Consider the following 144,179-nt stretch of genomic DNA (forward strand, 5'->3'; position numbering starts at 1 on the left):
TCATTCTCACCTTCTTTTGGCTGCAGGCTATATCGTTGACAATCAGGGGAGTTTGCTCCCGAACTCCTAGGGCTCGCTGTGTAGACATAGTTTTCCATAGCAAACAGAGCCTCTTTGCCATCAAGGTCCTTGCCAACGGTGATCTCCTGGTTAATCGGATAATTGAGTCCGAGAAACAGAGAGTGTGAACCAAGGCTGTTTACCCGCCTCCAACTAAAAAATCCTAAAGGCCCCAACAAGATGGTATCCTGCTCATAGACGTAACAGCCACTGTCCGGATACTCACGTATTACACGGTGCTTGTATACAGTGGGGTTTTTGCAATATAACTTTTCCGGCTCATGTGTCCGAATGATCATCAGTCTTTTGTCGTCGTCTGATCAAGCGAGGAACCAGTTGTGCTTCCCTGTTTTTGGCAAAGGTGGTGTGATTACAAAGGGCAGTAACTGTAGGGACACTGCATCATATCAAAAAGGATAGGCATTGTTAATGTAAGATCAGCATTGTTCAGAGTATGAGTAGGATAATGCAAGAAACAGCATTGATATGTCCCTGTTGGAACTGGGAGGAAAATAGAGGGAAATGTATACTGGGTTCGAAAATATAGAAGTGCCATGCATGGTTATACTCATGTTATCTCGCAATCGATTCTTCACAGGAAACTACCATGTCATGCATGTTATGTAATCATGTTCTGTCCTCACAAACAAATTCTTGAAGGTAACTAACAGACCATGCATTGTTATATACTCGTGTTCTGTGGGCAAAATTTTTGGGAGGATATTATTCTAGCTATTGATTGCTGAAGGGCGAATATAGGTATGTACACATGGTAAGCATTGCAGGATTTCACTACTTCCAAAAATAGAGTTCTCACATTTACTTCCCTAATGTATGGTTAGATGAAACCAACAGTGTGGTGCATGTTTCTACATCATGAAAATGAGGAAACTAACATGGCCATTGATACGCACTCATATTTAGTAGTAGTATATAGATTACTGTAAAATAAGGATAATATCCATATATTCCTAACCGTTTGATTATTCAGGGTACAAATTGGCTGTAATGACATGGTCACAATCGCATGAATTAACTCATTCCAAATATAGCTGATTTACGGCGTCTCTAATACATTGCCATAGTTCTACTCAAATTCTGCTCAAACAGAGATATGCCAATCATCACAAAAAGTTCAAACAGTGTCACGGCGTCATCATTAACATGAGAGGAAACAACTTACACACGCCGTCCCAGCAATACGTGGTGCCATCTGCTTCGTCGATCGCGTAGATGATGCCATTGTGTTCAATAGCAACACAGAAGTGTGTATCAGCTTTGACGATGATCCGCTGCGAGCCGAGTTGTCTCCAGCTAAAGAAGGCACCAGCGTAAAGATAGGCGAGTCTACGGTCGAACAAGACAATTAGCTTGAAGTCTGCGTAATTCGCATGTCGTGTGGGCACTTGGAAGATTAAAATCTTCTGCAAAACAAGGTCCGTCCAACTGACGTAGTAGTCTTGATGACTTGGACCGCGATGGTAATACTCTATATAATCCAACGGAGGAAGGATAATCTCATGGGAGGTCTGGAAGTTCACGAGCACCAACTTTTTACCGTCTTCTCTGAAGGCAGCCATCTAGTGGGAGTTCATGCCGACCCAGTACATACCTGCCAAGAAGTTTCGGGCGATGGTGATCGGATCGATGTCGAGGGAAATGATGTACGGCGACCCACTACATACCTGCAAAGAAGTTTCGGCTAATGGAGATCGGATTGAAGTCGAGGGGCATCATGCACGCCTCCGTATCATGGTGAGCCAATCTCGCAAGACCGGATAGCAGAAAGCAGGGTGTCTTGAAAAGCTTAGGCCTCGCTTCGACGATGGTCGTGTGCATGTCCCTCGAGCATGCAGCTAGCCGCAGGGCGCGCAACATATCCATACACGAACAACACAGGTCGAGGATGTCACTGGGGAGATTGCTCCAATCGCGGGTCATATGGATGCTGCGCAGTTCGCGTTCGGCCATGGTGGAGTTTGGAAGGGGGCTTGATTTACGGGGGAGAAGGATGTCGGTGCTAGAGCGGCTAGCGAGGGAATAGTGGTACTGGGGGAGGCGAGTGAGGCGACGGTACACGGGGGCACAGTGAGATGGAGACGGAGAAGGAGATGGAGATGGAGTGGTGCTATGGGAGCGGAGAGGGAGACGAGGCGAGGCGCCAATGTGCCGTACAGCGGCGGTGACAGACGCACTATGCACAGGGTGAGGCTGACTTTGGTAACCCGAACACGCGCCTGGACTAGTGTCAGGCGCAGGGTGTTGTCACTTCACTGTGAGGACCGGATGAATAGTATTTTGACCATCAAGTGTACCACAGTTGTACTACTACTACTAGTAGTAGTAGGTACATGAGTACTCCAGTATTGTATAGCGTAAATAGGTCTCCCGTGCTAGCATGCATGTTCACTTCATCGTTCAGGTATCATCCATATTGTGAGCATAACCAAATTCTCGTGCATGCCCAATCAACGCTCTGCCGCGATGCATGCAGTGGTCGTTCTGGTGCATCAAGGACGGCATGCAGATCGTTCCACACTTGAGAAGAGGAAAAATGGAAAGGTAGAACACGGTAGCAGAGGAAGAGAATGCTGGCTAACAAGGCTGGGAGGGGATCGAGCAGGAAGTTAATGCTCCACGCCTAAAGGTTTTGGGAAAACCTGATTTTCATAAGGTGACTTATACTCACCTAAACGGAGGGAGTATTCCTTAACCAGAGAATGTTGTGTCTCCCACTCACACGCTCAAAAAAAAGTATGACACATTTTTTTATCTGTTTGCATAGGTCCCACCTATCAGGAAGGATGGGCACGTACACGAACAGGTACGACTCATCAGTCTACCCGCATAGCCTTTTCGTTTAGTCTACCTAGCCGTCTAATCAACTGCCTGCACGCCACTTCTCCCATTTACTTCTCCATCGGGAACCCATTCTCCTCGGCTTCTTCACCTCCCCTTCGTCTTCATTTGCATCCAAACCCCACTGCGTTCACATTGTTTTAACCTCTTTAAATAATCATCTACTACTTCAGTTAGACTAGCCATCTAATCCTAATTCTCCAAACCATAGCCCTCCGTTCCAGCGGTTCCAAATGGCGATGGAGATCGAGATGCAGGTTTTTAGCGTCCAACATGTCCTCGTCGAAGGCTCGATGTGCATAGTTGCCACCGTCACCGTCCACCCAAGGGTTGTTTGGCAGTGGATCAACAATGTATCCAACTCCCTCAAAAAGGTAGAGACAAGGGTCATCGGTCTCGACACAGAGTACACGGAGCGTGCCCCTGGGAAGATCCAGCGCACCGCCGTCCTTCAGCTGTGCCTCGAAGATGATGTTTTGGTGTACCACATCATACACTCGCCCTCCATACCAGGTGAGCCTCACGATTTCTTATCTCGGGAGGACATATACTTCTGTGGGGCAGCCATCGAAGGGGACAAACAAAAGCTGGAGCCGTACAACCTTGATTTGAATAGCATCGCTGACCTACAAACCAGAATCAAAATTCCTGTAGAAGTTTGTGATAAACAGACACCATCCCTATTCGACGTAGCAAATTTTGTGCTCGGTACAAATCTTCAGAAGGGTGACGAGACGGTGGCATTAAGGTCGTCTGGATGGGAGAATTATCCCTTGACGTATGAGCGGATAAAATATGCTGCCCTCGATGCCCGTGTGAGTTAGGAGATAGCTGCAAGGTCCAAAGAGCTTGTTGCGAAGCCATCTCCCACAGAGAATGAGAACAAGAAGAAGAAGAAGAAGAAGAAGAAAAGGCTGCACCAGCAGGAGGGCATTATGGATGGATGAACTATTTCCTCTCTTGTAAAAAAAATTATTCCCTCTCGGTGTATATTGATATAGATGGACTATTTCGATGGTGTGCATGTCTTTGGAACAGAGTAGTAGCGTGGGTCCGCTTGATTATAAGGAACTATTTATCCGCATATATAGCTTTCTCTGCTACTCCTTCCAGTGATTGGTATATAGTGCATGTGTCCGTAGACATGACAGCTTGTCGATGGAAGTTCAACTACGGCGACCATCACGTTTCATCTCGCGATTCCCACGACGCCTCTCCAACCCATGGCACCATGCCCCCCGACGTGCGCCTCACCCCTCTCGGCCGCACCGCCCCTCTGCCTTTGTGTGCATACATGTGGGCCACCTAAAATGCGGCGAGCATCAAGTTTCTACCACAGCCACCCGCGATTCCCACGATGTCGCTCGAACCCATGAAACCACATGTCCCCCGACCTACGGCTCACCCCTCTTGGCCCCACTGCCCCTCTGCCTACGGGGGCATTACATGTGGACCAGTCACCTATCGGGTACACATGTTATTGACTCAAAGGTAGGTGTAGTAAGGCGCTAAAGCTCAGTCCCGACGGCCCTGAGAGGGAAATGTAACTCCTGCACCAGGGCTTGTGGTGCTCCCGCAGCACGAACTCGTGCCAAACTCGAGATTTGTTTCTTTACTATACATGCACGCAACGATTTAATGGACATTGTAATCTCAACATGTGATGGGGAGCTCTAAATTTGAATTTGAAACTTATAAAACGAACAGATTCAAAACAAATAAACTGGGAGAGAGGGAGTATATCGTAGGATGTGTCCCATACAAAATAAGTCCCCTGGTTTGTCACCGCGAAGATGCGGTTAGAAAGGAGCACAGCGTCTTCCTACTCATACGGCAACAAATCGGCCGCAGACAGCATGGTCCACCTTTGACCACCATGTGCAAGGTTCGTGCTATCTTATTCAATCTCACCGTGGTTCCATCGTACCAATTCATGTGGTGGCCCGTTGCATGGCTGATCCCAATGTTGGACAAAGGTTCTACGGGAACGGTTTCACTGTTGTAAATGTTGTGCAAATTGATGTTGGTACCCTCCCGTAGATATGCAAGCCAATCTCCACTCGCACCGAGCCTAACCTGTGAAACAGTGGGCAGGGGAGAATTAGGAAATGAACACGGAAGTAGTCTTTAGAATGCATTTACTACGTGATAAAACTCATCTTACTTACTCACCAGAGGAAATCCGAGTGCCCCTCAACGTCGGCATCTCAAGGGGCGTCAACTTGCAACTACAGCCACGCCGCGCTGGAGAGACCCCCAAGGAAACATCCTCGTGCGTTCTACGGAACATCAAGATGCATTTGTATGAGTAGTTTATCTTGTGAGAGAAAAGGATGAACGAGGGAAGGCATCTAGAGATAGAGATGGGCACTACTACTACCAATGTGCTGGCCCGTGCGTTGCAATGGATCCAAACTAGTAGAATAATACTTGTTCACGTGCTTGAAATATAAACACTCTAGTTTTGATATACATGTGTCAGCAGACATGACAGCTTGTCCATGGAAGTTGAACCACGGCGACCATCACGTTTCTTGTTTCTACCACTAAGCCACTGAAGTTCGGTCCCGTGGGCCCCGAGAGGGAAATGTAACTCCTGTGGCAGGCCTTGTGGTGCTCCCGCAGTACGAGCTCGTGCCAAAACTGGAATTTGTTTCTTACTACTACCAACTAGTACTAGTAAGGTACACGTGCATTGCACGCATGAAATTCTGGTGGTTTGTGCATTATGCTTCTACATGTGGAGCTTTCTGGATTCTAACATGTGGCAAAATCTGGTGGAATGTAAGGTTAGGAAAGTTTGATTAACTTAGGTGAGTGTTTGATTCAAGCCACACCTTAGGCAAGCCACACTATGGCCCCACATGACATACACACAAAAAATGTGGCAAGATTCCCTTAGGCTTGCCAACTTGTTTCTCTCGTTTTGATGAACTAATAACTTTGCCTAAGCTTAGTTGTGGCAAAGTTAGGGTCTATTTGATTCAAAGGATTTTCATAGGATCTTTGAAGGATTAGAATCCTTAGAAATTTTTCCTATGTTGGTCATTTGATTCGTAGGATTGAATCATGTAGAATATTTTCCTAAGGATTCATTTGTACTACGTTTCACAGGAATTCCAACATGCACTCCAACCTCTTGAAAGAAATCCTTTGTTTTTCATGTGACACAATCAAACAAACTCAAATCGTATAGGGATCCAATGAAAATGCCATTCCAATCCTACTTTTTTCCTATTCCTATGTTTCTGCAATCCTGTGAATCAAAGAGGCCCTTAGTCATGAATTAAGTTCAACCATGGAGTCTTCTAGATTATACATGTGGCAGAATCTGGTGGATGATATCCAATGGCCAGTAGTGCTCGGATTTGCCATCTTTGTACCGTCGGATTGGCTTCATCCAACGACCAACTTTCAAAGTTTTTCACACACTATATAGGGGGTATAAATATAGATGTGCCGGTCCGTTGCAATGGATCCAAAGTATATATATCTATTTAGTGGAGTGCGCTCTAAACACATTATCTATTTATTTTTCTCTAACCTTCCGTAGCCATGCAACCAAGCCACATAAGCTTCATGGGTGCCCCCCACATCATATTATTCATACTACATTGATTGAAAAAAAGATAAATCACCCAAAACAAGATCTTCCCGTTTTTTGTTCCTACGATGTTGTGCCGTGCACGTACCTACTAGTTGTATAGTGGTAGTACTAGTAATATAGTATTAGGAGTAAAAACTTGGTACTAGTAGGAGTAGTACTAGTACGGAATGCTCCTACTCTATCAACGAGCCCCGTTTGACACCAAATTTCTTGGCTTCCGTGCTACAGCTAGATCTTCCCCTCATTTCTGTTTTCCAACCCGCCGGCGGGCGGGTGTCGGTTTGCTCAACGGCGGTCCCACATGAAAGTGAAAATGCTAGGCAACACGCCTTCCCTAAGCTATGTGTCGTACCGGACGGGCCGTGTTGTACTCCCGATTCCCGGGCATGTGGGGGTGCGACGCGAACGCGGCAGGCCTTTTCCTTTTACCAGCAATGTGCCCGTGCGTTGCAATGGATCCAAAGTAGTAGAATTGTAGTATTTGTTCACAAACTTGAAAGAAATCACTATTGTTTTGACTGGGGTGGACTTCACACCAGTTATTAACTGCTGACGCGTGCCCTGTGTACACAGTCTAGTATGACCTTCCCGCTAGCACGGGCCAAAATTAGTTGAAACTGGATACGAACGATCCCGCGGGCGGCAAAATCTCCCGCCTCCTTCTAAAATTTCCGCCACCTTAGTCTTTAGCATGCGAAATCCCCCTTTTGTACTTGGTGCATGGAGACCAACAGTTACAATACCGCCCTCATCTACATGATAGGTCGGGGCTGCTTTGGTAACTTTCGGTTCCCCCACTACACGGCACCCCCATTTCCTCTCCCCCCTCCCGCAAAAATGACTAACTGCACAGCACCAGAGCATCTTACATCACGCCGTCCGTACTTCATCGCCCTTTCTCCCCTCCCCTCTCGAAACCCTAGACTGCTCATCCACCGGCGTACCATAGCCCATTCATTGCCAGCAGCGTCCACCTCGCCGGATTTGCTTCTGCGGCCGCATCTACCCCTCCCACCTCCCCTAGAAACAAGTAGACTGCTCATCCACCAATTTACCACAGCCCATTCAGTGACGGCCTTGTCCACGGCGCCGGATCTGCTTCGCCTGTACTCTCGTCAACCGCCGCGCATCTGCAGCGGCTCATTCGTACTCCCCACCGGAGACGCTTCGTCCACACCCCCCGGAGACGCCCCACCGATGCCCCCGTCGACGGCCTCTGATCCTCTTCGCCGACACCTTCCTCAACCCTACCGGAGCCACTTCGCCAACACCTTCCTCAACCCTACCGGAGTAGCTTCGCCTATACCATTCTCAACCCTACTGGGGCCGCTTTGCCAACTCACAAGTCCATGGACTCAGATCCGCTTCCTCGCACCCTCATCCAACCTACCGGAGCAGCTTCTGATGCCCATCCACGACCGCAGATCCGCATCGTCGACACCACCCTTAACCCAACCACCGGAGCAGCTTCTGACGCCCCGTCCACGGCCGCAGATCCGCATCGTCGACACCATCCTTAACCCAACCACCGGAGCAGCTTCACCTACGCCCTCGTCCACGGCCATAGATCCACTTCGCCCACACCGTAGTCCACCCTACCGGAGCCGCTCCACAAACACCCTACTCGACGGTTCTAGATCTCCTTACTGGACCCCAACAGCCAGCGCAGCGTCATCACCCTCGACGTTTCTAACCTGATTCCCATAGTCTGGAGAGATGCCAAGCACCCGCCACGGCCTAGGTACTTGTCACCTTTAAACCCGTCCAGCATCACCTGCCCGATGTACTTCAAATATACTAACCGGTCGTTGTTACCTATTATGCAGCTGGGAAAAACTACAAGGAGGATGTTTCTTCTGGATCTAATATCTTGGCCAACCAAGATCCTGGACTGGGGCATTGCTATGATCTTGTAAGCGTGTCTCTCTCTTGTATTGTTCTGTGCCTGCCAGCGTGCTTTGCTAGGATTTTCGACCAGTAATCCCTTTGTGCAGACAATGATTTCTACTACTGGCTGCTAAATTAGATATGTAGATGTCATACATGATACTACCTCGTACCTCTGTTCCTAAATATAAGTCTTTCTAGAGATTCCACTATAGGCTACATACGGAGCAAAATGAGTGAATCTACACTCGAAAATGCATCTATATACATCTGTATGTGGTCCATACTGGAATCTCTACAAAGACATATATTTAGGAATAGGGGCAGTACATTACACAAAATCGTAGGTGGCATGTAGGAATTCCAGTGCACTACATTAGGCTCCCTTAGAGTGCCTGCTAGTCCAGCATACAGAGTCATGGCTAGTTTATGGTACACACACAATCGTTAATTGGTGGTTTAAATATGCGCAAGGGATATGCAATGTAGTATCATGTAGAGATGTCTGAAATTAGCCATGTCAACTTGCAGATAGGGTTACACAATGAAAAAGTACAAGATGTAGTGCACCAGTGGCGACGGCTCGCTGGAGGAACCCTAGTGCTGCAGGCAGGGGATCGAGGTAGAGGGAACGGGGAGAGGAGATGCAAGCGGGCAGGGCAATGAATGCTTGCGTGTTTGTTTTTACTTGAGGGTCAGGTGTGACATGGGCGTCAGCAGTTGCATTTTGAGTGTAATATAGGTAGACAACAGAGTCATTTCACTATTCCCCTTCCCTTCAATTTTTAGTGAGGTTCTACCCGAAACACCCCCCTCCAAAGTGAAATTAGTTAAGCCCAAGCCCATAACTCAAAAATGACTTCTTTACATCTTTTATGGCTTATTTTGACAATATGCCCTAAAAAGGCGGAATCGAACTGGCCCTTAACCTGCAATTCAATTGTGCGTGCAATGATGAATCACTCCTGCCTGCTATTTGTACATTTAGGCATCATCATACATGGCATAACCTAATACATGTGCATTCCATTGTAGAATCTGGAATATGCAATGTTTATGTTAGTTCATATGTTGCACATGATGTTTAAATGCCCCTTAAATCTGGTCGGTCAAGTGATGGTCTTTAAGCCTCCTTTTTTGCTTCTTTTCTTGATATGTAAGATTTGCTCACACATCTGTTCAATTGCTTGTTTGCATCAGCCAGCCATACTAGGACTGTTTGCTTTGATTACTTGCTGTTCTTGACCTAACACTCTAACATAGCTTGTCAATGATTTAAACACTAAGGGCTGCTGTAGTGGGGCCTTGTCTAACTCATAGGTGACATAAAGGTTTGGCTGTACACTACAGTAGGCAAGTATGTTAGGAAAGTATGCATATTTATCTTCCAAGGAGACGAGTAACTAGTTGACATAATTATGTGGTGTTGTTTTGTTATAATATCATCCTTTTGTGTTCACAGACTGGAAAGTATGCATATTTATCTTCCAAGGAGACGAGTAACTAGTTTGTGTCACCTTGCAGAGGGGGTGCAATGAAGATAAGATTGAGGATTTCCAAGTACAAGATGTTAGGAAGGAGCCTTGCAAGAGAAGTAGGAGCTGCGCCGAGCCTCTTCAACCTGCTAAGGTAAGTCACTGTATGCAACTCAACAGTTCAATTCCTTGTTTGTTTCAGGCATAGTTAATTTTCTCTTTTCAATTGCTTTATTTGTCCTCAGTTAATGAGATGCCCAAATAATCATGCCTGATGTTCGGTACTTGTATCACTATTAGTTCACTACAAGAAATATGTCAACTAGTGACCTTCTCTTAGTGACCCTAGCTGAATTGGTCGTAAATCCACGGCCATTTCGCTTGGAAGGGCTCAAACCCTGAATTTCCTTACACCAAATGGTCACAAAGCAGACAAGAGTGGTCCATGACCTTATTTCTACCTGATTACGACCAATATAAATGGTCATGAGGTTGTGAACGTGGATGCATTAGTACTTATTGCTATGACTAGGCGCCACCTCATCAGTTTTGCCTATGTATCATGTCCATGTGTCAATTTTTGCCCTAGGTTGTGAAGCAACCTATATTTCTGTCATTCCCAAAAATCTCCAAAAAATCTCATAAATTCTTTGGGTCGTATCTTCATCAAATATGCAAAAATCCTTCCTTGCCTAGTTCAAAAATAATTCAACAATATTTATTTTCCTATTCAGTTCACAACATCTCTTTGTGAAGGAAGTGCTATTTATATATCCTTGATTGCCCTCGAAATTGTTGGGCACCCTTTCCTATCCAAATCATTGCCTCATGACAAAATTCAGTTCCATTTGCCTAGCAAATCTTCCTCGGCAAATTTCCAAAGTTTTTGTCCACCTAGAAGCATTGTGAAGGAAGTACCTTTTTTATATATCCAAATGACATGAAATTTATACAGTTCCTTCATATGCCCAAATTATGACCGTCATCCAAATTGCAGCTCAGTTAAATCATCTATGTGAGCCCAGGTTCACTTTATATTTTATGGCCAGATTGGCACGTTGCAAAGCAAGTGTTGTCTAGACCCCTCCTATTACCCTCAAACTCTTTGGGCACTCTTCCATACCCAAATCATTGCCACGTGATAATATTCAGCTCCATTTTCCTAGTAAATCTTTCTCAGGAAATTTCCAGAGTTTCTACCTCGAGAGAAGCTTTGTGAAGTAAATACTAGCTAGGCTTACCGAAATGATCTGAAAATCTACCAAGGCATGACCATACCTATATAACTTACCTTCACCAAATTTGAGCTCATTTCATTCATCCAATTTCTCTCACTAGTTTTCCCAAGTTTCTGTCCATAGAAGAGAGTTGTGAAGGAAGTACCACTTTGGCATGTCCAAATGGTATCAATTTTCTACGGTGCTTTCCAATGCCCAAATAACCATCCTCCACCAAATTTCAGCTCAATCCATTCATTATTTTGAGCCCAGCTTCAACATTCATATTTTTGTCTAGTGTGGTACTTTGCAAAGCAAGTACCACCTAGGATCCTCCTTTTGATCTAAAAATTTGCGAAGACATTCTTATTAGTAGATGATCATCCTCAGCCAAAACTCACGCCCATTGGCCATGTGAATTTCCCGTACTGCCAATCAAACACTTGGCTGCTAATTCATCTTTGAGCATAGGTCGGTCTCCTCGTGAGATTCTTCTGCTGTAATTTTCTTCCTAGCACCTACCTGGGTAGTGCCCAACCCACTAGACATGCCTAGGCCTCCCATAACGCATGTCAACGCCAAGGTCACGCGGTGACCACGCACCACGCATGCGAGTTCACGCGCTTTGGAGTTCAGGCCCTGGGCCACCATTGAAACCTCGACGTATCGCCACCAAACCATGTATTTATGCTTAAATATATACTTATGTAACTAGAAATGATTTTTGGAAAAAATAAAGAGCAAACAATAAGGCAGCTGCAGTTCAAATTTGACCCGCTTCCTACTGAGTGGCGGGAATTTGTCTTTTTCACCAGAGGTGGATCAAAACTTTTGACACCCAACCATTTTGTCAATTGTGCATTAAATATAGCCTAGTATTTTAGAAAAATGATTTGGTCCAATTTTGCAACAAATATATGGTAGGTCCTTCACAAAAAAAACTCATTTCGGGCACTCAGAAAATGGAAAATGAATTTTCCGTGCAAAGAAAATGAAAACTCCCTTAGGCAACATTGTTTGTAATTCCAAGATGCACCCTTGTGCACAATATGAGATCATTTGAACAAACTATGCCATGAATGTGGCCATAAGATTGATCATTTGGCTTGAAAACCCTAAATCTTCACGCGTGATAGCTCATTTCTGAGAACACTTTTTTAAAATAATTGTCGTATTACAAGTTTATTATTTTTCCTGGAAACTTGGTCACATATAATGACACAATGCGAAGGTTTCCCATTTTTGATTTTTTTTGAATTTTTTATGCCCGTTTCAAAATGCGGTCAAAACGGCGGGCATGACCTTCCTAGCTAGTGGTTGAATCTTGGATTTTTTTTGGTGTTTCTATGATTAAATATATACTTATGTACCTATAAATGATTTTTGGAAAAAATAAAGAGCAAACTATGAGGCAGCTACAGTTCAAATTTGACCCACTTCCTGCTGAATCGGCGAGAATTTGTCTTTTTCACCAGAGGTGGATCAAAACTTTTGACACCCAACCATTTGGTTAATTGTGAATCAAATATGTCCTAGTATTTTAGAAAAATGATTTGGTCCAATTTTGCAACAAATATATGGTAGGTCCTTCACAAAAAGAACTCAATTCAGGCACTCGGGAAATGGAAAATGAATTTTCCGTGCAAAGAAAATGAAAACTCCCTTAGGCAACATTGTTTGGAATTCCAAGATGCACCCTTGTGCACAATATGAGATCATTTGAACAAACTATGCCATGAATGTGGCCATAAGATTGATCATTTGGTTTGAAAGCCATGAATCTTCACGCATGATAGCTCATTTCTGTGAACACCTTTTTAAAATAATTTCCGCATTACAAGTTTATTATTTTTTGGAAACTAGGTTACATATAATGACACAATGCGAAGGTTTTCCAATTTTTTGATTTTTTTTGATTTTTTTATGCCTGTTTCAAAATGCGGTCAAAACAGCGGGCTTGACCGTTCCTAGCTAGTGGTTGAACCTTGAAAAACTTTTGATGTTTCTCTGATTAAATTGATACTTATGTACCTAGAAATGATTTTTGGAAAAAATAAAGAGCAAACCATAAGGTAGCTGCAGTTCAAATTTGACCCGCTTCGAGCTGAATCGGTGGAAATTTGTCTTTTTCATGAGAGGTGTATAGAACCTTTTAACAACCAACAATTTTGTCAATTGTACATTAAATATGCATTAGTATTTTCTAAAAATTATGCGGTACAATTTTGCAACAAATACATGTTAGGTTATTCACAAAAAACCCATTTTGGGCACTCGAAAAATAGAAAATGGCTCTTTGTGCAATGAAAATGAAACCCCCCAAATCAACATTATTTGTCATCCTAAGATACATACATGTGCACAATATTGATTGATTTTAACAAACTATAAGTGGTTGATATGTTGAATGTTTGCCCTGAATAACAGGATAAAAACTATAAGAAAAACAAAAGATTTTTTTTACACAACCTTAATTCTGATTGGTTGAATTCTGATTGGCTTTGAATATTGTGTTTTGCATGCTTTAGTCACTGTTCCCTTAGTTCTTTTTTGTAGGGAGCTATGCTTATCATCAGAAACTCTTGGTGATGATGTTATTCCTCATTTGGTTCATGTGTTGCAATTATATACCACATAATTCTACACCATGTGGTGGACTTAAGTATCTTAGTGACTTCATTTGATGTGTGTATTTGTGTTAATTTTAAGCTTATGTTGCTGTGAAAATGTACCTCACTGACCGTCTATCTATTTATTGTGTACTTCTTGCATGAGGAGGTGACTAGTGATGCGGCGCGCCAAGCAGCAATAGAGGGGAAGGGGGTCTCCTGATCAAGGAGGCGGAGGAGTAGGGGCGTGCCCAGCCGGCAGCCCTGTCCTGCTCGTGGGGGAGGGGCAGGAGGGGTCTGCTCCTCTGCTTCCATTGCGACCGCGGCAGGTAGCTCCTCCATCTCCCTCCCCCTCTTCCCATGCTCACTACTTCTGCTGCTAAGTTGACGAATATGTGATGCACTTGTCCCAAGGAATTTTAGAGGGATCTGTATGAACAAGTCATGTTTTTATTTTATTTTATTTAGGTTGTTATTTACCAAATAGAGAGGGAAGATGAGCTCCTGCTTGGATTTTTTTCTGCCAGCACATGATTTGTATGTATGCAATCATCATCTGATTTGATGCTACCTTGTCGTTCATGCTGTGTGCATTGATTCCCACAAACTATAACCTGATTTGATGATACCTTGTCGTCCATGTTGTGTGCATTGATTCCCACAAACTATAACCTGATTTGATGATACCTTGTCTTTTTTTCAATTTATATTTGTCTCATCCAACACTCTGACTATAAATGTGTTGTTTTAATCCTGATGATGATGTAGTAGTATAAGGTGGACATCATATTCCTCTTTTAACCCAAAATGAATAATTTTGTTTCATCATGTCCTGGTTTACCCAAGTCAGATTGTTTTTGGTTTGTACTTTGGACCCTGTGTGTTTCTCACATGAACTAGTGTTGTTGTAACATGAACTGTAGTAGGTCGCTGCTATCTAAATGTGATCATTGCAAGGAGGAACCATTGTTTGGCTTCATCCCTTCCTCATTTGATCATTTTATGGCCCATATGCATTCTACGTGTTGCCTAACTTGGCATGACATGCACGAAAACTGTTTGGGCATTCATACTCTAGCTCTTCTTAATTTTCATGCATGTTTCTTTCCAGACTTGATCTTACTACTAAATAGCTCACCTGTTGTTTTCTATCTTCTTGTTGGCAGATATTTTGAGTAAATTCAAGACGAAAGATGTTCAAAGAAGCTCCAAGACATTCTTATATAGCAAGTTCTGTAATAATAGCTAGGTTATCTGGGAATTTAATGTATCTTCTCTCTGTTTGTGAATGAAATAGTAATTATGTATGTGATTAATGTATCTTCTCTCTGTTTGTGAATTTCATGTATGTTTCAGAATTACAATTTCTGTTTCATATGAAATAGTAATTATGTATGTGATTTGAAAATGTGTGCAATGGAAACATGACTCATGCGACCCACTTATCAAAATAATTTGAGCACATTTGAAATTTCTGACGTGTGGGACCAGAGTATGATATTATGATATTTGGGACAAATGTAAACAATGGAAAATAAAATTGCAAAAAAGGAAAATCATATGCTATAAAAGGCCGCATCTTGAAATAAAAAGGCCGAATTGTTGGGCCAGGCCCATGTAGCTAGCAAAAATTAATAGGAAAAATAAATATTAAAAAGGCTGAATTGTTGGGCTCGGCCCATGTAAAATGCTGAATCGGACCGGGCTGATTCTTGTGCAACATCATCTTGCCACGATGGATGCCTACGTGGCCTGAGGAGGTTGCTAGTGACCAAAAATTTGGTCGTGGAACCAACGAACTTTTACAGAAGGTCAATAATTATAGTTTACGACCGCCAGCTTTTGACCTTCTTGTTTTGGTCACAAAAAGGTCGTAAATGAAAAATTATGACCTTTCAGAGACCAATAGTGAGGGTCACAAGTTGACATATTTCTTGTAGTGGTTGAATAATTAAAGGCCTTACCATTTAATTACTCTGCCGAAGTGTGCCTGAAGCTTTGAAGTCTATTAACCAACTATTATTGCATGAGGCTCACAATCTAGTTTATACTACGCTAATGATTGCATAGTTTTGCCTACTGTAGTACGTTTGTATGAAACCCTCTGCTGTTCATTATGCTCCCTAAGACTTTAATTGAGGCACAGAATGGCCAACTGCTTGCTTACTTATACGCAATGTGCTGTCTAAATTTGTAACTTGTCTGTGTTTTTTATTGGGCCCCAGCATCATGCTCCTCTGGTGAGCTAAGAGGGATTTCTGTATGCAGGCTGCATAGACTATCTTTTTATAATTTTAAAATATCACCTTCTTATGCTTCATGACGTGTAACATTTTTTTTGAAAGTGACGTGTAACATTATTGTTAGTCCTGTTTTGCCATGTAGTACAAAATAGTGTCTTGTTCGCTTCATTGTTGTAACTATATTTTTGCCCTAGTCATGTGTACTTACAGAAACATTTCAGGATGAAGTGACATCAACACAAAGATTTGCGAGCAGTGCGGCATGGCCGTTACCGAATGATTATGGATTGGAATTGGAATGTGCTGATGTTCTCGAGCATCAACTAGAGGTGGCAAGACAACATGTACATGATTGTCAACGTATAATCAGCAAGTTGAGACTGGACATGCAGGTATTAGATGCAGGAGTCAAAAAAATGAAACAAGACACTGAGGTAACCATGAAGAAATTGGAGATTTTGCAGACTGAAATTTGTGCTATCTGAATCCGGCCAATCCTATTTTCTGAAGAGATTATAGTTCAAATGGAGTTAAGTTGATGCGCGTCCATGATGTATGAGCTGTATTTGCCCAGTGTATGTAATTTGCTGTTTGTGTATGCTTTATTATCACTTGTGCTGAACCATAATGCCCAGTGGGTATAATCGGCTGTAATTTCTTTATTGTATAGCGTAGGATTATTCTACCTTTCTATGCCTTGATCTCTTTGTTGTAATAGTGTAGGCTTTTTAGAGGTGATAGTATTGAGTAGGATAATTCTTTGAATATGCTATATCGTTCAAACGGGGGCCAATTCGCCCGACCATGGCCCTTCACGGGCCGTCGGATCCATGGGCCTTCTACATCTCGTAGGATCCATGGGCCTTCTACGTCTCGTAGGATCCATGGGCCATCTACGTCTCGTAGGATCCATGGGCCGCCGGCTCATTTATGGGTCTTGTACGGGCCTTTAATGGGCTGTAGATGGGCCTTTAATGGAAATCATACGTTTTATGGGCTGACCATGATGGGCCGTTAATAGGCCGTATTTTGTGATGTTATGAAAATGGCCTAACAGACTAACGGTCCACAAACGGGCCGACTGTAACGACGGGCTGAATTTGGCCCACAAACAGAAAATGACAGTAATGGCCGTAAGTAACTGAATGCTGCAAATGAGCCCAAGAATAAATGGGCCCTTAGAAGGCCGAAAGTTAACTTGGTCTGGAAACAGCCCAATGGAATAACGGGCCGTTAATGGATATAAAGTGATACACTGTTCATTACGGGCCAGTTTCACCATGGGCCGTTAATGGGTGTAAAGTAATACACTGTTCGTTACGGGCCAGTTTCAGCACGGGCCGCTAATGGGCCAAGAGTTACAAAGGGCCTCATATGGGCCAAAAGACGTCATGGGCTATACATGGGCCAGAAGTGAAAACGGGCTGGAATCATATTGGACGGCCCAGATGACGCTACTGGGCCTTGGGTTAGCAGGTTGTAAATGGGCTATATGCGAACAGGCCGTTAACACGCTTTCCATGGGCCAGCCCGCTAGCTGTTGACCAAGTCAAATGGGCCGGCCTTTTCACAGGAATGGGCCACTGTTGGGCCGTGCCACGTGTCGACGTATCATAGGCGCCTTCTGGCGAGTGAGTGGATGGCATCTGTCCCAATGATGAGCCGACACGTGTTTCCTCTAGCCAATGATGATTTTACACATGGAAAATCCCCATTGGTCGGGGCTGTTAACAGGTTATCGGATCCAAAACCCGACCCGATAGCTTAACGGTGTTCCGTTATGGTGGATGCCACGTGTCGGTCACCCTTGACGAAAGCACTTCTGTGACGCGCGATTTATTGTCATGGAAGTGGACACCGTGATGATAATTTTGGTAATGTCATGGAACACTTCTATGACAGCACATGTATGACTATCTTGATTCTGTCATAAATTTGTCATGGATGTACATGCGTGACAAAAAAAGCGACCTACTGTGACAAACACGTATCATCATGGAAGTGTATTTTTGTATAGTGATATGTGCCAAGATCTTTCATCACCACATGATGCTTGCCAAAAGAGAAAAATAAAAAGGAATAGAGAGAGAAACTTTGACTCTGGCATGAAAGTAAATACATAAAAGTAAAAGATAGGCCCTTCGCAGAGGGAAGCAGAGGTTGTCATGCGCTTATTTGTTTGTATGCTCAACCCCTTAGTGCAAAAGAACATCGTGTTATATTGCCCCTTATGATAGCGACCTTTATTATGCAGTTGGTCGCTTTTATTCTTTGCCATCACAAGTTCGTACAACGCTCAATTTTCTCTTACACTAAATGATATAACACTTTTAGAAGAAATTTTTATTGCCTTATTGCATCGATGACAACTTACTTGAAGGATCTTGCTCAATACTTAGGTGGGTATGATGGACTCTTGAAGATAAGATTTGGGTTTAAGGGTTTTTGGATGCACAAGTAGTATCTCTACTTGATGCGGAATTTTTGGCTAGCAAAGATGGGGGCAAGCACTACATGTTGAAGGATCTATGACAATATAACCTCTATGTGAATATGAACAAACATAAACCATTACGTTGTCTTCCTTGTCCAACGTCAACAATTTTGGCATATAATATTTTGATGGGGGCTCACAATCACAAAAGATTTCCATGATAGTGTATTTGCATGTGAAAGTTCTCTTCCTTATACTAATTATTTGTGAATTGCTTGTATAACCAATATTGTGATTGTCAAGCCTCAAAAGATTAACTTTCTAAACCCAATGTGAACCTACCATTAGGCATGATATAAATTCAACTTCATCATATTCAATTCATTCAACAATTTACTCATAGGTTATAAGTGAAGCACAAGAGTAATAAATGACAAGCTACTCCAAAAAGATATAAGTGAAGATCATGCGAGTAGTGAAGTAAATGGGTAGCTAATTGAGGACTCTCTCTTATTTAAAACTTTAAAATCTAAGTATTTTACTAAAACAGCAAGCAAAACAAAACAAAATGGCATTCCAAGAATAGCACAACTCATGTGAAGAAGCAAAAATTTAGGCTCAACCGGTACTAACCGATAATTGTTGATGAAGAAAGGTGGGATGCCTACCGGGGCATCCCCAAGCTTAGATGCTTTAGACTTCTTGAAATATTATCTTGGGATGCCTTGGGTATCCCCAAGCTTGAGCTTTTGTGTCTCCTTAATTCCTTTTATATCACGGTTTCCCTAAATCTTAAAAACTTCATCCACACAAAACTCAACAAGAACTCGTGAGATAAGTTAGTATAAACATATGCAAAAACCTTATCATTCTCTACTGTAGCAAATCACTAAGATTATTACTCAACATTGCATACTAAATTCCTCTGCATATTTAATACTCCTATCCTCAAATAGAATCATTAAACAAGCAAACATATGCAAACAATGCAAACATAACAACAATCTGCCAAAACAGTACAGTCTGTAAAGAATGCAAGAGTATCAATACTTCTTAAAATCCAAAGATTATGAAAATTTACCACACTGTAGAAAATTTATAATATATTATTTTTCAAAAAAATTCAACATCTTATCACATTCTGACTTTTCTAGGGAATTTTTGCAAGATCGATAAACTTTATGTTTTGAAATAGCAACATGTAGACTTGCAAAATAAACATGGCAAAGGCTAAACTTGGTATTTTTATTGAAAATAAAGAAGCAAAATATTATTCTAAATAACAGCAAGCAAATCCTAACAAAAGAAAATGATGCTCCAAGCAAAACACATATCATGTGATGAATGAAAACATAGCTCCAAGTGAGGTTACCGATAATGTTGGATTCAAAAGAGGGGATGCCTTCCGGGGCATCCCCAAGCTTAGTTGCTTGGATCTTCCTTGAACATTACCTTGGGTTGCCTTGGGAATCCCCAAGATTAGGGTCTTGTCACTCTTCATTCTCCTCATATAGACATCTCACCCAAAACTTGCAAACTTCAATCACACAAAACTTAACGGAACTTTGTGAGATAGGTTAGTATGATAAAGAGAAAACCATTTCACTTTTGGTACTGTCAAAGAGAAGATTCAGAATTTTCTCACACAATGCCTACTGTAAGATATCATTTCCACATTTTATATTGAGAAATATAAGCCATAGAAACTAGGAAACAAGCAAACTATGCATTGAAAACAGAATCTGTCAAAAACAGAACAGTTTGTAGTAATCTGTACTCCAACCATACTTCTGCTACTCAAAAAAAATCTGAACAATTAGGAAAACCTGGGAAATTTGCCTATTAATCTTCTTCAAGAAGAATCAGCATTTTATCACACTTCTGTTAAAAATGAGAATTCTTTTCCTGAGCGCAAAAGTTTCTGTTTTTCAGCAAGATCAAATCAACTATCACCGTAAGCCATCCCAAAGGTCTTACTTGGCACTTCATTGAAACGAAAGCTATAAAAAATGATTACTGAAGTAGTTTAATTATGTGAACACACAAAAACAGTAGGGATAAATGTTGGGTTGTCTCCCAACAAGCGCTTTTCTTTAATGCCTTTTAAGCTAGGCATGATGATTTCAACGATGCTCGCATAAAAGATAAGAATTGAAACATAAAGAGAGCGTCATGAAGCATATGACTTGCACATTTAAGTCTAACTCACTTTCTATTCATAGGGATTTTGTGATAAAACAACTTATGGGAACAAGAATCAACTAGCATGGGAAGGCAAAACAAGCATAACTTCAAGATTTTCAACACATAGAGAGGAAACTTGATATTATTGTGATGCGTAAAAACATATGTTCCTCTCTCACAATAATTTTCAGTATCATCATGAATGAATTCAACAATATAGCTATCATATAAAGCATTCTTTTCATGATCCACAAACATAGAAATTTTATTACTCTCCACATAAGCAAATTTGTTTTTATGAATAGAAGTGGGAGCAAACTCAACAAAATAACTATCATGTGATTGAAAATTTAAATCATGATGACAAGTTTCATGATTATCATTATTCTTTATAGCATACATGTCATCACCATAATCATCATAAATAGCAACTTTGTTGTCATCACCATAATCATCTCTCTTGCTCTCGTGTTCTTGAGATGTCACGATGTTGATGTATTGTGGGCTTTGTTAATATAGTTGGATCATATGGTGTTTGCCCTCTTTATCTTGTTGTGATGAATTGAGTTTTCCCTTTGAGATTTTGTTTTATCGGATTTAATACTTTTATGGATTTGAGAGCACTTGATATATGTCTCGCAAATGAATACTCATGGTGACAATGGGGTATCATATTGATTCACTTGATATATGTTTTGGCACTCGGCTCATGGATTCCCGAGGTGACATTGGGGTAATCTACGCATAGGGGTTGATGCACGTTCTTGTTTTTATTTCTCCGGTAGAAATCCTTGGGCACTCTTTGAGGTTCTTTGTGTTGGATTGGGTATTATGAATCTGAAATTATTTGGTGTTATTTTGGTATGAACTCTTGGATAGATTAATCGAAAAGAATAGCTTCGAGGTGGTTTCGTACCCTACAAACGATTTCTTCTTATGTTCTCCGCTAGATAGGAACTTTGGAGTGATTCTTCATCGCATGTGGAGGGATGGTCATATGATCCAATTATATTAGCATTCTTGAGAGATTGCACTAGCGAAAGTACGGACCCTAGGCCTCATTTTCAAGCATTGCAATACCGTTTGCGCTCCGTTTTATCAATTGCTACCTTGCTGTTTTTTATTGTTCTTATTACAAAAATCAATATCTACTATCCATATTACACTTGTATCACTATCTCTTCACCGAACTAGTGCACCTATACAAATTACCATTGTATTTAGTGTGTTGGGGACACAAGAGACTTTTCATTATTTGGTTGCAGGGTTGTTTGAGAGAGACCATATTCATCCTACGCCTCCCACGGATTGATAAACCTTAGGTCATCCACTTGAGGGAAAATTACTACTGTCCTACAGAACTCCGCGCTTGGAGGCTCAACACGAGTCTACAAGAATAAAGCTGCGTAGTAGACATCAAGCTCTTTTCTGGCGCCGTTGCAGGGGAGGTGAGTGCTTGAAGGTATATCTTTAGATCTTGCAATTGAATCTTTTAGTTTCTTGTTTATCACTAGTTTGGTTTGTAAAAGAAAACTACAAAAAATGGAATTGAGGTTGCATCATATTATTCATCTTTATAATGTCTTTAGTGAAAATGATGGAAAGGAAAAATGTGCTCAATTGATAGAAGAAGAATTTTATAAAATGTTTGACAAAAGATCTTTGAATGATGAGCATGATTGCAATGTTGTTGGTATGAACTCTTTGAATATCGATGATGCTAACGATATGCAAAGCCATAAGCTTGGGGATGCTATTTGATGAAGATGATATTTTTAGTCCCCCAAGATTTGATGTGAAAATTTATTATGATGATTGCATGCCTCCTATTTATGATGATCATAATGATGAAAGTGGATTTGGAGAGGTCATGACTTCATCTAGTGATGAATCCACTATTTTGGAAGAGGTTGCAATTGACTATGACAACAAAGTTGCTATTATGATGATTATGGTGATGACATGTATGCTATAAAGAATAATTATAATCATGAAACTTTTCATCATGATTTAAATTTTCAATCACATGATAGTTATTTTGTTGAGTTTGCTCCCACTTCTGTTCATAAAAATAAATTTGCTTATGTGGAGAGTAATAAAATTTCTATGTTTGTGGATCATGAAAAGAATGCTTTACATGATAGCTATATTGTTGAATTCATTCATGATGATACTGAAAATTATTCTGAGAGAGGAACATATGTTTTTACGTATCACAATAATATCAAGTTTCATCTCTACGTGTTGAAAATCTTGAAGTTTTGCTTGTTTTGCCTTCTATGCTAGTTGATTCTTGTTCCCATAAGTTGTTTCCTCACAAAATCTCTATGCATAGGAAGTGGGTTAGACTTAAATGTTCTTGCCATGTTTTTCATGATTCTCTTGCTATGTTTCAATTCTTTACTTATATGCGAGCATCATTGAAATCATCACGCCTAGCTAAAAGGCATTAAAGAAAAGCGCTTGTTGGGAGACAACCCAATACTTTTACCTACTGTTTTTGTGTGTTCACATGATTATACTACTGTGGTAATCATGTTTTATTGCTTTTGTGTCAATAAAGTGCCAACTAAGACCTTTGGGATGGTCTATGGTGATAGTTGATTTGATCTTGCTGAAAAACAGAATCTTTTGTGCTCAGGAAAATAATTCTCATTTTTAACAGAAGCGTGATGAAATACTAATTATTTTTGCAGAAGATTAATAGATTAATTTCCCAGGTTGTCCTAATTTTTCAGAATTTTTGGAGTAGCATAAGTATGGTTGGAGTAGACATTACTACAGACTGTTCTGTTTTTGACAGATTCTGTTTTCAATGCATAGTTTACTTGTTTTCTAGTTTCTATTGCTTATATTGCTCAATATAAATTGTGGAAATGATATGCTACAGTAGAAATTGTGTGGTAACAATTATGAATATTGTTGTTGACAGTACCAAAGTGAAATGGTTTGCTCTTTATCATACTAACCTATCTCACAAAGTTCCGTTAAGTTCTTGTGATTGAAGTTTTCAAGTTTTGGGTGAGACATCGATATGAGGAGAATAAGGAGTGACAAGACCCTAAGATTGGGGATGCCCAAGGCACCCCAAGTTAATATTCAAGGAATATCCAAGCAACTAAGCTTGGGGATGCCCCGGAAGGCATCCCCTCTTTCGTCTCCAACTTTATCGGTAACCTCACTTGGAGCTATATTTTTACTCATCACATGATATGTGTTTTGCTTGGAGCATAATTTTATTTTGTTATGATTTGTTTGATGTTATTTAGAATAATGTTTTGCATGTTTCTTGTCAATAAAAATGTCAAGGATAGCCTTTACCATGCTTATCTTGCAAGTTTATGAGTTTCTGTTTCAAAACAGAAAGTATACCGTTGTTGCAAAAATTCCCTAGAAAAGTCATAATGTGATAAAATGCTGAAACTTTTTGCATATTAAGCTATGATAAATTTTCTACAGTCTGGTAAATTTTCATAATTTTTGGAATTAAATAAGTATTGATACTCTTGCATTCTTTACAGACTGTACTGTTTTGGCAGATTGTTGTTATGTTTGCATATGTTTGCTTGTTTAATGATTCTATTTGACGATAGGAGTATTAAATATGCAGAGACATTTCGTATGCAATGTTGAATAATAATTTTAGTGATTTGCTACAGTAGAGAATGATAAGGTTTTTGCATTGGTTTATACTAACTTATCTCACTAGTTCTTGTTGAGTTTTGCGTGGATGAAGTTTTTAAGATTTAGGGAAACCGTGATATAAAAGGAATTAAGGAGACACAAAAGCTCAAGCTTGGGGATACCCAAGGCAGCCCAAGATAATATTTCAAGAAGTATCAAGCATCTAAGCTTGGGGATGCCCCGGTAGGCAACCCACCTTTCTTCATCAACAATTATTGGTTAGTATCAGTTGAGCCTATGTTTTTGCTTATTCACATGAGTTGTTCTATTCTTGGAATGACATTTTACTTTGTTTTGCTTACTGTTTTCATAGACCTGAAACTCTTAAATAAGATAGAATCCTCAAATAGCTACCCATTTACATAACTACTCGCATGATCTTCACTTATATCTTTTTGGAGTAGCTTGTCATTTACTCTTGTGCTTCACTTATATCCTATGAGTAAATTGTTGAATGAATTGAATATCATGAATTTGAAATTATATCATGCCTAGTGGTAGATTCACATTGGGTTTAGAAAGTGAAATCTTTTGATGCCTGACAATCACAATATTGGTCATACAAGCAATTCATGAATAATTAGTATAAGGAAGAGAACTTTCACATGCAAATACACTATATTGGAAATCTTTGGTGATTGTGAACCCTCATCAAAATATTATATGCCAAAATTGATGATGTTGGACAAGGAATACAACATAATGGTTTATGTTTGTTCATATTCACATATAAATTATATTTTCATAGATCCTTCAACATGTGGTGCTTGCCCCCCATCCTTGCTAGCCAAAAATTCCGCACCAAGTAGAGATACTACTTATGCATCCAAAAATCCTTAAACCCAAATCTTATTTTCAGGAGTCCACCATACCTACCTAAGGATTGAGCAAGATCCTTCAAGTAAGTTGTCATCGGTGCAATAAGGCAATAAAAATTGCTTCTAAAAGGTTAGATCATTTAGTGTAGGAGAAAATTGAGCGTTGTATGAACTTGTGATGGCAAAGAATAAAAGTGATAGACTGCATAATAAAGGTTTCTATCATAAGGGGCAATATAACGTGATGTTCTTTTGCATTAAGGGGTTGAGCATACAAACAAATAAGCGCATGGCAACCTCTGCTTCCCCCTGCGAAGGGCCTACCTTTTACTTTTATGTATTTACTTTCATGCAAGAGTCAAAGTTTTTCTCTCTATTCCCTTTTATTTTTTCTCTTTTGGCAAGCATCATGTGGTGAGGAAAGATCTAGGCACATATATCCATTTGGATATGGGTAGCATGAGTTATTATCGTTGACATCACCCTTGAGGTGAATATGTTGGGAGGCGAAATTATAAGCCCCTATCTTTCTATGTGTCCGGTTGAAACATTTTGCTCATGTGTATGCGGTGAGTGTTAGCAATCATAGAAGACTATATGATGGTTGAGTATGTGGAGCTCTTACTTAGACTTTGTTGAATAAGTTGAATTGCAATTGATTGGTGACTGAGAACATAGGTTGTTGAGTTTCAAGAGAATTCATTGTTTGAACCTTAACATGTGAATTGTGCTCATTACCATTAACATGAAAAGTGACATTGCCTTTGTTGCAATCAATAACAGCCCCCGCAGTATTCAAAAAGGGTCTACCAAGGATAATCGACATACTATTGTCCTCGGGAATATCAAGAATAAAAAGTCTGTTAAGATAGTAACGTTTGCAACCACAACAGGCACATCCTCACAAATACCGATGGGTATAGCAGTTGATTTATCAGCCATTTGCAAAGAAATTTCAGTTGGTGTCAACTTATTCAATTCAAGTCTATGATATAAAGAGAAAGGCATAACACTAACATCGGCTCCAAGATCACATAATGCAGTTTTAACATAGTTTCTTTTAATAGAGCAGGGTATAGTTGGTACTCCTAGATCTCCAAGTTTCTTTGGAATTCCACCCTTAAAAGTATAACTAGCCAGCATGGTGGAAATTTCAGCTTCTGGTATCTTTCTTTTATTTGTAACAATATCTTTCATATACTTAGCATAAGGAGGCATCTTAAGCATATCAGTCAAATGCATACGCAAAAAGATAGGTCTAATCATTTCAGCAAAGCGCTCAAAATCTTCAACATCCTTTTTCTTGGATGGCTTAGGAGGAAAGGGCATGGGTTTCTGAACCCATGGTTCTCTTTCTTTACCATGTTTCCTAGCAATGAAGTCTCTCTCATCATAACGTTGATTCTTTGATTGTGGGTTATCAAGATCAACAACAGGTTCAATCTCTACATCATTATCCTTACTAGGTTGAGCATCAACATGAACATTATTATTAACATTATCACTAGGTTCATGTTCATCACCAAATTGTGTCTCAGCATCAGAAATAGAAATATCATTGGGATTCTCAGGTGTGTCTATAACAGGTTCACTAGAAGCATGCAAAGTCCTATTAGTTTTTCTTTTTAATTTTTTAGAAGAACTAGGTGCATCAGTATTAATTCTCTGAGAATCTTGCTCAACTCTCTTAGGATGGCCCTCAGGATACAAAGGTTCCTGGGTCATTTTGCCACCTCTAGTCATAACCCTAACAGCATTATCATTATTCTTACTATTCAATTCATTAAGCAAATCATCATGTGCCTTAAGTACTTGTTCTACTTGAGTTGTAACCATGGAAGCATGTTTACTAATAAGCTTAAGATCATTAACAGTTCTACTCATATAATCACCCAAGTGGTCAAGCATGTAAGCATTATGTTTCAACTGTCTACTAACATAAGCATTGAAATTTTCTTGTTTAACAATAAAATTATCAAACTCATCCAAGCATTGACTAGAAGACTTATTATGAGGAATATCACCTTCATCAAACCTATGGAGAGAGTTTACCTCTACTACATGTGTCGGGTTATCAAGACCATGTATTTCTTTAATAGGCGGTAAATTATTAACATCTTCAGCTTTATACCTTTTTCTTTCATAGATTTGTTCGCCTCTTGCATATCTTTAGGACTGAGAAATAGAATACCCCTTCTCTTTCGAGTTAGCTTAGGAGTTGGTTCAGGAAGTGTAAAATATTATCATTACTCAATATATTATTCAATAGCAATTCATCTTGATCAACAGTTCGTTCCCTGAAAACACAACCAGCACAACTATCCAGGTGGTCTCTGGAAGCATCGGTTAGCCCATTATAAAAGATATCAAGTATTTCATTTTTCTTGAGAAGATGATCAGGCAAAGCATTAAGTAATTGGAGAAGCCTCCCCTAAGCTTGTGGGAGACTCTCTTCTTCAATTTGCACAAAGTTAAAAAAATTCCCTTAAGGCAGCTTGTTTCTTATGAGCAGGGAAATATTTTGCAGAAAAGTAGTAAATCATATCATGGGGACTATGCACACAACCAGGAGCAAGAGAATTAAACCATAGCTTCGCATCACCCTTTAATGAGAAAGGAAACGATTTTAGAATATAGTAATAGCGATTTTTTTCCTCGTGAGCGAATAGGGTGGCTATATCATTCAATTTAGTAAGATGTGCCATAACAGTTTCAGATTCATAACCATAGAAAGGATCAGATTCAACTAAAGTAATTAACTCAGGATCGACAGAGAGTTCATAATCCTTATCAGTAAAAAAAGATAGGGTCATATTACATTCTAGCATTCAAAGACTTTTCTTTCAGCTTAACTAATAGTTTCTTAAGATCATCTTTATAATTACAAGCAAGAAAGTCTCTAGCAGTTTCCTCATCCATAATATAACCCTCAGGTACAACCGGAAATTCATATCTAGCGGGAGAATCATAATCTTCAGTTTCAATAATATCATCCGTTTCAGTAATTTCATTCTCTCTAACCCTAGAAAGTTGTTCATCAAGAAATTCACCTAGTGGCACAGTATTATCAAGTAGAGAAGTAGTTTCATCATAAGCATCATGCATAGTAGAAGTGGCATCATCAATAACATGCGACATATTGGAATCAATAGCAGGTATAGGTGTCGCAAGTTTACTCAGAACAGAAGGAGAATCAAGTGCAGAGCTAGATGGCAGTTCCTTACCTCCCCTCGTAGTTGAGGGATAGATCTTAGTTTTGTTATCTTTCAGATTCCTCAAAGTGATCGATAGATATAAATCCCAAGTGACTCAGAGAATAGAGCTACGCTCCCCAGCAACGGCGCCAGAAAAAGGTCTTGATAACCCACAAGTATAGGGGATCGCAACAGTTTTTGAGGGTAGAGTATTCAACCCAAATTTATTGATTCGACACAGGGGGGCCAAAGAATATTCTCAAGTATTAGCAGCTGAGTTGTCAATTCAACCACAGCTAAAAGACTTAATATGTGCAGCAAAATATTTAGTAGCAAAGTAGTATGGAAGTAACGGTGACAGTGACAAAAGTAACATTAGCAGTTTTGTAGCAATCATAACAGTGGCAACGGAAAAGTAACTTAGCAAAGATCAATATGAAACGAGCTCATGGGCAATGGACCAATAATGGATAATTATGTTGGATGGCATTCATCATGCAACAGTTATAACATAGGGTGACATGGAACTAGCTTCAATTCATCAATATAATGTAGGCATGTATTCCGAATATAGTCATACGTGCTTATGGAAAAGAACTTGCATGACATCTTTTGTCCTACCCTCCCGTGGCAGCGGGATCCTATTGGAAACTAAGGCATATTAAGGCCTCCTTTTAACAGAGTACCGGACCAAAGCATTAGCACTTAGTGAATACATGAACTCCTCAAACTACGGTCCTCATCGGGAAGTGTCCCGACTATTGTCACTCCGAGGGTTGCTGGATCATAACACGTAGTAGGTGACTGCTACCTCTTAAGCATGCGTTGGTTTTCCCTTGAAGAGGAAAGGGTGATGCAGCAAAGTAGTGTAAGTATTTCCCTCAGTTTTTGAGAACTAAGGTATCAATCCAGTAGGAGACTACACGCAAATCGCCTAGTACCTGCACAAACAAACAAGAACCTCGCAACCAGCGCGATAAAGGGGTTGTCGATCCCTTCACAGTCACTTACGAGAGTGATATCTGATAGAGATAATAAGATAAATATTTTTGGTATTTTTGTGATATAGATTGGAAAATAAAGATTGCAAAATAAATAGTAAACTAGAATTGTAGATTGGAAACTTATATGATGTAAAGTAGACCTGGGGGCCATAGGTTTCACTAGTGGCTTCTCTCAAGATAGCATGTATTATGATGGGTGAACAAATTACTGCCAAGCAATTGATAGAAAAGCGCATAGTTATGATGATACCTAAGGCAATGATCATGAATATAGGCATCACGTCCGTGACAAGTAGACCGAAACGATTCTGCATCTACTACTATTACTCCACACATCGACCGCTATCCAGCATGCATCTAGAGTATTAAGTTCATAAGAATGGAGTAACGCATTAGGCAAGATGACATGATGTAGAGGGATAATGTCAAGCAATATGATATAAACCCCATCTTTTTATACTTGATGGCAACAATACAATACGTGTCGGTTCCCTTTCTGTCACTGGGATCGAGCACCGCAAGATTGAACCCAAAGCTAAGCACTTATCCCATTGCAAGAGAGATCAATCTAGTAGGCCAAACCAAACTGATAATTCTAAGAGACTTGCAAAGATATCAAATCATGCATATAAGAATTCAGAGAAGAGTCAAATAATATTCATAGATAATCAAGTTCATAAACCCACAATTCATCGGATCTCGACAAACACACCGCAAAAAGAGTTACATCAAATAGATCTCCAAGAACATCGAGGAGAACTTTGTATTGAGATCGCCGAGCCATGGCATGATGTCATGTTGCCTAAACGTGTCAATAGATTAGATTTGTGGAAATATTATTCTCTCTACGGTGGTATGTGGAACTTGTTTTTCAGGGTCGGACACTATCCTTTTATTTGAACTCTTCTGTGGTATATCCGGAGGAGGAACCCGCCTTGCAATGCCGAAGACAACACTGCGCGCCGGACTCGTTGTCATTGAAGCCTGGTTCAGGGGCTACTGAGGGAGTCCTGGATTAGGGGGTCTCCGGACAGCCGGACTATATCCTTTGGCCGGACTGTTGGACTATGAAGATACAAGATTGAAGACTTCATCTCGTGTCCGGATGGGACTCTACTTGGCGTGGAAGGCAAGCTAGGCAGTACGGATATGGATATATCCTCCTTTGTAACCGACCTTGTGTAACCCTAGCCCCCTCTGGTGTCTATATAAACCGGAGGGTTTAGTCTGTAGAACAACATACAATCATACCATAGGCTAGCTTCTAGGGTTTAGCCTCTCCGATCTCGTGGTAGATCAACTCTTGTAATACTCATATCATCAAGAATAAATCAAGCAGGACGTAGGGTTTTACCTCCATCAAGAGGGCCCGAACCTGGGTAAAACATCGTGTCCCTGCCTCCTGTTACCATCCGCCTTAGACGCACAGTTTGGGACCCCCTACCCGAGATCCGCTGGTTTTGACACCGACAATGACCTATGATCAAATGTTCTCATTTGACTCCTAAGTCAATATACTCATATGTAGATGACCTAGTCATCGACAAATTGCTTGATAGATGCTAGAATGATTGTGCATGCTTTGTCACATATTTCATTTGTCATTTTATTGTGTGAGCATGTTGGATGCATATTTTACTCATTCGAGGACATCCATTTGTTGCTTTGATTGCTTGGGCTTTTCTCTTTTGCCAAATGGATGGACAAGAATGCCTAAGAACTCCCTCTAGCTATCTATGCTTTTCTCGTCTCAAACTCTATTCATGCTACATCACAAAGTTTGATCAAGTCAGATTCGAACCACTCTGTGTGAGGAGCACTTGGAGTCCCCGATTCGTCATAGACTTAAACTTCCAAAACCTCTTTGTGCATTTCGGTATGACCGAGTCATCCATTTCGGTCACACCGAGATCACTAGGTTGATCTAGGTTTTCAATCTCGGTGCAACTGATTAGAACTTTTCAGTCACACCGAGTTGCAGCAACCGCTTGTGATTCTGCATCTCGGTGCCACCGAGTTGTTCCACTCGGTCACACCGACAGGGTCGGGATATATAAACCCACGGGTGAGATTTTGGAAATTTCTTCGAAACCTCTCAGCCCGCGCGTATCCCGCTCTGCCGCCTCGGGTCTCTAGATCGTCCTCTCGCCGCCAGCGACCTCCCGCCGCTGGTTTCCAACATCGTCAATGGATTTCTGCCCCTCCATTGCCGCCATAGCGAACTCCGCCGAATTAGGGTACGAGTTCGATCCTCTGTGCTATTCTTTTAACTCTGTTTCGTACACATTGCTTTGCCATGATTATGACCACGTATGCAATCAATCTATCCACTGAAAACATCCTTTAGATTAGATTGGATTTGAAAATTTAGGGTTAGGTCTCCACCGAACTCATCTCGGACTGACCGAATTGTAGAAATCGGTCTCACCAATTTGGCTTAGGCCATTGCAGTTGCACTTTTGGTCTGACCGAAAACTGCAAATCGGTGTGACTGAGTTCGATTCTTTGTGAAACCCTAGCAGTCTCGGTGCCACCGAACTGTGACTCGGTCTGACCGAGTTCACTAGTTTAGGTTCCAAAAGCTGCTTCAGTATCACTGAGTTTACAAATTGGTAGCTCCGAAATGCTTTCTGTGAAGAACTAAAACTAAGTTTTTAAGTCATCTTTTTGCGAAAACTCTACACTTTGTGATGCTCATCCATTCTACCTCATCTATATCTATTCATAGGGTCTGTTGTCAGTAAGTTTGCAGAGATGTCTGACCAGAGTGACAGCCAGAACAAGTCAGAGGAACATGTGCAATTGAGTGAGGGCACTAGTCCCTCTAGCACTTCTGATGATGGCAGCAGGTGCACACCAAGCAACTTGCCCAAAGTAGCCACCAGGTCAAGGAAGAAGAAAACCTCAGATTCTGAAGATGAGGACTATGTGGCTGTTGAGGAGGAAGTCATCTCCAAGAAGAAGGTGTTGAAGAAGGAATATGGCACAGCTGCATCCACTAAGCCTGGCTTGCATAAGAAGGCCCCTGCCAGGAGGGTGCCAACCTTAAAGGTGAGAGTATCAACTGCTGAAACCTCCAAGCCAACTGAAGAGATTGTTGGAGAAGGAAAGAAGAGGAAAGAAAGGGTCAAGAAGACCACTGCCAGAGTGCTTGGTAGATCCTCCATTATGAGAGATCTAGAAGAGGAGGAGGAGGAAGAGGATGTTGCACCAGCTCCCAAGTCTCAGAAGCTTATGGGTGGATTGGGAATACATCCAGGAGAATGAAGATCACTTCCTAGGAGTATATGATAGCTTTAAGGCATGTGGAGTAGATGAGTTTGTTGGACACAAGCTCACTAAATGGAATGATGAGTTGATCATGTAGTTTTGCTCCACTGCCCACTTCTCTCTAGATGGAAGGATCGTATGGATGTCTGAGGGTACTAGGTACCAATCCATAGTTGAGGAGTGGGCCAAGCTAATCAATGCCCACGAAGAACATGAAGATGACTTGGATGTGTATGCCACCAAGAAGAAAGACCACAACTTCATGGAAAACATGTACAAAGAGATCCCTGATAAGGCTTTGGAAACACACAAGCTTGGATCTTTACACTTCTTGTTGTCTGGTCTGCCTACCATTAACTAAATCTTAAGGCACACATTGCTACCCAAGTCAGGAGATCACAAGATGATCAGAGGACACTCCATCAACATACTGCAAATCTTTGATGTCCCTCAGAAGTTCAAAGTTATGAGCTTGATTGTAGAAACGATCAAGAGGACTGCTGCTGATCAAAATAGGAGTTGTGGATATGCTCCACAAATTCAGGAGCTCATCAATTCTAAGATGCGCACATGGATTTATTTGCTGGACAAGGAACATCTACTCTTACGTCCTGAATCTGAAGACAACACTGTTGTGATGAATGAGGAGGAACCATCATCAGCTCAAGTCTAGGAGAAGAGAGCCAACGCAAAGGCTGAGAAAGCTGCAAGGATGCCAAGCACAGAAGAAGCATCTCAAGTTTTCCTCAAGACAAAAAAAGATCAATTAGGCTATCTGATTCAAGCTACACTGAGGATTGAGAAGGGCTTGGCCACCTTGACTCAGAATAATGAGAGCCTGGAGAGGATTGTGGAGACAAAATTCTATGATCTTGATCTGAAGGTGACCGAGATTCAGGCTACAGTTGAGAAACTTCAGGAGGAAGCAGAGGAGAGGAAAGGAAAGGCAACTACTGATGCTTTTCAGCATGTGCCATGAGGTCCAAGATCTGCTGCAGTGCTAGTTTCAGATGCTAGAGCTACAGTGTCAGCACCAGCAGCTACAGCTCCAGTGCCACCTCCAGCACCGACTCCACCTCCATCAGCTCCAACTACATCATCGGAAGCCTTCGTCCTTGGAGTTCTCTCTACACCACCTCCCGAAGACCAAGCCTGAGAGACGCATAACACTATGCATTTTCAAACTTTTTGGTAACTTTTTGCCAAAGGGGGATAAATATGTATGGATCATAGGCTTCGAGAGAGAGTGTCTTGCTTTTTATCTCTCTTGCTTTTGGTTGAACTTTTTATTGTGTGACATACTTTATGTCCTTGTGAGATACCTATTTGATCATGTGATTGATCATTTGCTACCTTAATGCTTGTTTGGATGATACTATCTTTTATATCTCATATATGATCATTCACTTGCTTGGTGATGAGTGCATACTTTTAATTTCTATCATTTTGAGCGCTCCACCAAGATGTATGTGACATGGAAGAGTAACCCATGATCCTTGCATTCAAAAGCAAATCTTAAATAATGCACAAATTTAAGGGGAGCTCTTGCTTATCACATACTTCTCAAAGTGACGATGTTTTTCAATCTTATGATCATTTTTCGAAGCTTTGATCTATATGTTGTCATCAATTACCAAAAAGGGGGAGATTGAAAGTGCAACTATCCCTGGGTGGTTTTGGTAATTCCTAACAACATATAGCTCATTGAGCTAATGCTATTTTAAGATGAATATTTTAGGAAAGCTCAATGACTGGCATGGCATGGATTAGAAAGTGGACCCCTCAAAATGCTAAGGACAAAAGATTGACTCAAGCTCAAAGCACAAGACTCTACATTTTAATTTTAGTGATCCAAGATCACATTGAGTCCATAGGAAAAGCCAATACTATTAAAAGGGGGTGAGGTGTTGCTTAATGAGTTACTTGCTCAAAATGCTTAGTGATATGCTCCAAAAACCCTCAACTACTTTCTCATATCCACATATGTCCCAAACCAAATTTCAAACTCGACCCCACCGAAATCATCTATCCGGCGCCACCGAGTTCACTTGACATAGCCACTGCCACAAATCCTAGTCACTTCGGTCTCACCGATAGGGATCTTGGTCTCACCAAGATGGGATTGCAACCTCTCTGTTTCCCTTCGTAACGTTTCAGTCCAACCGAGATGAGCGATCGGTCCCACCGAGATTGCAATGCAAACTCTCTGTTTCCCCTTCATAACGTTTCGGTCTAACCGAGATGAGCGATTCGGTCCCACCGAGTTTGCCTGACCAACTCTCTGTTTGTCTATTGCCAAAATCAGTCCCACCGAGTTTGTGTAATCGGTCTCACCGAGATTACGTTATGCCCTAACCCTAATGGAATCGGTCCCACCGAGTTGACATGTCGGTCCCACCGAAAATCCTAACGTTCACATTTTGAACTAAATTGGTCTGACCGAGTTTTATAATTCAGTCCCACCGAGTTTGGTGATTTTTGTGTAACGGTTAGATTTTGTGTGGAGGCTATATATACCCCTCCACCCACTCTTCATTCATGGAGGGAGCCATCGGAATATGCCTACACTTCTAACATACATTTTCTGAGAGAGAACCACCTACACTTGTGTTGAGGTCAAGATATTCCATTCCAGCCACATAAATCTTGATCTCTAGCCTTCCCCGAGTTTCTTTCCACTCAATTCATCTTTCTACCAAATCCAATCCTATGAGAGAGAGTTGAGTGTTGGGGAGACTAGCATTTGAAGCACGAGAGCAAGGAGTTCATCATCAACACACTGTCTATTACCTTTTGGATAGTGGTGTCTCCTAGATTGGTTAGGTGTCACTTGGGAGCCTCCGTCAAGATTGCGGAGTTGAACCAAGGAGTTTGTATGGGCAAGGAGATCGCCTACTTCGTGAAGATCTACCCTAGTGAGGCAAGTCCTTCGTGGGTGATGACCATGGTGCGATAGACAAGGTTGCTTCTTCGTGGACCCTTCGTGGACTCGTGCAACCGTCACCCTTCATGGGTTGAAGTCTCCATCAACGTGGATGTACGATAGCACCACCTATCGGAACCACACCAAAATCTCCGTGTCTACATTGTGTTTGCTCCCTCCAAACTCCTCCCTTTACCTTCATATGCAATTGTTTTACATTCCGCTGCTATACTATTTGAATTGCATGTGTAGGTTGTTTACTTGATTTGTGCTAAGTTGCTAAAATCTGCCAAGACTTAAAATTGGGAAAAGGCTAGATTTTTATTTGGTCAAGTAGTCTAATCACCCCCCTCTAGACATACTTTCGATCCTACATCATGCATGTGGATCATGTAGAGAAAAGTTTATGTGATAGCTATATTGTTGAATTTGAATATTATCCTACATGCAATTATTATGAGAGAGGAAAATATGGTTGTAGAAATTTTCATGTTACTAAATTACCTCTCGTCATGTTGAGATTGCTATTGTTTCTTTCTTCTTCCATGCATATGCTAGTTTTTGTTTGTCTTGATAATTTGTTTGCTTATAAAATGCCTATGCATAGGAAGTATGTTAGACTTAGATTTGTTTTTTCATATGCTTCATGATGCTCCCTTCATGTTTCAATTGCTATCTTTCATGTGAGCATCATTAAAATTATAGATGCCTAGCTAGGGGCGTTAAACGATAGCGCTTGTTGGGAGGAAACCCAATTTTACTTTTGTTCCTTGATTTTTGTTCCTGTTTAGTAATAAATCAATCATCTATCCTCTATTATGATTGCGTTTTTTATGTTTTAATTAGTGTTTGTTCCAAGTAAAGCCTTTAGGATCTTCTTGGATGATTGTTATTTGATCTTGCTGAAAAAACAGAAAGTATGCGCTCATGAGAATAATTTTCATTTTTAACCAGAGAGCGATAAAATACTAATTCCAACTGCAGTAGATCAATATACAAATTATTTAGGTCTTCCTAATTTTGTAGAATTTTTGGATTTACAGAAGTATTCGAAACCTACAAATTACTACAGACTGTTCTGTTTTTGACAGATTGTGTTTTTCGTGTGTTGTTTGCTTATTTTGATGAATCTATGGCTAGTATCGGTAGAGAAGTTGGAATACATTAGGTTTAACACCAATATAGATAAATAATGAGTTCATTACAGTACCTTAGAGTGGTGATTTGTTTTCTTATACTAACGGAGCTCATGAGATTTTCTGTTGAGTTCTGTGTTGTGAAGTTTTCAAGTTTTTGGGTAAAGATTTGATGGATTTTGGAACAAGGGGTGGAAAGAGCCTAAGCTTGGGGATGCCCAAGGCACCCCAAGGTAAAATTCAAGGACAACCAAAAGCCTAAGCTTGGGGATTCCCCGGAAGGCATCCCCTCTTTCGTTTTCGTCTATCAGTAACTTTACTTGAGGCTATATTTTTATTCACCACATGATATGTGTCGGTGTCAAAACCGGCGGATCTCAGGTAGGGGGTCCCGAACAGTGTGTCTAGGCCAGATGGTAACAGGAGACAAGGGACACAATGTTTTACCCAGGTTCGGGCCCTCTTGATGGAGGTAAAACCCTACGTCCTGCTTGATTAATATTGATGATATGGGTAGTACAAGAGTAGATCTACCACGAGATCAAGGAGGCTAAACCCTAAAAGCTAGCCTATGGTATGATTGTTGTATGATGAAGTTGTCCTACGGACTAAAACCCTTCGGTTTATATAGACATCGGAGAGGGTTAGGGTTACACAAAGTCAGTTACAATGGTAGGAGATCTTGAATATCCGCATCGCCAAGCTTGCCTTCCACACCAAGGAAAGTCCCATCCGGACACGGGACGGAGTCTTCAATCTTGTATTTTCATAGTCCTGGAGTTCGGCTGAAGGTATAGTCCGTCTACCCGAACACCCCCTAATCCAGGACTCCCTCAGTAGCCCCTGAACCAGGCTTCAATGACGACGAGTCCGGCGCGCAGATTGTCTTCGGCATTGCAAGGCGGATTCTCCTCCAAATTCTTCATAAAAGTTTGTAAACACCAAGAGTTGTGTCCGGCTCTGCAAAATAAGCTTCCACGTATTGCCATAGAGAGAATAATATTAACACAAATCTAATCTGCTGACGTATTCTGCGGCGTGACATCACACTACGGCCAAGCCTTTATTCGAATCGTTTTCACTTCTCCACCTCAGCGTGTTTTGCGAGGCGGTTTCCTTGGCATGTCTTGTCAAAGCAGAGATCGTGTCCCCTTTGTTTACGGGATTCTTGTTAATACGGACGTGGGTAACCCAACCGCGCCACTTATCACGGCGCTTGGGAGGCAAGCGAGTTTTACTAGGCTGGTGGGGACGCATAGTTGCATCCGCCCATATAAGGGGATAAGGATCCACCTTTTTACCTACGCCTTCTTCCTCCTTTGCTTATCCATCTTCTGCGCACCCGAGCTCCAGCGCCCAAGCCCGCACCTCCTACCTCAACCCTCTCCAACAATGTCCGGAGCGGGAGGCAAGTGGATGGTCTCCTCCATCACGGAGGGCCATATCAAAAGGTTAAGGAAGGCTGGATACTTGTCCAAAGACATCGCGCACCGGCTTCCTGAGGAGGGGCAGCTTCTCCCCACCCCAAGGCCCCATGAGAGGGTAGTATTTCTTCCCCACTTCCTCCACGGACTGGGTTTTCCTCTCCACCCATTTGTCCGCGGGCTCATGTTCTACTATGGCCTAGATTTCCACGATCTGGCCCCGAATTTCATCCTCAATATCTCGGCGTTTATCGTCGTGTGCGAGGCTTTCCTCTGCATTCGCCCCCATTTCGGCCTCTGGCTCAAGACCTTCAACATCAAGCCAAATGTGGTGCGCGGCAACCAGGCGGAGTGCGGAGGTGCCATGGCGGGCAAAATTGCCAACGTCCTATGGCTCGAGGGCTCCTTTGTGGAGACCTTGAAGGGGTGGCAGTCAGGGTGGTTTTACATCACCGAGCCACGCGATCCGAAGTGGATTGCAGCCCCTGAATTCCGATCCGGACCCCCTACGCGGCTCACGTCCTGGAAGGAGACGAGCTTGTCGTGGGGCGACGAAGAAGAGTTGACCGGACTGCAAAAATGCATCCAGTCCCTGGTGAACAAGCAGCTCAAGCTTGTCAACGTAATCCAGGTCATGCTCGTCCGCCGGATCCTTCCGTGTCAAGAACGGGACTTTAATTTGTGGGAGCTCAACCCGGCGCAGCACCGAACTCTGAGCAGGCTCTTCGACACGACGTACGAAGATGTCTGGAGGGGGCTAACCAAAGGCGCCGAGGCTCCCACATCCGCCTCCGAAGACCGCGGATTCAGCTCGCAGCGTCCTGCTGGCGAGGTAAGATATTTCCATCTTTTACAGGATGTTACGTTTTTTCATAGTTTGACTCTATGCGGGATCTAAACTCCCTCACCTTTGACAGGATTGGTGGGAGAAGTCCGGACAGATTAACTGTCCGGCTCCCTTGCCCGAAGACCCAGCCCCTGCTCTCCTAGAGAAGCTGCTGGTTCCGGCACCTTATGTGGTGCCGGAGAAGAAGGCCAAGAAGAAGAAGGCCACGGGGACTCGAAAGAGTTCCCGGCATATGGTGGTGTCGGACTCGTCGTCCGACGAGTCCGAGACGCACTCCTCCCATGAAGACGAGGAGGAGGAAGAGGAAACCTCTCCCCCTCCAGCGGGGGGAGGAAAGAAGAGGAAGGCTGCCCCAGTAGGGGAGGCCGAGGGGTCCAAGAAGAGGAAAACCCCTCCGCCGGACTACGCCCCCGACGCTGACGAGGATGAAGAGGAGTGGCCGGACAGGGCCAAGCGTCCGGTGAGATCGTAAGTGTTCGGATACCAGAGTAACTCGTGATATTCCTTTTGTTGCACAACTTTCCCTAATGTCGGATATAATCATGCAGTCCGCCCAAGGACAGGCTCGACGAGTCGTTGAGCGGCTCCCTGGATTCATCGGACATGAATTCAGTTCCGCCTGCTGCTTCCCCCTGTGTTGCGGATGACGCCGAAGTGGCGTCGCGACAAGCTCCGGGGCGAGAGGAGGTGCTCCAGGAGGAGCCGCAAGGCGACCTCCCGGACTCCAGGAGTGAAGGGGACGAGACCCCTAAGCCGGACACTGCACCGGAATCATCAACGGTTCCGGACCGCGGTAGGCGAACTCCTGCCAAGAGGAGCAAGCCTACTGAGCCAGTGTCCTCCGTCCAACCCGAGGCGCCGGACAATCTGCTGGAGGAGCTTAAGGGCGCCTCCATCGACGAGGAGCACCGTGCCATCATGAGTACGGTGGTCCAGAAGGTTTGGTCCGCCAAAAGCGGACTAACTGAAGCTTGTGCTAGCCTTCTAACAGGCTTCGAGGTAAGTAAAAATATGTAAAAATATTATCGTATAGACAGTAGCCCCTGATGCTCTGTTTGGCGTTCGGAAAGAAAAGCCGAATAGAGGATCTATTAAATATCGCAGGAGTCTAACTAAAAAGGAGTCAATATACGTATGCAGGCTTCGCTGCTGGCCACCGCCGCACTGACTGCGGAGGTGGGTGCCCTGAAGCAGGGCCTCGAGCGGACCAAGCAAGAGCTCGGCCTTGCCAAATGGCAGCTCGAGGAGAAAGAAGGTAAGAGATACCTTATAGAAAAAAGCCTATAGGAAGGCGCAATTGCAAAAAATGACAGGAGTATACTGCTTATTGTAGGGGCCACAACTGAGGTGGCGACCCTCAAGCAGGCGCTGTCCGAGGCCGAGAAGAAAGTGGCCACGGAGCGCGCCGAGCGGGAGAAATTTGAGGCGCAGGTCGGCGAGGTGCGGCAAGAGCTTTAGGTTCTCATGCAAAAACATGAGAGTTTGGAGCTCGACTCGAAGACGCGAGCGTCCGAGCTTGCTGCGGCCCTTAAAACTGCCAAATCTGCCAAGGCCGAAGCCCAGAAGGCCCTCCAGGAATTGGATGCGGTGAAAAAGATAGCGGCGGGTAAGGCATTCTATATGCAAAGCAGACATATAAAAGTAAACTACTTGTTACTTACACGAATCCGGAGCTCTCCAGGGGCATTCACAGATCTTCCCCGCAGCGTATCCGATGCCGCCGCATTGTACCGAGCCGAGGAAGGCAGCTCGATGGAGAAGGTGTTCTGGTCTCAGTACGCTAAGGCCGGACACCCTGTGCCCTTGAGCGACCAGCTAAAGCAGCTGGTCGAGCTCCACAAGGCGGCTGAACAGGCCCTGAAGGGCTTCATAGTTCGGCTGTGGCCTGGAGAGGCCCTGCCTGGGAGCTACTTCGGACTGGTGCGGCGGCTGGTGGAGGCTTGTCCAAGGCTCGAGGTCATCAAGCGCTCCATCTGCATCGAAGGTGCCCGCAGGGCCCTTGCCCGTGCAAAGGTGCACTGGGGTAAGCTGGACGGTGAGAAGCTTGTGAAGGACGGGCCGCCGCCGGGGAAGGAGCATCGCAAGCCCGAGAACTATTACAAGGATGTTCTTGCTGGTGCCCGCCTTGTGGCGGATGAATGTACCAAGGATGTAATTTTTGAATGAACTCGCTCGTGTTATCCTGTGCGCTGAAAACTTGTTCATATGCGCTAAGCAATGCTTGAATTTAAAATATTACTTTCTGTGCGGCCGTTTATCACAAAATTGAGAGATGGCCAGTCGTCGGCTTCTGCCCCCATGCCACTAGTGCTGGGGTGTTCGGGATAAACCTGAGCGCTCTTTTTCACATGATTGGGTCCGTCGAGGGAGGCGGTCAGCACAACGAACAAGGCAATCGGACTATAATGCTTGAACACTCTCACTTAGCCATAGAACTCTATAATTTTAAATTTCGGCGAAGCCCCTAGTATTCGGAAGGCCGAGTTCGGGGCGCTATCCACGCCTTGGCCGGACAAAGCCGGTTCCTCGCTCGAAGCGGCATAAGCCTTTAAGGACTCGAAAAACCTCACGAATCGGTCTCTCGCCTCATCATGACAGTCAGTTTTAGCTTTCTCCACTGAGGTGCTCGGCCCAGCTCAACTGGGGCACAATCGCAGTGGTTCTCCTAGTGCTACCTTAGCCGATATAGCGGAACGTAAGGCACCAAAACATTGGAGCTGGGCAAACCCAACTATTGACCCAAATCATGATTCGGAGCCGATGCATATAGTGCTATAAGTTCGGGGTGCCGCACTTGTGAAAGTGGACGGACTTCTCACGCCATATTGATGGGTACTAAAGCCCCTGGCGTATTTTTCCGTACCACAGTGTACGGGTGCAGCATGTTATTAATAAACATATATATAAAAAGAGGGTAATCAAAAAATAGACAAAAAGCTATGCATTGTTTATAGAAAGGCTGCTATGAAAGCGGAACGATACAAATAGTGCGATGAGCAAAATAAATTGGACTATTTAACATGTCCTGGCCAAGGGCAGGCCACGGAATTGTATTAAAAACAGGTATACTGCTCGCAATAGAGACCACCTGGGAGTTCCATAATGCGGCGTGGCTTGTCTGCTTCCCTGGATCTTGCATCGTTTGTGCGGCAGTTGAATTGACGAACGGGTCGTCCGAAGTATGGAGTCCTGAGAGTAAGAGAAAAAAAGAAGGAATCCGGCAGCCCCTGGTGCGGTTTAAGCCGTATTCCGGGCGTGCCGTGATAGTGCCCCTTCCCCTGTGCCCATGGTATTTCAAGAGCGTAGTTATGTACGCGAAGCGCTGGTTTCGCTATATCGCAAGGGCTAGGGTTGGGGCCGCATTGCTACGCTAGCTCGGAACGTGCCAGGCGGTCTTGTTGTAGGGTACTCTGGGCGCGCTTGACAGTGTCCGGCTTTTTGAAGGCCGAACTGGAGAACTGCCTAGAGAGGTTGCTTTGTACTTCTGCTGCGAGCGCTGTCGTGTGCTCCTCCGTTCGGAGGGAGCGTTCAGTGTTCCCATTGACCGTGATTACTCCTCTAGGGCCTAGCATTTTGAGCTTGAGGTATGCATAGTGCGGTACCGCGTTGAATTTTGCGAATGCGGTTCGCCCGAGCAGTGCGTGATAGCCACTACGGAACGGGACTATGTCGAAGATTAACTCCTCGCTTCGGAAGTTATCCGGAGATCCGAAGACCACTTCCAGTGTAACTGAGCCTGTACAGTTGGCTTCCACACCTGGTATGACGCCTTTAAAGGTCGTTTTGGTGGGCTTGATCCTCGAGGGATCTATGCCCATCCTTCGCACTGTATCCTGGTAAAGCAGGTTCAGGCTGCTGCCGCCGTCCATGAGGACTCTTGTGAGATGAAATCTGTCAATGATTGGGTCTAGAACCAATGCGGCGAAGCCGCCGTGACGGATGCTAGTGGGGTGGTCCCTTCGATCAAAGGTGATCGGGCAGGAGGACCATGGGTTGAACTTTGGGGCGACCGGCTCCATCGCATATACGTCCCGTAATGCACGCTTCCACTCCCTCTTGGGGATGTGGGTTGCGTATATCATGTTCACCATTCGCACTTGCGGGGGAAATCCCTTCTGTCCACTGTTGTTCGGCGGCCTGGGCTCCTCCTCGTCGTCGCTATGCAGCCCCTTGTCTTTGTTTTCGGCTCTTAACTTGCCTGCCTGCTTGAACACCCAACAATCCCTATTGGTGTGATTGGCTGGCTTTTCGGGGGTGCCATGTATCTGGCACAAGTGGTCGAGTATTCGGTCCAAACTGGACGGGCCCTGAGTTTTTCTTTTGAATGGCTATTTCCGTTGACCGGATTTGTAGCCTCGGAATCCGGCATTAACTGTCGTATCCTCGTTGTTGTCGCTGTTAACGCAGCGCTTTTGTTTGTTCCGACGCGACCTGTCACTTTTGTCCTTGGTATTCGAATTACCAGTGTTCTTGGTTAAGTTTTTACTGCGAGCTATCCAGCTGTCTTCTCCCGTGCAAAAGCGGGTCATGAGTGTCGTGAGGGCTGCCATAGATTTCAGCTTTTCCTATCCCAGGTGCCAGGCCAGCCACTCATCACGGATATTATGCTTGAAGGCCTCTAAGGCCTCTGCGTCCGGACAGTCGACTATTTGGTTTTTCTTTGTTAGGAACCGTGTCCAGAATTGCCTGGCCGATTCTTCTGGCTGCTGAATTATGTGGCTTAGGTCATCGGCGTCTGGTGGTCGCACATAAGTGCCCTGGAAGTTGTCAAGGAATGCGGCTTCCAGGTCCTCCCAAGAACCGATTGAGTTTGCTGGCAAGCTATTAAGCCAATGCCGGGCCAGTCCCTTAAGTTTGAGTGGGAGGTATTTGATGGCGTGTAGATTATCGCCGCGGGCCATGTGGATATGAAGGAGATAATCCTCGATCCATACCATAGGATCTGTTGTGCCATCGTACGATTCGATGTTTACGGGTTTGAAGCCCTCAGGGATTTTATGATCCATTACTTCATCTGTGAAGCATAGTGGGTGTGCGGCGCCTCTGTATTGGGCTATATCACGACGCAGCTTGAAGGAGCTTTGTTTGTTGAGTTCGGCCCGGCCGGATTCATTGCGTTCGGAGTGACAATCATCGTCACGTGTCATGGGGCGCCTGCGCAATCCATAGATCGATCTTGTTTGCCTTGCCTTGTCCTCCAGGATGTCGCGCAGGTCGGGCGCATTTTCCCGTGCCTTAGTATGCTTGACGCGGTGCCGGGGCATGGCTTGAGTGGAGGGCCAAGAGGCCTCTCTGTCGCGGCCACGAGGTGGCCGGTCGGCCATGTCATGCGCTGGTGATGTAGGTGCTTCCTCCTCTAGTCGGGGTAGCAGCCTGCGCTTTGGTAACTCTTGGAGGGGCGTTCGAGTTCATACTCTTCGACCGCAAGGACTTCAGTCCATCTGTCAGCTAGCAAATCCTGATCAGCTCTAAGCTGTTGCCGCTTTTTCTTGAGGCTGCTTGCCGTGGCCATGAGCCTGCATTTAAAACGCTCTTGTTCGGCAAGATCTTCTGGCACGACGAACTCGTCGTCATCGAGGCTTGCCTCGTCTTCGGAGGGAGGCATATAATTATCGTCCTCAACCTCTTGGTCCGCCGCCCTCTCGTGAGGGCTGGCTTCCCTGTCCTCCTGTGCCGAATTTTGCTGGAGGGGGTGTTCTTCGGCGCTATCCGGAGTAGTATTATCTCCCGTGCCGGAATCACCGTTTTTGCTTTGGCGGGATTTAGAGCGGCGCCGCTGACGCCGGCGCCTGGGCTGTTTCTTAGAGGTATCGTCCATCGCTGTTCCATCGCGATCTCCATCCTTTGGAGTGTCCACCATATATATGTCATATGACGAGGTGGCCTTCCAACGCCCTACAGGTGCTGGTTCTTGTTCGTCTCCTGCATCGTCGTCCATGCCGTTGATGTCTTCGGAGTCGAAGTCAAGCATGTCGGTTAAGTCGTCGACAGTGGCTACAAAGTGGGTGGTGGGTGGGTTTTGAATTTCTTCATCGTCCGTATCCCAACCTTGCTGACCGTAGTCCGGCCAGGGCTCTCCTGATAAAGAGAGAGACTTTAGAGAATTCAGGATGTCGCCGAAGGGCGAGTGCTGAAAGATGTCCGCGGCGGTGAACTCCATTATCGGCGCCCAATCGGATTCGATCGGCGGGGGCGCGGGGGGCTCGGAGTTCGGAGAGGAATCCGGCTCCTCGGAGTCACGGGCCATGCGGAGTGCGGGGCTGGAGTTCGGCTCGATCGCCTCTGAGATTGCAGCCCCTGAGGCAGCGTCCAACCGCTGATCCTCGATTGGCGCAGTGGGCTCCGAATCAATGGTCGGAACCGATGCGTGTGCGGCCTCCAAGGCGCTGTTCGGCGGCAGAGCTATATCGTGCCCATCGAGACAGTGCGGCACGCTTGGCTGTGGCTCGAATCCGTCGAAGATCAAGTCCCCGCGGATGTCAGCCGTGTAGTTTAGGCTTCCAAACCTGACCTGATGGCCAGGGGCGTAACTTTCGATCTACTCAAGGTAACCAAGCGAGTTGGCCCGCAGTGCGAAGCCGCCGAAGACGAAGATCTGTCCGGGAAAAGTCTCACCCTGGACTGCATCGTGGTTGATGATCGAAGAAGCCATCGGGCCTGAAAGCGATGACACAGAGGAACTCTCAATGAAATCACCAATGTCGGTGTCAAAACCGGCAGATCTCGGGTAGCGGGTCCCGAACTGTGCGTCTAGGCCGGATGGTAACAGGAGACAAGGGACACAATGTTTTACCCAGGTTCGGGCCCTCTTGATGGAGGTAAAACCCTACGTCCTGCTTGATGAATATTGATGATATGGGTAGTACAAGAGTAGATCTACCACGAGATCAAGGAGGCTAAACCCTAAAAGCTAGCCTATGTGTAACGCCCCGAGACTGATGTGCCAGGTGTCGTCCAGTTATTCGCTGTTGTTGCCTTGTCATTGCTTGCGTGTCATGTATTGCATATCATGTCATCATGTGCATTTCATTTGCATACGTGTTCGTCTCATGCATCCGAGCATTTTCCCCGTTGTCCGTTTTGCATTCCGGCGCTCCGTTCTCCTCTGGTGGTCATTTCTACCTTCTTCTCGTGTGTGGGGATTAAACATCTCCGGATTGGACCGAGACTTGCCAAGCGGCCTTGGTTTACTACCGGTAGACCGCCTGTCAAGTTTCGTACCATTTGGACTTCGTTTGATACTCCAACGGTTAACCGAGGGACCGAAAAGGCCTCGTGTGTGTTGCAGCCCAACACCCCTCCATTTTGGCCCAAAACCCACCTAAACCTCCCCCATCATCTTGGTCGTTCGATCACGATCGCGTGGCCGAAAACCGCACCTCATTTGGACTCTCCTAGCTCCCTCTACCTATATATATGTGCATCTCCCCGAAATTTCGGATGAAACCCTAGCCTTCCTCTACCTCGCGCCCGGACGAAATTCCCACCGCGCCCGGACAATGTCCAGCCGCCGCCACCTCACTCCGGCCAACCAGAGGCTGCCACGTCACCTCGCCATCGCCGCTAGCCAACCAACGCGCGCCATCTGTCTGATCCGTACCCCACTTCGCCACACCGCGCCGCCGGGCCCGCGGAGCCCACGGGAGGCCCGCCCGAGCCGCTCCGGGCCCGAACTGCCCCGCGCCCGCGCGCCACCGGAGATACTCCCTCGCCGCCGCCGCCAGATGCTCCCGCCGGCCACCCGGACTTCGCCGGAGGCCGCGAACCCTCGCCGTCCCTTCGCCGGAGCCGAGCTCCGCGCTGCCGGAGTTCGCCAAGTCCCATCCAGGCAGGAGCCCGCTACCTCCTCGCCTCCCGTCGCATGGCCCGGCGCCAAGGCGCTGCCTGCTTCGACCTTCGTGCCACCATGGCCTCCCCGCGCCTCCGTTGTGCCAGATCCGGCCACCGGAGCCCATCCCCGCGCCAGATCCGAGGAGCCACCGCCCAGTTCTACCAATTCCCGTCCTCCTCCGCCGTTTTCCCTCGCCTCCTCATCGTTCGCCGCCGGAACGCCGCTCGCCAGAGCCCTTCTTCTCCATCGGCGACCCCTTCCCTGTCCCCGTTCGAGAAAAGGACGACGAGTGTCCACTCGTGGGCCGCCTCCCCCTCGCGCTCGTGGGCCGCGTGATCCGGCCCAGCTTCGCCGCCCCTCGGTCTGCTTCGATCCGGCCCAAGGGCCCAGGGTGAGCAAGCATGCTATCCCTCACCTGTGCATCCTATAGTTATCTAGCGCTCATGTTTTTTTCCGAAAAACTGCTAAGTCCTCGAGATTTCCATGTTTCAAATGCCCATGTTCATCATGCCATAACTCATCACCCGTAGCTCCGTTTTTGCGCGTATAGCATATCAAAATGTTCGCCTCAGAGAGTACATCATTTCATCTCATTGCATCATTTTCAATCGAGTTCATCTTGATGCCCGAAATGCTATTGGAAGAGAGCTATTTGAGTTAATTGTCAGATCTACTGCACCAAATAGCTATTTGTCATTTTTGCCATGATTATTGTGTGCATGATATGCCCCTGAGCTCCACATGTATTTTGTTATATGCTTTGCCATCTATTCAGAGGTGCAATCCATGTATTTTTGTGATGTGTGTGGTGACTAGCACAAGCTTGCAAAGTGGAGCATTCGTTAATGCTAATTTCAGGGACTTAGGATTTCTCTAAGTCCTTGATCTGTTTTTATCAATATGCCATATGTTCATGTTGTTTCCTAGTGATCCGTGCCTCTTTTGAGGGTGATCAGTAAGGATGATTTGTTAATCTTGTAGTGCTCTATCCATCCATGTCTTTTTTGCAATTATGGAGCGCCCTAGCTTGAGTCAATCGAGCTCTACTTTTGCTATTTCATGAATCTGGGCAGATTGTCTACTTGTTAGCGATTTTGCCGAGGATGTTGTAGTTGATCCGTGCATGCTATGTTATTGTTCTTGCCATGTATAGCTTGTATTTTGTGTATTCTGGATGGGTGTATACTTAGATTGTCATGCCCTGCTCTGTAGTGAGTGCATCGAGCTCGTAAACATGCCTACTTGATATCTGTTTCAGCATGTTCCAGTTTTCACTAAGTCTGAGAACTGATTATGTTTTTGCCATGTTCACATGATTGCAATTGTATTTTCTGATCCCTTTTGGCTCAAGGTCACTAAGGGACTTTTGTTAAGCGCTTTGAGTAGCTCCATGCCATGCTTTACTTTGCCATGTTCAGGTCCTGTAGCATATAGTTTTCATGCTCCAAAGTGTGCTACCTGATCTGAAATTCCAGACTTGTGTTAATTTCACTAAGTCTGAAATCTGTTTACCAATTGCATTTTTGCCATGCTTGTTTGAACCTGTTAATGGATGAATTGGCCCTAGCTCAGTGTTCATCTTTTGTTAAGCATCATGAATGGATCCCTGCCATGTATTTTGTTTCCATGCTTGAGTGCTGTAGCATGTTCAACTTGTTGCATTTAGATGGCTACTTGCTGTAAATCGCAGAACGTGGCCATATTTGAATTGCTCGCCATTTCCAAACCGTGACTCCGATTCCGGTGATCTTTATATCGTTTTCAAGAGATTTCATCTCACCTTTCCAGTGGCACACTTGGATTTCCAAGTTGAGGCCAGTTTCAAGCATTCCTTTGCAAATCATGCATATGCATCGCAGACCGCATCCCGCATATCATACCATGTTCATGTGTACTATGTTGTGTGCTTCTTTCCGGTGTTTGCTTCTTCGGGTTGGTTCCGGTTACGTCGCGTTTGTGAGGACCCGTTCGTCTATGTCCGTTTGTCTTCTTCATGGACTCGTTCTTCTTCCTTGCGGGATTTCAGGCAAGATGACCATACCCTCGAAATCACTTCTATCTTTGCTTGCTAGTTGCTCGCTCTTTTGCTATGCCTATGCTGCGATACCTACCACTTGCTTATCATGCCTCCTATATTGTTGAACCAAGCCTCTAACCCACCTTGTCCTAGCAAACCGTTGATTAGCTATGTTACCGCTTTGCTCAGCCCCTCTTATAGCGTTGTTAGTTGCAGGTGAAGATTGAAGTTTGTTCCTTGTTGGAACATGCAGATGTTGTTCCTTGTTGGAACACGTTTTACTTGTTGGGATATCACAATATATCTTATTTAATTAATGCATCTATATACTTGGTAAAGGGTGGAAGGCTCGGCCTTATGCCTGGTGTTTTGTTCCACTCTTGCCGCCCTAGTTTCCGTCATTTCAGTGTTATGTTCCCGGATTTTGCGTTCCTTACGCGGTTGGGCTATTATGGGAACCCCTTGACAGTTCGCCTTGAGTAAAACTCCTCCATCAATGCCCAACATTGGTTTTACCATTTGCCACCTAGCCTTTTCCTTTCCATTGGGAGTCGCGCTCCTGAGGGTCATCATTATTTTACCCCCCCCCCCCCGGGCCAGTACTCCTCTGAGTGTTGGTCCAACTTGTCAGCCGCCGGTGGCCACCAGGGGCAACTCTGGGCTGGCCTACTGGAAGTTTAGACAATCCAGTGTGCCCTGAGAAAGAGATATGTGCAGCTCCTATCAGGATTTGTCGGCACATTCGGGCGGTGTTGCTGGTTTAGTTTTACCTTGTCGAAATGTCTTGTAATCGGGATTCCGAGTCTGATCGGGTCTTCCCGCTAGAAGGTCTATTCCTTCGTTGACCGTGAGAGCTTGTGATGGGCTAAGTTGGGACACCCCTGCAGGGATTTGAACTTTCGAAAGCCGTGCCCGCGGTTATGGGCAGATGGGATTTTGTTAATGTCCGGTTGTAGAAAACCTGAAGTTGACCTTAATTAAAATGCATCAACCACGTGTGTAACCGTGATGGTCTCTTTCCGGCGGAGTCCGAGAAGTGAACACGATGTTGGAGTTATGCTTGGCGTAGGTTGTTTTAGGATCACTTCTTGATCATAGATTCTCGACCGTGCTTTTCTCTTTTGCGTATGTTAGCCACCATATATGCTAGTCGCTTGCTGCAGCTCCACCTCATACCTTTACCTTACCCATAAGCTTAAATAGTCTTGATCGCGAGGGTGTGAGATTGTTGAGTCCCCGTGGCTCACAGATACTTCCAAAACCAGCTTGCAGGTGCCGATGAGTCCATGCAAATGACGCAACCAAGCTCAAGGAGGAGCTCGTTGAAGATCTTGTCCTTTATGTTGTTTCGTTCTAGTTGATCAGTAGTGGAGCCCAGTTGGGGTCGATCGGGGACCTTATCGCTTTTGGGGTTCTTATTTTATTTTGGTTCCGTAGTCGGACCTTGAGTGTATTTGGATGATGTAATGCTTTATTCATGTAATTGTGTGAAGTGGCGATTGTAAGCCAACTATATATCTCTTTCCCTTATGTATTACATGGGTTGTGTAAAGATTACCTCACTTGCGACATTGCTTTCAATGCGGTTATGCCTCTAAGTCGTGCTTCGACACATGGGAGATATAGCTGCATCGAGGGCGTTTCACTATGGTATGATTGTTGTATGATGAAGTTGTCCTACGGACTAAAACCCTTCGGTTTATATAGACACCGGAGAGGGTTAGGGTTACACAAAGTCGGTTACAACGGTAGGAGATCTTGAATATCCGCATCGCCAAGCTTGCCTTCCACGCCAAGGAAAGTCCCATCCGGATACGGGACGGAGTCTTCAATCGTGTATTTTCATAGTCCTGGAGTTCAGCTGAAGGTATAGTCCGGCTACCCGAACACCCCCTAATCCAGGACTCCCTCAGTATGTGTTATTTTCTATGATTTGAGTCTTTGCTTTTTAGTTTACCACAATCATCCTTGCTGTACACACCTTTTGAGAGAGACACACATTAATCTAAATTTATTAGAATACTCTATGTGCTTCACTTATATCTTTTGAGCTAGATAATTTTGCTCTAGTCTTCACTTATATTATTTTTTTAGTGCACGGTGGTGGTTTTATTTTGGAGAAATTATTGATCTCTGATGCTTCACTTATATTATTTTGAGTCTTTTAGAACATCATGGTAATTTGCTTTGGATATGAAATTAGTCCTAATATGATAGGCATTCAAGATGGGTATGATAAAAAACTTTCATATAAAGTGCAATGAATACTATGAGAAGTTTGATTCTTTATGATTGTTTTGAGATATGAAGTGTAACATCCCAAATTTTCAATTTGTAATGTTATACACTAGATCATCATTGCATATCATATTTATTGCATTTTGGTTGATCCTAGAAATTTTTCGCAACTCAAGGACCCTCGGAGAGAGTTGGGGATTTTGTTATTTTCATATTTGAGTTGTCTCAAATTTTGAAAATAGGATCATTTGATTTTATTTATTTTATCTTCGATAATTTCTATTACAAAAATATGAGAGAGGGAATAAAATGACTTTCCCAAAATAAATAAATATTGAGGATTTAATTAAAAAATCAAATAAGATTGTATTTGGTTTTATTTGCTATTTTATTCGAATTTAGGAAAAATGCGCGTTTTTCAAAATTGCATTTAGTCCCCAAATAAATGTTCATCCTGTGCGGCTTGATTTTAGAAGCTGGGGAAAATTTATTTCGGGATTTTTGGAGTCCGTTTAGTATTTCTTTTATTTGTTTTTCTGTGGGGAATATTAAAAAAACGCGAACCGACTTCGGACCGTACCCGAGCGGGACTCCGCCCAGGGGCAGCCTTTAAATAGCGCCGCCCCGAGCCGCCCCAGCCCATCAGCGCCGCCGCCAGCCCACCCGCGCTCGAAAACCCTAACCCTAGCGGCGCGCCGCCCACCGCCGCCCGCTGCCACCTCGCCGCTCGCCGAACACGCCGCCCGAGGTAGCCGCCGTCGCCGGCGGTTTTCTTTAAAAAGCCACGGTTTTTTTTAGATTCGTTTTTTTCAGAACGCTTTTTTCGGTTTAGTCTATTTAGTGAACGTTCGCTCGGTTCGTTCGTTTTAACGAACGTGTTCGTCGTTTAGATCCAGTTAACGAACGTTCGTTCGTTAAACTGTTCGTCGTTTTCTTTTTCTCGGATTAAATCCGCAATTTTTCTGATCGCGATTTCTGATCCGATTTTCGTTTTAGTATAACTTCTCGCTCGTTTATCGGAATCAGGCGATTCAAGCGCCTGGAGTTTACCTGATGGGCCGGATAAGATTGTTAGCTCATTCCGGACTTACCATGATCGGGGTCATGGCCGCATGCATCATGCGAGGGGTGCAGCCGCTTCAGTATAGAGGCCGCCCCATGTGGGACTTCAACGGGGAGGACGATGCCACCTGCCACGGCCGTAAGGGGCCGGATTCGGCTGCCGCTCTAATAAAGATCTTGTCCACTTTGTACAAGGGAGAAGAGGAGGAATTTCTCCGCGTCAACCCTCAGGGTGGATTTTCTATGTACAATCCCCCAAGTTGGGTAAGTGGACACTTTTACTTGCCCATCCGTTTTATATTCCCATTGTTAAAGAAATAAACAGCCCTCCTCCACAACCCGAGGATCCGGGACGGTTCCTCGACCCGGCCTCTCAAGAGGATCCGGACTTATCTGTGGAGCTGATTGATGGGGTGTTTCATCAATTGAGCAAGGACAACGCCTTGGTGGCCATTACGGCCGATTACCCAGGGCTACTCCCAGCCTCACAGGTAACTGAGACCGAAGTCCCAGCACATTGAAAAGAGATCTATCCTCGCGTGTTTTCGATTGTCGTATGACAACCGTGTTCTGCAGGGGAGGTCCTTGAGAGGGGAGGCCGAGCCAGCGGCGACTAGCCAACGAGGGGCGGCAAGGCCCCGCGGGATGAAAAGAAGTGCGGTCCGGACTGAGACGCCGGCACAAAGGTATAGCGCGCCATCTTATTCCCAGGTGTTATTCCTTCAAGGCATACTAACGCTCGTGCTCTCTTCAGGACGAAGAGACCTCGCCGAACTACATCCGGAGAGGTTGCCAATCACGCCTCCACCAGCCAGGCTCCAAAGCCTGGTCCAGACGCGGAGGCGAACACGAGGCGTGCACCGGATGCTCCTCCGACAGAGGATGCGGACAGGTTGTCTGCCACCAATTCCGAGGTGGAGAGTGCCATGAACCACAGGCATCACCGGACAGTTCTTCGCGACGCTTGTTTCTCCCAAGAGGCATTGGATGCCTTCAATTCGGGAGATGCGTACCTCCGTGCCGCTCAAAATGGTCTAGCCAGAGCCACGGAGCAATATGTAGAAGACATACGGGTAAGAAAATGTTGGTAATTATATATATACATTAGCCCCCGAGACTTGAAACAGTTAGAATAACTGATTTAAGGATCATTTGTTATGCAGGTTCTTACAGAAAAGAATACCCTACTGTCCCAGGAGCTGGAAGAGTGCAAAGCCCAACTTGAGGCCGCACTAGCCGCGGCAGGGGAGCTCAAGGAGACCCCCTCTGGTAATATACGCTTCGAAAGATAAGTATTTTGCGAAGTGCGGCGTGGGTGCAAATCGGACAAATGAAATTGCAGATGGCACCAGATTAAATCCGGAAGAGCAACAACTCCGACGCCAGCTAAAGGCTGGTGAGAGCGTGCTGACAAAGGTGAGGCGGGAGAAGAACGATCTCCAAGATGCCAACACCAAGCTGGGCGTTGAACTGAAGGATGTTCGTGCCCAGTTGTTGGAATCCGTGAAGGAGAATCAGCGGCTTCGATGCGGCATATATAGTAAGTTCTTAAATGAACTTTGAAAAAAGAGTTCGGCGAGGAAGTCGACTAACAGAGTAATGTCTGTAGGTATGCTAACAGGTCATCCTGCGGAGGAAATGCCCGGTTCTACGGGTGACCTTCTTCCCGAGCTCTCACAACTGCACGAGCGAGTCCGGCAGGTGATGCAAAGCGTCGCCCAGGCCTTGTGGCCATCCGTCTCCATGCCTGAAGGCCTTGGAGAGCTTGTAGAGAAGCTGAAGGGAGCGCGGCGGCGCTTCCGATTGTGGAAGATGTCTGCCTGCCGTCAAGGCACCAGGGAGGCCCGGGACATGGTGAAGACACGGTACACGAAGGCTGACCCAAACCACATGGCCGAGGTCGGACCCGTGGGGCCCGATGAGAAGGAGATCCCTGTGAGCTTAGTATACGACCAAGTACAATTGGCCGCAAAGTATTCCCAGCAGGACTGTAAACTAGACAGCCTGTTAGATGGTATTGAAGAGGAATACAATCAGTTAGATTGACTATGTAATTATAATTGACATGTGTAATGCCTTCTAGCCGGATTGTAGATCGTTTGTCATGGCCGACCTTTTCGCTCTAACCTCGGGACCTGATGGTCCGGAGTGTGTCCGATTACCCTCGCGGTTATATAAGACCCGCGGTATGCATGGAGACCAGGCGTAGGGGTCATTAGTGCTTGAACAGACAAGTGCCCAAATAGTTATGTTATATTAAATGGTTAGTAAGAAACATCTGAAGGAAATATGCCCTAGAGGCAATAATAAAGTTATTATTTATTTCCTTATATCATGATAAATGTTTATTATTCATGCTAGAATTGTATTAACCGGAAACATAATACATGTGTGAATACATAGACAAACAGAGTGTCACTAGTATGCCTCTACTTGACTAGCTCATTAATCAAAGATGGTTATGTTTCCTAACCATAGACAAAATAGTTGTTATTTGATTAATGAGATCACATCATTAGTTGAATGATCTGATTGACATGACCCATTCCATTAGCTTAGCACCCGATCGTTTAGTATGTTGCTATTGCTTTATTCATGACTTATACATGTTCCTATGACTATGAGATTATGCAACTCCCGTTTGTCGGAGGAATACTTTGGGTGCTACCAAACGTCACAACGTAACTGGGTGATTATAAAGGAGCATTATAGGTATCTCCAACGGTACATGTTGGGTTGGCGTATTTCGAGATTAGGATTTGTCACTCCGATTGTCGGAGAGGTATCTCTGGGCCCTCTCGGTAATGCACATCACATAAGCCTTGCAAGCATTACAACTAATATGTTAGTTGTGAGATGATGTATTACGGAACGAGTAAAGAGACTTGCCGGTAACGAGATTTAACTAGGTATTGGATACCGACGATCGAATCTCGGGCAAGTAACATATCGATGACAAAGGGAACAACGTATGTTGTTATGCGGTCTAACCGATAAAGATCTTCGTAGAATATGTAGGAGCCAATATGGGCATCCAGGTCCCACTATTGGTTATTGACCGGAGATTTGTCTCCGCACGCTTAACGTTATGATGACAGTTATTATGAGTTTATGCATTTTGATGTACCGAAGTTAGTTCGGAGTCCCGGATATGATCACGGACATGACGAGGAGTCTCGAAATGGTCGAGACATAAAGATTGATATATTGGATGACTATATTCGGACACCGGAAGGGTTCCGGGATAGTTTCGGATAAAACCAGAGCACCGGGGGGTTACCAGAACCCTCCGGGAGGTTAATGGGCCTCATGGGCCTAATGTGGAGAAGAGGAAGGGGCTACCAGGGCAGGCCGCGCGCCCCCTCTCCCCCTAGTCCGAATTGGACAAGGAGGGAGGGGCGGCGCCCCCCTTTCCTTCTCTCCCTCCACCTCTCCTAGTTGGACAAGGAACGGGGAGGGGAGTCCTACTCCCGGTAGGAGTAGGACTCCTCCTGCGCCCTCCTCTAGGCCGGCCGCACCCCCCCCCCTTGGATCCTTTATATACGGGGGCAGGGGGGCACCCTAGAACACACAAGTTGATCCTCGTGATCGTTCCTTAGCCGTGTGCGGTGCCCCCTGCCACCATATTCCACCTCGGTCATATCGTTGTAGTGCTTAGGCGAAGCCCTGCGTCGGTGGAACATCATCATCGTCACCACGCTGTTGTGCTGACGGAACTCATCCCCGAAGCTTTGCTGGATCGGAGCCCGGGGAGCGTCATCGAGCTGTACGTGTGCCAGGAACTCGGAGGTGCCGGAGTAACGGTGCTTGGATCGGTCGGATCGGGAAGAAGAAGTACGACTACTTCCTCTACGTTGTGTCAACGCTTCCGTTGCGATCTACAAGGGTACGTAGATCACACTCTCCCCTCTCGTTGCTATGCATCACCATGATCTTGTGTGTGCGTAGGAAAATTTTGAAATTACTACGAAACCCTACAGTGGCATCCGAGCCTAGGTTTTATGGTATGATGTTATTTGCACGAGTAGAACACAAGTGAGTTGTGGGCGATATAAGTCATACTGCCTACCAGCATGTCATACTTTGGTTCGGCGGCATTGTTGGATGAGACGACCCGGACCAACATTACGCGTACGCTTACGCGAGTCCGGTTCTCCCGACGTGCTTTGCACATAGGTGGCTTGCGGGCGACTGTCTCTCCAACTTTAGTTGAACCAAGTGTGGCTACGCCCGTTCCTTGCGAAGGTTAAAACGGAGTCAAATTGACAAACTATCGTTGTGGTTTTGATGCGTAGGTGAGATTGGTTCTTGCTTAAGCCCGTAGCAGCCACGTAAAACTTGCAACAACAAAGTAGAGGACGTCTAACTTGTTTTTGCAGGGCATGTTGTGATGTGATATGGCCAAGACATGATGCTAAATTTTATTGTATGATATGATCATGTTTTGTAACCGAGTTATCGGCAACTGGCAGGAGCCATATGGTTGTCGCTTTATTGTATGCAATGAAATCGCGATGTAATGCTTTACTTTATTACTAAACGGTAGTGATAGTCGTAGAAGCATAAGATTGGCGAGACGACAACGATGCTACGATGGAGATCAAGGTGTCGCACCGGTGACGATGGTGATCATGACAATGCTTCGGAGATGAAGATCACAGGCACAAGATGATGATGGCCATATCATATCACTTATATTGATTGCATGTGATGTTTATCCTTTATGCATCTTATCTTGCTTTGATTGAGGGTAGCATTATAAGATGATCTCTCACTAAATTATCAAGAAGTGTTCTCCCTGAGTATGCACCGTTGCCAAAGTTCGTCGTGCCCAGACACCACGTGATGATCGGGTGTGATAAGCTCTACGTCCATCTACAACGGGTGCAAGCCAGTTTTGCACACGCAGAATACTCAGGTTAAACTTGACGAGCCTAGCATATGCAGATATGGCCTCGGAACACGGAGACCGAAAGGTCGAGCATGAATCATATAGTAGATATGATCAACATAATGATGTTCACCATTGAAAACTAATCCATTTCATGTGATGATCGGTTATGGTTTAGTTAATTTGGATCACGTGATCACTTAGAAGATTAGAGGGATGTCTATCTAAGTGGGAGTTCTTAAGTAATATGATTAATTGAACTTAAATTTATCATGAACTTAGTACCTGATAGTATCTTGCTTATGTATGTTTGATTGTAGATAGATGGCCCGTGCTGTTGTTCCGTTGAATTTTAATGCGTTCCTTGAGAAAGCAAAGTTGAAAGATGATGGTAGCAATTACACGGACTGGGTCCGTAACTTGAGGATTATCCTCATTGCTGCACAGAAGAATTACGTCCTGGAAGCACCGCTGGGTGCCAGGCCTGCGGCAGGAGCAACACCAGATGTTATGAATGTCTGGCAGAGCAAAGCTGATGACTACTCGATAGTTCAGTGTGCCATGCTTTACGGCTTAGAATCGGGACTTCAACGACGTTTTGAACGTCATGGAGCATATGAGATGTTTCAGGAGTTGAAGTTAATATTTCAAGCAAATGCCCGAATTGAGAGATATGAAGTCTCCAATAAGTTCTATAGCTGCAAGATGGAGGAGAACAGTTCTGTCAGTGAGCATATACTCAAAATGTCTGGGTATAATAATCACTTGATTCAATTGGGAGTTAATCCTCCAGATGATTGCGTCATTGACAGAATTCTCCAATCACTGCCACCAAGCTACAAGAGCTTCGTGATGAACTATAATATGCAAGGGATGAATAAGACTATTCCTGAGCTCTTCGCAATGCTGAAAGCCGTGGAGGTAGAAATCAAGAAGGAGCATCAAGTGTTGATGGTCAACAAGACCACTAGTTTCAAGAAAAAGGGCAAAGGGAAGAAGAAGGGGAACTTCAAAAAGAACGGCAAGCAAGTTGCTACTCAAGAGAAGAAACCCAAGTCTGGACCTAAGCCTGAAACTGAGTGCTTCTACTGCAAGCAGACTGGTCACTGAAAGCGGAACTGCCCCAAGTATTTGGTGGATAAGAAGGATGGCAAGGTGAACAAAGGTATATGTGATATACATGTTATTGATGTGTATCTTACTAGAGCTTGCAGTAGCACCTGGGTATTTGATACTGGTTCTGTTGCTAATATTTGCAACTCGAAACAGGGACTACGGATTAAGCGAACACTAGCAAAGGACGAGGTGACGATGCGCGTGGGAAACGGTTCCAAAGTTGATGTGATCGCGGTCGGCACGCTACCTCTACATCTACCTTCGAGATTAGTATTAGACCTAAATAATTGTTATTTGGTGCCAGCGTTGAGCATGAACATTATATCTGGATCTTGTTTGATGCGAGACGGTTATTCATTTAAATGAGAGAATAATGGTTGTTCTATTTATATGAGTAATATCTTTTATGGTCATGCACCCTTGAAGAGTGGTCTATTCTTGTTGAATCTCGATAGTAGTAACACACATATTCATAATGTTGAAGCCAAAAGATGCAGAGTTGATAATGATAGTGCAACTTATTTGTGGCACTGCCGTTTAGGTCATATCGGTGTAAAGCGCATGAAGAAACTCCATAATGATGGACTTTTGGAACCACTTGATTATGAATCACTTGGTACTTGCGAACCGTGACTCTTGGGCAAGATGACAAAAACACCGTTCTCCGGTACTATGGAGAGAGCAACAGATTTGTTGGAAATCATACATACAGATGTATGTGGTCCGATGAATATTGAGGCTCGTGGCGGATATCGTTATTTTCTCACCTTCATGGATGACTTAAGCAGATATGGGTATATCTACTTAATGAAACACAAGTCTGAAACATTTGAAAAGTTCAAAGAATTTCAGAGTGAAGTTGAAAATCATCGTAACAAGAAAATAAAGTTTCCACGATCTGATCGTGGAGGAGAATATTTGAGTTACGAGTTTGGTGTACATTTGAAACAATGCGGAATAGTTTCGCAACTCACGCCACCCGGAACACCACAGCGTAATGGTGTGTCTGAATGTCGTAATCGTACTTTACTGGATATGGTGCGATCTATGATGTCTCTTACTGATTTACCGCTATCGTTTTGGGGTTATGCTTTAGAGACGGCCGCATTCACGTTAAATAGGGCACCATCAAAATCTGTTGAGACGATGCCTTATGAACTATGGTTTGGCAAGAAACCAAAGTTGTCATTTCTTAAAGTTTGGGTCTGCGATGCTTATGTGGAAAAACTTCAACCTGATAAGCTCGAACCCAAATCGGAGAAATGTGTCTTCATAGGATACCCAAAGGAGACTGTTGGGTACACCTTCTATCACAGATCCGAAGGCAAGACATTCATTGCTAAGAATGGATCCTTTCTAGAGAAGGAGTTTCTCTCGAAAGAAGTGAGTGGGAGGAAAGTAGAACTTGACGAGGTAACTGTACCTGCTCCCTTATTGGAAAGTAGTACATCACAGAAAACAGTTTCAGTGACACCTACACCAGTGAGTGAGGAAGTTAATGATGATGATCATGAAACTTTAGATCAAGATACTACTGAACCTCGTAGATCAACCAGAGTAAGATCCGCACCAGAGTGGTACGGTAATCCTGTTCTGGAAGTCATGCTACTAGATCATGATGAACCTACGAACTATGAAGAAGCGATGGTGAGCCCAGATTCCGCAAAATGGCTTGAAGCCATGAAATCTGAGATGGGATCCATGTATGAGAACAAATTATGGACTTTGGTTGACTTGCCCGCTGATCGGCAAGCAATTAAGAATAAATGGATCTTCAAGAAGAAGACTGACGCTGACGGTAATATTACTGTCTACAAAGCTTGACTTGTCGCAAAAGGTTTTCGGCAAGTTCAAGGGATTGGCTACGATGAGACCTTCTCACCCGTAGCGATGCTTAAGTCTGTCCGAATCATGTTAGCAATTGCCGCATTTTATGATTATGAAATTTGGCAGATGGATGTCAAAACTGCATTCCTGAATGGATTTCTGGAAGAAGAGTTGTATATGATACAACCAGAAGGTTTTGTCGATCCAAAGGGAGCTAACAAAGTGTGCAAGCTCCAGCGATCCATTTATGGACTGGTGCAAGCCTCTCGGAGTTGGAATAAACGTTTTGATAGTGTGATCAAAGCATTTGGTTTTATACAGACTTTTGGAGAAGCCTGTATATACAAGAAAGTGAGTGGGAGCTCTGTAGCATTTCTGATATTATATGTAGATGACATATTACTAATTGGAAATGATATAGAATTTATGGATAGCTAAAGGGATACTTGAATAAGAGTTTTTCAATGAAAGACCTCGGTGAAGCTGCTTACATATTAGGCATTAAGATCTATAGAGATAGATCAAGACGCTTAATTGGACTTTCACAAAGCACATACCTTGACAAAGTTTTGAAAAAGTTCAAAATGGATCAAGCAAAGAAAGGGTTCTTGCCTGTGTTGCAAGGTGTGAAATTGAGTAAGACTCAAAGCCCGACCACTGCAAAAGATAGAGAGAAAATGAAAGATGTTCCCTATTCTTCAGCCATAGGCTCTATCATGTATGCAATGCTGTGTACCAGACCTGATGTGTGCCTTGCTATAAGTTTAGCAGGGAGGTACCAAAGTAATCCAGGAATGGATGACTGGACAGCAGTCAAGAACATCCTGAAATACCTGAAAAGGACTAAGGATATGTTTCTCATATATGGAGGTGACAAAGAGCTCATCGTAAAAGGTTACGTTGATGCAAGCTTTGACACTGATCCGGACGATTCTAAATCGCAAACCGGATACGTGTTTACATTAAACGGTGGAGCTGTCAGTTGGTGCAGTTCTAAACAAAGCGTTGTGGCGGGATCTACATGTGAAGCGGAGTACATAGCTGCTTCGGAAGCAGCAAACGAAGGAGTCTGGATGAAGGAGTTCATATCCGATCTAGGTGTCATACCTAGTGCATCGGGTCCAATGAAATTTTTTTGTGACAATACTGGTGCAATTGCCTTGGCAAAGGAATCCAGATTTCACAAGAGAACCAAGCACATCAAGAGACGCTTCAATTCCATCCGGGATCTAGTCCAGGTGGGAGACATAGAGATTTGCAAGATACATACGGATCTGAATGTTGCAGACCCGTTGACTAAGCCTCTTCCACGAGCAAAACATGATCAGCACCAAGGCTCCATGGGTGTTAGAATCATTACTGTGTAATCTAGATTATTGACTCTAGTGCAAGTGGGAGACTGAAGGAAATATGCCCTAGAGGCAATAATAAAGTTATTATTTATTTCCTTATATCATGATAAATGTTTATTATTCATGCTAGAATTGTATTAACCAGAAACATAATACATGTGTGAATACATAGACAAACAGAGTGTCACTAGTATGCCTCTACTTGACTAGCTCATTAATCAAAGATGGTTATGTTTCCTAACCATAGACAAAATAGTTGTTATTTGATTAATGAGATCACATCATTAGTTGAATGATCTGATTGACATGACCCATTCCATTAGCTTAGCACCTGATCGTTTAGTATGTTGCTATTGCTTTCTTCATGACTTATACATGTTCCTATGACTATGAGATTATGCAACTCCTGTCTGCCGGAGGAATACTTTGGGTGCTACCAAACGTCACAACGTAACTGGGTGATTATAAAGGAGCATTACAGGTATCTCCAACGGTACATGTTGGGTTGGCGTATTTCGAGATTAGGATTTGTCACTCCGATTGTCGGAGAGGTATCTCTGGGCCCTCTCGGTAATGCACATCACATACGCCTTGCAAGCATTACAACTAATATGTTAGTTGTGAGATGATGTATTACGGAACGAGTAAAGAGACTTGCCGGTAACGAGATTGAACTAGGTATTGGATACCGACGATCGAATCTCGGGCAAGTAACATACCGATGACAAAGGGAACAACGTATGTTGTTATGCGATCTGACCGATAAAGATCTTCGTAGAATATGTAGGAGCCAATATGGGCATCCAGGTCCCGCTATTGGTTATTGACCGAAGATTTGTCTCAGTCATGTCTACATTGTTCTCGAACCGTAGGGTCCGCACGCTTAACGTTATGATGACAGTTATTATGAGTTTATGCATTTTGATGTACCGAAGTTAGTTCGGAGTCCCGGATATGATCACGGACATGACGAGGAGTCTCGAAATGGTCGAGACATAAAGATTGATATATTGGACGACTATATTCGGACACCAGAAGGGTTCCGGGATAGTTTCGGATAAAACCGGAGCACCGGGGGGTTACCAGAACCCTCCGGGAGGTTAATGGGCCTCATGGGCCTAATGTGGAGAAGAGGAAGGGGCTGCCAGGGCAGGCCGCGCGCCCCCTCTCCCCCTAGTCCGAATTGGACAAGGAGGGAGGGGCGGCGCCCCCCTTTCCTTCTCTCCCTCCACCTCTCCTAGTTGGACAAGGAACGGGGAGGGGAGTCCTACTCCCGGTAGGAGTAGGACTCCTCCTGCGCCCTCCTGTAGGCCGGCCGCACCCCCCCCTTGGATCCTTTATATACGGGGGCAGGGGGCACCCTAGAACACACAAGTTGATCCTCGTGATCGTTCCTTAGCCGTGTGCGGTGCCCCCTGCCACCATATTCCACCTCGGTCATATCGTTGTAGTGCTTAGGCGAAGCCCTGCGTCGGTGGAACATCATCATCGTCACCACGCCGTTGTGCTGACGGAATTCATCCCCGAAGCTTTGCTAGATCGGAGCCCGGGGAGCGTCATCGAGCTGTACGTGTGCCAAGAACTCGGAGGTGCCGGAGTAACGGTGCTTGGATCGGTCGGATCGGGAAGAAGACGTACGACTACTTCCTCTATGTTGTGTCAACGCTTCCGTTGCGATCTACAAGGGTACGTAGATCATACTCTCCCCTCTCGTTGCTATGCATCACCATGATCTTGTGTGTGTGTAGGAAAATTTTGAAATTACTACGAAACCCTACAACATCTTCCAGGGAGAATAGTTCCGTTAGGGGTTCCTTTCCCTGGGAGGCATGCCCTAAAGTGCATGTCCATTCTGCGGAAAGAGACGCAGGAAAAACATCTGGGGGCGTATAGATAAATAAGTGAAAAAAGGATCATCTTTAGTTCACCGACCGAATATTCCCTTAAGAACGCTAGCTTTCGGCTTCACCCAGTCTGAGGTACACATCCGGCTGACCCGGCAGTAACAATCGCAGAGGTGCTCCCTTTACCACCTAGCCGAACAATCAGGAACGTAGGGGTAAGCACAGGAGCCAGGCAACCCAGCTTGGCCAAAACTTAAGTCATATCGATGCATATAATGGTGAATAAAAGGTACATGCGGAAGTGTGACACATGTGTTGGGCATGAAGCCCGTATAAATAAGCTTCTGTTTAAGGAAGCCCCCAGGTTTAATGAGTGCGGATAGCGCATCACTGTATGATCCTTTAAAGGCTATAAGAGAGAGAGAGAGGGGGGGGGAGGAGAGAAATGTAAGACAGAAAGTATATAAAAAATGGACAGAGGAAGGAGACGAACACAAAGTCCGGCGCTAGGCGTAGAATCTTCGGAGATGGGCTGCGTTCCATGGGTTCGGCTCGAGTCGGTTATCCGATGCATCTCGCAGGCGGTACGCTCCACCAGTCAGGACTTGGTCAATTATGAAGGGACCTTCCCACTTGGGCTTGAGTTTGTCCTTTTTCTTATCCGGCAGGCATAGAACTAATTCACCAACGTTGTAATTTTTGGCCCGTACTTCTCTGCTTTGGTATCTTCGAGCCTGCTATTGATAAAATGCAGAACGGGCTTTTTCCATGTCACGCTCTTCCTCCAAGGCGTCCAAACTGTCCTGTCGATCGAGCTCGGCTTCTCTTTCTTCGTACATGCGCACTCGAGGTGAGTCATGAATTATGTCGCAGGGCAAAACTGCCTCTGCGCCGTACACCATGAAGAATGGTGTGTATCTGGTGGTGCGATTCGGCATGGTCTGCAGCCCCCAGAGTACGGAGTCGAGCTCCTCTACCCAGTGCGTATTAGATTCCTTAAGGGACCGCACTAATCTGGGTTTGATGCCGCTCATGATAAGACCATTTGCACGTTCGACCTGGCCGTTAGTTTGTGGGTGATAGACGGAAGCATAATCGAGCTTGATGCCCATGTTTTTGCACTAGAGTTTTACCTCGTCGGCCGTAAAGTTTGTGCCATTATCAGTGATGATGCTGTGGGGGACGCCGTAACGGTGTACAACCCCGGATATAAAGTCTATCATCGGTCCGGATTCGCCGTCTTAACAGGCTTGGCTTCTATCCATTTGGTGAACTTATCCACCATGACCAGTAAGTATTTTTTCTTGTGGGTTCCGCCTTTAAGGGGTCCAACCATGTCAAGCCCCCAGATCGCGAAGGGCCAAGTGATTGGGATAGTTTGGAGGGCGGTGGGTGGCATATGGCTTTGGTTTGCAAAAAGCTGGTAGCCGACGCATCGTTGGACTAAGTCCTGGGCGTCTGCCCGGGCCGTCGGCCAATAAAAGCATGTACGGAAGGCCTTGCTTACAAGGGACCGAGCTGCAGCGTGATGACCGCCGAGTCCGGCATGAATTTCAGCCAGGAGGTTCCGCCCTTCCTCTTTGGAGATGCACCTTTGAAGGACTCCGGTAGCGCTTTTCTTATAAAGCTCTCCCTCATGGACTTTATAGGCTTTAGATCGCCGCACTATGCAGCGTGCCTCATTTTGGTCCTCGGGGAGTTCCTGCCTAGTAAGGTAGGCGAGGAATGGTTCTGTCCACGGGGCGATGACGACCATTATTATGTGGGATGAAGGTGTTATTTCATTGGCAGAGCCTCCAAATATGTCAGAGTGTTCGGTGTTGGGCAGTGCGGTTGGGTCCGGGCTGTTATTGCCGGGTTCCCCTTCCCATACTACGGATGGCTTGAACAGCCTTTCCAAGAAGATGTTGGGGGGACTACATCGCGTTTTGCGCCGATGTGTGCCAGGACATCTGCCGCCTGATTATTTTCCCGGGCTGTATGGTGAAATTCGAGCCCTTCGAACCGAGCTGACATTTTTAGGACGGTGTTGCGATAAGCTGCCATTTTTGGATCCTTGGCATCAAAGTCTCCATTTATTTGGGATATTGCGAGGTTCGAGTCCCCGCGCACCTCTAGGCGTTGAATGCCCATGGATACTGCCATCCGGAGACCATGTAAAAGGGCCTCATATTCGGCTGCATTGTTGGAGTCTGTGTACATTATCTGGAGTACGTATTGAACTATGTCTCCTGTGGGGGACGTCAAAATGACACCAGCCCCTAGACCGGCCAACATTTTGGAGCCGTCGAAGTGCATGACCCAGTTTGAATATGTGTCGTACTCTTTAGGGAGTTCGGCCTCCGTCCATTCTGCGACGAAGTCGGCCAAAACTTGCGACTTGATAGCTCGTCGTGGCTTGTAAGTTATGTCGAATGGGAGGAGCTCAATGGCCCATTTTGCAATCCGGCCCATCGCATCACGGTTGTTTATAATATCGTTAAGTGGCACTTCCGAGGCTACTGTTATTGAACACTCTTGAAAGTAGTGTCGCAGCTTCCGGGATGCCATAAATACCGCGTACGCAATCTTTTGATAATGCGGGTACCGTGACTTGCACGGAGTAAGGACAGTGGACACATAGTAGACCGGCTTTTGAAGGGGGAATTTGTGTCCGTCCGTTTCTCGTTTGACGACGAGCACTGCGCTTACGACCTGATGGGTTGCTGCGATGTATAATAGCATTGGTTCGCCAATGTTTGGCGCGGCCAGGACTGGGTTAGTTGCCAAGATGGCTTTTATTTCGTCGAGTCTGGCCGTGGCTGCATCCGTCCACTCGAAGTGTTTGGTGCGCCGAAGGAGGCGGTAAAGGGGTAGGGCCTTTTCTCCCAAGCGGGAGATAAAGCGGCTTAGAGCCGCCACGCATCCGGTTAATTTTTGTATTTGTTTGAGGTCCTTCGGGATATCCAATTGTGACAGAGCTCGGATCTTGGCTGGATTTGCTTCAATTCCTCTACCGGATACAATGAAGCCCAAGAGCTTTCCGGCTGGAACGCCGAAAACGCATTTTTCCGGGTTGAGCTTGATGTCATATGTTCAGAGGTTACCGAATGTTAGCCCCAAGTCGTCTACTAGAGATTCGACATGTCTTGTTTTAATGACCACATCATCTACGTATGCCTCCACTGTTTTGCCGATCTGGTTTGCCAGACATGTCTGAATCATGCGCTGATATGTTGCGCCGGCGTTTTTGAGCCCGTAGGGCATTGTGTTGAAGCAGAATGGGCCGTACGGTGTGATGAATGCCGTTGCAGCTTGGTCTGACTCTGTCATCTTTATTTGATGGTAGCCGAAGTATGCGTCGAGGAAACACAACGAATCGTGTCCTGCGGTGGCGTCGATAATTTGATCGATGCGGGGGAGAGGGAAGGGATCCTTTGGGCAAGCCTTGTTAAGGTCTTTAAAATCAACGCACATGCGCCAGGATTTGTCCTTCTTTGGTACCATCACCAGGTTTGCTAGCCAGTCCGGGTGTTTTATATCTTTGATGAATCTGGCCTCCAGTAGCTTGGCTAGTTCCTCTCCCATGGCCTGTCTCTTAGGTTCGGAAAAACACCGAAGAGCCTGTTTGACTGGCTTGAATCCTTTCAGGATATTTAAGCTGTGTTCGGCCAGCCTGCGTGGGATTCCTGGCATGTCTGAAGGGTGCCAGGCGAAAATGTCCTAGTTCTCTCATAGGAACTCTCGCAGTGCGGCGTCTACATCAAGGTTTAATTGTGCTCTGATGGAAGCTGTTTTATTGGGGTCTGTTGGATGGACCTGGAATTTGACTATTTCGTCCGCCGGTTTAAAGGAGGTGGACTTGGATCTTTTGTCGAGTATCACATCGTCCCTATTCACCGTGGAGCGCAGCGCAGTCAGTTCCTCAGCCGCTAGGGCTTCTGATAGCGCCTCGAGGGCAGTGCGGCTGTCTTGTTTTCGGCACGGAGTGCTATGTCCGGATCACTAGCAAGAGTGACGATTCCGTTAGGCCCGGGCATCTTGAGCTTCATGTACCCGTAATGGGGTATTGCTTGGAAGATTGTAAACGCTTCCCGCCCTAGTAGGGCGTGATATCCTATACTGAACGGGGCCACTTGGAACATGACCTCTTCGGACCTGTAATTATCCGGCGTGCCGAACACCACATCTAGTGTGATTTTTCCCATACAGCGTGCTTCCCGACTGGGGATTATTCCTCTAAAGGTTGTGCTGCTTCGCTCAATGCGGTTCCAGTCTATTTCCATTTTTTGAAGGGTTTCATCATAAATGAGGTTCAATCCGCTACCGCCAACCATGAGTACCTTGGTAAGACAAAAGCCGTCTACTATTGGACTGAGGACCAATGCGGTTGGTGCTCGGGCTGTTCGAAATTTAGGTTCATCACTGGCGTTAAAAGTGATAGCCATGTCACTCCATGGGTTTATTGTTGCTACTTGGTAGACTTCGGCAAGGCTGCGGAGTGTTCTATTTCGCATATTATTTGATGTGAAAGTCTCGAAGACTGTTGATACCGTACTGGTGTCTCTGGGGTGGCTTTCTGTGGCTTCTGGAATTAGAAGATCTTCGCCAATTTTTGCCACCTGCCGGAGTATCCAACATGCTCTAAGGCTATGAGTTGGTGTGGCGCCCTCTGCACTGTGAATTTTACAGGGTCCATTAAGCTATCCTTCCAGCACGGTTCCGTGCCCTGTAGAGGGCTTTTGCTTTTTGGTATTGAACCCGGGTGTCTGGCGATGATGCACCCTTTTATTTCGGACTGGGTTTGTATTCAAGGCTGGATTGTCCCAAAATTTTATTCGGTTTTCCAAGCGCTTTCCATCGCACAGTACTTTCGTACTATGGACGCCAAGTTAGCGAAGCGTGTAATATCACGGCGACTTATGGGGTTGAGGATTCCCTTGTCCGTGCAATTATTGCAGAAGAATGAAATTGCGTCTTCCTCGCGGAAGTCCTTTATCCTGTTCATAACCAGGAGGAATCTGGCCCAGTAATGATGTACTGTTTCTTCGGGCTCTTTCCTAATTTGAGATAGATCGCTTATGTACGGGTGGGTGGGTGGAATCAAATCCGAAACCTCACCCAATCTGAGACCCAGGGGCCAAGGAGTTTCTGAACTTGGAAGTTTGGATTCTTGGATGCTGTCCAATGAATCTAGCCCGTCGCCCGACTTTAAGTTCAGGTCTTGAGTGATGTCCTCCCCTCCGCGGGTATCCGGCTTGGAGGGATCGGGAATCCGGACATAGCTAGTCCTTAAGATAGATGAAGGGTCGCCGCACTGTCCCTCTACCACGGCGACGTGATGGGTGACCTGGGGGGAGTTAATCTCTCTCAGATCAGATTTAGGCCCAATCTGGTCGTAATCCGTAGAGACTCCCAGGGCGTCGAAGCGATCCAAGATCTCGTTTAGGGAAGAGAGCTCCATTGGATCTAGCTGCTCGGCAAATTCCGAGCTGATGTGAAGATTGCTTTCGATGACCCGAGAGGTCATCATCGGCGCAGCAGCCGACAGGCAAAGCTCCCTTAGCAACGGTGCCGTCTTTAAAGATGGGATGAGGCATCCTTCCTGATGGCGACGGCACAGAGGAACTCTTAATGAAAGCACCAATGTCGGTGTCAAAACTGGCGAATCTCGGGTAGGGGGTCCCGAACTATGCGTCTAGGCGGATGGTAATAGGAGGCAGGGGACACAATGTTTTACCTGGGTTCGGGCCCTCTTGTTGGAGGTAAAACCCTACGTCCTGCTTGATTAATATTGATGATATGGGTAGTACAAGAGTAGATCTACCACGAGATTAGAGAAGCTAAACCCTAGAAGCTAGCCTATGGTATGATTGTTGTTCGTCCTACGGACTAAAACCCTCCGGTTTATATAGACACCGGAGAGGGCTACGGTTACACAGAGTCGGTTACAATGGTAGGAGATCTACATATCTGTATCGCCAAGCTTGCCTTCCACGCCAAGGAAAGTCCCTTCCAGACACGGGACGAAGTCTTCGATCTTGTATCTTCATAGTCCAAGAGTCCGGCCGAAGGTATAGTCTGGCTATCCGGACACCCCCTAATCCAGGACTCCCTCAGCAAGCCTAGAGTACATTTCAGCAACACCTTCACCATCCTTCATTTTGAACTTGTCAAGTTGACTTTGAAGCACATCCAATTTGGATTCCTTGACGGAGTTGGTACCTTCGTGCATATCAATCAAAGTATCCCAAATTTCCTTTGCATTCTCAAGACGGCTAATTTTGTTGAATTCTTCGGGGCACAACCCATTGAAGAGAATATCACAAGCTTGAGCATTGTATTGCAGCATCTTCAAATCTTCTACGCAGCTTCATGGTTCGGTTCTCTCCCATCAAAGAATTCACCTTGCAAGCCAAAACACACAATAGCCCAAACGACGGGGTTATGTCCAAGAATATGCATTTTCATCTTATGCTTCCAACTAGCAAAATTAGTACCATCAAAGTAAGGACCTCTACAGTGGTAATTTCCCTCACTAGACGCCATACTCTCCTAGGTTATGAAACCAAGGCTATGATCACCAAAAGCTATGGAAATCAAGGCAAATGGAGATCAAAGCTCTGATACCACTTGTAGGATCGAAAGTATGTCTAGAGGGGGTGATTAGACTACTTGACCAAATAAAAATCTAGCCTTTTCCCAATGTTAAGTCTTGGCAGATTTTAGCAACTTAGCACAAATCAAGTAAACAACCTACACATGCAATTCTAAGAGTATAGCAGCGGAATGTAAAACAATTGCATATGAAGGTAAAGGGAGGAGTTTGGAGAGAGCAAACGCAATGTAGACACGGAGATTTTTGGCGTGGTTCCAATAGGTGGTGCTATCATACATCCACGTTGATGGAGACTTCAACCCATGAAGGGTAACGGTTGCGCGAGTCCACGGAGGGCTCCACCCATGAAGGGTCCACGAAGAAGCAACCTTGTCTATCCCACCATGGCCATCGCCCACGAAGGACTTGCCTCACTAGGGTAGATCTTCACGAAGTAGGCGATCTCCTTGCCCGTACAAACTCCTTGGTTCAACTCCACAATCTTGACGGAGGCTCCCAAGTGACACCTAACCAATCTAGTAGACACCACTCTCCAAAAGGTAATAGACGATGTGTTGATGATGAACTCCTTGCTCTTATGCTTCAAATGATAGTCTCCCCAACACTCAACTCTCTCTCATAGGATTGGATTTGGTAGAAAGATGATTTGAGTGGAAAGCAACTTGGGGAAGGCTAGAGATCAAGATTTATGTGGTTGGAATGGAATATCTTGACCTCAACACAAGTGTAGGTGGTTCTCTCTCAGAAAATGTATGTTGGAAGTGTAGGCATATTCTGATGGCTCTCCCCATGAATGAAGAGTGGGTGGAGGGGTATATATAGCCTCCACACAAAATCTAACTGTTACACACAAATCACCGAACTCGGTGGGACCGAATTATAAAACTCGGTCAGACCGATTTAGTTCAAAATGTGAACGTTAGGATTTTCGGTGGGACCGACATGTCAACTCGGTGGGACCGATTCCATTAGGGTTAGGGCATAACGTAATCTCGGTGAGACCGATTTTGGTAATAGACAAACAGAGAGTTGGTCAGGCAAACTCGGTGGGACCGATTCGCTCATCTCGGTTAGACTGAAACGTTATAAAGGGGAAGCAGAGAGTTTGCATTGCAATCTCGGTGGGACCGATTGCTCATCTCGGTTGGACCGAAATGTTACAAAGGGAAACAGAGAGGTTGCAATCCCATCTCGGTGAGACCGAAATCCCTATCGGTGAGAGCGAAGTGACTAGGGTTTGTGGCAGTGTCTATGTCAAGTGAACTCGGTGGCGCCGGAAAGAAGATTTCGGTGGGGCCGAGTTTGACTTTTGGTTTGGGACATGTGTGGATATGAGAAAGTAGTTGAGGGTTTTGGGAGCATATCACTAAGCATTTTGAGCAAGTAACTCATTAAGCAACACCTCACCCCCTTTTAACAATATTGGCTTTTCCTATGGACTCAATGTGATCTTGGATCACTAAAAGTAAATTCTAGAGTCTTGCGCTTTGAGATTGAGCCAATCTTCTGTCCTTAGCATTTCGAGGGTTCCACTTTCTAATCCATGACATGCCAATCATTGAGCTTTCCTGAAATATTCATCTTAAAATAGCATTAGCTCAATGAGCTATATGTTGTTAGGAATTACCAAAACCACCCAAGGATAGTTGCACTTTCACATGCAAAGTTGAAACTCTTCCAAAATAGTGGGATTATCATAAAATAAAGTCATGACCTCTCCAAACCCACTTTTATCAAAAACTTCGTAACATTGAACGTTATCCAAATGTGTGGGATCTAAAGTTGACACTCTTCCAAACCCACTTTCAGTATTATTGAAAACATTATTATCAATCTCATATTCATCATGGGGCTTAAATAAATTTTCGAGATCATAAGAAGAATCACCCCAATCATGATCATTGCAACAAGTAGTGGACACAGCAAAACTAGCATCCCCAAGCTTAGGGTTTTGCATATTATTAGCACAATTTACATCAATAGAATTTATAATAAAATCATTGCAATCATGCTTTTTATTCAAAGATCTATCGTGAATCACTTCGTAAAGTACTTCATCACAATTTTCAGATTCACGAATTTCAAGCAAAACCTCATAAAGATAATCTAGTGCACTCAACTCACTAGCAATAGGTTCATCATAATTGGATCTTTTAAAAAGATTAGCAAGAGGATGAGGATCCATAACAATAGATATTTAGCAAGCGAAGATGCAAGCTAATAGAAGGCACATGGTAACATGAGCAAACAGAAGGACAAACGGAAGAGGGCGAATAAAACAGCAAAGGTGAAGTGGGTGTCGTGATTTTTTCACGGCATATGTCCTCGTGAAAGGACTTAATCGTGGAGCCATTGCTACGGGTTAGCTTAAAGGGGTTAAACCGGACAAGGGGACACGAGGGGTTTTATACTAGTTTGGCCCCTTAGATGAAGGTAAAAGCCTACGTCTAGTTGTGATTGGTATTGCTAGGGTTTCGATGACCAGGGAGCGAATCCGCTTTGCCTGGTCTCGAGTTGTTGTCTGTTGTCCTCAAACCGCGGTCAGGTCGTCCCTTTATATACATAGGTTGACGCCCGCCGGTTACAGATTCCCGAGGCCGGATCATAGAGGTGTCCGGCTCGGTCTCTATTCCTCTAACTTACAATACAAGTTATATGATAAAGTTGGTTCACATCTACACGCTTTAACCCGCCTTTGGGCCTTGGGTCTTCGTAAAGCACCACCATCTTCACATCTTCATGGGCTTCTCTCTTCATGGAGCTAAACCGGCCACTCCTAGCCGGTTTACCTCAAGTAACCATATCCCCAACATTAGGCCCCAGATTGGTTTGAACTTGTTCATGTCAATCTTCAATACTTAGAAAAATTCTTGCCCTGGCACCTTCTATAAATCTGGTAAATCGTCATGACATCATCCTTTAAATCCGCAGTAAATCGTTATGACGTCATCTACCCGTTGAAGCTAAAGATACCCTTCATTAATGAATGTTCAACCCTCGAGGCGACATCCTTATTAACTATCCATTTCCAGCTCCTCGATTTACGCACCTGTCGCTTATCGGTTCACCTTATAAATAGGACCACGGGCCCTTCTCTTTTTCCCCTTCGTCTCCTTCACCTCTTCTTCCTCCTTGCGACATCTCTGTCCCTGAGCGCCACCGCCACCACCGAGCTTTGCCTCCGTCTCTCCGCCGGCCGCTGCATCAACCTAGTTGCGCCAGAAAGCTGCGGCGCTCCTTCGTTGCTTCAATCAGTCTCTATAAGTCTTTCCCTTTCCCCCTTTGTAGATCTGTTTAGGGTTCCCTTGTTCTTCGCAGTTCATCGAAGTTCATCAGGGCTCCAGTGTGGCTCTTCCCTGTTCCTCCTTATCTATGGATAAAAAAACTTCAAGCTTGATATATAGCTCGTAATGGTTTACCTTCCACTACCACAACAAACCTTTTGTACGCGAAAAACTGATCTGAACCATTACGAACTGCTTTGGGTCCAACCCTTTTAGGTCAAAAATATTTTTGCTTTCCTGTCTTTCAGTAGATCCAAAATTTCCATGTCCCCTTTAGAACCTGTTTCACCTTACTTAGTCATTTTTACCTTGGATCTGTATCCTCTTTACCACATAGGCGGTTTACCTTTGTAAAAACAACCTATCACATACTCCCTCCATTCCGTTTTATAGTGCGTATAGTTTCCAGCGGCAATACCAATGAGTGAGCTGGCACATGTACTTTGGTCTAATATACCCCTCCACTAACTCTGTCCAGCCCCATGTGCACATCACCTCAGCCACGTGTAATCCCGCCACGGAGAGAAATTGGAGGGAAAGTTCAGCGCATTCCCGCGTCCACGTCTGCGTGGCCAGCCCCACCCACGCCCGCTCAACCTTTTCAAATTTGAATCAGCTCTCTAGGACGGGACCAAGAGTGTACTAGTACACCATTTTTCTCTCTGCATCTCATTTCTCTCTAGTTCTTCACCCTGCAATGGCACAGTTAGATTTAAACAACCAGATCAACTGGGAAGATGTCCAAGAAGACTACGGCGGTCTTGCCGGAGAGCTAGACTACGATCTGGAGCTGATTGTCTCGGATGAAGGTACGTCCTCTCTCCCTGCCGAGGTTCATATTTTTGTTGGTGCTCTCGTCTTCTTGCTGATCATTTGCTCACCACCTTGGTTTGTTGATTTATTTTGCCAGAGGACGAACCTCACGAGCATGTTTATGCTGAAGCTGAGCCTGGCCCTGGACGCGGTCATGGCCGTGGACGCGGAGGCGCCGGCCGCAGAGACGCCAGCCGTGGACGCGTAGGCGCCGGCCGCGGAGGCGCCGGCCGTGGATGCGGAGGCGCCGGCCGTGGAGATGCCGGCCGTGGACGCGGAGACGCCAGCCGTGGACGCGGTCATGGCCAGAGCGGATGCGGACGAACGAGGTTGGGACTCACTGGAAGATCACCAACTGTTAGGTGGCAGGCTAGCCAACCTCCACTCGGTGACGCCGGCCTCGGCCAACCTTCCGTTCATGTCGATACTGGCATTGACTTGAATGTGGAGTCCGGCGGCGGCAGCGGCGGCGACGACGACGGACATGGCATGCTTGGCATTGACTTGAATGTTGAACTTGATGTAGTCGACGCCGGAGTTGATGCTGAAAATGTTGAAGGAAACGACGAGGGACATCCAGCTCCAGCTGGTATGCATGCTTGTACTGGTTCATGCATACATGTGTGCTATGCATTGTGGATCATGCATGCTTGCACTGATCGCATACATGCGTACTGCTTCATGGATTCTGGATCATTCATGCATGTACTGGTTCATGCATGCATGTGTGCTGGTTCATGGATATTGGTTCATGCATGCTTATAGTGGTCATGTATACTGGATCATGCATGCTTGTACTGCTTCATGCATACATGTACTGGTTCCTGCATGATTGTTCATATAGTTAGCAATGTAATAAATGTATGATGCCACTTATTTGCAAATGAAGGCAAGAAAAAGAGAAGGCAGTACAAAGATGAAGAAAAGCAAAATCTATTTGCCATAATCTTGGAGAGGTCTTCTTTGGGTAAACTGAATCATGGAATTACTAAAGCTATTGCTGAAGAAACAAACATTCCTTTGCGAACTATACAACTGAGATGGCTGGAGGGAAAGAAGGCTGGTGGATTCCAGGGAGTCTTGAGCAAGAGGACCCAGAATTGTGGCCGCAAGAGGATTGCTTTCAATGAAGATGCTATAAAGGATATTGATCTAAGAAAAAGAACAAGTCTCCAAGATCTTGCTAATGAGTTGAACATGGCAAAGACTACCTTATTCAGGCGTTTGAAGGAGGGCAGACTCAGGCGGCATTCTAATGCCATCAAATCAACATTGACAGAAGAAAACAAGAGGGCTAGGGTTAAGTTTTGTTTGTCTATGTTTCAGCCACTAAGCATCCCACAACAGCCAACATTTGATGGAATGTACAATGTCATCCACATAGATGAGAAGTGGTTCTATCGCACTCGGAAGAATCAAAAATTCTATTTGGGTCTCAATGAGGAAGATCCGAAGCGTACCACACAAAACAAGAATTACATTGAAAAAGTGATGTTCCTTGCTGCGGTGGTGAGGCCTCGATATGATGATGATGGCAACATGACATTTGATGGCAAGATTGGCATATGGCCTTTTACATTCCTAGAGGAGGCTAAGAGGGATAGCAAGAACCGCGATGCGGGAACAATTGTTACTAAGGTGTTGCCGGCGGTGACAAGGAAAGTTAGCCAAGATTACATGGTGAACAAACTTCTGCCTGCCATTAAGGAGAAGTGGCCTGCTTCGGAACGCGGTTATCCTATAATCATACAACAGGACAACGCCAAAACTCATATTCCCGTCAATGATCCTATGTTTTGTGCAGCCGCAATGGCAGATGGATGGAACATTACGTTGATGTGCCAACCACCAAATTCTCCCGATCTGAACATATTGGACCTAGGTTTTTTTGCAGCCCTACAAGCTTTATTTCAGAAGTTGTTCCCAGGTTCACTAGATGACATTGTTGCCAAGGTGCTCCAAGCATATGGAGAGTACCCCCCTGAGAGGAGCAACCGCATCTTCCTCACTTTGCAGTCCTGTATGCGGGAGATACTCAAACTTAATGGCAGCCAACACTACAAGGTTCCACACATGAGAAAGATGGCTCTAGCAGGAGCTGGTCTTCTCCCTCCTAGGTTACCATGTGATCCAGCAATTGTAAATGCCGCGATTGAGTTCCTAAATGCCACCATCTAGACATGGTCATTGTCTATGCATGCAGCTGTTTGCAATCTGGACATAGTTTGGGTTCAATGGATCAATGTAGTCTGGACATATTTTGGCAAGAAATGATCAATGAATCTGGACATATTTTGGGTTCACTTGATCATACTAGCAATCTGGGCATATTTTGGGTTCAAATGATCAATGTAATCTGGACATATTAATCAATGTATTATGGACGTGTTTTTTGTTTAGTTGATCAATGATAATTACCATGCATGAAACTGAGCTAACCACCAAGCAAAAATGAGTAATTTGTTCTGGTCATGGTCCATGCAAGCAAGTGAATGAAATCTGATTATCAGCATTCATTTGACAATAAGAAAAATACACATCATAGGACAATTCGTGCTACTGAGGACACTATCTACATTCACTTGAGAAACTACACAACACCAACTTTTCAAACAAAATACTCATCACATCATATCACCATGTCCATGCATGCAACCAAATTTGAGGTGAACACACTCACATCAGATAACCAGGAATTAATAACCTGAGCATACTATCCCTTACCTCCATTGTTCGTTCATCGAGCGAGTCGCCTCCGTGAGCGGGCATGGAGTCAGGCACAAATAATACATCGGTCTCGGCATCCTCGGGCGGCACCTCTTCACCGTCGTCGGTCTCGGCGTCCTCGGGCGACACCTCTATGCCGTCGTCACTCTGGGCATCCTCAGGCACCACATCTACGCCGTCGCCGGTCTCAGCATCCTCGGGCAACACCTCCTCACGGTCGTCACTCTCGGCATCCCCGGGCAGCAACTCTAAGTCATCGTCGGCCTCGGCGTCCATAGGTAACACGTCTCCGCCGTTGGTCTCGGCGCCCTCGGGCAGCAACTCTCCGACACCGTCTGTCTCGGCGTCCTTGGGCAGCAACTCTCCGACGCCGTCAGTCTCGGTGTCCTCGGGCAACACCTCTTTGCCGTCCTGGGTCTCAGCATCCTCGGGTGACACTTCTTTTCCGGCCAAGATGGGCAAGCTCGATGTACTAAGGACATGCACGCCATTACTTGGGCAACAACTGAGCTTGTTCCCGTACATGCATCCTGTTCCTGTACTTGGGCAGCCGCCAAGGACATGCACACCTTGTTGAATGAAACTGAGCGGCATGGGTGAGGCATCTTCTACACAGACGCCGACATCGGCATCCTGGGTCACAAGCGAACCTTGGTTGGTGTGGCTGACATAAAATCCGTTGACGTACTCCAGCAGGTCCTCCTTACTGAGGGCATCCAGCCAGTCTCCAGCGCAGCCCTCGCCAGGGACCTCCTCCTCTTGTTCCCCCTCAGTGTCTTCGAATTCCCGCTGCCGCTTGCCAAATCGTTGAGCAACTCGTCCGTCCAGCTTGGGCGTCTTGCCTAGCAACAGCTCAATTTGCTGTATTGCCACCTTTGCCTCCTTCAACAGAGCCAGGACCTTCCTCCTCACCTCTCCCTCAACTCCTCCGCCCATGAAGACCGCCGCCTCCGCCACACCTCTCGGCCCAGATCTGTTGGACGGCTACTGATGTGAAGTGGAGAAGATCGATGAGAGAAGGAGAGGAAGCGTTGTGGAAGTTGGGGATCAGCAAGGGAGGTGGGGATCGATGGGGATCAACGAGGAAGAAGGGAGATCGGTGGGGATCAGCGAGGTGGGGAGGGAGGTGGGGAAAGCAGCGAGAAGAAAGAGATAAGGGAGAGAGAGAGAGGCGAGCGATGCGGTGGGCTGGGTGGGGCGCTGGCTGTTCGATTAGGTGGGGGGGCATTTTCGTCCAAAATCGCTCGAGAAAGGAGATACGCACTACATTGTGGAATTTTTGTCAAAAACTTATACGCACTATAAAACGGAATGGAGGGAGTACCATTAGTCCCCTGGTGAACCGGCAAGTCCTTTTTACCTCCGTTGTTATAATCCGGTTTAACAACATGTGTATATCTTTGTTCTGATATTACCTTGTCATTCATTATTGTATCAGCCTCCGGTTTACACAATTTTACATAGCTGTATATCTTTATTCTGTCACACCTTACGTACCACCATGAATGATTTGTAAACCGGTATTTCCTTTCAGCTTTTCGTTTGCAATGGCCAAACGGTTTTATGCTTGCAACTGGTCTCCTTCCCGGGTTACCGAAGAATAGTTGAACGGAATGGTCAATATTGGCACTTTGCCCAAAAAGACTGAGATTCGGTGGCGAGTCCCAGGAACAGAGAATCCTCCTACCCCGAAGCAAGGTGAGGTAGTGGTTTTTGTTGACCACATAGGCCGTGGTTTCAAACCGCCCGGGTCAAAGTTTTTCCGAGATGTTCTTGCCAGTTTCCAGCTCCACCCTCAAGATATTGGACCCAACTCGGTGTCCAATATATGGAACTTCCAAGTCTTCTGTGAAGTGTACTTACAAGAAGAACCAACTACTGAGCTGTACCGGGATTTTTTTTCATCTGAACCGGTGCACAGAATTTGTAGACGGCCCCAACACTGAACTTGGTGGCGTCTATTCAAAAGCAGAAAGAGGTTGAGTTCCCTCATGCCAAGCTGCACAGTCACCCCAAGGATTGGAACCAAACTTGGTTCTACTGTAAGGATACCTCCCCTGAAGATGAGAACCCTCTGCCACGCTATCGTGCCCACCGGCTTTCCAACACTCATCCATTGCCGCAACGTTTAAGCGCTGTGGAACGGGCCACATATGCCCCTCAACTCGCCAAGCTCCGAGCCTTCATGGCCAACGGTTTATCGGGCGTTGACTTTGTGCGTTGCTGGATATCTTGGAGCATCTTGCCATTAAGCCACCGCTCCGGTTTAATGTGTGAGTATACCGGTGAATTAGAAGATTCCCAACGCCACATCAACATTCAGTTAACCGATGAAGAGGTCACTGAAGGTGTTAAGAAGATTTTGAATGAATCGGAATTTGTCTGTCGCCGAACCGGCTTGAACCCCTTCTACACAAAAAATAAACCGCCTGCTGTAAGTATTGTCCTTCCTTTTTATCTTCAACATTTTTTTAAAATTGTTCAACCCGTGAACATTCTTCTGCTTGTTTATAAACAGGGTGATGATCCATTCTGGAAGAAGAAACCCACAGATAAAGCTGCAAAGCCATCCCGTCCCAAAACAAAAGTCGTCAAGAGAACCTCAAAGCGGAAAATAGCTGAACGTATCAACATGGAACTTGATGAAGATGCAGATGAACCGGAAGTTGAGGTAGAACTTGATTCACTTGGCTCCCTTTTCATGCATCTCATTAACAATGATACTTATCAGGAGGATGTGGAAGGCAGCCAGGCTGATGACGTAGAGGTAATTACCCTTTCCTCCAGTTCAGACTCTATGCCAACACAAAAAACCCGTCAAGTGGTCCGAAAAGTAAGCTTTTCTCATCCTCTTGCTTACTTGGATCCAACATTTATTTTGAAGATGCAGTAGCACGAGGCTCGCCGGACAACCCGGCACAGCGGCCAATAGGTCACTTCGGCCGGTTTACCTGACACCCCGGTTCGGAAGCGCCGATCTGAGGTATCCCCCACTTCTGAAAATTCTTATCCCAAGGCAGGTTATTTCCGACAACCTCTTAATCCGTCCGATTCAAATTATCAGGTGACACCTCCCTCATCCTATGGCGAGTCAACAGCGACCCAACTCCCTCCTCTCAAAATTGTAGCTGGGTAAGTACTCAAACCCTTTATTCAAATGTTTGCATATCTTGAATAGTATGCTTAATTTTAACCCCTTTTATTTTTGTTTGCAGAGCCAAAGCCAGACCCAGAAAAAAAGGTCGGGTGAACAATCCGTCTGAAGACCAGGTGGTTCTTGAACAGGGGCGAACAGGTGAATCGGACCGAAATGGTGAACCGAAGGGTCCCCATCCTGAAGCTACCTTTGACGAGCCACCCCCTCAAGAGCACAATATCGATGAACAACCAGAAGCTGGTACCGCTATGCCTGCTACTGAACCTGCAGCTCCAATCCGGGCTAGCCCGGTGAGAGCTACTAACACTCCACCATCACCCATAAAAACTACTGGAGGCCAAGGAGATGATGTTATCATTATTGGCATGGGCCACGGCTCTCCTGGCCATCCTGTAATCTTGGCCAAACAAAGTGCCAAGGAAGAGCGTGCTGCCATGGATAAGGGTAAATGGAGCACTGATTTGTCAAGTTATGCTCATCTCAGCGATGAAGAACTCCACTCCGGTTTTTTAAACCGTCTACACTCAAACCGTGATTATGAAGCCGGTTTGGTGAACCTGATGAAGGAACGCTATGAGGTATTTTCATCTCCTTCCATTTCTTGATTCCAGAATCTAAACATCAGCCCAAGTAGCCCCCAAGGGCCGTTTTATGTGTTAATCTTAAACCGGGACTTTGTAATATCTTAATCTTTGCATGTTGATCCTCAATATGTCAAGTCCTCAGTAAAAACAAAACTGATACTTTATCAGTGTAGTTATGTAGCTTTCATCGGTGTAGCCCCCAAGGGCCGGTTTAGCTTTGCGAGGTAAACCAGGTCTTGAATCCATGTGTCAGTTTTGAACAGATGTACATTAGCCCCCAAGTGTTAAGGATAATGCTTGCATTGTACTTGAGACTTGTGAAAGATTTATTGATAATAGAGCAAACAGGCATTAGCCCCCAAGTACGAAGTGCATAACTTGTTATACGCTTAGTACTTAGAAAATACATATCCTGTTGTTGACATGTCTTCGCCTTTGCATGCCGAGCTAAGTAATAGGGATGCTCAAACCGCTGATCTTCAAGAGAACGTGAAGTCCCAACAAGCAGAGGCTTCGAAAGCCAAAGAGGAGCTGACCAATGCCCTGGCGGCTATGGAGAGGTTGAAAGAGACCTTTAACAAGGAGCGTGCTGACTGGGAATCCAAAAAGGCCGGTTTAACCAAGAAAGCCAAGGACGTAGAAGCAGCCCTGAAGCCAGTGGTAGACGAACTGACCGGCTTGAAGAAGCAGATCGATGCCATGACGTCCGCTGTGTTTGGTAAGTACCTCCTTATGTTCTTTGTCTAATTCATGAGATCTTATCATTTACCAGTTTACTGATATTAAACCATGACAGGCACCCGTATTGCTCATCTGGGTACTGACATGCGGATGAAGCTTAAAGCGGCTTACACCTTAATAGAACAGCTATACTCTGGATCCCAGCATGCTATTTGCACTACAGCATATAACAAGCCGGCGCCATCATTGATAAAAGAAACCCTTGAGAAGCTGGTCATGCTACCAGCCTGGATTACTGAACTAAAGAAGGCAGCCGCAAGATCAGGAGCGCTGACCGCACTAATCCGGGACAAGGCATGGATTCCGGATCTTGAAGCGACAGACATCATTAAAGGATATCCAGGTGTGAAGGAGGACGGTTCAAACTTGAACAATGATGATCTCCGAAGGCTGACAAAGGAGATGCGGCCAATAGCCAGCAAACTGGTGGAGGACACAGACTTATCTCATTTCTAGCCGGTTTACGATGCTGAAGGAAAGAGACAACCTGCCATGATCCATGAAGTTGAAGAACTTGTTCCTCTAATCCGTAAGCATACTTACGCTCCTGATATTGACCCCTCTAGCCTTATCCATGAAGAGGCCGTGTTTCAAGCTTTAACCGGAATCGATTGGTCAACGGTTGATTTCCAGTGTCTGGGGAGGGATGAAGAGGAGGTGACTGCACAAGATAAACCTCAATCGTCAAGCCATCCCGATGAAGCATCCTAAACCGGTAGCCGGTTTATCAGCTATAATGTGACACTGCTTGAAACAATTATTCAATTGGAGCCGTTTTGAAGCTTCTTGCAATAGGATAGCAGAAACACCTTTATCTGCCATGCCATGGAGCATGCTTTGTGTTGCTTGATATTGTGAAAACTTGTTCCACTTTTGGGATCTATTTATGCATAATCCATTATACTGTATGTTCCTGCATATAAGAACTTGAAAGCGTCCTAGTGGTTTACCACTAGACGGGTCATGATGCCCAAAAGATATACATAACTTGGATGGATATCCAAGATTTATTTAAACCAGATAAGATAAATACTATCTGTGACATACCTCGTTGTAGTTGACCAACTGCTTATATGATAAAGGTGAAGAACACCAGTCCATAGCATTGTCAACTCATTGCCCTCTTGCCGGTTCATATAGAAACCATATTGAGCTATAATAGCTGCACAATGTAATCAAAAACCAGACCGGAAGAATATACTACCAATTGAAAACTGATCATGTACTGACAACTAAGCGTTGAAAGGCATGCTGGGTTGGAAAGAACACTGGTTTATTAGAAAAAATATTTATAAATCCCTTATCATAAAAAATCGCAAAGAAAAAAATATACAAGGATTTTCATGGGCTGCCAGGCCCTAAATCAAGGCTTTTCATGGGCTGCCAGGCCGCTGAGTTAAACCATTTTGCAAAGCCTGTTTAAGATGGACCTCAATCTTTAACCAATCACCGTTTAAACTTTGACAAGTTCAGGGTCCATGGGATTGACTTGTCAAATGTTCGATGGGTCATACCAGGTTTACGTGGACGGAGTGGCTTACTTAAAGAGGCAGGATAACCCGGGGTTTTAGATGAATACGCCTGGCTTCCAAGCCTGGCTTGATAACCTATTACAAGGGTTCAAGCTCACTGTTCTTTGAGAAGCAAGGAGCCCCCAGATAATATGTCAGCTATGCTCAGTGGTTACCCATGTTTGAATTGTGCTTAAGGCAACAAATTCTCTTTGGCTCCACATAATTTCCTTTTGGCTTACAGCCTATCAAGAGGTATAGCTATGGTGTGAAAACAACCAAACCCCCAAGTGATATCCCTTTTTGGTTTTAAACCGATCAAGAGGTGTAGCTATGGTTCAGATATGACCAAGCCCCCTAGTGACATCCCTTTTTGGTTTTAAACCGATCAAGAGGTGTAGCTATGGTTCAAATATGACCAAGCCCCCTAGTGATTTTCTTTATATCCGTGCGGCTGTAGAGGCCGGTTTAACAAAACTCCGCTTTGTCAGTAGAAGCTCTTTGTAGACTCACATGATGTAAAAAAGAACAGAGACCCCGCTTTATTTGAGGCTCCGGTTTATTATATAATATATACATTGTCATAAGTATGTACATAAGAAGAGCCTGTGGCTCAAGTATAGTAAGGCCGAAGAAGAGCTATATTCCACGGCCGCTTGGTCTCCTCCTCCGATTTACGTGAGTCTTTGTGCTCTCGAACATCAATGAGGTAGTATGACCCATTGTGCAGATTCTTGCTGACCACAAAAGGTCCTTCCCAAGGTGGGGATAACTTGTGCATATCAGTCTGATCCTGGATGAGCCGGAGCACCAGATCGCCATCTTGAAAGGTTCTGGTCTTAACACGGCGGTTGTGATAACATCGGAGATCTTGTTGATAAATCGCTGAACGTGCTTCTGCGAGATCACGCTCCTCATCCAACAGGTCCAGTGAGTCCTGGCGTGCCGTCTCATTATCAGCTTCAATATAAGCTGCCACACGGGGCGAGTCGTGAAGGATGTCGCTAGGAAGAACCGCCTCTGCTCCATAAACCATGAAGAAAGGCGTGTAACCCATAGATCTGTTAGGTGTGGTGTTGATGCTCCATAACACAAAAGGCAATTCCTCCACCCAACAACCCGGTGTCCACTTTAAAGGAACCATGAGCCGGGGTTTAATACCTCTCAAAATTTCTTGATTTGCCCTCTCCGCTTGACCATTAGATTGGGGGTGAGCCACCGATGCTACATCAAGCCGGATGTGCTCACGTTGTCAAAATTCCTCCATTTCTCCCTTTGACAGATTAGTACCATTATCAGTTATAATACTATGTGGAAAGCCAAACCGGAATATCACCTTTTTGATGAACTGAACTGCCGTGGCCGCATCACACTTACTGATTGGCTCTGCTTCCACCCATTTGGTGAACTTGTCAACTGCCACTAACAAGTGGGTATTTTTGTCCTTGGATCTCTTAAAGGGTCCAACCATATCGAGCCCCCAAGTCACAAACGGCCAAGTTATTGGAATCATCCTCAACTCCTGAGCCAGAATATGAGCACGGCGTGCAAATTTTTGACAACTGTCACATCTTTTGACTAAATCCTCAGCATCAGCGTGAACTGTTAACCAATAGAAACCGTGAGGAAAAGCCTTAGCCACCAATGATTTTGAACCGGCGTGATGACCGCAATCTCCTTCGTGGATCTCGCGCAAAATCTCACAACCCTCTTGAGGAGATACACAACGCTGAATCGCTCCTGTGACGTTGTACCGATGTAACTCCCCATTGATTATGGTTATTGATTTGGAATGCCAGATTATCTGACGGGACGAGGTTTCATCCTCCGGTAACTCGCCCCGGTTCATGTAAGCTAGGTACGGGATTGTCCAATCCGGTATAACATGCAAAGCTGCCACCAATTGGGCCTCCAGGTCAGGAATAGCCAACTCCTCCTCTGTTGGTATCTTGACCGACGGATTATGTAGTACGTTAAGGAAGACATTTGGTGGGACCGGTTTACGCTGAGAGCCAAGGCGGCTTAAAGCGTCCGCCGCATCATTCTTTCGTCGGTCTATATGGTCAACTTGATAACCCTTGAAATGACCAGCCACTATGTCCACCTCTCGTCGATATGCAGCCATGAGTGGGTCTTTAGAATCCCAAGTACTAGATACCTGTTGAGCCACCAAATCCGAGTCACCGAGGCACTTAACCCGGCTTAAGTTCATTTCCTTAGCCATCTGAAGACCGTGGAGTAAGGCCTCATACTCAGCTGCATTGTTAGTACAGGGGAACATTAAACGGAGGACATAACAAAACTTGTCACCTCGTGGGGAAGTTAATATGACTCCAGCCCCGAGCCCTCCAACTGTCTGGATCCATCAAAGTGAATAGTCCAATACGTGTTATCTGGCTTTTCCTCTGGTGCCTGCAACTCTGTCCAATCATTGATGAAGTCCACGAGTGCTTGGGATTTAATCGTTGTGCGAGGTGTGTATTTGAGCCTGTGAGGTCCAAACTCGATAGCCCACTTGGCAATCCGGCCAATTGCTTCTCTATTTTGAATGATACCTCCCAGAGGGGCTGAACTGACCACTGTGATAGGATGACCCTGAAAATAATGTTTGAGCTTCCGGCTTGCCATAAATACTCCATACACCAGCTTCTTCTAATGTAGATACCTCTGTTTTGATTCAATAAGCACCTCACTGATATAATAAACCGGCCGTTGAACCGGATATTCCTTTCCAGCCTCCTTGAGCTCCACAACAATAGCCACGCTAACAGCTCTGGCATTAGCAGCCACATACAGCAGTAAAGGCTCTTTATCGATCGGAGCTGCAAGCACTGGCGGTTCAGCTAACTGCCTCTTCAGATCCTCAAACGCTTTATCAGCCGCCTCGCTTCAGACAAAGTCATCCGTTTTCTTTAGCATCTGATATAAAGGGATAGCTTTCTTCCCGAGACGACTGATAAACCGGATCAAAGCCGCAATCCGACCGGCCAAATGTTGAACGTCATTGATACACGCCGGTTTAGCCAAAGATGTAATTGCTGAAATTTTTTCCGGATTAGCCTCAATGCCCCTGTTTGATACCAGAAAGCCCAAGAGTTTGCCTGCCGGGACACCAAAGACACATTTGTCCGGATTGAGCATCATCTTGTAAACCCGGAGGTTGTCAAAGGTTTCTCTCAGGTCATCTATCAATGTTTCCTCTTTCCTAGACTTTATCACAATATCATCCACATATGCATGAACATTGCGCCCAATCTGCTTATGAAGACAATTCTGAACACATCATTGATAAGTCGCATGGGCACTCTTGAGCCCAAAGGGGATGGAGACATAGCAGAAGGCTCCATAGGGAGTTATAAAAGCTGTTTTCTCCTGGTCCTTAACTGCCATTTTGATTTGATGATAACTGATACGTCTCCAACGTATCAATAATTTTTTATTGCTCCATGCTATATTATCTACTGTTTTGGATGTTTAAGGGCTTTATTATACACTTTTATATCATTTTTGGGACTAACCTATTAACCCAGAGCCCAGTGCCAGTTTCTGTTTTTACCTTGTTTTAGAGTATCGCAGAAAAGGAAAATCAAACGGAGTCCAATTGACCTAAAACTTCACGGAACTTATTTTGGAAGGAAAGCAACCTGATGGACTTGGAGTGCACGTCAGGAAAGAAACGAGGGAGCCACGAGGTAGGGGGGTGCGCCCACCCCCCTAGGGCGCGCCCTCCACCCTCGTGGGCCCCTCGTGGCCCCCCTGACGTATTTCTTCCGCCTATATATCTGCATATACCCTAAAAACATCCGGGAGCACAATAGATCGGGAGTTCCACCGCCATAAGCCTCTGTAGCCACCGAAAGCCAATCTAGACCCGTTCTGGCACCCTGCCGGAGGGGGCAATCCCTCTCCGATGGCCATCTTCATCATCCCGGTGCTCTCCATGATGAGGAGGGAGTAGTTCTCCCTCGGGGCTGAGGGTATGTACCAATAGCTATATGTTTGATATCTCTCTCTCTCTCGTGTTCTTGAGGTGATACGATCTTGATGTATCGCGAGCTTTGCTATTATAGTTGGATCTTATGATGTTTTCTCCCCCCTCTACTCTCTTGTAATGGATTGAGTTTCCCCTTTGAAGTTATCTTATCGGATTGAGTAAAGATTTGAGAACACTTGATGTATGTCTTGCCGTGCGTATCTGTGGTGACAATGGGATATCACGTGATTCACTTGATGTATGTTTTGGTGATCAACTTGCGGGTTCCGCCCATGAACCTATGCATAGGGGTTGGCACACGTTTTCGTCATGATTCTCCAGTAGAAACTTTGGGGCACTCTTTGAGGTTCTATGTGTTGGTTCAATAGATGAATCTGAGATTGTGTGATGCATATCGTATAATCATACCCACAGATACTTGAGGTGACATTGGAATATCTAGGTTACATTAGGGTTTTGGTTGATTTCTGTCTTAAGGTGTTATTCTAGCACGAACTCTAGGGCTGTTTGTGACACCTATAGGAATAGCCCAACGGAATGATTGGAAAGAATAACTTTGAGGTGGTTTTGTACCCTACCATAATCTCTTCATTTGTTCTCCGCTATTAGTGACTTTGGAGTGACTCTTTGTTGCATGTTGAGGGATAGTTATGTGATCCAATTATGTTATTATTGTTGAGAGGACTTGCACTAGTGAAAGTATGAATCCTAGGCCTTGTTTCAACGCATTGCAATACCGTTTACACTCACTTTTATCATTAGTTACCTTGCTGTTTTTATATTTTCAGATTACAAATACCCATATCTACTATCCATATTGCACTTGTATCACCATCTCTTCGCCGAACTAGTGCACCTATACAATTTACCATTGTATTGGGTGTGTTGGGGACACAAGAGACTCTTTGTTATTTGGTTGCAGGGTTGCTTGAGAGAGACCATCTTCATCCTACGCCTCCTATGGATTGATAAACCTTAGGTCATCCACTCGAGGGAAATTTGCTATTGTCCTACAAACCTCTACACTTGGAGGCCCAACAACGTCTACAAGAAGAAGGTTGTGTAGTAGACATCAATAACCAGAATAAGCGTCCAAAAAACACAAGCGGTCACAACCCGCCGTAGCATCAATAATCTGATCAATATGGGGGAGGACAAAGGGATCTGTTGGGCAAGCCTTGTTCAAGTGTGTGTATTCCACACACATACGCCAAGTGCCATTTTTCTTGAGAACCAGCACCGGATTAGCCAACCACTCCGGGTGAAAGACCTCCATGATAAACCCTGCGGCCAACAACCGAGCTACCTCTTCACCAATAGCCTTGCGCCTTTCTTCGTTGAAGCGGTGGAGAAACTGTCTGACTGGTTTAAACTTAGGATCAATGTTAAGTGTGTGCTCAGCGAGTTCCCTCGGTACACCTAGCATGTCAGAAGGCTTCCATGCAAAGATGTCCCGGTTCTCACGGATGAACTTTGTCGAATTTCGGGTTCCGGCAGACCCTTGAGGTTCGAACACTGGGGTGCGCGCGGAGATTTCTCCCCTACCGATCTACGTCCAATCTCCTCGCGTGATCTAAGCTGGAAACAACGAACAACACAAGGGACACGAGGTTTATACTGGTTCGGGCCACCGTTGTGGTGTAATACCCTACTCCAGTGTGTGGTGTGGTGGATTGCCTCAGGGGTAGATGATGAGCAGTACAAGGGAAGAACAGCCTCGCGAGAGGTGTTCTTGAGCTGGTGCGATGAACTGCTTGGGTGAGTTCAGTCGCCTCTCTCTCTCTCTACTAGGGCTCTATCAGATCTCTAGATGTCTAGCTGTCTCGATGTCTCGATCCCCCCTCATAAAAATACCAAAAATATTATCTTATCATATCATCAGATCTCACTCTCGTAAGTGACCGTGTAGGGATTGACAACCCCTTATCGCGTTGGTTGCCAGGATTTATTTGTTTGTGTAGGTGCGAGGGACTCCTGCGTGGCCTCCTACTGGATTGATACCTTGGTTCTCAAAAACTGAGGGAAATACTTACGCTACTTTGCTGCATCACCCTTTCCTCTTCAAGGGAAAACCAACGCAAGTGCTCAAGAGGTAGCAGTGACCCGAGCGCAGCCCCCACGCGCGGCTCTCCCGAGGGAAGGCGTTGCGGTGAGGCCGGACGCTGAGCTCTGGGGCTCCCTCAGGTTGGTACGACCGTGGAGTCGCCCTCGGTTGTTTATCACCAGCGCGGAGCATAGTGCTTCCGCTTGTGCACGGGCATACCTCTCCTCGGCAGTGTCGACGGCTAGCACGGAGCATGGTGCTTCCACTTGTGCGTGGGAGGGCCCCCCCCCTCCGGGAGGATCCCCGGGGTGTGTACAACCCCGCCCTGACACGTGGCTTCCACGACAGGGCTGCGAGGTGTATCTGGGCACTCGTGAGCCAGCGGGGGACTCATGAGGCCCTACCTCAAGGCGGGTTGCGCCTGGTCTTGAATCCTTGATAGTTGTGCGTTCCTGCGTGACGGTTAGGTGCAAGCGCTCTACATCCTCAGGTCCCGGCCCTCGAGCGAACTCAGCTGCCGCTGGTATGCCAGGTCGCGGTGACGTGGTCAAGGCCAGGGGGTGAGGGCTGGAGAGCCAGTAAGAGCTCCTGAGTCGTGATGCTCAGGAGCCCCCCTTTTAACGCACGAGCGAATTTTATGATAGAGGGGCGGACCCATGGCAGGTGGTAATCGGGCAGATCAAGCATGGAAGGCAATTCAGCTTGGGTAAATGCGGAAAGGTACATGCCACCGGGTCAGGCCCGAGCGGCTTGGGGGTGATGCAGCCTGAGGGGCGCCCCCAACAAGGTAAACTAAAGGCATAAGAAAAAGAGATACATGCCACAGGGACGGACCTGCGCGGCCTGGGAATAATGCAGCCCGAGGGGCGCTCCCAGCTAAACGAACTTGGAAAATGTCACCTGGTTCTGTCAACGAAGGAGAGTTGGTGCAGCTGAAGGCATGCGGCGAAGGGGTCGTTCCTCACGAGCCTCCGGGGCCCTGAGCCTCGGGAGGCTCTGGGGGCTCAGGTGGTCCCCTGAGGACCGTCTCCATCTCTACCAGGACGGCGTGGTGCTTGGCCTCCTTATCTGCCAAGACATGCTGCAGGTTGCACTGATAGGCTGACGACACGCCCGGCAAGCCGAAGGGCATGCGAACGTAGATGTGTGGTGGACCCTCGCAACAGCCCACGCGCGAAGGCCAGAAAGGCTCCTGAGATGCGGCCCTATTGAGCCCTGGTACGTCGATGTAGACGCGCAGCCCGGCATCCTCGCCTGGATGGGGAGCTGCGCCTCGTGAGCGGCGGTCGCCGCACATGGCCCTTGCGTCTTGCAGTTCCTGAGTGGTCTTGGTGATGAACTCCTGAGCGGTGGGTGCTCCTTGCCATGTGTTCTCCTAAGGGAAACGTGACGCAAAGCACACCTCCATGTGGTGCCCGAGAGCCTCCCTCATGATGTTGGCAAGGTCTGAGGCCCTCCAGAAGAGAGCCCCCGAGCCCTGCCCGAGGAGGGCGCTGGGAGCGCCTTCCTATCCGACGAAGGGAGGCGTCCCTGGAGCGGGCACTGATCCTGACGAGGTTCCAGCAGTGATGACACCCTCCTGAGGTTCGACATGGCGCAGCTGCTTCTTCTTCTTGGGGATGGCCTCGGGAGGATCCTTGCTCTTGTTGTTGGGGTCGTCGATTGCGGCATCTTGAAAGGCACGCTCAAGGGAGCACACCGCATCCCTCTCTTTGCACGGGACCGTGATGATTCCGCCGCTTCCTGGCATCCTCAGGACATTGTAACCGTGGTGTGTCACCGCCATGAACTTGGCCAGGGCTGGATATCCGAGGATGGCGTTGTATGGCAGACGAATGTGCGCGATGTCAAAGTTGATGAGCTCGGTGCGGTAGTTCTTGCGTTCCCCAAAGGTGACAGGGAGGCGAACCTTCCCTATCGGTGTGGTGGAACCGTCGGTCACTCCTGAGAAAGGCTTGGTAGGCTGAAGCCGCTCATATGGCACTTGGAGGTTGTCGAACGTGTCGACGGACAGGACGTTGAGCCACGCGCCGCTGTTGATGAGGGTCTTGGTAACTTGCACGTTGCTGATGAGTGGTGAACAAAGCATCGGGAGGGTGCCAGCGGTGGCTACGCACTTGAGCTGATCTACCGAGCTGAAGGTGATGGCGCACCGAGACCACCTGAGCGGGCGCGTGGCCTCGAGCTTGGGGAGGACCGCATTCACCTCACGAGTGAACTGCTTGAAGCTACGCTGCGAGGCTGGGGCCTGTGCGCCACCAAAATGCAGGTGATTGCGCGCAGCTCCTGGAAGCCCCCAGCCCCCTCATCTTGATGGCGGTCGTCATTCCTTCTTGGTGGTGGCGGCAGCGGGGGAAGACCGGCGTTGCCCTGAGGGCGATCCTCATGAGGCTGGTCCCTCCAGGCGCCCTCACGAGGATGATCCTGCCAGCGTGTGACGCCCAGATAATTAAGCTACAATAATTCTCTGCTAATGACGCCACGTCACTTCGATTACTGATGCTAATCTTGCGTTAGTTCGAAACCGAATAAAATTCAAATTCAAAATCAAGCAAGCAATAAAAGTTTTCAAATATTAAAACTAAAATGTTCGGAGTGAACCAAATATTGCATAGATAATTATGGTCGAGAAACCACACCTTTATAAAATGTTTAAGTACTATAAGATGAATAAAACAGTAGTAAAAACACTTATTTAAATACCTTTTGTAATTAATAAAATGTCAAACTAATTTATTTGAGGACTAGACTTTTTGTGACTAGGAGTTAAGTTGAAGTACTAATTTAGATGCTGCTTGTATATTTTACTAAGACTAAAATAAAATAGTAAAAGAAAAATAAAACATTAAAAGAAATCAAAAGGAAAAGAAAAGGCAAAAGAATCAAAGGAAAAAAAAGAAGGCCAGACCACCCCGCTGGGCCACGTGGCCCAATCGGCCAAAGCTGCCCGGCCAACCCACCTAACCCCCCCCCCTCGTTCCCCTTCCCCTGTTCCCCGCACCCCGTGGACGCAAATGGCGCGTCCATGGCGTGGATGGCCACACGGCGCACATCCAGGCGACCTCGGCGCCCTATAAAAGCTCGCCCCCTCGCCTGGTCAACCCTAGCCTCCCCCTAATCCCCTTGCTCGCCCCCTCCTCATCTACTACAAATCAAGATCGGAGCTCGACGCGGTGACCATGCTCATCGTCGTAGTAGTCGCGGCCACCGACCTCCCCTCGTCGCACCAAGGCATCCAGGAGAACTGTCGCGGTCGACTTCATCCGTTCTGAGCACAAAATCGAGCGGAACCATCCTAAACGCACCCCATCGACCTCGTCTGCGCTGCTCAAACATGTCCAGGAGGTCCGCCTCGTCGCCTTCATCCTCTACACGATACCTCACGGGCTGGATCGCCGGGAGTCACCGCAATCGGGTCGTCTTCCTCGACTACGGTGGCCGTGCTCCTCCACTCGATCTGCACTGCTTCGACCCGCATCGTCTTCCTCGAGCTCGCGTTGACCTCGCTGTGAGCTCCCGCTATTTTCCCCACTCCTTTTTGCTCACGCGCGTCCCCTAGTCGTATCTGCCACCATGGACGGAACCCGCTACCCGCCGCGCTCACCGCAGCCGCCAGCCCCTGTACTCCCCGTGCCCGCCCCGTCGCCTGTGGCCGCCATTGCCGGATCTCCGAGTCCCCGCGCACATAGCCTCTCCTGGCCGCGCCCCTACAGCCCGCGCATGCCTGCGCGCACGCCTGCCTCGCCCGGCCACTCCCCTATCGCCTCCCTCGCGCGCCCTCGCTGCTGCTCGTCGCGCCTGCGCTGATCGCTGCTGAACTGCTGCTGTTCGCGAGCCGTTGCCCCCGCATGCGTTCGCTGTTGCTGCTTGATGCCCACGCTGCTCTGCTGTTGCTTGCTATAGCTGTTGCTGCCGCATCGCCGCCCTGCGCGCGTGCCGCTGCTTCCTGTAATGCTGCTGCTACAAGTGCAGCGCTGCTACAGAATGTTACTGTAGCAGCTGCTAGCTTTTCTAAAACTGCAACGATTAGCCCCCTAAACAGCCTCAAAACAGGAACTAAACAAACCTCAACATAGCTAAAATAAATATGTGTGGGTAGTACACTTGTCAAGGTTCAATTCTTTCCATTGGACCAAATCCAAAAGTTGCCTGGATTAATTCCTTTGAAAATGACAAAAGTCTATGTTCTGTTAACTGGCAGAACTAAAAACAGATATACTACCATAGCAACTTTGGAGCAGAAAATAAACAAGTGACAGGGATTTAACAATGATGCAATTGATACCATCTTGTAGACCACAGGAAAGTGATCAATATTGGTATAAGGCACCAATTCATAGGATGAATAGAACACTAGTTACAGCCTCTAGAAAACAGCTAAATGATGTTTAAAACTAAGGACTTAGCAGAATTTCAGTAATTCTAGAAAATGAATTAAAACTTTAAAAATTAATATAAAATAATCCGTAGCTCGGATGGAAATACTTTCTACATGAAAGTTGCTCAGAACGACGAGACGAATCCGGATACGCAACCCGTTCGTCCGCCACGCATCCCTAGCATATCGAACACACAACTTTTCCCCTCCGACTCCTCTACCCGAAAACGCAAAACACCGGGGATAATTTCCCGGATGTTCTTCCCCTTCACCGGTACCACCTCGTAACGTGTTAGGGCACACCTAGCATCACGCTTTGTCATGTCATGCATCATCATGCATTTGTTTGCATTATATTTATTGTTTCTTCCCCCTCTTCTCTCGCTAGACATCGAGACCGACGCCGCTGCTACCCAGTACGACTACGGTGTTGACGACCCCTCTCTCTTGCCAGAGCAACCAGGCAAGCCCCCCCCCTTTGATCACCAGATATCGCCTACTCTTCTCTCTACTGCTTGCATTAGAGTAGTGTAGCATGTTACTGCTTTCCGTTAATCCTATTCTGATGCATAGCCTGTCCTTGCTACTATTGTTGTTACCTTTACCTGCAATCCTAATGCTTAGTATAGGATGCTAGTTTATCATCAGTGGCCATATATTCTTGTCCGTCTGCCATGCTATATTATCGGGCCATGATCACTCGGGAGGTGATCACGGGTATATACTATATACTTTATACATGATACATGTGGTGACTAAAGACGGGTCGGCTTGTGGAGCACCCGCGAGTGATTCACGGATTGGGGGCTGAAAGGACCTTGTCCCAACGGCCCTCTGTGTGGATTTTTGTGGCGAAGCGACAGGGCAGGTTGTGAACACCTAGGAGAGAGGTGGGCCTGGCCCTGGTCGGTGTTCGCGGATACTTAACACGTTTAACGAGATCTTGGTATTTGATCTGAGTCTGGCTACTGGCCTATACGCACTAACCATCTACGCGGGGACAGTTATGGGCACTCGACGTCGTGGTATCAGCCAAAGCCTTCATGACGTCAGCGACTGAGTGGCGCGCGCCGGATTGGGCCGTAAGCCTGCTCTTGTATTAAGGGGGCTAGTTCTGCTTCCGGCCGCGTACGCAACGTGCAGGTGTGCAATGGGCGATGGGCCCAGACCCCTGCGCCATAGGATTTAGACCGGCGTGCTGACCTCTCTGTTGTGCCTAGGTAGGGTTGCGACGTGTTGATCTTCCGAGGCCGGGCATGACCCAGGAAAGTGTGTCCGGCCAAATGGGATCGAGCGTGTTGGGATATGTGGTGCACCCCTGCAGGGAAGTTAATCTATTCAAATAGTCGTGATCTTCGGTAACAGGACGACTTGGAGTTGTACCTTGACCTTATGACAACTAGAACCGGATACTTAATAAAACACACCCTTCCAAGTGCCAGATACAACCGGTGATCGCTCTCTCACAGGGCAACGAGGGGAGGATCATCGGTTAGGATTATGCTATACGATGCTACTTGGAGGTCTTCAGTCTACTCTCTTCTACATGCTGCAAGACGAGGCTGCCAGAAGCGTAGTCTTCGAAAGGACTAGCTATCCCCCCTTATCCCGGCTTTCTGCAGTTCAGTCCACATATAATAGCCTTATTCCGGTTGATACCAATGCATACATATGTAGTATAGCTCCTTGCTTGCGAGTACTTTGGATGAGTACTCACGGTTGCTTTCTCCCCCTTTTTCCCCCTTTCCTTTCTTTCTGGTTGTCGCAACCAGATGCTGGAGTCCAGGAGCCAGATGCCATCGTTGATGACGACTACTACAATCAGGAGGTGCCTACTACTACGTGCAGCCCGCTGACGGCGACCAGGAGTAGTTTAGGAGGATCCCAGGCAAGAGGCCTGCGCCTCTTTCGATCCGTATCCCAGTTTGTGTTAGCCTTCTTAAGGCAAACTTGTTTAACTTATGTCTGTACTCAGATATTGTTGCTTCCGCTGACTCGTCTATGATTGAGCTCTTGTATTCGAGCCCTCGAGGCCCCTGGCTTGTAATATAAAGCTTGTATTATTTTAATTTGTGTCTAGAGCTGTGTTGTGATATCTTCCCGTGAGTTCCTGATCTTGGTCGTACACATTTGCGTGCATGATTAGTGTACGATTGAATCGGGGGCGTCACAAGTTGGTATCAGAGCCGACTGCCTGTAGGAATCCCTCTTCCAAACTCCTTGGCCGAAGTTGAGTCTAGTCATTGCAAAACTTTTAACTAACATGGCTGTGCGGCTTACGGGCCCACGTCGCCATTTGGGTGGTATTAGAATCTTTTATTCCTCGTCTATACTCTGGAACTCTGACCTCTCTTCTATTCAGGTTAAATGATTTTTCTAAAAAACAAAACTGACTTTAGGTTCTCGGAAATACTTGCTCCCGGAGAGCCCCTTGTTACAGATGATCGCCTGCTGTACCGAAGGATTTCGAAGATACTCTCCGTTGTTCTCTCGAGACTTTATGCCCATTGCTTTTGCCATCCCCTACCACCAAAATATCCCTATGGATAAATACTTACACCTGTCACCCTTACTTTTATTCCCAGTTAATATTGTTATTACAAGATACCCCGAAATTCTCTCTCTTGTTCCGATAATACCCTGTGCCCACTGCCCTTGCAGTTCTTTGCAACCTGGATAATCCTACGAATAATTTCTCGCACTTATCAAGTATCCGCTCATCCCCAGTGGATACATGTATTTCACAAAAGTCTTCGAAATACCATTCGATCTCCGAAAATCCTCAACGGCCTATTGCTCTTGAAATTCTTGCTTGCTTGCATTATGATTAACCTCATAAGTCCGGTAATCTTATTGGCATCCTTAGTCATTATCAGTTTGAGTCTGTTGAATCAATATGTTGTGAATGCTCGCAATCCTTAATCAGATCTTTCATTTTGTCCTTCCGGCTCAGACGTCATTTTAAACATGAGCTGGATCTCGACCAACCAAATTGCCATCGATTTTAACCCCTAAGGCTATTCAACTTATCCATCCCTAATCAGAGCATTGCTTCTGATCCCTTGTCTTGGAATTCATAATTCCTTTGCATTTGAGCTTTGAGTTAGTCAGTTGTTTCTATAATCTTATCTCCTTGCATTCTTTCTTCTTCTGGTTGAGTACCGATGCTCACATCAGATCCCTTATGGACCACCAGATCCTTTGTTGGATTTTATCTGACAAGGTCCTTCATATTCAATAAGCTTGTGAGCCTTTTCCTTGGATACATAATGCCTTTGGTAAATTGTATCCTCTGTTTTCTCAACCATGCTTTGTTTTCGAGCTAGTGGTATTTACGATTAAAGCTTGTGGTATATGTTCCTAAGATGCCCCTATGGGTTGAACCTATACCTGCTCTAAAACCGTGTGAACCCAAAAGATTTCACGGGTCATACTTATCTGGTATTGCACCAGGTAAAAACTTTCAACAAGTAATGTCAGTTTTGAAATACGAGAGGTGAATGAAAGGTTATGCGTTGAACAAGTGGGAGTCGACCTTGAACCCTGTGTTCATGCCCATGGACACGATGTAGATCTTATCATTAAAGCTTCTGTTAAATTAATTATTCCTTTGGTATAAGTTCATCTTATATCTGGGATCTGGCCTTTTGCAATCATGGTTTCGACCATGTTCTCCTTTAAATACCATTTCTCGTGCAAGTTTAAGCACTTCTCTTCCGGAGTAATACCCCAGTGCAACCTCTACTTTGATTTGTCGTCGAGTATTACCCCCCTGGTATCTCAAGATTATCATGGAACTGCATAACTTCTTACGAGTTCTTCATCTAGTGCTACATTCTCATTGATTCCAATTTTTCGTGGGCTCTGGGTTATTTAACACTCAAAGACATCGATAACTGAATCGAGTCTGCACTGCGATTCAACAACTCTTAGTAATCTTCAATGCTTACGAGTTTGTACTCGATAGTGTCATTTCCAGCTGATTGACTACATCATCATCGTCAGGCTGACTGCTTGACCATTCTACCTATGTCCTTCATCCTCGGGACACAATCCCGACAGTGCTCTAAGCTTACATCAAACCTTCACCATCATATTGTTTGTCTTGAGAGACAACTCTGAATTCTGAGATCGCATCTTATCTATGGTTATAATAACCTTTTGCTTCACCATTCCCTTGGCTTGATGTCATCGCCGAGCGATTGCATCCTCATGGAGCCTCTCGACAAGATTTGTCGTGATCATCATCAACATTTTGACCCCTTCCAAGATATTAATTGAATTCATGATGAGAAGTACCCTCCTTGTCCTTGATGATTTGTGTTATCATCGACCACTTTATTGCCTTCCGTTCAACACAAACTTGTTCGTGTCTCTAGCACCCTATTGCTTTCAAGTTAATGGTCGATATTTCATTCTTAGACTATTGGTTGTTGAATCACCTTTCTAACATTGATCATGCTACCTAAGACCATATTTTGGGTGCACTTTTCAACCAATGCTTAATTGTGTATGTTTTCCTCGAGCATACATCCTTATATCATTTGGTCCGACAAATGTTGACTCCTTGTTCACATAAGTGTGGAAATCCATCTTTTGAAAATCTCAATGAATCGTCGTTGAGTTCATCAGCCACCTCTTCATTCTCCCCTTGGTTTTAATGATGAACTCTTGTTTTGGAACTCGCTTCCATAGTACATTTCTCGAGAATCTTACATTGTCGCCTTGTCAATTGTGTTGCACCTTTTCTTCTCAGGCATCCTGAGTCTGAGGCATCCTGGCACCAATCAGATCTGAATCTCGGTCAGATATGATGGTTGGAACATATTTCCAAGAGTTATTACATTGGTCCTGATATATCGGTAAGGTGGGGTCATGCCTATCACACCTGGCTGGAGGACTTGTTGTTATAGATTCCTTTTCAGGAAGGTTATCCCTTCATCCATGAGGAAATTGTAAGACCTATTCTTCAAGTTATTCCTGATGGATCCTTTGTGTCTCCAGAGTCTGATCTTCACCCGTTGACCATGTCAATGCTATCTCGAAGCATGTCTATGGTATTCCGATTTTCAACAAGTACATTGAAGCTAATGCTAAATGTTTCCTGCTCAATTATCCAAACACCGTTGTATGGGTAATATCATGAGCTTCCTCCCCCTTACTTAAGTGGCTTTCTACCTTCTATCCGGTCTTGGATATCATACTCTGCTTGTTCTTGGGAAGGATATACCCCTGAAATATGTGTTTAAACACATTTTGCCTTCCCACTGATCTGTTTAATCTGATAATCACATTTTCCTTTCCATTGTTCTGTTTAACCTTCTTGAGGTTTATATGATCTAAGCAGTAATACGTCACTGCTTTTATAAGCACCGCAGTGTACAACTCTGTCAGTAAGACCCTGTTACTATTGTTATTGACATTCTGGTAACCACCGATGGACGAGAACTTTGCCTATTGGTCCGCCTCGTTCAATGAGCAGGAAAATGGTTCTCTTCGTCCCTCGCCCTTGGTACCGACATTGTTGCCGACATAACTGGCTGGCTACCCTCTGACATGCCTTGCTATCATGACCATGCAAGATGTCACCACTCCTACTTTTATCCCACATGGCGGGCCCATAACCCACAGTTCCATAGGATCGAAACCTAACTCTCCTGTACACCACCTGTTCCCAAGGTTGTTCCTCGCGCTTGACTTTGTAAGTAATTCATGGACCACCTGTCTAGTGATCTAATCTGGTATGAGGCGCAATACCTATCCTCGTTGCCCTGAAACCCTTTCACCTTTTGATTAGGCATCGTACGATTGCCTATCCATTTGAAACTTCTCATGGTACCTTCTTGCTTTGCTCTAGATATCTTCTTAAGTTTCAAATCGAGAGATACTTATGCTTCTTCCCTGAGTTAACCGTTTGATGCTCGATCTTGTTGGGATCCGTCCTTATAGAGTTTTTCCCCTCTTATCCTTTCGTAAGTACGGTGAAGTTCCCGAAGGAAGGACAACAATTTCCTCATGATGCATTGGTGCATAGGAATGAAGACATACATACTATGGATTGACCTCTTCGAGAAGAGCAACCAAGACCGAGAAGATTCGTTAGAATTTCGTAACCAAATCTTTTCCCTTTAGACCCCCTCTTAAATCTCGGGACGAGATTTCTTGTAGTGAAGGAGAATTGTGACGCCTGGATAATTAAGCTACAATAATTCTCTGCTAATGACACCACGTCACTTTGATTACTGATGCTAATCTTGCGTTAGTTTGAACCGAATAAAGTTCAAATTCAAAATCAAGCAAGCAATAAAAGTTTTCAAATATTAAAACTAAAATGTTCGGAGTGAACCAAATATTGCATAGGTAATTATGGTGGAGAAACCACACCTTTATAAAATGTTTAAGTACTATAAGATGAATAAAACAGTAGTAAAAACACTTATTTAAATACCTTTTGTAATTAATAAAATGTCAAACTAATTTATTTGAGGACTAGACTTTTTGTGACTAGGAGCTAAGTTGAAGTACTAATTTAGATGCTGCTTGTATATTTTACTAAGACTAAAATAAAATAGTAAAAGAAAAATAAAACATTAAAAGAAATCAAAAGGAAAATAAAAGGCAAAAGAACCAAAGGAAAAAAAAGAAGGCCAGACCACCCCGCTGGGCCACGTGGCCCAATCGGCCAAAGCTGCCCGGCCAACCCACCTAACCCCCCCCCCCCTCGTTCTCCTTCCCCTGTTCCCCGCACCCCGTGGACGCAAATGGCGCGTCCATGGCGTGGATGGCCACACGGCGCGCATCCAGGCGACCTCGGCGCACTATAAAAGCTCGCCCCCTCGCCTGGTCAACCCTAGCCTCCCCCTAATCCCCTTGCTCGCCCCCTCCTCATCTACTACAAATCAAGATCGGAGCTCGACGTGGTGACCGTGCTCATCGTCGCAGTAGTCGCGGCCACCGACCTCCCCTCGTCGCGCCAAGGCATCCAGGAGAACCGTCACGGTCGACTTCATCCGTTCTGAGCACAAAATCGAGCGGAACCATCCTAAACGCACCCCATCGACCTCGTCTGCGCTGCTCAAACATGTCCAGGAGGTCCGCCTCGTCGCCTTCATCCTCTACACGATACTTCACGGGCTGGATCGCCGGGAGTCACCGCAATCGGGTCGTCTTCCTCGACTACGGTGGCCGTGCTCCTCCACTCGATCTGCACTACTTCGACCAGCATCGTCTTCCTCGAGCTCGCGTTGACCTCGCTATGAGCTCCCGCTGTTTTCCCCACTCCTTTTTGCTCACGCGCGTCCCCTAGTCGTATCTGCCGCCATGGACGGAAACCGCTACCCGCCACGCTCACCGCAGCCGCCAGCCCCTGTACTCCCCGCGCCCGCCCCGTCGCCTGTGGCCGCCATGGCCGGACCTCTGTGTCCCCGCGCGCATAGCCTCTCCTGGCCGCGCCCCTGCAGCCCGCGTGTGCCTGCGCGCACGCCTGCCTCGCCCGGCCACTCCCCTGTCGCCTCCCTCGCGCGCCCTCGCTGTTGCTCGTCGCGCCTGCACTGATCGCTGCTGAACTGCTGCTGTTTGTGAGCCGTGTCGGTGTACTAGAGTAGGGGTACCCTTGTACCCCGAACTTGTGCACAGGCAGTCGCAGCGTCCCGCGGCAAGGCCTGCCAGGTCACCGCCAAGATTCCTTGAGGTCCCTCTGAAGGCCATTCAAGAACAAAGTACTCGAGACAAGACCCCGGCAAGAGGAGCTTGCCGGGAAGAAGGCAAGACCCCGGCAAGAGGAGCTTGCCGGGAAGGCCATCAGAAGCGTTCCAAGGCCCCGGCAAGAGGCGCTTGCCGGGAAGGCCGTCCGAGGCATTCCAAGGAACTTGCCGCGGCGCGCTTCGCGCCCCGGCAAGGCCCGATGAGCGACAAGCTCCCGGAAGCGACAAGTCGACGGCCACGGCAAGGCGCTTGCCGCGGCAAGCCCCCACTCCACGCCCGCGCTCCAGCACATCCACCCACGTGTCGCTCCGGGGCCCCTCCCGAGCGCACGTGGCAGGAGGCTGTGCAGCTAGGGGCGTGCGGTGGCACGCAGGCGCTGACAAGACAACCATTGTGGCAAGATGGTGGCGTCCCTAGCGGTCCCTTTCGGTGCTGTCTAGGCGACACAGACGGGCATTTAATGCCCTTGTCCCCTGCCGTCAGGGTTAGGTATGATAACACTATAGCAGCTAGCTGTGCCCACTACAGCACCTAGCTGTGCCTACCCACGGCACCCTTTCCATTTTTGCCCTTGGCCCCCGTTGCTCTATGTCGGTAACCCCTTGAGTATAAAAGGAGGCCCGGATGCAACGTAGAGGGGGTCGGCCACCTCGAGAGCCCTCGCGAGGTTCAGCATTTCGACACACTCACGCTCGCTCTCGCTCCCGAGCTAGAGATCAATACCAATCCACAAAGCAGGAGTAGGGTTTTACGCATCCTTGCGGCCCAAACCTGGGTAAATCGCTCGCGTGCTTCGCCTCGATTTACTCCTCGCACGACCAACCGCCCGCTTGCTTCGCCTCGATCTGCTCTTTGCGCAACCTCCGCCCCCCGCCGAACCAAAAGGGACCCGGTCCGCCGGTCCCATAGGTGCCCGTGGATCAGAAACCCCGGCATCTCTGGCGCGCCACGTAGGGGGCGTCGAAGTTGTGCGAATCAGATCCGGCGTTCTTGCGAGCTAGATCTTCATCTTCTTCATCAACATGCCGCCGAAGAAGAAGGTTTCGGAGGCAGCCGCCCCGTCCGCGCCGAGCCACCCACCGCCGGAGCAAACGGATGGTGGGGCAGGCGCCGGCGGAAGGGCACGCATCGATGAGGGAACTCTCGGTGCTGCCAGGTCCCAGGGCAAGGCTACGCTGCCCATCGGCGGCGTGGCCGGCTCCCACAACGACCGGGCGCACTCCAAGACCTCGGCGTCCATGCATGCACCGCGCCCATCTCAGGAGGCGCGGGACCGGCAGCATCATGGTACTCACGGTACCATGCGCTCGCTGGATCAGGATCGAGCTGGTGGATCTCGGAGCGCCCAAGGTCCCTAAGATCAACACCGAAGGCGCTGGTGAGCCAGATGCTCCGGCAAGCCCTAGGGTTTGTTCCGTTGAAGCTGAAGCTCCCGGCAAGCTTGTCGCGGGATGTCACGCTCCGGCAGAGACACAGCTTCTCGCCGTCGAAGCAGATATTCCCGCAGCAACCTCCAAGATCAACGCCAAGAGCGCCGGTGAGCCAGATGCTCCGGCAAGCCCCAGGGTTTGTTCCGTTGAAGCTGAAGCTCCCGGCAAGCTTGTCGCGGAACGTCAAGCTCCGGCAGAGACATAGCTTCTCGCCATAGAAGCGGACGTTCCCGCAGCAGCAGAGTTGCCTTTAGTCCTTGTTGTCGAGCCACAGGCTCCAACATGGGCGCAGCAGATTGTCCGTTTCCTTCAGACAGGAGAACTTCCCGAAGAGCAAGAAGAAGCCGAAAGAGTAGCCCGGCAGTCAAGTATGTACCAGTTCGTCGACAAGACGTTGTACAGAAGAAGACTCAACGGTGTGAAATTGAGGTGCATTCCCCGGGAAGACGGACAGAAGCTGTTGGCAGAGATACACGGAGGCATATGTGGTCACCACATTGGCGCAAGAGCACTCATCGGCAAAGCATTCCGGCAAGGTTTCTTCTGGCCAACAGCCCTCCAGGATGCAACTGCACAAGTAACCAAGTGTGAAGCGTGCCAGTTCCATTCCAAGAAGATACACCAGCTAGCTCAAGCTCTCCAGACGATCCCTTTATCCTGGCCATTTTCGGTCTGGGGGCTCGACATCCTCGGCCCCTTCCCCCGAGCTATCGGGGGCTTTGAGTACTTGTACGTCGCAATCGACAAGTTCACAAAGTGGCCGGAAGTGGAACCAGTGAGGAGGGTGACCGCACAGTCAGCCGTCAAGTTCTTCAGGACGATTGTTTGCCACTTCGGGATCCCTAACCGGATAATCACCGACAACGGCACACAGTTCACGAGCCACGCCTTCATGCAGTACATCCAAGATCTCGGCGCCAAAGTCTGCTTCGCCTCTGTTGCTCACCCAAGGAGCAACGGTCAAGCGGAGAGGGCAAACGTCGAGGTGCTGCGCGGGCTCAAGACCAGAACTTCCGACAGGCTGCACAAGTGTGGAAGAAACTGGATCGAGGAGCTACCGGTGGTTCTTTGGTCGATCAGAACGACGCCAAATCGAGCCACTGGACAGACACCCTTTGCTCTAGTCTATGGAGCAGAGGCAGTTACCCCCACGGAACTCGTATACGGGTCACCTCGAGTGCTCGCTTATGATGAGCTTGAGCAAGAGCGGCTGCGGCAGGAGGACGCGCTGCTCCTTGAGGAAGATCGTCTCCAGGCTGCTGTGCGAGCTGCTCGCTACCAGCAAGCTCTGCGCCGCTACCACAGCCGCAGAGTCAATGCCAGGAGTCTCGAGGAAGGCGACCTTGTTCTTCGGCGCGCTCAGTCCGCCAAGAATTTCAACAAGTTGACGCCTAAGTGGGAAGGCCCTTACCGGGTGAGACGAGTCACCAGGCCTGGCGCTGTCCGCCTGGAGACCGAAGACGGTATTCCAGTGAGCAACTCCTGGAACATCGAGCATCTTCTCAAGTTTTACCCGTAAGGCGCGGTTGTCGGACCCCGTCCGGCAACCACCTCTCTGTGCAAGTCTTGCCGCTGCTGCATGTAATCCTTTGTACAGAGCCAGGCGCAGACCCTGGCGCAGGAACAGATATCCTCACGGAACTCGTATACGGGTCACCTCGAGTGCTCGCTCATGATGAGCTTGAGCAAGAGCGGCTGCGGCAAGATGACGCGCTGCTCCTTGAGGAAGATCATCTTCAGGCCGCTGTGCGAGCCGTCGCTCCCAGCCCGTGCCAGAAGCTTCGAGGAAGGCGACCTTGTTCTTCGGCGCGTTCAGTCGGCCAAGATCCAAACAAGTCGACGCCGAAGTGGGAAGGCCCTTACCGGGTGAAATGAGTCACCAGGCCTGGCGCTGTTCACCTGGAGACCGAAGATGGCACGCCAGTGAGCAACTCCTGGGACATCGAGCCTCTTCGCAAGTTTCGTTCGTAAGGCGCGGTTGTCGGACCCCGTCCGGCAACCACCTCTCTGTGCGAGTCTTGCCGCTGTTGCATGTAAACCTCCGTACAGAGCCAGGCGCAGACCCTGGCACCAGAAAATGAAGCGCTGCATACCCCGGGGGCTATAGCATGCATGCTAGATTGAGTCTGAGTCTCGTCCTTGGTTAGGGTCGATAGTCCCTAACAGCGACTAACCCCTAGCTTAGAGGTCGAGAGTCCGTCCCTTTGCTTTTCCTTCGTTCGCAGGGCTCGCACGTCCTGGCCAGGCCACCTGGAGACGAAAAGGAGAAGAAGGGCGCGCCGGCACCTGGGCCCCGGCAAGAACGCCGGGGGCTGCGAATGCCAAGATGTCACCCCCGGCAAGCCAGAGTTGCCGGGGGCTGCGATATCAGATAAGTTTTTCATCCCTCTTCATGCATCCTCCTATGGACTGGGGAATGTGAAACCGCGTTCCTTCCCGAAAACTGCCGTGCTCCCCCAACTCTAGGCCCTGGAGCGCGTTCCCGGGGCCAAGTTTGGTCGTAGTCGCGGCAGCAGAAGGGATGAAACGAGGAAGCCGCGCACACCTCGTTCCCACCTCCGTCAAAGGCGTGAGAAAGGTCGAGCGGCGTGGGAAGGCAGCGGGGCTTGTTGTCGGGGAATGGAATGCTTGTCCGAGAGATACCAAGGATTTGCTCCTTGGCGTGGGTTCGACCCGCGAGGCAAATAACCCGGCAAACATCCCCTTTTCATCAAAAAACATCCCATACAGGTACAGTCCATAGAGGATGAAAAACATGAAAGAGAGGATTACAAGATACAGCTAAAGGCCCGAAGGCTTACAATTAAAAAGATAAGGTGCCCGTAATCCTTTTCCTGTCCCTCTCTTCAGGAGGTAGAACAAGCAGGCAAAAAGGGGAAAGGGGCGCCAAGGCGAGCTACGGGTGCCAGAAGACACCAAGAGAACATCCGGGGGCCGGACGGTGATGGCGACGCCGGGAGAAGGGTGCGAAGGAGGGGCGGCAGGACGTCAGCACGCTGTCGAGGGCACCACGCCCTCGTACTCCGACCTGACGGCCTTGTCGCCAGCCCTCTTCCCCTTCCGCGACCTCCCTACGCCAGCCGCCCAAGGAGACGCCCCCGGGGAGTTCAAGAAGCCGGCGCCGCGGATGATAGGGTCGCCGGTGCCACACGAGACGGCGCCCGACACCTAGTCGGAGCCGCCGTCCTGCCGCCCGCCACCCTCACCATCACTGCCGCTCTCCTCCTCGTCACTCTCGCTCGAGGAGGAGCCTTCGCTATCGGAGGAGCTGTCCACGCAGCACTTCGCCCGGGTGCCGAAGCACCCGAAGACCTTGACGGAAAGGAGATCGCCCTCCACCAGCCTAAAATGGAGGGTGAGTCCCCCCGTCAAGCTGTGGATGCGGGCGAACGTCTTCCACCCTCGATCGAGATACATCACACCAGGGGCTGGGAACGCCACGCGGACTCGCGTGCCGCTGATCCCACAGCCCCTCATGTGTAATCTCAGAGTCTCGGGCGGGTCCGACTCCATCACGCCCGCGAACGGAGCCGGAAGCCGGAGGCGACGACGAGGCGCCCAGCGCAGCTTGACGAAGAACTCGCAAGGGTTGTCCCCTATATGGACCGCCGCGGGGGGAGGAGCCGCCGGCGGGGGCGAAGCTGGCGCGTCGCCCCGTCCGCCTCTTCCCCGAGCGCCTCGACCTCGTCCACGACCTCGCCCCCTCCCTCTTCCCCTTACGGCTGGCTCTGCCACCACGAGCGAGGAAAAGGGGAGGGTGCGCTGTCTGGCGGCGACCCTCGCCGCCACCGATGAAGGCCCAGGATTCCCTTTCTCCATGGCGAATGAGAGAAAGGGGAGCAGAAGCTGAAGAAAGGAGGAGACGGGAGAGTGCAGTCTTCGGTGCTCCCTTCCCGCTCCTTATAAAGGAGCGAAGTGGGAGCCCAGCCGCCCCGCTCAGCGAATCAAGGCACAGGAAGAGCAGGGAGGCGAGCCGACCCGTCCCCTCTGCTCGCAACGGCCCAGGTTCCTGCTCCCGCCGTCCGCGATCCCAAATGCATGGGAGCCGCGTGGCGGAGATGCAGAACTGAGGCAACGGATGGGGCGGCCTCACCCTACCCCGTGATCTCGGGGAGTGGGTGCTTCGGAAATCGCGCACCGGCCCCATCCAGTAAATGCGCCACGCCCCCATGCCTACCTCCGTTTGGAGAAGAGGGCGTGGGCCGTTCCCCTTCATCATGGCTTGACGCATGCTCGCGGGGCTTAGCCCCACGCGCGCGCGCCGCCCGCGTCACCCACGACGCCGCGTTCGACGCGCGCCGTTACGGGCGTGCACGATGGAAGCGGAGAGATATACAGCGTGACCTAGGCCGCGCGTGCCCGTGCACTGTTTTGGGCCTGGCCCAACAGCGCTCGGCACCGTGTCTGGCCCAGGCCCGGGGGCTCCTGTCGGTGTACTAGAGTAGGGGTACCCTTGTACCCCGAACTTGTGCACGGGCAGTCGCAGCGTCCCGCGGCAAGGCCTGCCAGGTCACCGCCAAGATTCCTTGAGGTCCCTCTGAAGGCCATTCAAGAACAAAGTACTCGAGACAAGACCCCGGCAAGAGGAGCTTGCCGGGAAGAAGGCAAGACCCCGGCAAGAGGAGCTTGCCGGGAAGAAGGCAAGACCCCGGCAAGAGGAGCTTGCCGGGAAGGCCATCAGAAGCGTTCCAAGGCCCCGGCAAGAGTCGCTTGCCGGGAAGGCCGTCTGAGGCATTCCAAGGAACTTGCCGCGGCGCGCTTCGCGCCCCGGCAAGGCCCGGTGAGCGACAAGCTCCCGGAAGCGACAAGTCAACGGCCGCGGCAAGCCCCCACTCCACGCCCGCGCTCCAGCACATCCACCCACGTGTCGCTCCGGGGCCCCTCCCGAGCGCACGTGGCAGGAGGCTGTGCAGCTAGGGGCGTGCGGTGGCACGCAGGCGCTGACAAGACAACCATCGTGGCAAGACGGTGGCGTCCCTAGCGGTCCCTTTCGGTGCTGTCTAGGCGACACAGACGGGCATTTAATGCCCTTGTCCCCTGCCGTCAGGGTTAGGTATGATAACACTATAGCAGCTAGCTGTGCCCACTACAGCACCTAGCTGTGCCTACCCACGGCACCCTTTCCATTTTTGCCCTTGGCCCCCGTTGCTCTATGTCAGTAACCCCTTGAGTATAAAAGGAGGCCCGGATGCAACGTAGAGGGGGTCGGCCACCTCGAGAGCCCTCGCGAGGTTCAGCATTTCGACACGCTCTCGCTCCCGAGCTAGAGATCAATACCAATCCACAAAGCAGGAGTAGGGTTTTACGCATCCTTGCGGCCCGAACCTGGGTAAATCGCTCGCGTGCTTCGCCTCGATTTACTCCTCGCACGACCAACCGCCCGCTTGCTTCGCCTCGATCTGCTCTTTGCGCAACCTCCGCCCCCCGCCGAACCAAAAGGGACCCGGTCCGCCGGTCCCATAGGTGCCCGTGGATCAGAAACCCCGGCAAGCCATTGCCCCTGCATGCGTTCGCTGTTGCTGCTTGATGCCCACGCTGCTCTGCTGTTGCTTGCTATAGCTGCTGCTGCCACATCGCCGCCCTGCGCGCGTGCCGCTGCTTCCTGTAATGCTGCTGCTACAAGTGTAGCGCTGCTACAGTAACATTCAGTTACTGTAGCAGCTGCTAGCTTTTCTAAAACTGCAACGATTAGCCCCCTAAACAGCCTCAAAACAGGAACTAAACAAACCTCAACATAGCTAAAATAAATATGTGTGGGTAGTACACTTGTCAATGTTCAATTCTTTCCATTGGACCAAATCCAAAAGTTGCCTGGATTAATTCCAATGAAAATGACAAAAGTCTATGTTCTGTTAACTGGCAGAACTAAAAACAGATATACTGCCATAGGAACTTTGGAGCAGAAAATAAACAAGTTACAGGGATTTAACAATGATGCAATTGATACCATCTTGTAGACCACAGGAAAGTGATCAATATTTGTATAAGGCACCAATTCATAGGATGAATAGAACACTAGTTATAGCCTCTAGAAAATAGCTAAATGATGTTTAAAACTAAGGACTTAGCAGAATTTCAGTAATTCTAGAAAATGAATTAAAACTTTAAAAATTAATATAAAATAATCCGTAGCTCGGATGGAAATACTTTCTACATGAAAGTTGCTCAGAACGACGAGACGAATCCGGATACGCAACCCGTTCGTCCGCCACACATCCCTAGCATAGCGAACACGCAACTTTTCCCCTGCAACTCCTCTGCCCGAAAACGCAAAACACCGGGGATAATTTCCCGGATGTTCCTCCCCTTCACCGGTACCACCTCGTAACGTGTTAGGGCACACCTAGCATCATGCTTTGTCATGTCATGCATCATCATGCATTTGTTTGCATTATATTTATTGTTTCTTCCCCCTCTTCTCTCGCTAGACATCGAGACCGACGCCGCTGCTACCCAGTACGACTACGGTGTTGACGACCCCTCTCTCTTGCCAGAGCAACCAGGCAAGCCCCCCCCCTTTGATCACCAGATATCGCCTACTCTTCTCTCTACTGCTTGCATTAGAGTAGTGTAGCATGTTACTGCTTTCCGTTAATCCTATTCTGATGCATAGCCTGTCCTTGCTACTATTGTTGTTACCTTTACCTGCAATCCTAATGCTTAGTATAGGATGCTAGTTTATCATCAGTGGCCATATATTCTTGTCCGTCTGCCATGCTATATTATCGGGCCGTGATCACTCGGGAGGTGATCACGGGTATATACTATATACTTTATACATGATACATGTGGTGACTAAAGACAGGTCGGCTTGTGGAGCACCCGCGAGTGATTCACGGATTGGGGGCTGAAAGGACCTTGTCCCAACGGCCCTCTGTGTGGATTTTTGTGGCGAAGCGACAGGGCAGGTTGTGACCACCTAGGAGAGAGGTGGGCCTGGCCCTGGTCGGTGTTCGTGGATACTTAACACGTTTAACGAGATCTTGGTATTTGATCTGAGTCTGGCTACTGGCCTATACGCACTAACCATCTACGCTGGGACAGTATGGGCACTCGACGTCGTGGTATCAGCCGAAGCCTTCGTGACGTCAGCGACTGAGTGGCGCGCGCCGGATTGGACCGTAAGCCTGCTCTTGTATTAAGGGGGCTAGTTCTGCTTCCGTCCGCGTACGCAACGTGCAGTTGTGCAATGGGCGATGGGCCCAGACCCCTGTGCCATAGGATTTAGACCGGCGTGCTGACCTCTCTGTTGTGCCTAGGTAGGGCTGCGACGTGTTGATCTTCCGAGGCCGGGCATGACCCAGGAAAGTGTGTCCGGCCAAATGGGATCGAGCGTGTTGGGATATGTGGTGCACCCCTGCAGGGAAGTTAATCTATTCGAATAGCCGTGATCTTCGGTAACAGGACGACTTGGAGTTGTACCTTGACCTTATGACAACTAGAACCAGATACTTAATAAAACACACCCTTCCAAGTGCCAGATACAACCGGTGATCACTCTCTCACAGGGCAACGAGGGGAGGATCATCGGTTAGGATTATGCTATACGATGCTACTTGGAGGTCTTCAGTCTACTCTCTTCTACATGCTGCAAGACGAGGCTGCCAGAAGCGTAGTCTTCGAAAGGACTAGCTATCCCCCCTTATCCCGGCTTTTTGCAGTTCAGTCCACATATAATAGCCTTATTCCAGTTGATACCAATGCATACATATGTAGTATAGCTCCTTGCTTGCGAGTACTTTGGATGAGTACTCACGGTTGCTTTCTCCCCCTTTTCCCCCTTTCCTTTCTTTCTGGTTGTTGCAACCAGATGCTGGAGTCCAGGAGCCAGACGCCACCGTTGATGACGACTACTACAATTCGGGAGGTGCCTACTACTACGTGCAGCCAGCTGACGGCGACCAGGAGTAGTTTAGGAGGATCCCAGGCAGGAGGCCTGCGCCTCTTTCGATCCGTATCCCAGTTTGTGTTAGCCTTCTTAAGGCAAACTTGTTTAACTTATGTCTGTACTCAGATATTGTTGCTTCCGCTGACTCGTCTATGATTGAGCTCTTGTATTCGAGCCCTCGAGGCCCCTGGCTTGTAATATAAAGCTTGTATTATTTTAATTTGTGTCTAGAGTTGTGTTGTGATATCTTCCCGTGAGTTCCTGATCTTGGTCGTACACATTTGCGTGCATGATTAGTGTACGATTGAATCGGGGGCGTCACACAGCGGTCCTCATGAGGCCTATCACGCCACTCCTGGCACGAACCGCGGTCGTCCCAGCGTCCGCCTCCATGTCCTGCTCCTCAGCCGTAGCCCCGGTCGCTGCACTCGGGGCGTCGACCGAAGCGTCCTTCGCGAATGGCTCTGAGTTCTTGACACTCACTGGTGTTGTGGGTGTTCAGGTTGTGGAAGGCGTAGAATGGTCGGCTGTTCTTGGACAACTCAGGCTGGTACCTACCTCACTTGGTGTCCGGCTCCGCTGCGAGCACGGCTGCTTCCTTGCGCTTCACGTCATTGGCCTTGGCCTTCTTCTCCTCTGCGCCCACAGCTGGCAGCTCGAGGAGGGAGAGGTGCCCCTCCTCAGCTCTTGCGCACTTGGTCGCCAGGTTGAACAACTCCTGAGATGTGCACAACTCCTCATGGATAGTGAGCTCCTCCTTCATTTTGATGTCGCGGACGCTGTCAGAGAACGCGGAGATGATGGCCTCGTCCGTAACCTTGGGGATCTTGAGGCGAGTGTTGTTGAAGCACTGGATGTACTTCTAGAGGGTCTCTCCCGGTTGTTGCTTGATACGGCGTAGGTCACCCACGGCCGGCGGGCGGTCGCGAGTGCCCTGGAAGTTGGCGACGAAGCGGTCGTGCATCTCGTCCCAGGAGGAGATCGAGCCTTGCGGCAGGTTCAGGAGCCAGGAGTGGGCGCCATCCTTGAGAGCCATAGGAAACTAGTTCGCCATGACTTTCTCGTCGCCGTTGGCCGCTTCAATGCTTAGCTTGTAGAGCTGTAGGAACTCCGCGGGGTCGGGGGTGCCATCGTAGCGAGGAGGCAGATCCGGCTTGAACTTGCCCGGCCAGGCGACTGTAGGATCGAAAGTATGTCTAGAGGGGGTGATTAGACTACTTGACCAAATAAAACTTAACCTTTTCCCAATTTTAGTTCTTGGCAGATTTTAGCTAATTTAGGACAAGTCAAGCAATCATCACATAATTCAAGCAAGCATGCAAAGAGTTTATAGGCAGCGGAAAGTAAAGCATGCAACTTGCGAGAATGTAAAGGGAAGGGTTTGGAGAATTCAAACGCTATTGGAGACACGGATGTTTTTCCCGTGGTTCGGATAGGTGGTGCTATCCTACATCCACGTTGATGGAGACTTCAACCCACGAAGGGTAACGGTTGTGTGAGTCCACACAGGGCTCCACCCAAGGGCAACGGTTCCGCGAGTCCACACAGGGCTCCACCCACGAAGGGTCCATGAAGAAGCAACCACCCACAAAGGGTCCACGAAGAAGCAACCTTGTCTATCCCACCATGGCCATCGCCCACGAAGGACTTGCCGCACTAGCGGTAGATCTTCACGAAGTAGGCGATCTCCTTGCCCTTACAAACTCCTTGGTTCAACTCCACAATCTTGTGGGAGGCTCCCAAGTGACACCTAGCCAATCTAGGAGACACCACTCTCCAAGAAGTAACAAATGGTGTGTAGGTAATGAACTCCTTGCTCTTGTGCTTCAAATGATAGTCTCCCCAACACTCAACTCTCTCTCATAGGATTTGGATTTGGTGGAAAGAGGATTTTTCTGGAAAGCAACTTGGGAAGGCTAGAGATCAAGATTCATATGGTAGGAATGGAATGTCTTGATCTCAACACATGAGTAGGTGGTTCTCTCTCAGAACATATGAGTTGGAATGGTGTGTGTGTTCTGATGGCTCTCTCATCGAATGAGAAGGAGGTGGAGGGGTATATATAGCCTCCACACAAAATCCAACCATTACACAGTTTTCCAATCTCTGTGGGACTGAATCAACAAGCTCGGTCGGACCGAAAATGTAAACCTAGTGACCGTTAGTGATTTCCGGTGGGACTGACATGCAACTCGGTAGGACCGATTCGGTTAGGGTTTGGGCATAACGTAATCTCGGTTAGACCGATTACACAAACTCGGTGAGACCTAATTTGGTAATTAGCTAACCAGAGAGTTGGTCAGGCAAACTCGGTGGGACCGATTTGCTCTTTCTGTGAGACCGAGTGGAACTCGGTGAGACCGAAAAGTTACAAAGGGGAAACACTGAGTTTACATTGCAACCTCGGTGGGACTGATTCGCTCTTTCGGTGGGACCGAAAAGTTACGAAAGGGAAACAGAGAGTTTGCAACCCCATCTCGGTGAGACCGAGATCCTTATCGGTAGAACTGAATTGCTAGGGTTTGGCAGTGGCTAATGACAAGTGAAACTCGGTGGCGCCGGATAGGAAGAATCGGTAGGACCGAGTTTGGCTTAGGGTTTAGGTCATATGTGGATATGGGAAAGTAGTTGAGGGTTTTGGAGCATATCACTAAGCACATGAAGCAAGAGGCTCATTAAGCAACACCTCATCCCTCCTTAATAGTATTGGCTTTTCCTAAAGACTCAATGTGATCTTGGATCACTAAAATGTAAAATGAAGAGTCTTGAGCTTTTGAGCTTGAGCCAATCCTTTGTCCTTAGCATTTTGAGGGTTCCACTTTCACATCCATGCCATGCCAATCATTGAGCTTTCCTGAAATAATCATCTTGGAATAGCATTAGCTCAATGAGCTATATGTTGTTATGAATTACCAAAACCACCTAGGAATAGTTGCACTTTCAATCTCCCCCTTTTTGGTAATTGATGACAACATATACATCAAAGCTTCGACAAATGATAATAAGCATGAAATATATCGTCGCTTTGAGAAGTGTGTGATAAGTAAGAGCTCCCCCTAAATTTGTGCATATTTAAAATTTGCTTTGGACTGCAAATGCACAAAGAGTTAGAGTCATGGGTTACTCTTCCATGTCACATACATCTTGGTGGAGCGCTCAAAAATGATAAGATTGAAATACATGCACTCATCACCAAGAATAGTGAATGAACACAAACGATAGATAGAATGATAATATTTAAGAAAGCATTAAGCACACATTAAGTGTAGCTTATGATCAAACACATGATCATCGATGTCTCACAAATAATGACGTAGTATCTCAAAAGCACACAAAAGCAAACAAGTGTTCGAAAAACCACCAAATAAAGCAAGAGAGAGAAGCAACACTCTCTCTCTCGAAGCCTATGATCTATACATCTTCTCCCCCTTTGGCAACAAGTTACCAAAAAGTTCCTAGAAAATGCATAGCACTAGATCGACGCTCAGGCTTGATCTTCAGGTGGTGGTGGAGTCCGGATCACTCCAAGGATGAAGGCTTCGGTAGATGCTGAAGTAGTCGCTGGAGTTGGAGCAGAAGTAGATGCTGGAGCTGGTGGAACTGAGGCTGTGGCTGATGCAGACGTTGTAGCTCTGGTGTCAGCAACTGGCAGTGCAGACGACCTCGGACCTCGTGGCACCCTCGCAAAAGCATCATTCGTGGTCCTGCCTCTCCTCTCATTCATGTCCTCCTGGAGCTGCTCCACGGCAGTCTGTATCTCTGTCACCTTGATGTCCAAGTCATAGAACCTCTGTTCCATGATCCTCTCTAAACTCGCCTGGTTCTGAGTCAGGGTGGCTATACTCTGCTCAATCCGCAGGGTGGACGCAATCAGGTAACCAAGCTGCTCTCATTTGGTTTTCAGGGAGTAATCAGATGCCTCCGCTTGAGTAGGCATCCTGGCAGCTTTCTCCTTCTTCGCCTTCTCCTTCTGAGCTTGTGCATGGGCAGATGATGGTTCATTCTCAGTCATAACAACTTGATTATCTTCGAAATCTGGACGGATGGGCAGGTGTTCCTTATCCAACAAATATACGCCCGTGCCCATCTTGGAGTTGATGAGCTCCTGAATCTGAGGGGCATATCCACAGCTCCTCTTCTGATCTGCCATAGTCCTTTTGATTGTTTCCACTACGAGGCTCATGACTTTGAATTTTTGAGGCACGTCAAAGACATGAAGCAAATTGATCGCGTGACCTCTGATCATCTTGTGATCTCCAGACTTGGGAAGAAGGGTGTGCCTAAGGATCCAGTTGATCATAGGCAATCCTGATAGCAGATAATGCACTGAGCCAAACTTGAACGTGTCAAGTGCTTCATTCGGAATCTCCTTGTACATGTTGGACATGGAGTTGTGGTCCATCTTTTTCTTGGCATAAATGTCCAAGTCATCTGCTTGCTCCTCTGGGGCATTGATCAGCTTCGCCCATTCCTCAACAGTAGAGTGGTACCTTGTACCCTCTAACATCCATGTGATACTGCCATCCGGATAAAAGTGTGTTGTGGAGTAGAATTGCATGATTAGCTCCTCGTTCCACTTTGTGAGCTTCTGCCCAACAAAGTCTGCAACTCCACACGCACTAAAGCTGTCAAATACTCCAGGGTAGTACTCTTCATTGTCCTTGATATAGGTCCAGTCGACCCATCTCATGTCACATATAATTGGCTTCTTGTCAAGTAGCACTGTCCCATAGAAATCCTGCTGCTCCTTGGTATGAAACATGTAGTCCATTGCAGTCCTTCTCCTAGAAGCATATGGATCTGCTTCTCTCCACTTCCTGAGCCCCGAGTCTCTCCTGAGCTTCATATCCTCAGCCACAGGATGAGCATCGTTGTGGTCTGGGATCTTGGGCTTGAGCTTCCGAAGGACATTCTCTTCCTCTTCCTCAGCAACAGTCTCAGGCACTGGGGCCTTGTTCTTCTCAGCTGCAGGAATGCTCCTTGTATTTCTCTTAGGTTTTGGCTTGGAGGCAGCTTTGGGCTTAGATGCAGTAGCCCCTGACCTTATGGCATCACCCATTAGCTTGGGTGCCTTGGGCGCTGGTGCAGCTGCCTCTTCTTCCTCTTCCTCTTCCATGATGGAAGCTTTGCCAGGCACTCTAGCCACAGTCTTCTTCACCCTCTCCTTCCTTTTCTTTCCCTCAGCTACAACTGGCTCTTGGGAAGTGGGCTTCTCAGTTGAGGCTCTAGCCTTTGACATGGGCTGCCTGCCTGCTGTCCTTTTGATTTTCAGACCTGGCTTAGTGCCTTGGGCTGGCTCAATTCTCTTGGAAGTGGCCTCTTCCTCTGCCACATAGTCCTCATCTTCAGAATCTGAGGTTTTCTTCTTCCTTTGTCTCGTGGCAGCTTTAGGCAGGTTGCTGGGTGTGCTCCTGCTGCCATCATTTGAGGAACTTGAGGGGCTAGTGCCCTCACTCAACTGCACTTGCTGCTCTGACAAGTTTTGGCTGTCACTCTGGTCTGACATGCTGCAAACTGACTGCTGACCCTGTGAATAGATTATAGAGGAGATAGAGTGGATGAGCATCACAAAATGCAGAGATTTTTGCAAAAGAATGATCCAAAAACTTAGTTTTAGTTTCCCACTGAAATCATCTCGGACCTACCGATTTTCAAACTCGGTGATACCGAAGCAGTTTTGGAACCTAAACTAGTGAACTCGGTAGGACCGAGTCACAGTTCGGTGGCACCGAGACTGCTAGGGTTTCACTGAGTTCAAAAATCGGTCACACCGATAAGTAATTCTCGGTCAGACCGAGTCTCACTTGTGCAATGGCATAAGCCAAATCGGTGGGACCGAGTTTTTCAACTCGGTGGGTCCGAGATAGTTTCGGCGGAAACCTAAACCTAGAATTTTCGAATCAAACCTAATCTATGAGCGTTTTGACTGGATAGAAGTTTATCAAATGTGGCTAGAAACAATATGATCACAATGTGCTAGGAATCAGATTGAGGAATAGCACAAAGATCAAGTCCATACCCTAGTTCGGCGGGGACTTGCTACGGCAGCAACGGCGGGGCAGAATTCCCGTTGACGGCGACGGAGACCAGCGACTAGAGGCTGCTGGCGGCGAGAAGACGATCCGGAGACCTCGAGGGCAGAGCAGGCTATCGCGCGGGCGAAGGGGTTCGGAGAAATTTCCAAATTTTGCCCGTGACTATATATAGCCCGACCCTGTCGGTGTGACCGGGTCGAACAACTCGGTGGCACCGAGATTCATAACTGCGTGCAGTTACTGAAACTCGGTGTGACCGAAAGGTTCAAATCGGTTGCACCGAGATCGAAAACCTAGATCAACTTAATGATCTCGGTAGGACCGAAAGTGGAGTATCGGTCAGACCGAGAATCATAAAGAGGTTTTGGAAGTTTAAGTCTATGACGAATCGGGGACTCCGAGCGCTCCTCACACAGAGTGGTTCGAATCTGACTTGATCAAATTTTTTGATGCAGCATGAATAGAGTTTGAGACGAGAAAAGCATAGATAGCTAGAGGAGGTTCTTAGGCATTCTTGTCCATCCACTTGGCAAAAGAAGATAAAACCAAGCAATCAAAACAACAAGTGGATGTCCTCGAATGAGTAAAATATGCAATCAGCATGCTCACACAATAAGATGGCAAATGAAATATGTGGCAAGGCATGCACAACCAATTCTAGCATCTATCAAGCAATTTGCGATGACTAGGTCATCTATATATGAGTATATTGACTTAGGAGTCAAGTGAGAACACTTGATCATAGGTCATACTCATCGTTTAAGCTCAAGTGGGGTTACCACTTTTACATAAAGCATTGTTGTGTTCACATCTTTAGAGTTGCTTTAGCTCAAGTCTTAGAGTAAAGCTGCCCCTAGATGTGATATCCCCCCTAAGAGGGATGAACTAACCTTGGGTTTTGTCGATGATGACTTCATGTAGATATTGAAGATGTGGATGCTCAATGTTGATGTAGATCTCTTGGAGCTATCCATATGAGTGAATTGCACTTTCAATACCTACATGGGTTAGTCCCACAAGGAACAAACAAGGATATCCATAGACATAGAGTGATGCACACAAAAGATGATGTCCATGAAAACTTTTAGGTTACCTTGTCCCTTGTCTTACCAACAAGAGGGTTTGTGACTCCTTGAACTAGTGCAAGATGTGGAAGTTGATTGCACTTGTTCTTGCCAAAATGATAAGACTGAAGTATGTTGGCGGAGTCACCCTCAAGAACTCTCTAGTTCTTCTTCTTTTGGATCCACATCATCTTGATGGGAATCCTTGGAGTTGTAGTCGTACTTGCTGAAGTGGAACTTGAAGTAGTCTTGGGAATCCACTTGACTAAGGTCTTAGGAGCTTCTTCAAATGCATCAATTTCCTCTTGAAGCTTGTCCTTGCCTTTTTGCTCGTAGTCTTGTGGTGGAAGATCATCTTGAGCTTGTGTCCCCTTGAAAGAAGTATACTTCTCTTGTTGAGGGACAAACTTTGTCTTGGGGTATTGATCTTATTCCCATTCAACTCCATTGGCATTGAACTTTCGTTCAAAATCAACACCTTGATTCTTCCGGTGCATTCCTTGCTTGCGCACAATTTCCTCGAATTGCTTACTCCCGGCAAGGCTTTTGTACACTCCTTTCTCTATAATTCCCTTAAATAAGCTATTTTCTTGCTCAAGTGTAACTTGGCTAAGAGAATCATTAGTGGAATCAAGAGAACTACTAGAAGCAACAATATTGGATTTAGCATGATCATTGTTACTACTAGAGGAAGAATCTTTCTTGTTAGACTTGACTTGAGGCATGTAAGTGGATAAGAGTAAACGCTTGGCAATGTAAGAAGAACTTTTCTTGCGGAGATCATCATTGATTGCCTTTAAGAACTCATGCTCTTGCTCAAGATTGAGCTTTTCAAAGCGTAGTTTCTCATGAGCTCTTAAAAGTTCTCGATGATCTTCGAAGATAGTGTCATGAGCTAACTTAAGAGTTTTTAGTTCTTTAGTTAGAGCCTCAATCTTCTGCTTATCATTGTCATTCGTTTTATCTTGATTAGCATGATTAATTGGTCTTTCATCATAGTATTCATCACTAGAGTTGTCACCAAGCAAATCATCACCTAACAAGTCATCTTCATCACTATTGAAATCAACATACTCGGGGTGTGTTACCTTAGGACCTTTGGCCATGAAGCATCTTCCAATTCCTTCATTTGGTGAGTCAAATATGTCGTAGGAGTTGGTTGACACAAGTGCTAGACCGGCAACACCTTCATCTTGAGTATCTTCGGAGTCGGAGTGATAACTTCTCTCAGAGTGGCTGTCGGAGTCGGAGCCGGATACCCATTCACCAACATGAGCTTGATGTCTTCGTCTTGTGTAGCTCCTTGATGATTTTTCCTTACTTTCCGAATCCTTGCTTCTCCGTGAGTATCTTCGTTCATAACGATCATCTCTACTCCTTCTCTCTCTTGGTGGTGATCCTTTGCTTCTTCTTTTTGGAGAATCTTCTCTTCTCTTGTAGGGGGGCGTACACTCATTGGAATAGTGTCCGGGTCTTCCACAATTATAACAGTTTTGCTCTCGACTAGAAGATCTTTTTTCATTGTAGGACCTTGACTTGGAGCTTCTATCTTTGCTTCTACTCTTGTAGAACTTGTTGAAGTTCTTCACCATTAAGCTCAATTCTTCATTGAAGTCTTGTTTCTCACTTAATGATGTAGGGGCTTCACATGAGGCTTTATAGGCACCACTTGATTTGTTGTGAAGTTCCTCTTTATCCTTAAGTGACATCTCATGAGCAACAATTCTTCCAATCACCTCCGTTGGCTTGAGATCTTTGTAATTGGGCATCATTTGGATCAATGTGCACACGGTATCATATTTTCCATCCAAGGCTCTTAGGATCTTCTTGATGATGAATCTATCGGTCATCTCTTCACTTCCTAAGCCGGCAATCTCATTTGTGATAAGAGCAAGCCTAGAGTACATTTCAGCGACACCTTCACCATCCTTCATCTTGAACTTGTCAAGTTGGCTTTGAAGCACATCCAACTTGGATTCCTTGACGGAGTCGGTACCTTCGTGCATATCAATCAAAGTGTCCCAAATTTCCTTTGCATTCTCAAGGCGGCTGATTTTGTTGAATTCTTTGGGGCACAATCCGTTGAAGAGAATATCACAAGCTTGAGCATTGTATTGCAACATCTTCAACTCATCCGCGGTAGCTTCACGGTTTGGTTCTCTCCCGTCAAAGAAGTCACCTTGCAAACCAACACACACAATAGCCCAAACAGCAGGGTTATGTCCAAGAATATGCATTTTCATTTTATGCTTCCAACTAGCAAAATCAGTACCATCAAAGTAAGGACCTCTACGATGATAATTTCCCTCGCTAGAGGCCATACTCTCCTAGGTTGTGAAACCAAGGCTATGACCACCAAAAGCTATGGAGATCAAGCAAATGGAGACCAAAGCTCTGATACCACTTGTAGGATCGAAAGTATGTCTAGAGGGGGGTGATTAGACTACTTGACCAAATAAAACTTAACCTTTTCCCAAGTTTAGTTCTTGGCAGATTTTAGCTAATTTAGGACAAGTCAAGCAATCATCACATAATTCAAGCAAGCATGCAAAGAGTTTATAGGCAGCGGAAAGTAAAGCATGCAACTTGCGAGAATGTAAAGGGAAGGGTTTGGAGAATTCAAACGCTATTGGAGACACGGATGTTTTTCCCGTGGTTCGGATAGGTGGTGCTATCCTACATCCACGTTGATGGAGACTTCAACCCACGAAGGATAACGGTTGCGAGAGTCCACACAGGGCTCCACCCAAGGGCAACGGTTGCGCGAGTCCACACAGGGCTCCACCCACGAAGGGTCCACGAAGAAGCAACCACCCACAAAGGGTCCACGAAGAAGCAACCTTGTCTATCCCACCATGGCCATCACCCACGAAGGACATGCCTCACTAGCGGTAGACCTTCACGAAGTAGGCGATCTCCTTGCCCTTACAAACTCCTTGGTTCAACTCCACAATCTTGTGGGAGGCTCCCAAGTGACACCTAGCCAATCTAGGAGACACCACTCTCCAAGAAGTAACAAATGGTGTGTAGGTAATGAACTCCTTGCTCTTGTGCTTCAAATGATAGTCTCCCCAACACTCAACTCTCTCTCATAGGATTTGGATTTGGTGGAAAGAGGGTTTTTCTGGAAAGCAACTTGGGAAGGCTAGAGATCAAGATTCATATGGTAGGAATGGAATGTCTTGATCTCAACACATGAGTAGGTGGTTCTCTCTCAGAACATATGAGTTGGAATGGTGTGTGTGTTCTGATGGCTCTCTCATCGAATGAGAAGGAGGTGGAGGGGTATATATAGCCTCCACACAAAATCCAACCGTTACACAGTTTTCCAATATCAGTGGGACCGAATCAACAAGCTCGGTCGGACCGAAAATGTAAACCTAGTGATCGTTAGTGATTTTCGGTGGGACTGACATGCAACTCGGTAGGACCGATTCGGTTAGGGTTTGGGCATAACGTAATCTCGGTGAGACCGATTACACAAACTCGGTGAGACCGAATTTGGTAATTAGCTAACCAGAGAGTTGGTCAGGCAAACTCGGTGGGACCGATTTGCTCTTTCGGTGAGACCGAGTGGAACTCGGTGAGACCGAAAAGTTACAAAGGGGAAACACTGAGTTTACATTGCAATCTCGGTGGGACTGATTCGCTCTTTCGGTGGGACCGAAAAGTTACGAAAGGGAAACAGAGAGTTTGCAACCCCATCTCGGTGAGACCGAGATCCTTATCGGTAGAACCGAATTGCTAGGGTTTGGCAGTGGCTAATGACAAGTGAAACTCGGTGGCGCCGGATAGGAAGAATCGGTAGGACCGAGTTTGGCTTAGGGTTTAGTTCATATGTGGATATGGGAAAGTAGTTGAGGGTTTTGGAGCATATCACTAAGCACATGAAGCAAGAGTCTCATTAAGCAACACCTCATCCCTCCTTAATAGTATTGGCTTTTCCTAAAGACTCAATGTGATCTTGGATCACTAAAATGTAAAATGAAGAGTCTTGAGCTTTTGAGCTTGAGCCAATCCTTTGTCCTTAGCATTTTGAGGGTTCCACTTTCACATCCATGCCATGCCAATCATTGAGCTTTCCTAAAATAATCATCTTGGAATAGCATTAGCTCAATGAGCTATATGTTGTTATGAATTACCAAAACCACCTAGGGATAGTTGCACTTTCAGCGACGCTACGCAGCTCGGGGGTGAAGGCGCGGCAGCCGGCCATGGTCGCCGGGGCCCGTCTCGGAGGTGGAGCTTGGACTTGATGAGGCCCACGCGCCGCCACCGCGGGTAGCGCGCGGGCTTGGCGAGGCGGCGCGGGAAGCGCAGGTGCAGCTTCTCGCGGCCGAGGAATCTCTTGGCAGCTTCTCTCTTCGCGCGCGGGCACCGGGCGTGGTGGATCATGCTATGGGGCTGCGCGCCCTGGTGCCAAGGCACCGTCTTGGGGTAGAGGTGGTGGAGGCACTCCACGAGCCACGTCACCTATGGTTGGAGGAGGGCGAGGCAGAGAGGGGGATGGCGCCGGGGAGCCCCCTGCGGCGCGGACGAGCTCGGCGACGCGATCGAGCTAGTCCTCGTAGAGGTCGTCGATCGGGCGATAGCGCAGGAGCTCGTTCGCCATGAGGAGCGCGGCCTGCGCATCCATGGGAGCGCGACGTGCGTGGGACGAGGAACCAGCCGGGGTCAGCGATGGGGTGGCGGTGCGGCCATCCTGCCGCACCGATGGGTGCAGCAAGGACGCTTGCTGCTCGTTCCCCGCCGGGCCGGTTGCGGCGTTGGCGGCAGGCGACGGGGAACGATGAGGTGGATCGCCGACGGGAGCCGTCTGAGCAACACGGGCAGTGAGGGCAGCCCGGCATTCAGCTCGAGCGCGGCGAGCATCCGCCATGGAGACGACGGAGCGACGGAGCACCAATCGACGGAAGGGAAGCTACGGCGCACCCCTACCTGGCCGCCAAATGTCGGATCACGGGTTCTGGCAAACCCTTAAGGTTCAAACTCTGGGGTGCGCGCAAAGTTCTTTCCCTCCTACTAATCTACGCCCTAGCTCACTAAGGTCTCGCGGACGAACTCGACGCACTCGCAACACAAAGACACGAGGTTTATACTGGTTCAGGCCACCGTTGTGGTGTAATACCCTACTCGAGTGTGGTGGTGGTGGATTGCCTCTTGGGCTGATGAAGAATAGTACAAGGGGAAGAACAGCCTCCTGAGGTTGAGGTGTTCTTGTGCTTGGTATCGCTAAGGGTTCGCCTATGATCAGATTGATCTCATCCCCCCTTTGGTGGTGGCTAGTCCTACTTATATAGGCCCTGGTCCTCTCCCCAAATATTGAGCGGGAAGGGAGCCAACAACGGCGGCCAATTTGAAAGGGGACAGCTAGTACAAGCTATCCTGACAAAAGGTGGTCTTCGCCTGTCAAAGGTTCTGGAAGTGACGCCGTCCTGGGCTCCATGATGACCTCCGTCCTATCGTCCTTCTGGTCTTGGTCTTGTTTCACCGATATGGAAACCTTTGCCAGATGCCTCGGTACTCCGCACCTGTGCTTGCCCCCTTGGCACCAAAGAGGAAACAAGGACGCTGCGCGCGCTGGCGCCCGCCTGGTGTCGATCGTCATGGCTCACATCACGAGAGCCTCGCGAGGTTTGCCTCGCCTTGATATCTCCGCTCCTCGCGAAGTAGCCTGGTGAGGCCGCTCCTGAGGAGGTCTTGCGTCATCCGCCTCGCAAGGCTTGGCCCCTCGCAAGGGTCTTGAATGCCTTGTTGATGATGATGGGCCGTACAAACCTGCCAGCACAGCCACGCCATGGGCCGCAGGCAGGCAAGTCTGGGGACCCCCGTTCCCAGAACGCCGACAACAATGTCTCTTGGAGATCCAAATTATGTAACTCTTTTTGTGGTGTGTTTGTTGGGATCGAATGAACTTTTGAGTTTATGATCAGATTTATCTTTTTATCCATGAAAGTTATTTGAATCTTCTTTGATCTCTCATATGCATGATTGCTTATAGCCTCGTATTTCTTCTCCGATATTTGGGTTTTGTTTGGCCAGCTTGATCTATTTATATTGCAATGTGAAGAGGTGCTTTGTAGTGGATTCGATCTTACGGTGCTTGATCCCATTGACAGAAGGGGAACCAACACGTATGTATTGTTGCTACTAAGGATAAAATGATGGGGTCTATCTCTACATAGATAGATCTTGTCTACATCATGTCATCGTTCTTATTGCATTACTTCGTTTCCTCATGAACTTAATACACTAGATGCATGCTGGATAGCGATCGATGTGTGGAGTAATAGTAGTAGATGCAGGCAGGAGTCGGTCTACTAATCCTGGACGTGATGCCTATATAATGATCATTTCCTGGATATCGTCATGATTATTTGAAGTTCTATCAATTGCCCAACAGTAATTTTTTATCCACTGTTTGCTATTTTTCTCGAGAGAAGCCACTAGTGAAACCTACGGCCCCCGGGTCTCTTTCTCATATTATTTGCCTTCATGATCTATTTTATTTGCCTTTTATTTTCAGATCTATTAAACCAAAAATACAAAAATATCTTGCTGCAATTTATTCTTATTTATTTTATTTGGCGTTCAATCTGTCAATCTACTACAATTTATTCACGCCCGTTTTCTCAATTTCTGGCACTGTTACCCGAAAGGGATTGACAACCCCTTTAATACGTCGGGTTGCGAGTAGTTGTTATTTGTGTGCAGGCACTGCTTACGTGTTGTTGCTTGGTTCTCCTACTGGTTTGATAACCTTGGTTTCATCACTGAGGGAAATACCTACCGTCGCTATGCTGCATCATCCCTTCCCCTTTGGGGAAATACTGACGTAGCTTCAAGCCGCATCAAAAAGTAGATACGATGGAGACGTATCAATGACTATGAAAGATTTGGATTCTGACATTTGGGACCCATGAGGAAAAAGCCTATCCAAGGTGGTGTCGACTTAATTACTAGTCAACAAAAAATTCTGCCTACCAGCCATTGGATTGACATCCAACATCTGTCGTGTATCTTCTATCTCTTGTCTTCTTCCTCCAGCCGCTTAAACCAAACCACCCCATTGGTTCCGCCTGCTCCCGCCTCACATGGTTGGTTGCGCCTCCGCCGCCCTACCGTACCCTCAAACATTGGCCAGTCCCACCCTCTATTCCCCCACATCTCATGTTATTCTCTAGCAACATCAGCCCCAACACGCACCCGCACCCGAACCAGTCAACCCTCGTACTCCCCTCCGCCTATGACTAGACTGACACATCTTCCATGGCTCATGTTCGTTCCATCTGAGGCCTCATCATCGTCCTCCGCCTTGGTTCGCTCGCGATGCGCGGTGCGCCGCACCTGGCGTTGTCAACATCGTCAACAACCGAGAGGAACAAGGAGATGACTGTTCGTGGAGAGGATGACAGTAGGGACCTACCAGGGTCATGGAAGTATGCAAGCAAGTGCCTCGTTATTACAAGCCCAAAAAATGGCTCCTCCTAATGGTTCGACATATGGGGCCCACGCCATTGTCAATGTAGGCAATAAACAAGAGAATTACACAACAAGCGGCTGACACCAGGGACCCAGCAGGTCGCGCAGTTGTTATTTAGTTTTTTTAGGAACAAGCAGTTGTTATTTATACTAGTTTTGGAGACAGATCATGGTAACAACGGGGCTGTGCGGGGGCTGTCGCCCGTCTAGCCAGGGTTTTATTTTATGTTTACCACATAATGAGCCCAGTTGTGTTTTTTTCTTACTGAAAATGCCTAGCCCAGTTCTACTTTTTTTAAAAGAAATACCCAACGGAGGCCTACTTGCTTCCTCAACCCCACTGGGCTGCAAAGTTTTCAAGACGAGACCGATGTATTCGCTTGCCCAGAAAATAAAATAGTAAGAAATGGGGTGTAAATTTATAAACACAGCAAACCGGCAATTAGTTTCAAATGTCGTTTTTAAGATTTCGACATTTCGAATTTAATTGTTTTTTGCAGGGAAATTATGTTGGAATTTAAATTGATATAAATATATTGTTTTTAAAGTAGTTTGAACATGACCCAAAATTTCGGGATTAAAAACAGTTCGAACCGCACCGAAATATGCAAAATTTCGTAGAATTTTTAACCGTGGCCACAATATGGGTTGTAATGCTAACGAAAAGAATATGGGCTCCAAAAAAACACTTAAGAATTAGCAAATGGGCTGTAAATTATTAGAAATAATGGCAGATGGGTTGTATGCTGTTTTTCACAAATTTTTGGCTGACTTGTGCGCCTACTATAGGTTGACGCGTACGCTTTCCTAAAAAAAAGGTTGACGCGCACGCAAGGCCGTGTCAACTTAGTCAACACACGAGAGCAGTGACTATTGGGATGTCCATCCAACGGCCGTTGTGCTTCTTCAATCTCTGCTCTTCCTGCTCCAGCCGCTCAAACCAGCGCCGGCGGGACTACCTGCTCCCTCCTCATGTGGCCGGTTGTGCTGCCGCGTAGGCCGCACTAATAAGTCTCCAACATATCTATAATTTATGAAGTACTCATGTCGTTATATTATCATTCTTGAATGTTTTACAATCATTTTATAGGAACTTTATATCATTTTTGGGACTAACCTATTGACCCAATGCCCAGTGCTAGCTGATATTTTTTGCTTGTAATTTACATCGCAGGAAATCAATAACAAACAGAGTCCAAATAGCGCGAAACTTTTTGTGATTTTTTTATGGACCAGAAGACTCCTGATGGGCCAGAGCAGCACCTGGGGGTGCCTCGATGGGGGCACAACCCACCAGGGCATGCCTGGGGGCCCAGGCGCGCCCAGGTGGGTTGTGCCCACCTCGGTGGCCTCCTGCACACCCTCTTTGCCCTATAAAATCCCAAATATTTCAAAAATCCTTGGGGCTAACCTAGATCAGAAATTTTGCCGCTGCAAGCCTCTGTAGCCATGAGAAACCAATCTAGACCCCGTTCTGGCACCCTGCCTGAGGGGGGAATCATCACCAGTGGCCATCTTCATCATCCCGGCGGCCACCCCGATGAGGAGGGAGTAGTCCACCCTCGGGGCTGAGGGTTTGTACCAGTAGCTATGTGTTTAATCTCGCTCTCTCTCATGTTCTTGAGATGTCACGATCTTGATGTATAGCGGGCTTTGTTAATATAGTCGGATCATATGGTGTTTTTCCCCTATCTATCTTGTTGTGATGAAATGAGTTTTCCCTTTGAGATTTTGTTTTATCGGATTGAATACTTTTATGGATTCGAGAACACTTTATGTATGTCTTGCATATGAATACTCGTGGTGACAATGGGGTATCATATTGATTCACTTGATATATGTTTTGGCACTCAACTTGCGGATTCCCGAGGTGACATTGGGGTAATATATGCATAGGGGTTGATGCACGTTCTTGTCTTTGTTTCTGTGGTAGAAATCTTGGGGCACTCTTTGAGGTTCTTTGTGTGGATTGAGTATTATGAATCTGAAATTATTTGGTGTTATTTTAGTACGAACTCTTGCATAGATCGATCGGAAAGAATAGCTTCGAGGTGGTTTCGTACCCTACAAACGATTTCTTCTTATGTTCTCCGCTAGATAAGAACTTCGGAGTGATTCTTCATCGCACGTTGAGGGATGGTTATATGATCCAATTATATTAGCATTGTTGAGAGATTGCACTAGCGAAAGTATGGACCCTAGGCCTCATTTTCAAGCATTGCAATACCGTTTTTGTGCCCGTTTACTATTTGCTAACTTTCTGTTTTTTATTTATTCAGATTATAAAAATATATTTCTGCCATCAATATTACACTTTTATCACCATCTCTTCGTCGAACTAGTGCACCTATACAATTTGCCATTGTATTGGGTGTGTTGGGGACACAAGAGATTTCTTGTATTTGATTGCAGGGTTGTTTGAGAGAGACCATCTTCATCCTATGCCTCCCACGGATTGATAAATCTTAGGTCATCCACTTGAGGGAAAATTGCTACTGTCCTACAAAACTCTGCGCTTGGAGGCCCAACACGTGTCTACAAGAATAAAGTTACGTAGTAGACATCAAGCTCTTTTCTGGCGCCGTTGCCGGGGAGGTTAGGTAAGCGGCACTCACATTCCGTCAACGAAGCTCTTTTCTGGCGCCGTTGCCAGGGAGGTGAGTGCTTGAATGTATATCTTTAGATCTTGCAATCTAATCTTTTAGTTTCTTGTTTTATCACAAGTTTGGTTTATAAAAAGAAAACTACAAAAAAATGGAATTGAGGTTGCATCATATTATTGATCATATTTATAATATATTTCTTGAAAATGATGGTTCGGAAAATTGTTCTCAATTGTTAGAAGAAGAAGTCAATAAAATGTTTGGCACAAAATATTTGAATGATGAGCATGATTGCAATGTTGTTAGTATGAATTCTTTGAAAATCCATGATGCTAATGATATGCAAAGCCATAAGCTTGGGGATGCTATGTTTCATGAAGTTTAGTACACCAAGATTTGATGTGTAAATTTGTTATATTGATTGCATGCCTCCTATTTATGATGATTATAATGATGAAAGCGGATTTGGAGATGTCATGATTTTATTTAGTGATGAATCCACCATTTTGGATGAGGCTTCAATTGACTATGATAACAAAGTTGCTATCTATGATGATTATGGTGATGACATGTATGCTATAAAGAATAATTATAACCATGAAACTTGTCATCATGATTTTAATTTTCACTCTCATGATAGTTATTTTGTTGAGTTTGCTCCCACTACTATTGATGAGAAGAAATTTGCTTATGTGGGGTGTAATAAGTTTTCTATGCTTTTGTGTCATGAAAAGAATGTTTTATGTGATGGTTATATTGTTGAATTTCTTCATGATGCCACTGAAAATTATTATGAGGGAGGAACTTATGCTTGTAGGAATTGCAATAATATCAAGTTTCCTCTCTATGTGTTGAAAATCTTGAAGTTACGTTTGTTTTGCCTTCCTATGCTAGTTGATTCTTGCTCCCATAAATGGTTTGCTCACAAAATCCCTATGCATAGGAAGTGGGTTAGTCTTAAATATGATTTCCATGTGTTTCATGATGCTCTTGTTATGTTTCAATTCTTCTCTTTTATGCGAGCATCATTGAAATCACCATGCCTAGCTAAAAGGCAATAAAGAAAAGCGCTTGTTGGGAGACAACCCAACACTTTTACCTATTGTTTTTGTGTGTCCAGATGATTAGGCTATTGTAGTAATCATGTTTTATAGCTTTCGTTTCAATAAAGTGCCAAGTAAGACCTTTGGGATGGTCTATGGTGATAGTTGATTTGATCTTGCTGAAAAACAGAAACTTCTGCGCTCAGGAAAACAATTCTCATTTTTAACAGAAGCGTGATAAAATCTTGATTCTTTTTTCAAAAGATTAATAGACAAATTACCCTGGTTTTCCTAATTTTTTAGAATTTTTGGTGTGGTCGTAGTTTGGTTGGAGTACAGATTACTACAGACTGTTCTGTTTTTGACAGATTCTGTTTTCTATGCATAGTTTGCTTGTTTTCTAGTTTCCATGGCTTATATTGCTCAATATAAATTGTGGAAATGATATGCTACAGTAGGAATTGTGTGAGAACAATTATGAATCTTGTATTTGACAGTACCAAAGTGAAATGGTTTGCTCTTTATCATACTACCCTATCTCATGAAGTTTCGTTAAGTTTTGTGTGATTGAAGTTTTCAAGTTTTGGGCGAGACATCGATATGAGGAGAATAAGGAGTGACAAGACCTTAAGCTTGGGGATTCCCTAGTCACCCCAAGTTAATATTCAAGGAAGATCCAAGCAACTAAGCTTGGGGATGCCCCAAAAGGCATCCCCTATTTCGTCTCCAACATTATCGGTAACCTCACTTGGAGCTATATTTTTATTCGTCACATGATATGTGTTTTGCTCGGTGCATCATTTTATTTTGTTAGGATTTGCTTGATGTTATTTACAATAATGTTTTGCATCTTTCTTTTCAATAGAAATTCCAAGGATAGCCTTTATCATGCTTATTTTGCAAGTAAATTTGTTGTTGTTTCAAAACATAAAGTTTACTGTTGTTGGAAAAATTTCCTAGAAAAGTCAAAATGTGATAAAATGCTGAAATTTTTTGCATATTTAGCTATAATAAATTTTCTACAGTGTGGTAAATTTTCATAATTTTTGGAGTTAAAGAAGTATTGATACTCTTGCATTCTTTACAGACTGTACTGTTTTGGAAGATTACTGTTATGATTTGTAAGTGCATCTAGTGCCCCTTAGTGATTTTGGTGTATTGAAGACTTATAGTTAAGGGACTAATGCGTTTGTTAGTGTACACAGGTCTATAAGTCTATGAGGAGTTTGATATTTACAGAGAAAGTCGACCCCTAAAAATGAAGTTCTTCGACTGAAGACTTTGGATTTCTGAAGACTTTCTGAAGACTTTGAAAGTGAAGAAATTGGTGTGACCTTGAAGACTTGGTATTCATTCGAGGAACATGAAGCGTGAAGACTTTTTTTTTGTAGTTTCATTTTATCTTTCTTGAGTCATAGGAAACACCGTACTGTTAAAGGGGGTCGAGGAAATACTAAGGGCAAATTTCCATGTGATGCTCAACTCAAAATCCTACACCTACCAATCCCTTCGAGTGAAGCCATTGGAAATCTCATACAGTTCAGTCAATTTCTTCCGTGATAGAGACGAAGTTCTTATGGTATCTGAGGAATTTGTTCTGACTGAGGAGTTAGGAATTCGCCAGTGCGAATTGCCTACACAGTGAGGAACATGATAGCCCTGAGGATTTTGCTACTCAAAATTCCGACCGTTGTTGTGCTATGCGCCAGCTGTCCCAAAATATGTACCCACCTAACGGTCATATCATTGAAGGGCATTTATGTCTTATCATGTCGGGCTGCTCCCTAGGCTATAAATAGCCGCTCCCTACAACCACTAGCTGGTTGGCAGCTCCGAGAGAAACTGACACTTGTCATTTGAGAGCAACCCATCCTCCGAGGACTTTGAGCGAAAATCATCAAGTGAGGAAAACCCAAACCCAAACACCTTCAAACCCCAAGTGATTGAGCATCACTGAAGAGATTGATCCTGCGTGGATCCGACGCTTGTTACCTTTGAAGATTGTGCTTCTTCTATACGGTTAGGCGTCATGGTCTAGAGAATCCAAGAGGAATTGTGGATTGCCGAGTGACCTAGTTTGTGAAGGTTCGGAAGTCACCTGAAGACTTACCACGAGTGATTGGGCGAGGTCTGTGTGACCTTAGCTTAAGGAGAATATGGTGAGGACTTGGTGTCCTGAGCTGTGTGTTCAGGACTGGGTGTCCGGGGTTGTGTGTCCTCGAGTTTAAATACTCAACCGCCCCAACCAGACGTACAACTGAGACAGCAGTTGGAACTGGTCTACCAAATCATTGTCTTCACCAAGCCTACTAGTTCTATTTCCTCAACTCTTTCATTTCCTCATAACTGTGTTGTGTGTTTGTTCATATCTTTGTTTGAAGACTTTGACTGAAGACTTTCTCAATTTCCTCAGTTCAATTTCTTCAGTCAGGTTGTCTTCATCCTGTGTTATCCGGTGCTTACGCTTCCTGTACTCTGTGCCTGTCTTCATTTCATCATGATGACTATGCTTGTGTTCTGTTATGTTTACTTATGAGTACTTATTCCGCTGCTAGTAGTTCTTCACTAAGGAATTTCCTCACAGGCAAATTCCTCAGCGAAGTATTCATAAAAATCGCCTATTCACCCCCCCCCCCTCTAGTCGATATAACGCACTTTCAATTGATATCAGAGCAAGGTACTCCCTTGTTCTATGTGATTTTGGTTTAACCGCCTGGAGTTTAGTTATGTTGACCGCAGGTATGATCAAGGTCTACCCCTACTGGAAGAATAAGATGCGAATGCATCTTGAGGCAATTGATAACGATCTCTGGTATGTTGTGGAAAATGGTGTTCCCTCAGTCACACCTTCTCTGAATGCTGCTGATGTGAAGAGATTCAAGCAACTCAACTCTCAAGCGAAGAATATCATATGTGGCCATCTGAGCAAAGGACAGTATGGCAGAATGAGTGCTTTGGAGACAGTGAAGCTTATCTGGGACAGGTTGTCCAGAGTGAGTGAAGGAGTCTCAACACAGCGTGACTCTCGAGTTGATGTTCTTCACAATCTCTTCAACCGCTTCAAAAGACTCGACAATGAAAATGTTCAACAAACCTTCGATCACCTCACTGACATCTCAAATGAGCTTCAAGCACTTGGTGCCACTGACATCACCGACCATGAGGTGGTGAAGAAATTGCTGAGATCGCTTGATTCATCATTTGACACTCTGGCATTGATGATACAAGAACGTGCTGATTACAAGTCACTTGATCCCGCTGATATTCTCGAGAGGCTAAATACTCATGAGTTCCAACTTGCTGAAAAAAGAAATCTCTATTGTTCAAGCTATGGCAGATCACGTGCACTAAAGGCCAAGGCAGTATCTGAGTCCGAAGATGAAGACTCAGGTAGCAGCCTTGGTGATCCTGAAGAACTAAGCCATGATCTAGCACTGCTCGTGAAGAAGTTCCAAAAGTTCTCAAGACGTGGTTGCTTTGGAAGAACCTCAAGGAGCAATGATTCCTCATCCACTGACTACAAGAGGAGGCTCTGTCACAAATGCAAGAAACCTGGACATTACATTCAAGATTGTCCTCAGTGGGAAAAGGAATCAAAGAAGAAGAAATACAAGGATTACAGTTCTGATGATGCGAAGAAAAAGAAGAAATCCACAAAATCTTCATCATCAAAATCCTCAAAGTCTTCATCTCACAAGAAGAGCAGCTCCAAGAAGGCTAGGGCATTCATTGGCAAGGAAATGGACTCTGAGGCTGAATCTGAAGAAAATGAGGAAGAGGAGACATCTGAGGAGTCCAAATCCGGAGTGGCGAGCCTAGCTCTCGCTACTGCATTCATCAACAAGTCTATCTTCAACACTGAAGAAAATGACCTCACCAACAAGGTTGATGAAGGCGATGATGACTATGCTCCCACCTATTGCTTCATGGCAAAGGGTGCCAAGGTACTCAAATATACCTCCTCTGAATCAAGTGAGAATGAATCTGATGAAAACCTTAAGCCCAGCTATTCTAAACTTGCTAAGATTGCTGTAAAACAACAAAGGGCTTTTGAAAAGGTTCAAAACATGCTAGACAAAAGTGATGATATGTTGGGTGAAGAAATGGATCGCACTAAAGCCTTGACTGAAAATCTTCAGAGACTTCAGACTAGGTTTGACAATCTTCAAGGTCATCATAACACTCTCTTATCTGATCATGAGAAGCTTTCTTATGAATTTCTTCAAAGAAAGCAAGACCTTGAGAAGCTAAGAGTGAGTTATGAAGATCTTCAGAAGGAGCGCGATTCATTACTTGCTCAACAAATCAGCGCTTCTCAGGAAGAATTTGTTCCTCCATGCTTGAAGTGCATTGAACGTGAATCTACTAATTCTTCACCTGAATGTTCAAATGCTTCTAATGTTTCAAATTCTTCACATGCCTCTGCTATCACTAATTCCCCATCTGAGGACATTGCTAGTATCACTGACGATGCAGGGCTGAAGGAATTGTACATGACAGGCATGTACAAAAGCCTCAAAGGGCATCAGACTCTTTGTGATGTGCTTAAAAAGCAGATCCTCAACAGGAACCCTAGGAAAGAGGGTATTGCCTTTGAGAGGAAACTTAATGCTGATGGTACATATTGGAAGCCTGAGCAGTACCCCAAAACTACATGGGTTGCTGCAAAGGGACCTCCAGTTGATCCATCTAACTTATATGGATTTGCATGTGAATCTCCTTGTTCTAATGATGAGTCATTTGACTCCAACTATAAACTTTTCAAAAATCAGAAAGGTGAAGTATTTGCTAGATATGTTGGCACTAACTGCAAGAATGGCCCCCCTATGAAGAAAATCTGGGTTCCCAAAAGATGCCTTGAAAATCTTCAGGTGAATGTCATCATGGCACCACCTGTGAAGAATAGGAACCCTAGATCAAATTCTTCATACGGACCAAATTCTTCATATGGATCCAAGTCCTCATACGGACCAAACTCTTCACATGGATCATATTCCTCAAAAGGATCAAAGTCGTCATATGAACATCATCGTGCTAACCCATCTGTTTCGCAGCGAAGATCTAAGGATTATGGATATGTGCATTATTCTTCAAATCATTATGTCCATAAGTCCTCGAAGAATTTCTCTGCTTGCTCTTATGCTTACTCTAACCCCTCTTATGTGAAACGAAATGGACTGGCTTCTATGCCATCCTTCTCGTATGGAGGTCGCAGAATGATGAACTCTTTGCCACCCCTTCAGATGTGGGTGGTGAAGAAAAAGAACTAATCTCTTCTGCAGGGTCAGGTCTCTAGACGTATGTAATAGTCTGAAGAATTTGCTGGAGACATGAGTATGCCTGAAAGGACGCAGGCTAATCATTAAGAAATGAACTTTCATTTCTCACGTCCTCATACTGCTTTATCTGTTCTTCTGCTTGATGAAATTGATCTGATGAATTGATGTCATATTCTTCACTGATGAAGTATATGAGTTCGTAAGTTGCACTAATTCATCTACAAGATGATCAACCCAAAGCCACTGAGTGGGTCCTCGATAGTGGATGTACAAGTCACATGACTGGTGACAAGAATCTATTGATGGATGCTCCATTATCTCCGTTGCATCTGAAGCATATCATCTTTGCTAACAAAGGCAAAAGTCGGGTATTGGGTCTAGGTAAGGTTGCGATCACAAAGGATTGACACATGGACAAAGTCATGCTTGTCGAGTCCTTAGGATACAACCTTATGTCTGCCTCAATGCTTTGTGATCTTGATATGGTTGTTGTCTTTGGCAAGTATCGTTGTGTTGTGGTTATGGAAGCTGACAATTCCAAAGTCTTCGAAGGCTTTAGGAGAGGAGACTTGTATATTGTTGATTTCTCTATAGGACCACAACCAGCCGTGTGCCTACTTGCAAAAGCTTCAGAAGGCTGGCTATGGCATCAACGACTTGGTCATGCAGGCATGAGGAATTTGCACATGCTTGCAAAGAAGAAGCATGTCATTGGCATTGAGAATGTCAAATTCCTCAAGGATCACTTATGTGGAGCCTGTGAAGCTAGGAAGATGACAAAGGCCAAGCATCCAGCGAAGACTATCATGACCACTACTCGTCCATTTGAATTGCTTCACATGGATCTCTTCGGTCCTAATCATTATTCTGCTATTTCAAATGAAGCATCTCAATATGGCTTTGTTATTGTTGATGATTACTCTCGTTACACATGGGAACACCTTGTTACTTACAAACATGAAGTGCAGGAAGTCTTCAAACGATTTTCCTTGAGGGCTTCAACCAACTTTGGTGTGAACATCAAGCACATCAGAAGTGAAAATGGCACTGAGTTCAAGAATTCTGGTCTCGATGACTATCTTGATGAACTTGGTATTACTCGTGAGTTATCTGCTCCTTATACTCCTCAGCAGAACGGCGTCGTGGAGCGCAAGAACATGACTCTTGCTGAGATGGCTCGCACAATGCTTGATGAATACAAAACGCCTCGTCGTTTCTGGACTGAGGCAATTGATACTGCATGCCACATCATCAACAGAGTATATCTTCACAAATTCTTCAAGAACACTGCCTATGAACTCCTCACTGATAAGAAACCCAATGTAAGTTATTTCAAAGTCTTCGGTGCTAAATGTTGGATTAGAGATCCTCATCACAACTCAAAATTTGCACCGAAAGCACATGAAGGTTTTATGCTTGGTTACGGAAAGGACTCGCACACCTACAGAGTCTTCAACAACGTTCTTCACAAGGTTGTTGAAACTGTAGATGTGCGGTTTGATGAAACTAATGGCTCGCAAAGAGAGCACCTACCTACTGTGATAGATGAACTAGCACCCAAGGAAACTATCAAGTTCAAGGCTACTGAGGATGCCATTCCTACTGAAGAATCTGCTGAAGAATTCATTCCGGAACATGAAGAACGTCGAGCTAATGCACCGGAAGAAAATACTGAAGAAAATGGTGCTGAAGAGAATGTTGATCAAATTCCTCAACGATAACCAGCTCATCCTCACATTGCTAAAGAAGTGCAAGTTGAAAAGATCATCAATGACATCAAAGCGCCAGGTCCTCTCACACGCTCAAAAGCTTCACATTTATCTAACTTCTGTGGGCACTATGCTTTTGTCTCTATCACAGAGCCCACTAAGGTAGATGAAGCATTTCTGGAGCCTGAGTGGATTCAGGCCATGCAAGAAGAATTACATCAGTTTGAGCTCAACAATGTCTAGGAACTGGTCAAATGTCCAGACCCTCACAAGCACAATATCATTGGCACAAAGTGGATCTACCACAACAAGCAAGATGAAAACGGCCTTGTGGTGAGGAATAAGGCATGGCTCGTAGCTCAAGGCTACACACAGATTGAAGGAATTGATTTCGATGAAACTTTTGCACCTGTTGCTAGACTTGAGTCTATTCGCATATTACTTGCTTATGCTAACCATCATGATATCACTTCATATCAAATGGATGTGAAAAATGCATTCCTCAATGGTAGGCTTGAGGAAGAAGTATATGTTGCTCAACCCCCAGGTTTTGAACATCCAAAGAATCCTGACAAAGTCTTCAGACTCAACAAGGCCCTCTATGGCGTCAAGCAGGCCCCACGGGCATGGTATGATACCTTGAAGGAATTCTTCATGAAGAAAGGCTTCAAACCCGGTTCACTTGACCCTACTCTTTTCACTAAATCTTATGATGGTGAATTGTTTGTGTGCCAAGTATATGTTGATGATATTATCTTTGGCTGTATTGACCAACGTTATAGTGATGAATTTTCCTATATGATGAGTGAAGAATATCAAATGTCTATGATGGGAGAGTTGAAATTCTTCTTAGGTCTTCAAATTCGTCAACAGCGGAATGGCATATTCATATCTCAGGAGAAATACCTCAAGGATGTACAGAGGAAATTCGGCATGCAAGATCGCAAAGGCGTCAAAATTCCTATGCCCGCAACTGGCCATCTATGCATTGATGAAAATGGTATTGACTTCGATCATAAGGTATACCGCTCCATGATTGGTTCTTTATTGTACTTATGTGCATCTAGGCCAGATATAATGCTTAGTGTTTGCATGTGTGCCCGATTTCAAGCTACACCGAAGGAATCACACCATAAGGCTGTGAAGCACATTCTTCGATATCTAGCTCACACACCAACACTTGGATTATGGTACCCCAAGGGCTCAGCTTTTGATCTCATTGGATATTCTGACTCTGACTATGTTGGTGATCGTGTGGACCGCAAGTCAACATCTGGTACATGTCATTTCCTCAGACGATCTTTGGTCTGTTGGTCCTCGAAGAAACAGAATTGCGCACTATCTACTGCTGAAGCTGAGTATATTGCCGCTGGTTCTTGCTGTGCTCAATTGCTATGGATGAAGCAAACTCTCAAGGACTACGGCGTCAACATGAAGAATGTGCCTCTCTTCTGTGACAATGAGAGTGCCATCAAGATTGCTCACAACCCAGTTCAGCACTCGAAGACTAAGCACATTCAGATTCGTCATCATTTTCTTCGTGATCATGTGTTGAAGGGCGACATTTCTATTGAGCATGTGAAGACTGAAGAACAGCTAGCTGATATCTTCACAAAGCCCTTGGATGAGAAGAGATTTAGCAAGTTGCGGTGTGAGCTAAATATCCTAGAATCTTCGAATGTTCTTTGAAAAGGACACTCATCCTAACACTTATGAAAAATTGATGACTTAGATGTGCAACACATGAAGAAACGTTTTCTTCAATCAATGAAGAATAACACTCTAAGTGTGAAGAAATTAATGAAGATTTTGATTCTTAGAACCCTACGATAATTCTTATACGGTGGGTCACGCCACCACCAAAAGTTGAAATTCCTCAGTTGTTCAAATTCTTCAACTTTGCATTGTCTTCACTATTTCCGTTGTTTTTCTTCATTGGCCATATATATATATATATATATATATATATATATATGTTTATGTCCTCTACAGCATTCACTTATTGCTAATTCTTCAAGTTGGTTTTTCTGCTAAGTGAATGTGATCGGACCCTTCCCCCTCTATGCTATACTCAACCCAATCTGTTCACAAATTCTTCATGTGCGTTCTATTTGAAACTCGTTCAAAATCTTCATTGTGTCCTTGACAGCTGAGGAAATTGCGAACAGAACTTTAAAACCTATCCTATCTAAATTTTCGACTTTGCCGCTCAAACCGTTCCGCATCCCACGATATACTTATCCACTCACCCACGATCTAACACGATCTCCACTTCTCAGTACGTGGGTGACACATGTCATGCGAATGAGAAGGGTCATGGGCACGTTCGTCCAATTTCTTCAGGCGAACAGTTTTTCACTGTGGCTATAAATACCCCTCTTCCCCTTCCTTACTTCATTTACTCCGCTCGACCTCTCTCTAGCTCGAGCTTCTCAAACCCTAGCGCCGCTGCTACTTCATCGTCGCTGGTGAGGAAGAGCTTCACTCCCTCAACCTCGTCGCCGCCGTACTCGCGCCGTCCGCGGAAATCTTCACTCCGCCGCCGCCGTAGCTGTCTTCCTCCGCCAAGTTAGGGCGTGGAAGATCCGCACTGACGAACTTCACATCTCCTCACTCCTCGTGTTCTTCGTTCAGGGTAATTAAAAGTTACTTTTACTACCCTCTTTGATTCGAATATTTTCTACAAAATCTTCAAAGGTTTTTTTCTTCAAATCCTCACACACAAAAACACCTCTCTAGTCATCTGTTCTTGATTCATTTCTCTAAGCATCATTTTTCTTCAAGATTCCTCAATTGTGTGGATCTTCGATCTATACAACTCTGGAACCTAAGACAAAGAACGCTTAGTGAAATTCTTCAATACTCATTTGGTCAAATTCCTCAAACTTGTTCTTTTTGAAAAACCTTCTGAGAACGCATATGACCTCTCCAAATTCCTCGCAACTATACTCTGTTCACAGGTACTCATGTCCGCTGCTGAATCACTAGGTTCTCATCAACTTAACTCATTTGCAGTGTTCCTCGAAGAAAAGTTGCATACTTCTTTAGAGAATTCGATTGTTCAAATTCCTCAACTGAAGAAAATGGCTGACGGTAAGAGGCCACAGAAGGGAGGAAAGAAGCCTGAGGTCATGACTGCCTTTGAAATCCCTGATGACATATACAAAGATTACTGCACTCCTGATGAGGCCAAGTTTGGAAAAGAGGACAAAAATCAGCGCAAGGTGCGCATACAGAGGATAGAGAGGAGATGGGAAAGAGAATGGAGGGAGTACAAGTATGTAACTCCAAAATACATGAAGAAATTCGCACTCAATCCTCCATGCCCAAGAGCTCCATTGGCACCTGGCCAAGAAGCAGATCCCACTAGCCTCAAGCGCGGTGAGGATTATCCTGACGAATGGGCAAAGCGCCAAGCCAAGTTGGCTAAGAAAGCTAGAGAAGCAGTGAGGAAATTCAATGAAGACTCTGCTGCTGCCTCTGCTGAGGCCTCTGCTGTTAAGCCAAACAAGGCTATGTCAAAGAAGCCTGCGCGCAAGCCAAGTGCTTCACCAACAGTGCCCTCACGGCCAGAATCCTCAAAGCCCTCACGGCCAATTCCTCATGCTGCTCCTGCTCCTCCAAAGTCCTCAGCTCCTCCGCCAAAGTCTTCGGCCGCTCCGACTAAATCCTCAGCACATGTGCATCTCGCCTCGTGCCAAAGGACAGCAGGCATATCTATTGCCTCAGGAGCCTTCGCTAGTTCCTCTGCTGCTCCTAGTTCCTCAGCTGGCCCCTCTCTGCTGAAGACAAAGTCAACTGTTGGACGAGGTCCTCGACCAAGTCCTCAAAAGAAGCAAGTCGCTTTCCAAGTGCCGTCTGAAGACGACGAAGCTAATGATGAAGAACTTGCCAAAATCATCAGAGACAGGCAAGTCAGGGCCGCTAGTGCCAAAGGAAGCAATGTGCCACTACTTTTAGATCCAAGGCTGATCCTAGACTTCATTGATCTATGGCACAAGGATCCCAACATGCCTTTGCCGGAGATGAACCTCACTCCTGGTCAAAGTCATGTCTTGACTGCTTTCATTGAAGAAGAAAAATGGAAGTTTGAGAAGGCCAGACAAATCAAGAAAACACAGTACAGAAAAGAGAAACTTTTGAAGAAAAACATTGTCACCATGACAACTGAAGAACTAGTTAAGGTCCAGGCTTAAATCAAAAGCCTCAGTGATGAATTTGATTCGTATTATGCTGATTGGAAAGGAGCCAAAGTCAGGTTTGTTAAACTGACTGAAAAGTTCACTTCACATGTTGCAGCCCCATCGCAACAAGAAATTCCTCAAGCTGCAGCATCTGCTCAGCCTACTGAAGAAAATGCCAGCACCGCTGATGACAATCAGGCTGCTGAAGAAAATGTGAGTTCCAGGGCTGATGACTGCATTCCAGTCGCTGAAGAAATTGCCAGGGCATCCACTAGTGGTGCGCCTGAAGAAGATGAAGAAATCAGGGCAACTGCATCAGTTGTGCCTGAAGACAATCAACCAGATTCCTCTGCTCCTCCTGCGCCAACACCAACTCCGATCCTTCCATCTGCATCAGATGTGAAGAAGACCAAGGCTGCAGAGTGTGCAGCAGTGAAGAAAAGGAAAGCATCGGCTACTTAAGATTCTTCAGCTCCAAAGAAGATGAAGCCTTTGACCAGTTCATTTACTAATCCCATTGATGTTGTTCCGATCTCAACCATGCCATCAAAGGACCTTGTTCCTTTTGATGAAGAATATGTGATCCCCAGCGGATCTGATGAAGAAACTCCTTCCGCTGCTTCGTCTGAGCAGTTGGATGAAGAAATTGAAGTGGATGAGATCCCTTCAACACATGTCATCTCCTCGCCCATGCCTTAGTTCACAGCTGAAGAGGCTGGCGTCGAAGAAATGGAAGATGAAGATGTGGACATTGGCTGTTCTACACCAGTGATGAGTGATGAATTCTGGGAAAGTCAGCATCCAAACTCTCCAATGTTCACACCATTGCAGCAAATACCTCAGTCCCCTACACAAACTATTCAAATGGGCTCTGAAGAAACTCACCCCACTTCATCTGTACGTGAAAAAATTCCAGCCACTAGTGCTGAAGAAACTGCTGCTGCTGAACATCTGAAGACGCAGACTGCCACTGAAGAGGAACCAGAAATTCCTCAGCCTTAAGAACCAGTGATTGAGATTCCTGAGGTTGTGATGCAACTCACTAACACTCCTCTGCCCAAGCCAAAGGATCCAGTCTCACGCAAGAGAAAGTTCAAGGCTGACGATTTCTTCGGCGAGCACCTATTCTTCGTCGACTACAACCCATATGATTCTGCTCGCATAAGGAAGAGGCGTTTCTGGACTGCTAGTCAAGCTAATTTCTATTCCTCGGTGTTGTTCAACAAAGAGAAAATCTTCTACCATGAGCACATTCCTCACGTGGATATGGAATCTCTGTCGTGCTTCATGCCAGTCCTCAGTGTTCTTCACGACGCTGGACTATTAAATTTTTGCTCTGACATCTGTGATTGGAATGAAGAACGGATTCTTCAATTTTATGCGACGTTGCACATCACACGAGATTCTGAAGATGTGAATTCATGGGTGCTGGACTGGATGTCTGAAAACACTCACTACACAGCACCAGCTACTGAATTGCTTCGTGCCTTACCATCAGTCCTCCCCTTGAAGAAGCTCGTTGCATTTACAGTGAACCTGAGCTTACAAATCACTACATGCAAGTTCTAATGAAACCTTTGAAGCCAGGTCAGGCCCCTCGAACCAAATTCCTCGTGAAGGAATTACCATATGTGCCCAGAATTGTCTATCGTATTCTTACGAGGACAATGAGTCCTATCAAAGGCCATGACTCATCTGATGAGGAAATTGTTGGCATCATGAAGAATCTGGTATTCAATATCGTTCATGGCATTCCTGTCAATTATCATGATTTCTTCATGAGGATTCTGGCAAATGTTGCACTTTCTCCGTTTGAGCTGAAGCCTTATGCACCTTGGATTATGAGATTCCTTAGGACAAGGTCTTCACTCAACTACAAAGCTGATTTTCAGAATCACCTCAGCTACTTGCCCCCGATTGAAGTCCTCAAGCGGACCTATTCCTCAGTTGATGAAAAGGGCAAGGCACCAGCTGTTATAGATGAAGGCATTCGTCCATTGGATGGACAGTTTCGCAAAGCTGCATCTTATTCCACCAATGATGACTCTGCCACACATGACTCTGCCAATGCTCCCAAGTCTACTCCTCAAGCCACTGCTCCTCGTGTGATGACTGATCGTGAGCTTCTGCTTAGTCTTCACCAGAAGGTGGATCGAAACCATAAATGGGTTAAGCGTCAGTTTGGTTCATTTCTTCACAACATGACTGCTACGCACAATGCAGTGAAGAAAAATCATTACTGCCTCCATGAAGTTTTCTGTCGCACCTGGGCAATACTGTCACATTTGTATGGTGAAGAAGATCTCAAGAAAATGGGTCTCAAAGAAGATTTTGACTGGTCTGCACCTCCACCGAAGAAATTCAAGAAGGTCAAGGTTCCTTCTCTGGTGGCCAGCTCATTTTCTTCATCACGCGACACCGATGAGAATGAAGACTTGGACGACACTGCGGCAGGCCCTACTACGACAAACGAACCCAACAACGCTGGCGCTCCTTCATCAACTTGATATTCTTCAGGGGCGTTAGTCCTCATATTCGATCCTTTTGGTCATTTGATGACAAAGGAAGAGAATTTTGAGTTAGTCTTCAAATGGGTCTTTCTATATGGGTGTTTTTTGCTAAGTTACAACTCTCGTTCTTCTGAGACTTTATTGGATTGAGTTGTAAACTTAAACCCGATGGTGCTCTGATACTTTTGATATGTTTTTCTGCATGCTTATTCCTCAATTATGCTAATGCACACATGCTGAATTACATCAGTCACCATATTTGATCGTGCATTTCAAATTCTTCATTGTGATATGTCAAATGTGTGTATGAATTACAAGATATAGGGGGAGATCTCCATGATTCTACTCTTCAAATGTGCAATGCTACAAAAGCAAATACCTCACCATGCACATATTCAGGGGGAGTTCTTCTATATCTTGCAATCAAATTCCTCAATATCAGTATTTACACTTCATATGTTTATCCCCGTTGAAAACTTAACCTATATTGTCATCAATCACCAAAAAGGGGGAGATTGTAAGTGCATCTAGTGCCCCTTAGTGATTTTGGTGTATTGAAGACTTATAGGTTAAGGGACTAATGCGTTTGTGAGTGTACACGGGTCTATAAGTCTATGAGGAGTTTGATATTTACAGAGAAAGTCGACCCCTAAAAATGAAGTTCTTCGACTGAAGACTTTGGATTTCTGAAGACTTTCCGAAGACTCCGAAAGTGAAAAAAATGGTGTGACCTTGAAGACTTGGTATTCATTCGAGGAACATGAAGCGTGAAGAATTTTGTTTTCGTAGTTTCATTTTATCTTTCTTGAGTCATAGGAAACACCGTACTGTTAAAGGGGCTCGAGGAAATACTAAGGAAAACTTTCCATGTGATGCTCAACTCAAAATCCTACACCTACCAATCCCTTCGAGTGAAGCCATTGGAAATCTCATACAGTTCAGTCAATTTCTTCAGTGACAGAGACGAAGTTCTTCTGGTCTCTGAGGAATTTGTTCTGACTGAGGAGTTAGGAATTCGCCAGTGCGGATTGCCTACACAGTGAGGAACATGATAGCCCTGAGGATTTTGCTACTCAAAATTCTGACCGTTGTTGTGCTATGCGCCAGCTGTCCCAAAATATGTACCCACCTAACGGTCATATCATTGAAGGGCATTTATGTCTTATCATGTCGGTCTGCTCCCTAGGCTATGTAACATCCCAAAATTCTAAATTTTGGAATGTTATAATAATTAAAATATATGATTGTTTGATTGATTGATTGATGAGTGATTGAGTGAGTGAAATTTGAAACTTTTTTTTGAAAGTTAAATGAGAGGGAATGAAATGACTTCCCAAACTTTCATCCTTGCATTTGATCTCAATGAAATTCAAATTCATTTCATCACAATAACCTTGAGTGAAGAAAACATGACTTCTTCCAAGTATATGAAATATGAGTTGGAAGTTTGAAGATAGTTTGAATTTTAAATTCAAAACCATTTGGAGTTATTTGGTTTTATTTCAAATTATTTTTCTCCAAAATTAAACTATATGGAAAATAGGGTAAAATGATTCCCTACATTAGAAAAAGGGAGAAAGTTAAATTTGAAATAATTTTGATATTTTAAAAATGATTTTTATTGTGTTTTATTGCAACAGTAGCACTGTTTGCCGTATTTTAATTCTTGTTGATTTTATTTGGAGTTTAGAAATAGTTCAACTTTTAGGATTTCTTTTGCTGAACATTTTGATATATAATATGTCTATATAAAAGTATTATTGTTTTTCCTTTATTTAGTTTTCTTGTCTGTGCTTTATAAAAAAAAAGCCGAAGCCAACGGACCAAAGGCCCACCTAACTTTCTCTCTCTCGCTCTCCCTCGGCCCATCTACGCGCCAGGCTGGCCCAACAGCCACGCGCACGCCCGGAGCCCCTTCGCCTCGGTCGCCCGCCTCGACCTCGCTCGCCCTGTGCCGCTGACCGCTGGGTCCCACTGCCCGATCGCCCCGCCCGCGTCTTCTTCTTCCTCCCCACGCCAAGTCGCGCCGCCGCCGGAATCCCGATCTTCTCGGGATCACGAATCCCCTCGCCCCCTTCTCCAAGCACCCTCCCCTATATATACCTCCCGCCCCTCGACCGATTCCGCCCAAAGCCCCTTCCGAGAACCCCCGCCTCCTTCTCAATTGCTCGCCGGAGCCGAGCGCCCCCGCCGCGCCATTGCCGCCCCACCGAGCTACTCCGACCCCTCGCCGCCTCCCGAGACCACCTCTGCACTCCCCTCGCTCGTCCGCATCTCCCCGTGCCCTCACCCAAGCCCGAAACCCACCGGAGCACCACCGACGCCCGAACGCCACCGCCGCCTCGACCTCGCCGCCGACCTCCT

At 46.1% G+C, this 144,179-nt stretch overlaps 2 protein-coding genes across 2 annotated transcripts; one reads left to right on the forward strand and one right to left on the reverse strand.

Moving 5' to 3' along the window:
• Window positions 1-74,530: 74,530 nt before the first annotated feature.
• On the reverse strand, window positions 74,531-77,411 carry LOC147991123 (uncharacterized). The gene is made up of 2 exons (XM_087536793.1): window positions 76,473-77,411; window positions 74,531-74,572 (listed from the first exon to the last, which is right to left on the reverse strand). The coding sequence occupies exons 1-2, from the start codon at window positions 77,409-77,411 to the stop codon at window positions 74,531-74,533; spliced, it is 981 nt and encodes a 326-aa protein (XP_087392919.1).
• LOC147991124 (uncharacterized) lies at window positions 74,652-75,926 on the forward strand (the record flags this gene model as incomplete). The annotated part of the gene is made up of 1 exon (XM_087542955.1): window positions 74,652-75,926. A coding segment is annotated over one exon (1,275 nt), but the record flags the coding sequence as incomplete, so codon positions are not given.
• Window positions 77,412-144,179: the final 66,768 nt, after the last annotated feature.

This window comes from Triticum urartu, chromosome 1A (assembly GCF_056163025.1).
Source record: "Triticum urartu cultivar PI428250 chromosome 1A, HENAU_Tu73, whole genome shotgun sequence".
Lineage (NCBI taxonomy): Eukaryota > Viridiplantae > Streptophyta > Magnoliopsida > Poales > Poaceae > Triticum > Triticum urartu.

Coding starts and splice junctions, on each gene's coding strand:
- LOC147991123 (XM_087536793.1), bottom strand. CDS start 77,411: ATGGGCGGAGGAGTTGAGGGAGAGGTGAGGAGGAAGGTCCTGGCTCTG. Junction 74,573..76,472: donor TCGATGAACGAACAATGGAG/GTAAGGGATAGT, acceptor ACAATCATGCAG/GAACCAGTACATGTATGCAT.